Genomic DNA, 144,179 nt, shown 5'->3' with positions numbered 1-144,179 from the left:
ACATGACCATAATTTTTTACTTTAGAGAGCAAATGCAAAGGTTGAAGAGAGACTCAGCAGAATCTCCTATCTTTTGAAGGATCACTGGTTGCTATGCAGTCTGCAGGGCCAGGATGAAAGCACAGAGATCTAATAAAAGGCAGATAACGCATTTTCCCATGGTCTCCACTGCCTTTCATTTGCTTTGGCGTTTTGGATAGCAAAGTTCAGGACAGCTTAATTGCAAGATTGAATTATGAAAGGAACACAAAATGTTCTTTTCCATAAGTAGTAGGGTCATTTATAAATGATTCTCTGAGAAGGAAAAGAGCACATCCATAAAAGTTTCAGTTATGAAAACTCCAGGTTAACCATCTACATAGCAAAATATTCATGGAGTCATGAAGACCACTGCCCTCATAGTGATGACTCTCATTGCTTACCATGTGTCAGGTCCTGATTCAATTGCTTGACCCACATTATTTCATATTCAACTTTTGCAATGTTCAGTGACAGAGTCTATCAACATATTATAAAAGAATAGCTTAAACAATAGAAATTTCTCATAATTGTGGAGGCTCTGAAGTACTCATGCAAGGGGTATTTGGCACCATGCATTGGCCTGATTTCTGAGATACAGACATCTTAGAAGCAGAGGGGAACTCTATTTGGAGCCTTTTTATGGATATTTTTCATTCACGGGACACTTCCGTCATAACCTCATTCTATCATAACCAGAAGTTCCCACTTAGAAATTTCATCAATTGTAGGGGAAGGGCAGGATTTCAGCACATGAGTTTTGGGAAGACACATGCATTTAGACCGTAGAATAGAATAAAACAGATATACATTCTTTTTCTCCTGATGTCCTACAGTCTGAAGGTTACAAACATAAAACTGTTCTTAATCAGAACAGAAGTAGACTGCAAGCAATGCCTTACACTGTTGATATCAACAACATTTTTATAAATTCTAATTTAATGCCAATATTAAATTTCATATTCCAAGTACTGTGTTTGACATGAGTCTGGATTCAGTTTGTCATCTTGTCTGCTGACCTAAACCATGACCATAGAGCTACTTGTGTTCTTTAGTAAATTGTCAAGGACCCCAGGGTCTTAGTACTGTCCAATCTGCTACTCAGTCATCTTTGGGATTTCTGAGGAGAAATGTATTTTCCATCACAGAAGAATGACATGAATGTTGGGTATGCCTCTTAGGAATTAAGGACAGCTTTTAGAAGACACCCAGGTCATTCCAGGATTTAATCTAGTTCCCAACTATAAATCTAATCTGGCTCTGCCTTTTTCTAGTACCAAGGGAATTTCTTGTTATATTTTAAAAGCCAGCATTTAGATTGGCATAGTAATAACTCTGATGGAATTTATGGTCAGTTATATCTACTAATATCCCTTAAATGGTGCAATCAAACTATACACATTTTGTCATGTAAGCATTGACTACAATCCACAAAAATAAGTTATTCCTTCTCATTCCATAAACACCCAGTTGAACATAGTACAGACTCGAAACCTAACCTTCAAAGTGAAGGAAACAGAAAACATGCTCAAAACGTACAACATACTACCAGTCAACTGCAAAGGTGAGAAAATCTAAGGATAACTGACTGGATTTTGTTAAGAGTTTAAAAAAGGCATAATGAACTTAGAAAGAGTGAAGGCACATCCTAACCAACCTTAACATATAGCAAGCAGAGAATTCATAAGTCATCTGATGTCATTAGAAAGTACAGGATATACAGGGAACAGAACATACCAATGACAAAAAAACCAGTGAAACATTGTTAGCAGTTTTACATGTAGCATTTGCATTGTGGTCTTTATTTAAATACTTACCTTTCAGAAACTTCTATACACATGTTTGCAAATGAAGTGACAGGCTGCTTCTTTCCTTAATTTCAAAATCATATAAGGACTGGGGGTTCTCTTAATCATGATCAGATATGCGTAGAAAACGTCAACGTGGGTAAGAGGGTCTCTGATGCTGATGTTATTATTTTATGCATGTTGACAATGTCCAACATTAAGGTTAAAACATAAAAATTTTAAAAAAAATCATCAAATTGAGAGGTCAACATATATAAAATACAAAACAAGAGCTATACCTACTGGTTGTATAAATTCAAAAAGCATGTCAGTGATTATTCAAAATGCTACAAAATCTGCTCAGTTAGAATTCCATCATGTAGGAAGCTCTGAGCATTCTGGGGCATGCCTGCCTCCTCTTCAGGCTCTTGCTTTCACCCAGATGAAATTATTTCTCATGAAACAGAACTTAAAAACTTCTGTAAAGTATGAAGAAGTTAAACTTTGAAAACATTTTCCTTCACATCTCTTCATGAGCCCACAGTGACAGATCAAACCAACACTATTCAAAAACTACAGCTTCCTTGCACAGCTGAGTATTGGCAAGCATTTGTTCAAGACCAGCTCTGGGTGTAAGGGTGTAATCAAATGTTTCAAATGCAAGATACCAGGGGAGACTCCAAAAATTGCTGGATTGATTCCTGCTTCACTGGAATCCATTTGTTCCTCCCCTGTCCTGCTTACCAGGAATACTAATTCTATGGTGGAAACTCTGTCTTGCCACTTAAAGCAGGAAGCTGGCCAGATTACATAAAAGATTGAGATGAATACATAGGACTTCTCTGATCGTGGTAAGTGCCATTAGAGACTGTTATATTAAAAAGGGAGAGACAGCTCTATGAAGAGAACAAGTATTTCTGTACTTCTGGGGGGTGGGGTGGGGGGGGAGAGTGCTGGGTCTTTCCCGTTAAAGCCTCCTGTAATGAGCTCACACATGCAGCCTGTTTTCCTTCCTGCCGTGACTGTGTTTCTGGCTGCTGCCTCTGCGTCAACCAGCTGTGGCACTTGTCACTGAGACTATTAAGACAATTTCTCCATTCTAACGAGATTTTACTCTTGAGTAAAATAATTTTTTTTTTCTCAGTATGGCTTCAGACTCTTTTTCTACAGCAGTAATCAGTTTTCATTGAAGGGTGGATTCCCCCCCCACACACACACACACTCACAAGTGATTTATATTAGGCATTTAAAGACAAACAGGAACTGCTTTATTATTTTGGTTATTTCTTTAAGCAAGCAAGCAAGCAGGAGAAATCCAACAACAACTTGGACTGGATTTACAGCTACTTCCTCCACCCCAGCTCTTGCCCTGGAGCCTGATGGGACTTGTGTGTCCTTGGAGGAATGGCAGAGGGAAATGCTAGGGGCCAATTGCTGATTTTATCATTCAAACACAGAATTTGTTACACCACTTTCTCGGTCACAGGGAAAGCAATTATACTGCGGTTCAATTTTCCACTCAATGGCTGTACTGGGGATCAAAGTTGGTTTTTATGATGGGAAAATTGTTTTTTGCTATTTTATTTGTTACTTAAAATAAAGAAGCACCGTTACTATAATGCTTTCAGAGCGTTTCCTGCCCCCTCCCCTGCTCCTTCATGAGATACAGTGGATTATTTTGGCTTTCTCCCTCCCTTTGATTAAATAATCAGCTTTCTTCCTGTGCTCTAAAGCATATTTCACTGTAGAAATGAAATTGGCACGGTTTAAGGTAACATAGCATTAGGCCTCTAATCACAGCCGTGGAGGGCAAGCCTGCACTATGCTAGTCCCCCCCACCCCCAGACTAATACATTTGCAGAAAGCACTGTAATGGACTCAGTGTGTGTGCATGGGGATGTGTGTGTGTGTGTACATTGGGCACGTGTGCATTTTTACCTGCTTTCCATGTGAAATGATCAACGTACCTTCCATGGCATTTGTAACTCCGGTTGGTTATTAAAAGGAAACATGTAAACAGCAGGATTAGTTATAGGGGAAATTTGGTATGGAATTACACATTAAAATCATATATTTAATTAAAATAAAAGAATGTTTATTACTCTAGCATCATCTTTTTTCCCCTCTTGTTATCTAGCATTGCATTAAGAACACTAAAAAAAATTCAAATGACACAATTAATAGAAGAAATAACTTAGAAAGCTTCACCTTCAGGATTAGCTGATGTTCAGATTATTTACTTTAAATTTTTATTGTATTTAGGACCAATGATAAGGATTTTTTAAAAAATAATACATTGGGGCTCCAGCCCACAACACCGAATGGTGAAGTGAAAGCCAATGCTTTTCACTGCACACTCGTTCCTAAGTGTGGCGAAAAAGGAAGGAAGAGACGGATATTTGTCTCTTTCAAAATGTATCAGGTTTAGCCTCACATTGCTGCTTGGTTTCAGCTTTTACAATTTGATTGGGATCTTCTTTTTTTTCTGGTCTCCTGCTAATTGCCTCCAGGCTCAGTCTTACATGCCCCCTGAATCTAGGAGCAGAGAATCTGAAATCTGCTCTAGGTGACTAATTATGGCGGTGGCTGAGTGATGGTCTAGCTACCACAGGGCGCCGTTGTCCTCGGTGGAGCTTCAGGCGATCACAGAGGCAGGGAGAGCAGTGAGGCCCCATAAGGCTAGGGAGGAGGCCGAAATGGGATTCTACTCTGATGGCTGGTGCTTGCTTCCCTTAGCCCAAGTGGGCCCATCCTGGGGCTGCTGTTTGGACTCAGAATTTCAGCATTGAGGGGAGAAATAAATGCCTTTCTCTTAGCTGCTCCTTTGGCTGAGGGCTCTCCTCAGTCCTGATTCAAATGCTGGTGAGTCACAGCACCCAGGCCAAGATACTGGGCCACAGAAAAGGAATACTCACATATTGAGGAAAGTATTTCTGTAAATTACAACTACTATTTTATTGAGAACTTAGTGTATGCCAGGTTCTGAATATAATTTATACATGCACTAGATCCTTAGAAAAATTCTGCAAGGCATAGGTTATAACTTTCATTTTTAAGATGAGAAATATAGACCATAAGACCTAGTTAAGAGTATTCTTCAACTATATCCTAAATTGAACTTAGGATCCTGGGATGCAAAAAACATAGTAAAAAGATAGCAGCAACTACATCTAATTTTAAATCTCATTTTCTAAAGCTTGGGTTTTATTTTACTTTTTAAAACCCAAATGCTTTTCATCACAAAGACCTTTAACTAAGTAATTAGAAATTTCACATATTTTTGGTAAAACATTAATATGTCTAAATATTTCTCCATCAAAGTCTTGCTTCTTGCTCTTTGTTCTAAGGCTATAAAATATAATCCACTTGTTATAAATCTCCATTAGAATAATGGTTTAATTTTCTGAAACCGAAATTATGATTTTATTCTATTTGTTGAAACATTTTCAATTTGCTGACATGGTGGCTATATATATTATTCAATGAAAGATTTTGTTTTAGATGCAATACTACTAACCCAATTTTTTCCTTTCCGTTCTTTTTAATGAAGTTGATGGTGCATTCATTTCACTTTGTTGTAAACCTGTCAATTAATTAATAATTCACCTATAAACTATTAGCTCAAGTTAGAGGCAAAACAACTTGGGATAGGCCATTACATTGAAAATAGTAACTAGAATGAGAATAAATGTCTTAAATATCTGTCTTCAAACGCCAAGGAAATATAAGTTGAGTATGGTAAACATAATCCCAAGCATTTTATCTGCTTCCAATGAGCTGTTCCTACATATAGATTTGTTGCTTCTCTTGACATCATAATGTAGCATAGGGTTGTAAATGGGGCTCATTGTCCTTAACACAATACATTTCAAATTGTATCTCATTTTTTTCTTCAGATTGTAAAACAAAGATACCATTTCCACTCTGTGTCATTTTGCATCAACTCCAGTGGATAAAATTTCCAGTTTCTGTAAGAACGCATAACTGGATAACCACAACTAATTAGATGATCTTTATGTTTTAACAAAGTATAACAGAGAAATGTCCAAATTTGGGGAATGCCTGGATAGGCCATGGGACGCTAATAACCATTCTGTTCCTTTGGAATTCTTAGAGTAAAATTGAATTTTTTTCATTCCAAATTATCCCTTCTTGTTTATTTTGACACTTTTTATATTTTCATTTTTCTTATTTGTTTACATTCTTTCTTTCCTACTAAGCATTTGTCTCCAGAAAAACAGTGTCCCTCAATGTCTCATTTTTTTTTTTTTACTCTTATACTCAACTCAAACATGGAACTCAAACACTATTGCAATGGTCAAGCAATTAATAAATGCAATTATACTTGAAACCTTTAAAAAATACATGAGTACATAACACATCTAAAACATATTACACATAAATAAAGCTATTCTATCTTTTCTCTTATATTCAGAGACATCTCAGATATACAGTTTGTGAATTAGTTTCTACTTTATTAGAAGAGTCATTTGGTTTATTATAGATAATGTGCAGAATAATTGTTTTCATAAAGAAACAACATGAATTGAGATTCCTCCAAATTTTTTTTTTAAGATTTTGACACAATGGACAGAGCCAACTCATTTCTCTTTAGTTTGTAGAACAAATCATTTCCCCCTGCCTTTTTTTTTTTTTTTTTTTTTTTTTTTGACAGAGCAAGTAAGGAAATGAGCTGAAATCTTGGACCAAAAGGAAGGTTCTCTTTAGCAATCTCACAATCACAAACTTCTATATACAAACACTGGGTTCCAAATAGCGTCATCTGTAAATAAGGCTGCCATTTCAAGCTTAAAAGCATAGCTGATGAGAGGCATGATGATTGCTTAAAATATCCTAAGGGGATGAAAACTAAAGTGGAGAAAGAATTATTTAAGCATAACTAAAGCATAACTAAAGGGAGAGATAACTGGATGGAGAAATACTGTTAAGTTAAAAAAGAATAATTCCAGGAAAAGAATCAGGACACGCGCACAAGCGCGCGCGCGCACACACACACACACACACAACTTTCTTAACAGTCTATTAGGCTGTGGAGCTAATGGAACATGGTAGGCAAAAGGCATGAGTGCTAAAATCTAGACCCCAAACTGCCACAGACAAAGCAAAGATTAGGACAACCTCACACATGGAAGAGGTGCATAAAAGAGATTTAATACTTATTGCTGATTTCTGAGTGTCTCCATTTTTAAGTAATAAAGTTTCTCTTAACTTGATCTTGTAAGAAAACATGCTAAGCAGGATCCTTATGAATAATTTCTAAACGCTCTTTAAATAACATCCTATTTTACATGACAAGTTAGTGATTACCTGCACATACAAACTGTCCATCTGACATTCATAATGTATTTTAGTCACAAAGCATCAGCTCTCTGTTTTAAATTGCTACATGGGTAAAATCTATGTTCTTTGGACCTTTTATTCTGTCCTTGAATCAATTTTCCTCTCTATAAGCCTACTTACAGTCGCAGGAATAAAAAAAAGCCATTACTATTCCTCCCCAGTTATAAAAGCACCAAGATTCTTCAGCCTGGCAGATTTAGATGAGTGGGAGGTGCTTCCCGTCTGAGTATCTCTCTTTCTTCATCAAAGGTAAATTTCTATGAAACTTGATGTTAAGGGATGCCTCCCTTTTCTGCCACTTTATGTCTTTCTTTACTTGAAGAATGGGTAAGCAACAACAACTCTTTCTCTTTTCTTCCTAATTTCCAAAAGACATGAATAATTACCAAAAAGACTCTATGTGTTCCAGAATGTTCTGAATACAAGCAAATGATTGTCATTCTACAAGTGCCATCTAGTTTGACCCTTTGACTTTAATGACACCTAATAGAGGTGAGTAGTCTGCTGAAGGCTGTCCTTGAAACTGTTTCTTTAGTACTTGGCCCATTTCCCTCCCTGTGGTTTTAATGCTACATGGTCTAGACCTGTGTTTATGTACATTTACCTCATCTGGCTGTCCTGTTACTCTGAAGTTAGTGCTGTGATTGCCATTAATTTCTTCATAGTTCTATTACATTTTTATCATTGCTTCAAAATTATGAGATGCAAATACAGTAAATAATACAAAATAAAGTTTGTGTCTTGGGGACAACTCAGCTTATTTATTTTAACACATCTGGTAAGTTGAGGAAATCTCATAAGAGAATATTTAAATGGATTTTAAAATAATAATCTTTTATTATTTGAGAATTTTACACAAATATACAATGTGTTTTGATTAGGTTCACCCAATTTCTTCTAAAATCCCCCCACCTTTGCCTCCTAACTCCATATGCTTCCTTTTAAAGCACACCAAGTCTACTTAATGCTGCCTGTATACACAAGTCTCTCAGAGGCAATATCTCTTAAAAAAATGTTTGTCTTTCCCCAAGAAGTTAACAATTGTCAATAGCCTCTAAGATAGAAGTGATAGAAGTGAACTTCTCCTTATTCATGCTGGGGTTTTAGTTGGTTTCATCCTATACAGATCCTGTGCAACCATCCCAGCTGCTGTAAGTTGTGCAATGGCATCACTACATCTTGAAAACACTGGTTTGCTGCAAATATCCACTCCCTTTGGCCCTTCTAGTATTTCTCCCCCTCTTCCATGATGATCACTGAGCCTTAAGAGGACAGTTGTGACATAGATGTCCCACTTAAAGTTGAGCACATTACCGTCTGTGTGTTAAACAGTTGTAGGTTACAGAAGACAAGGGGACAAATAAGAGGACTTGACTAAGGCAGTCAGTATTGGGATGGAACAGTGATATGAATACTGTATAAAATTGTGAGTTTTAGATGTGTTGGGAGTTTGTCAAGCATTTAACTTCTTCTTCAGTCCTAATCATGAAATCAAGCCTAAAAAATAAGAGTCAATTCAGCTTAGTCAATTTATTCGGAGTTATACTTCAGGAAAGTTACTCAGTTCCACCATTATTCGTTTATTCACAATGTCCACATTGTAGCATGAATGTGTTTGCAGCTGAAGGTGCATTCCTTAAATACTAAAGGAGTAATGGTTGAAACATGGAGGGACATAGTAGTTACTAAAAGATGACACAGAATGAATAGACGTTAGAAGGATAATGTCATTGTGAGACTGAGTACATGTCTGTGAAACAGTTGCTCTTTCTTAGCCTAGGTTCCTAAAGTATGAACCAGGATCCTGGCTGTCCAAAAGCCTCCTTTAAAATCTAGAAAAACCAAGTCTATGTTTTGAATAATTATTAGTACATCTCTATATTCATCCTATCTGTCTGTCTGTCTATCTATCTGTCTGTCTGTCTGTCTGTCTATCTGTCTGTCTGTCTGCATGCCTGTCTGTCTGTCTGTCTATCTATCATATGGAAGTCTCCAGAAGCTACAACATGTATTATCCAATGAGTAAATGCATAAGCAGACACTAAATGAAACTGACAAAATTGAAGAGTAAAGTGGTTTGAAGAGTTTTAAGGGATAGCGAGCAACAATACATCAAGAACTACCATGCTACACTGCTTGTTTTCCTCAGGTGCATATGTCCTGAGATGAACCTGTGTGTGTGAGGTGAGTAGGAGTTAGAACTGTACTCTCAAGTATCTTGGCTCCAAATTTCATAGAAGTGAAGCCACAGACCTTAGTCATCATATTGCGAGGCCATGATGAGCAGAAGTTAGGGAATTTATGACTCCATTATTAGACGATGTTGTGTGTCATAAGAGTAAGGCAAAGGGAAGGGATACAAATTAGGGTCATATCTCTGACTGATCTGCAAAACTGTAAGTTTAGGATCTTTCTTTATTTGTACCAGCAATTTAATGAGTGCCTACGGTATGCCAAGCACTACGCTACAGGTGGTCCCTGTAAAATCCTCAGCAAGCTAGTTCTTTTCTGAAATGTAAATGAAACTACCTGTCCTGACTATTTCTCAGTCACTGAGGCACCGAACTTAATGACACAGTGCAGAAAGATATACGAGATAACCAGGAAAAGATGCTGCAAGCATCATCTGCTCTAATACTCTGGTCCTCTGAGGCATTATCTGTTCTTTAACATAGCAAAAAAGAAAGAAAGAGAGAAAGAGAGAAAGAGAGAAAGAAAGAAAGAAAGAAAGAAAGGAAGGAAGGAAGGAACGAAGGAAGAAAGAAAGAAAGAAAGAAAGAAAGAAAGAAAGAAAGAGAAAGAAAGAAAGAAAGAAAGAAAGAAGACCCTACTTGATGTTGGGGGATTCCCATACTGTTATGTGTAAGTGTCTCTGACTTTCAGAGGAAGAGAACTAATTACCAGAATCTGAGCGATGTTAGACCACTATGGCTGCCATGTTCTCTGACTACTGTGATAATTACTCTTTCACAGAAATGAAGAGTCTGATAGGCCAAGGATGAATATTAGTCATCGCATTGTAAGTAAAAATGAGTGAGCACAGGCTATTTGGTTGTTCCGAAATACATTAAAAAGTTATATATCAAATACCTAGAAATATTTGAATATGTCACACAAAAAAGCTATTCCCTGGCTTGAGTTTCAACTCATTGGTAGGGCACTTGCTTAGCATGCTAACAGCCCTAGGTCATTCCCTAACACTAAAACAGCTGCACAGAAGTGCATGCCTGTAATCTCAGCCTTGACCATATGAAGAAAAGTGGATCACAAGTGTAAGGACAAACCTGGGATAACCTAGAACTTTTCTCAAGAAAAAAAAAAAAAACAGAAAAGAAACAAATCATACAGGCAAAAGTAACAGAAGAACACAATGCAACCATTTGCGTCAGAAACCATACGCTGATCCTTGTCTATGAGAGAAGACCAACAGTCTTTCTCTGGATTGATTTTATGTATATCAATGGGAATAATTGGTTTTGAAAGAAATATGAATGATATTCCTAAGATGACTGGGGGCTTCTAGGGTGGGCAGATGAATTATTTCACAAGAAACAAGGCAAAGCTTTTACACACATACCTAAGATTGGAAGTTAAGACTGATACCTCTACCCAGCCCTAAACATGTTGGTTATCAATCCCATGCTACTGTGACATTGGTTTTTGCATAGTCATACATTGAAATATAGAGGGCTTACAGGGAAATGGACCAATAAAGCAAACTATAATGTATAGAACTTTGAGAAAGAATTTAGCAAAAGCAGACTCAACTGATAAAAGAGTAATGCAAGGGAATCTATCATGTAATAAAATGCTTTGGTGTTGCGAAGGCCTGTGACAAAATGTTTTTCTCTTTTTAAGGGAAATTTTTATTCTCATTTTATGTGTATGTGTGTTTTTCTTGTATCTAAGTCTGTGTACCTTTTGTGTCCCAACTTCCTGTGAAGGCCAGAAGAAGGCAGCGAATCCCCTAGGGCAGGAGTCCCAGATGGTTAATGGGCAGACCTGTGGGTGCTGGGAATTGAGCTTGTCTCCAGAGTCATTGCTCTTAACCACTGAGCCATCATTTAAGGTTCTCATTTCTCTTTCTTAATATAGTATGTAAAAATATACCTGCATCCTAAGCTAACGGTTTACTATTTAATTGGGAAAACTTACAGGCATTTTTGTCAAGTTTAGGAAAAGTGAAGGAATTTACTTTCAGTACTGTTTGAAATTGGACAGGAGATATAAGCCAGCATTTGATGAGAGAATTCAGCTAAATGCTAACAACTTGCAAGTGGGGGTGGCACGAACAGTAACACTATTTGAGGATGATATGATAATAACTAGAAATCCCCAGATATTAAACGGTAAAAATTACTCAAACAAGAAAAAATAGGAGGACATAAAATTTAATAGCCTGCACATAAACACATAATAAGGTAAAGCAGACAATGGTGAAAAGCAACACATTCTTATTCATTTGGAAACAACATGTGCAAAACTAATCTGATAAAAACTTTTACTCACAGTCATAAAAAATAGACACATAAAAGGAAAGATATTATCATATCCTGTGTAGGATGATTATACTGCACAAAAATTGGATTTCAGTTAAGTTGCTAATTTAATGGAAAAAATTTCAACATATATTAGTTTTGAAGATAGATAAGTTCATCTAAAAATTGATAAGAGAAGAATAAGCATGAATATGGCCAGAATATCCCTAGGAAGCAATAACTCCCCAGGGCATTGTCTTCTTTGTTAATAAACACATTTGAAGACATCTGATTGAGACAGTGTGGAAACTGGTACATGAACTGTCCAATAGAAGAGAAAGTCTGGAGCAGAGAGGGCCTGTGGGGACATGGGGTGCCTGTCCATGCTCTGCGGACAAGGTAGCTTCTGCAACAGCAGGCTACCCATTTTGACATAAGGCATTAACTCTTAGACAGGAACTGATTTTCAGAAGATCAGATCTTTAAGTATCAGCCATTTATATACTATTTATAACTTGTTTTGCTCATTGCTGTGATACACTATCTGATAAAAAGAAATCATAGTTCCCTACTTACGGGAGGAAGAGCTTGTTTGGACTCAGTGTGAGGAGTGCCCGGCAGCAGGAGCAAGCGGAAGTCTCTGGTCACATGATATACACAGTTCAGAAGCTGAGGAAGATGAGCGCCTCTATTTACCTTGCTTTCTCTATGGTGCTCACAATGGAGGATTGCTGTCTTACGAAGAAAGGACAATAAGGAAAATCTCTATGAACTGGTAAGGTGTGATTTCTAAGACATACATTTAAAGATGAAAGCAAGTGGGGCTAGTTTTCATCTTTAAATGAGGTGTCTTAAATGCGAAAACATTCACTACTCTTGTGGAGGCCCCAAGTTCAAATCCCAGCACCCACACCCAGGTATTTCATTATGGCCTGAAACTGAAGTTCGAGAAGCTCCAAAGAATGTTTCTGGCCTCTTCAAGCATCTGAAGTCACATGTATAACACCCCCAGCCTTCCCCCCCTCCCCTGCCCAACAATTCAAAATTATACAAAGGAATATCTCCACTATTCTTTTCTTTAGGACAACTTAGCTCAGTCAGAGAATGAATGGAATCTCGAACATCCCAACCCAGACACCTCTTGTATTAGTAGAAGGAACTCTGGAGGCTTGTCTCTCAAACTGTGTGCTGCAGATGACCATAAGAGATAAAATCCTAAGCACACTGCAGAAACTCGTGCAAGAATCAGCACAATTTCCTTCCTTACTATAGAGATAGGTTTTCTTTTTGTTTTTTTTGTTTGTTTGTTTGTCTCTCTCTTTCTCTCTCTCTCTTTGTGCAGCTACCTATGAACAACAACAGAAGAAAAAAAAAACCCTAATGATAAAGGGAAAACTTTGCAGCTTAACAATTAGGGCTGGTTTTTTTTTTTTAGTTTTTCGAGACAGGGTTTCTCTGTGGTTTTGGAGCCTGTCCTGGAACTAGCTCTTGTAGACCAGGCTGGTCTCGAACTCACAGAGATCCACCTGCCTCTGCCTCCCAAGTGCTGGGATTAAAGGTGTGCGCCACCACCGCCCGGCTTAGGGCTGGTTTTTGAAGAAAAGGGTTTCCCATGGCTGGCCAGTAAGTTAGAAGGCCAGTTTTGCTGTCTGTTAATTGTATGACTATTTGGCCTTCATTTAAGTTCTGTGATCTTCATTAAAATAAAAAAAGAAACTAAAATATTCATATCTACATTTTGTTGACATAACACATATTCAACAAAAATACCTGTTATTGCTTCTTTTGGCCGGGGTGGGGGAGGGCTATGCCAGCACCCCGAGCTTGAGTATGTATTTTGCTGAGGTTGAGGTGAAAGCAGATGAACTTAGATGTCCCCTGGTATTTTACCATTTCTTTCCTTAGTACTCAACTAGTGAATTTTGTGTGTCAAATCTTCATTCCAATTAAAAGCGGCATGCCATGATTTTTAGCGTTTCCCTTGAGTTTCAACATCCGTTCAGCTTTAACCGTGCTGCTGGAAACCTAGCATGCTTTCAGAGCTCCTCGGTGTGTGGCAGGCTTGTGTCTACTGGCCTGTTGACTCTTTTAGTTATTGTATGTATTTACATCATGTTACAGCAATAAGTGCCTAAAAATCCTGAGTGTGGGAGGCAGTCAGATCTTATTTCCTTAAGAAGTCTACCACAGCACCCAAAGGGTGAGTTATGTACTGTTAATTGCCTATCAACCCTCACCAGATGAATTGATTTGCAAAACGCCACAATATATTTTTGCAGTTATGTTTCCAAATAAGGGAGTCAAGCAATCAAAATAGGCTATCCACTTATAAAATCCATCCAAACTCTGAGACTGTATAACAAAGAAGTCATGTCATACAAATCACGCTATCACATAGAGTTATGTGTTACCCTCAAGGGACCCTTATCAGTTATGGAAAGTCTTTGACAAGTTGTCATATTTCAATCCAAGGTCTAACAGATTCTGACACTCTCCAAATCTTGATGGAATATGCCAGAAATTGACAGCGACTGCTGCTGTGGGACTTGCTGGTTCCTCCCACATTCTTTCCTTGGGGTCTTACCACACCACGATTGAGCAATGAGAGTTCAACACTAGTGCTGTTTCAGTCGCTCAGTAAGATAGCACACACCAGGCTTTAAAGAGAAAAAATAAGTGCATTGGGTTTGCATTAGGTTCTTTTTCACCTGTACCTACTAAAAGTTAAATGGGGGGAAAGTCTTCAGAAACCTAGGCAGAATGAAAAGGGACACTTTCTTAGTTACTAATTTTCCATGCAAGCTAGCATAAGCCTAGAGTGCAAGACAAAACAAGAATAAAATCATGAGATATGACAGATGACTTTAATTATATTAATATAAACTGAATGCCAAATAGTTGCTCCAAACATTTCTGCTCAAGATAAAGTATGCACTATGTTGCAAAGAGAATAATGACCCTTAATAATTCTGATCTACAGAATCTTTGAATTTCTGCTCTCACATGGAAAAAGAAATATTGAAAGTATAATTAAATGAGGTAAAATTGCCATAGAGGACCTGGATGGGCACCACTTAAAACAAAACTGAAAACTGATGGGAGTGGCAGAAGGGGTAAATCAAAGATAGACAGAACGCAGACCAGCGGTGGGAGATAATGAACATGGCTGGCTGAGAAGCTGGATAAAGATGGCTGTCAGTTGGGTCATCCTGGCAATTGCTTTCCAGCTGGTAAAAGCCAGGAAAGCTTTTCTCATTGAGACCATCCTGAAAAGAAGCAGGCTGATCGCATCTTGATTATTTTCACTCACTTGAGACTCACACTGGCCTTCTAATACAGAGACAAGAGGCAATAAAACAGTATTGCTTTCCATGACTGAGCTCGTGGTAAGATGCTCGAGCAGAGGTAGAGAACAAATATGCTCAGTAGAACGAATTGCGCATGAGGACAAGATGTTCGTCTGCTGGCACTGCATTTCTGTAGCCAGGAGCATGCTTGACCCACAGTACTTAGTACACATTCTTTGAGTGGAATATTCTTGAAACCACCATGCTTCATCAGATCAGTCTCAGGTTTGAAGTGCCCCTTTAATTAGACATCAAACGAATCCCCTGAATTTTTGCACTGGAGATATATTTAGGAAATATTTGTAGTGTGGGCAGATATATCAGCAGTTCTTAAAGAACCACAAGTGGGTTGAAGGAGAGAACTTTCAATCTGCTTTGTAGAAAGTGACTTTATATTTTAACCCCAGCATGCAGAGGCAGAGGCAGGCGAATCTCTGTGAGTTCAAGGCCAGCCTGGTCTACATAGTGAGTTCTAGGACAGAGCTGCACAGAGAAGCCCTGTCTCAAAAAAAAAAAAGAAAGAAAGAAAGAAAGAAAGAAAGAAAGAAAGAAAGAAAGAAAGAAAGAAAGAAAAGAAGATGAAGGTAGAGGGGATTTTCTAGCTTAGCCTGCTTCCAGTACCACATGTCCAAGATAGGATCATACTCTGAAATTGCATTGGACGTTGAAGTTCATTCAAATTAGAAGCAGAATGCCAAGCTCATAGTTTAAAAGAGATGTCTTGACTTTCTCTTTTAGAAACCTCATCATTCAAAGGAAAACAGTGCCCCCGGCTTCCTTTTCCAGTCATAAAGAATGCGGCAGTAACTCTAAAGCTTTCTTCTGGGTCAGGAGATGGATGAAGTAAAAGTAGCCACAGTCTGCCCATAAAGTAGCATCTAAGCCAGAGGGACAGACCTTCTCCTCCTGAATCAACTCCCTCTCACCCAGGTAGAGCATAAAAATTTCACTTTGGTTTTACTTTGCTTCTATGCTGGACTTTGTTAGAGGCCATAGTATTATTTTCTCTCAGTGTAACAAAATGTCCTTAAACAACAATAGATAGCTCTTTTCCATTTAAGATTTTTCAACTCATTCATTCCAAAGAACACAGAGATAGCTTGTCTGTTTCATAATATCGAGGGCTCAGTGGTGGTGTCGGAAGTCCTTCCGTATATGTGTTGCTTTTATTGGTTAATGAATAAAGTTGCTTTGGCCTTCATAAGGGCAGAATAGAGTAAAGCACGAATTGTAAGCAGATAGAGAAGGAAAGAAGGCGGAGTCGGGGAGACGCTGTGTAGCTACTGAAGGAGACGCTCCCAAATCTTACAGGCAAACCACAAGCCTTGTGGTAAAATACAAAATAATAGGAATGGGTTAATTTATGGTGTAAGAGGTAGCAGAAATATGCTTAGGCTATTGGCCAAATGGTATTATAATTAATATCATTTTTGTGTGATTATTACGGGTCTGGGAGCCTGGCGGTTGGAACACTTAATATTGTTTCTGAGGTCATGTGACAGCTTAGCGGACACTGTAGGATCTGCTTTCAATGTGGCTCACCTGTGAGGTTGTTAACTGTACTAGGTACCAACAGAACACCCTCAGCCTTCCATTTGCAAACTTCCACTTAGAAAGGATTGCTTGACTCTACGTGGGAAGCTACCTGCTTCTCCTGTGTAAAAGAAGGAAACAAAAGCTCCATTCATTCCCTTTAAGTTATACACTTTCTTTTTCAGAATTTTTCCCATGGTCATTCCAATAGCTCAGCCTTGAATTCACGAAAAAGAGGGAAGCAAACTATGAATTCTAGGAAGCAAGAATGATTGAGATGCATCTTTTCTTCACATGGGCAGCATCAAAGAGATTTGTTTTGAGGAAGCACCTTTAAAGTTTGATAACAACCAAAAAATAGTCTATTTTGTAAAATAGAATAATGCAAGACTGTTCCTCCTCAGAGTTAGGGCTGCCAAGGAGACGGCTCTTTCCCATCCCCTTGCTAGGTAGCATCTGCACACTGTAAGCCATGGTTCTTCTTCTACACGTGACCCCACTGTCATCAGGAAAGGGAACCCAACATACAGACAACTGCCCAGGCTGAGATACAGGCAGGTCACACAGTAAGGTCTTGTATATCCCTAGCCGATTTCAAATTCTCTATGTGTCTGAGGGTGACCTTGTCCTTCTGACCTTCCTGCCTCTACTGGCATCTAAGGATTTCAGGCACGTGCCACAATGCCTAGTTTATTTGGTATAGGAGATCAAAGCCAGAAATTTATGCAAATAGCACAGACTAATGTTAATTCTTATTACAAATTACATGTCATTTGGAGAAAAATTTGAGGACTTCATTTAAAATATTAATTCAAGTTTTTGTACTTCTGCTTCAATTTTGAACCTTACAAATTTACTTGTCTTTGAACTTATATAAATAAGTTAACAATTTTAGAATCTTGATTTTCATATCTGCTAAATGTATAAAGTCAAGACAATAGCCAGGGGCTGAGGAGATGACTCAGTCAGAGAAGTGTTTGTCAGGCAAGCAAGAGGACCTGAGTTAGTCCACAGTACCCACCTAAAAGTGGGGGATGGAGGTACAGCACACATTCTAAACCCAGCACCGAGATAAGTCGGTCAAGAAGATCTCTCTGGATTGCTGGCAAGATATTCTATCAAAGTGACTGAGAGCTCCAAGCCAATGTCTAAATAAATGCCTTCCTAGGGACTATATGCCTACTGAAGTTACCAACGTTCCAGTCCCTTGTAAAGAAACGGCTTCATGGGCCATTCTAGTTAGGTTAGCATCATAAATGATTTTAAAGACAATCCTATCCAAGTTGCCTCTCTATGACACTCAAAGCCCGAGCACAGGCCTTGTTTTGTCCATTACCATCTTCTGAACCTTGTCAAGCCAAAGGCATTGTTCTGCCAGCAATATGACATGGAAATATTTCCATCTCTGGCTTCAGCCAAATTGTTAGTATATTTAAGAAATGATGTGTTCCAGCGTATTCACTTTGCTTTGTTTAGTTGAGGGCTTGAGCCTGAACTTGGTCAAAATGGTGATTGGATGTCAGACTCCAGAAGGAAGTAAATTAAGAAGAAATATTAATGATAATTATAACTATTATTATATTTTTGATACAGGGCTAATCTAAGGCTTGTGAGATGGTCCGACAGATAAATGCACTTGCTCTACAACATGAATGACCTGAATTGGATTCTTTTTTTTAAAAAAGATTTATTTATCATGTATATAGCATTCTGCCTGCATGGATGTTTGCACACCAGAAGAGAGCACCAGATTTTATCCTAGATGTTTGTGAGCCACTATGTGGTTGCTGGGAATAGAACTCAGGACCTCTGGAAGAGTAGTCAGTGCTCTTAACCTCTGAGCCATCTCTCCAGCCCCCTAAATTGGATTCTTCGAGCCCATGGTGGAAGGAAGGAACTGATTCCTGAAAGCTGAGCACTGACCTTCACATTTACACTGTGTTAAGGCACACACACACACACACACACACACACACACACACACACACACACAATAATAAATGAATGGATGTCTATCATACATTCAAAGATTATTATCCCACTAATACCAATAACATCAAGGTATCATTTCTGTGTTGATTACAATATTTTTCAATGGCTATATTTGTGTGAGAGTAGCATTTCCTTAGATTTTAATTCTTGTATAATGGCCTAATTGTTGTCTATAGAATTTGAACAGAATGAAGGCATGACCTTTGTAAAAATATTGATTCACTCAATGTTTGATTTATCTCTTAAGACAAATTTCTGATTTTAGGTGTTTCTTTGTGGTAGAAGAGGGCACACGTTCACATCTTAAATGTTAGATTAAGAAGCAAGGTTTATTTAAGATGAAGGAAAATCAATGGCAAATTCTAGCTAATGAATGCATAGCTTCTATTTTGAGGCCCATAGAAAGGGCTTGGTAGGAAAAGAGCAGAAGGCTGAAAACAAGGTAAACCTTAACAATTCTCCTTTTGGATGCTACCGAGAGCATCTGCTTAGATGTATGAAATGTGCTGCTGAGTCATTTGACTATAGTATCTTTATAAGTTCTTATTCCCTGTGATGTCACTATGGCATAGAGTTAGTGTGAGGATCACAGAAATGTGTTCTTTGCAAAGTGGGAATCGGTTCCCTCCTCACAAACTGCTAGAATTGGTTATTTGTTCAGCAGTTTGGAAATTTGCTGCATTGTACTGTGGAATAAATGTGTCCATATGTCCTCATCTTATTCAGTTCTGCTATTCTAGACTTCTTTTATACACTGATGAAAAGGAACAGCCAGAGTTCTTTTCAGAAAATATTCCAGCTCAGTTTATTTTTCGGGAAATGGTAAATCACTCTATCCTGACAACAGCAGCAAGACTGAGGGTTCACAGGGAGTTATTTTAATTTAAATCACACCACTTTCCAAGGCTTTACCTAGACCATGAAAACCACACTCTTGTGATTGTGTGTACCCAACATCAATTGTGCTATGGTTAGGAAAAAATACTACACATTTATTGTCAATAACGTTATAATAAACATGGGAGGACATGTGTTTATTTGACATACTGATTTCTTTTCTGATGGATATATACTTAGAATAGTGGAATCATTATATGCAAGCACTAGTTCTAATTTTGTATTATTTTTAAATTTTGAGATTATTGTATAGTCACATCATTTGCTTCTCCCATTTCCACTCTCAAGCCCCTCCCATGCACCACTCCCATTGTCTTCTCTCTCATAGTTATAACCTGTTTTCATTAATTACTGTTATACATACATTGTTATATACATAAATGCAACCTGCTCAGTCCCTATAATGTCACCTGTATATATAGAGCCTCAGTGCTGACCAAACTTTTTAACACAGCTCTATCCTGTTCTCCTTAATGGCTCTACCAATTTACATTCTCATCAAAAGTGTGCAAGGCTTTTCTTGATCCCATATTCTCAATGTCACTTTTTGTCTTGTATTATTTTACTGATAATAATAGCCATTCTTTTTTTTAAATAAATTAAAAACTGTATTTAAATTAAATTTTTAAAAAGATTCATCTGCCATTCTTACTGGAATGAGATGATGTCTTCGAAAGAAGGCCTGTTGACCTTATACAAAGTATTTGAACTCAGTCCTATCAAGACACACTGGGAGAAGGCATGGGTCTACAAGCCAAGGACTGCCTGAAGCTACAAGAGGTTGGAAAACAGGCAAACAACAGATTACTCCTCCATAGAGCTCCCCAACAGGGAATGTGGCTCTGCCAGAAACTTGATTGCTGATTGCCAGTCTCCAAAACTATGAGATAATACATTTTTGCTGTTGTGAGCCACCATTTTACAAAACTTTAGAATAGCAAAGTTATCAAGCTAATACGGTGACAACTAAGACGTTTTGGATTGGGGAAAAGGAATAAGTAAGCGTGCACATGCCACTGCTTAAATTGCTACAAAGAAGACTCTTGCTTGTTTAATTCCTTTATTTTTATAGAAAACTTATAGTATTCATTTTATTTTAGAAGATTTTTGACAAAAATCACAAAGCATAGGATTCACTAGTTCTAAAGATGGAGATTTGAGTCACCAAGTGCAGGTAATTCTTTCACGGTATTTCATTGTCACGAAGTTAAAATTGGTGGTTAATGGAAATCAAAGGAGGCTTGTTTATTGTTGGGATTGGAAAACAAAAGTGGTATGCAAGAAAGCTAATAAGAATACCCCGCTGCAGGAAAGAGCTTGAATGAGTGACCACGTTATGTACATAGAAGGGATATGTTCTACTAATGCAGAGGTGGCCTTGACATGAAATGGCAATTTTCTCTTTTCTCTCTACTTTTCTGAAGCATTTAAAAAATGTTTACAATTTTAAATACTGTAAATTTGCTATATTAAAATTTTACTTTTCTAAAAATGGAGAATTGGGGACTGATTAACCATATTATAAAAGAACCTTTTAAGTAACAGGCTCCCCCCCCAGTGTATGTAAAGGAATTTAATATTGAATTTGTACCCCCCCCTTTTTTTTTAAAGGAACAAGTCTATTGAGCAACTCTGGGTCCATCTGCATATAATTACAGAGTGCAGAAGCAGAGACATGTGTGACACGGTTCTGCCTATAGTTTATAATGTAGAAGCACTTTCCTCAACACTTGGACTTTAATAATTTGGGAGGTTGTTTTGTTTAATTTTTCTCCTGGCAGGATTTTGGGGTGGGGATTGCTGACATGTTTGCATATTTCTCACTTGAGTTGATGTAGCAGCTGTTTGAGAATACTTTTTTTTATAAATGAATAAGTCAAATGTAATTTTTCATTTCCTTGACTGCCTCTGTGCCTTTATGAAGCCTGTGCAAGTGCCCCAATGTTCCATTGTAATTTAGCTATAAAATATAATAATGCATTAAAGAGAGGTGGTAATGTTTATCATAAAGTTGTAGTTTTTCCACTTTGCCTTCCAAGTCCATTTATGTTAACAACACAAAGCATAGTTCCTTTATAATCCGTATGTTCCTAGCAAATGCGTATAAATATTCTACTCACAAAACTGCTTCATAAAGGGCATGTTATAAGAAGGGATATTTTAGGTAACATCGGTACATATGCGTAAACCCTACATAATTGAGACCATAAATCCACAGGATCTCAAAACTGTGCTCAGAGTTCACACAAACTTCTTAATGAGATCATAAGAGAAGCACCTGCTGAAATTCCTCTCCAGAAATTATGATATGGAGCAATTCCCACTTCACATATAGGAAAATGAAGCTTAATTAAATTATAACTCTTTATGACACCAAGTAATCATTAAATATTAAAATTTAGCCTACTGTCCAGATCTTTACTATCCAATGTGACAGCCATAATCCACAAGGGGCCACTGAGAACTTGAAGAGTGATTCTCTTAATTGACAAGTGCATTAAGTATAAAACAGACATCAGATTCCCAAGGTTTAGTATAAGAGATGTGATGTATCTCAGTAGGAGTTTTTCACATTGATTACATGTTGCCAAAATATTTTGGATATTGTAGATTAAATAATATATATTATTGAAATTAATTTCATCTGTTGCTTTTTCCTTTTCTATGAGACTACAGGCAAACACTTAGATTGTGTATGTGACTGATTGTATAGCTATAGGAGAATGCTTCTCCAGATGTTTGTAAGGGTTACCTGATTGTGACGCTATAAGCAAAAAATATCTGGTGATTTATGTGGTCTATATGCTTTTCTTACTTTTGGGGGGATTATGATGACAGATTATGAAACCAGAGTGTCTGTCTCTGCACTCTGCTATATTTCTGGTGGATTTCATGGTGACTTCCTTATTTTTCTAAATGTAAGACTTCTCGGTGAGAAGGTATTAGATAATAGATCATTAACGTCATCGATTATAAAGAGTTAATGGGATCATTCCCTAAACTAATTTTAGCAGGTGTCAGCCTTGCATGGTATTCAAGAGCTAGCACACAATTTTGTTTGTTTCAGGGTAGCAGTTTCCAAACATTTTAATTTGATTAGCAGTAGGTAAGACTTATATTATCCAATAGCACCATGTGTGTTGCATTTCTTTTCTGTGACTGACCCAAGGACTGAATTGTCAGCTTAAGGAGATTTGGAACTGCTCAAAACAAAACATTTTGTTAATATCAGAGGAACTTCAGGCTAATTAGAGTTTCCAACCAAAGAAAAATGCACATATTTTTGTACTTGAGTCATTTATTTGACTTATCTATTTGCTATATGAAAAACGTACCTCTTTCGAATAGATTCCGAGTCATAACACAATGATACAGATTGATACTATTCAATTCCATGATGATGACTCAAAGATATTAAAAATATTCTTCACCAAATTGCCAACAGCACATAGTAGAGCAAGTCTAAGAGTTGAGCCAGTCAATGCTGTCCTAGAACAAGAGACATGAGAATCTCAGAAGCCAAAGTACTATATGAAATTAATTTTGTTATTGGTTTCTGTCTGTTAATATTAATAAATGGTGTATTTCAGCTAATGAAATATTGCAATTGTTTATAGAACATTTATGACACTGAGGACCTCATAATGTCATTATGTCACTTTTCCTTTCTCTTGCTTTATTTTTATCTTGAGCATGTTGGGAAACGTTGGTAAGTTTCTGCCACGACAAGGACCAATCCCATACAAAGGATGTAACTTTACATCCAGTCTTCATCCCCAGAAACACTGAATTTCACTAACATGATATTTAAAATACTTTTATATTTAAAAAAAACTCATGTGATATTCCAAAAGTCACTGCAGTACCCAAAATGATCTGAAGAATAAAAAGCGATTTATAGGGTCTCATATTTCCTCACTTCAAAATCATTGCAAGGTGGTAGTGATGAAGACTATGAAAGCATCTCTTAAAAAGACATATGGAATATCAAAATAAACGCTAGAGTTCCAGAAATAAACTCTACATTCATGATCAACAATGGTGTCAAGAACAACCAATAATGAAGCAATAGTACTTTCAAGAAATGGAGATGAGACTATTGAATAATCACATACAGGACAATAAATCCAAGTCCTTGGCTCACAACATGGGCAAAACTGAGCTCTAAATAGATACGAGTTCTAAATATATAATAATAAAAGCACAATATAATGGACTAAACCATTACTTTCTTCTATTTTGAAGAATACATCCATTTTGCTAAATGTGCAGAATTAGCCCATTTAATTTTGTTTAATAAAAATACTGCCTAGCTGATCAATTTGTTCACCAGAAGCCTTTCAGAGAATGGTGACAGATTCTCTCTTTAAGATACCTATGGTTTCTCTTTCGGTGGATGTCGCTAGCAACTAAATGTAGAATTCATATTTCCTTCTGCAGTTCTATATTGGTGTCACATAAGACCTTAATGGCTCAGGTGCCTCACAGGTATTGATATTGACCATACGTCAACCTGCTGCTGTCCAGTTCAAGGTCTACAGTAGCTGTGGTCTGTTTGACTGATGACTTAAGTTAACTCTGAAGGCATGACTCAAAGGGTTAGTTAGCTCGCAGAATTTCCTTTGGATGGAAAGGAAAGACTTGATATCACATACATCCAACTTTACTACACGGAAAGCAGCAACAGCATTTTTCAAATAAGGCCAGCTTTCGACTGCATTCCTTAAGTAATGCCTTGTTATTGCAACAGTGGGTAATCACAGTACTACCTGATATTGTCTGGCCAAAGATTATGACAATTCATAGTATTTATTCTATGGGCAACTAATTTAACTCTCATTGACTCTGCCTTCTGTACAGCATGTCACGGGGGGAGAAAAATTCTGTGCCTTAATTTAGCTGTGTGAAATTAAGTCACATTTTCCCAAATCTCCAAATCCTGACTTTACTTCTCTGTTTAAAGGAAATGTTAGTTTCTCCAACTTTATGAGATGTGAAGTTTCTATAGCTGTGGACATGAGTTAATTCAATAGACACCATGCACATTGCTGCAAACACAAATGAGAGGAAACCAGGCATAACTAGAAAAAAATCTTATAAATTTGTAAACTAACAACTCATTTAAGACCCTCCAACAAGATAAACCATCAAACTCATGAAACAGGCAGTAATCCATTCACTGACATGTGTGTATGTATGTGTGTGTGCCAAAAACTTCCACAAACAGAGCCAAAAGAAAAAGATTACTAACATGGAAAAAATATTTGAAATACATACTTCTCTGAAACATAAGGAACTTATATAAATAAATATAAAATATGCCAACAACTCCATAGAAAAATGGAGAAATTAATGAACAGAGAGTTCACTGAAGAATAAATGCAAATGGTTCCTTGGCACATGAAACTATGCTCAAAGACAGCCTTATTGGGAAATAAAGCTTTCAACTACATAAATGCCATTTTTGTTTGTGGGAGACACTTACTATACAAAGCACTTAGAGAACACCTTTGCTTCTCATTCTACACAGTTGTCACTGGTCATTAAATGAAGAAAAAATACTTTCCATACACTATTTATGAAAGCCTACATGATACAGAGAGAGGCCCCACATTAAATAAGGAGCCACTCACACACCATGTGACCAGCCAAATGCATTCCAAGGAATGCATTCTGTATGCACACTTGTCGTTTATGGAATCATCAATATGGAAAATTATTTATTATGACATGCTTTGATTATATGGATATTGAGGAAAATATTTAAGTATGATATGGTTAAATATATTAATGAATGTGCATATGCTGGAATAGTATCCCTTTATACTAAACACTGATCATTCTATACCCTAAACTATTGACTTAGGGAAGAAAGCACTATTTTCCTGTGATATTAGAAGCAATGACATTAGGAATCAGGGGAATAGGGCTGCCTCCATGCATTCTTTCTTTTAACCAACATAATATTTTCATTTATATATTTGGGAATTTCAGAGAATGTACCCTGATCACTCTCACTTCCTGTTCTTTCTTGGTTCACCCTCTGACCCTTTTTCCTCCTCATCTCCAAAAAAGTCCACCAAGCCCAATTTCGGTTGTCCATACACTTGTTGTAGCATGGTCAGACTTCTTAAAAGTAGATCACAGACTTAGCATGTGTGAGACTCTGGGTTCAACCTCCTGCACCAACGAAAAACAAAGCAAAATCTAAACAAACAATGCCTCCAGACCAAAAATAAATGGTCTAATCATCTTCTCTTGATTCAGCAAACTCCGGGGCATATCTGCCTCGAGTGTTCCCACAGAGGATACTGGTCTCAGGGTTCCTGAAACAATGTATACACACACACAGACACACACACACATACGAGAAAGAGAGAGAGATACAGACAAAGAGACACACACAGAGAGACACACAGAGAGAGACAGAGACAGAGAGGCAGACAATACAGTGGTTCAAATGATCAAAATAGTCCAGCTCCTTCCTAGAGTACATGATCTCATAAAATAGGTGGGCAGAATCCATCATATTAAGAAACAGCAAAGCCATTAATAGCTAAGATATAACGGTTGTGGGTTGAAGATTTCATTATCTATTTAATCATTGGTTACAGAGAGTACAGTATAACTTAATTAACCTAAGGTTTTCATATAGTAGGTACTTTACTAGGCATACATTAGTTTGCCTCATCTAGACTATATCTGATCACATTTCTTGGTCCCACTTGCTATTAGTTTTTAAGTATTGCAGATTATTTGTTTGAAAAGGCATCTTAAGAAGAAATAAGTTCTAGAACATCCCTTCATTTATTTACATACATTATCACCCAGTGTATGTTATGTTCCCATCTGAGAATGATCAGGACAAAGTCTTCATCCTCCTGGAATGAGGAGGTTAGTAGGAGGGGTGACCAATAAGGTAGCAGAGAGATAAAAGAGTAATGAATCTCAGGTGCTTTGAAGAAAAGACAGACATGAGAGGATGTTCGGCTGTGAGAAGACCCTATGTGAGCAGGCAAAGATATTCCAAGGAGTGGGAAAAGAAGGTTCTGGGATGTAAAGTACTTTGGTGGTCTCAAGTATCAGCTAAAGGAGATTGCAAAGAGGACAAAGAGACCAAGGAAAAAGGTGTCAAAGGACTTAGGATAAATAACTTATATTTCTGAACATGATTCTGATAGTAGAGTCCAATAAACAATGGTAGAAGCAGGAGAACAGTTCAGAGGCTAAACCACTATTTGAGAAGGAATTGGTGGTCAGAGAAGAGACAGTGTGGAAAGCTGATGCTACTATGAATGGGGGAGACTTGGGGTATATCGTGAAAACAAATTCTGTCAGGATTGTACTGAAATGGGAAAAAGAACAAATGAGAATCAAGGGTGACTGAGCACAAAAATAAAACGCCAGAGACAGATATTGGGGTTCAACCTGAAGATCAGAAAAGCAAAGCAGTCAGAAACTGACTCTAACCTCTGTCTCAGATTGAAATGGTGATCCTGCATCCACGAATCCTCAGAATCACATTGAGCTGAGACCTGTCTCCTCCCATTTTATAGTCCTCTCTAGTGCTGGGATTAAATGTGTACACCACCACTGCACAGCCTCTATGGCTAACTAGAGTGTCTGTTGGAATTAAAGGTGTGTGTGCCATCACTTCATGGTCTGAATGACTGACCAGTGTGGCTATTTTAATCTCTGATCTTCAGGCAAGCTTTATTTATTAAAATACAAATGAATACAGGTAACTGTGTGTGTGTGTTCTTGTGTGTGTGTGTGTGTGGGGGGGTGTCATTAACATGCTCCAAGACCAGAAGAGGTGGTCGGATGTGTTTGTGTCTTTCTCTATCACTTTCACTTTACTCCCTTGAGATATGATCTTTCTCTGAATATGGAACTTGGCTGGCAGTCAACAAGCCCGAGCAATCCTGGATCCTCATGTCTCTCTTCCCCACTGTGCTGGAGTTGCAGGCACGTATATGACCACTCTCCGCTTTTTTAGGTGAGTCTTGGGATTTGAACGCAGGTCCTTGAGGGTGTTTGCACATCAAGTATGATTGCTCAGTTCTTCACTAGAGCACATTAATAAATACTTATATTCTACATTGAAGTTAGGATTTAAATCAAGAGCAATTTTTTTTTTTTTTTTGGTTTTTCGAGACAGGGTTTCTTTGTAGCTTTGGTGCCCGTCCCAGAACTAGCTCTTGTAGACCAGGCTGGCCTCGAACTCTCAGAGATCTGCCTGCCTCTGCCTCCCGAGTGCTGGGATTAAAGACGTGCACCACCACCGCCAAATTTTTATCTAAATGACACATAAAACGCAACAAATGCACAAGGTTTCTTCTATGGAGCAATTTGTGTACCAGAATGAGAGGTAAATGGTAGTGAACGAAATAAATATGCCATTGCAATTGAAATTTGGTGGCCTCAATGGAAATAATGCTTCTCCTCCCTGGGATTAGTAAGGATTGGGTAATAGTGATGTTTACTTTGGCACTTAGTAAGGCATCATAAATGTTAGTTTCTGCTTTGCAATTAGTCATGATTATAGACTTGCTGTCATTAATAAAGTTAGGTAATAGTCTCTATGCCGGGAATTGTCAGCTAAGGCAATACGCTGAATTTAGAAGAATGAAATAAGAAAGCATTCAACATAATTAATATAGAATTATAAATCAAAAAGCAATGAAATTCTTTTTTAATCAGCATTTGCTTCTGGGATCATCCTTTGTATACAAAACCTACTCACGAGGATGTCCATGTCACTGTCATCTTTTAAAACCGTTAGCTTGAGTGTATACGTGTGCTAGCTGCATAAAGGCTGTGCACCACTGCACCCTTTTTTATGCAAAAGTAATAAGTGTTCTAACCACATAGCCATCTTTCCAGCCCCACTTTCTATAATGGTGAGCAGGTGAGCAATGGAGTTTCTGATTGTCCAACTGCAGGATATTGTTAAGCTGCTTCCTCCCCTGAACCGTGGTGGTTCTTAGTCTCCGAAAACTTCTATGAGTTGACCCACATTGCATTCAGACCTCATCACCACCATTCTCTTCTTGCTGATTCTGCTCCAAATACATAGATTCTCCTAAGATCTCTCCAGCCATGCATAAGCTCTCTTCCAAGCCTTTGAATTTTCTTTCCTTTTTGTTTTCTGCCTGGAACCCCATCTCCCTTGATGCACGCAGGGTGGCCTATTACACTTCCTGTCTCATCATATACAGGTATATTTCTGCACCTACGTGATATGTGGATTCAATGTGTCAAAAGAAACACATATTTTCAAGCCTTTTGCAAAAGCATACGTCACGGTATGGATGCGTTTCCAATGCTAGAGAATACATCAGCTCTATAGTGAGGGCGGGGACTTACCTCTCCGGGGACATTTGCCCAGGGGTAGACACACGCTTCTCAGGGTAAAAGCAGGTATCTGGGAATTGTTGATAGGGCATGCAGAAATAATCAGTTCTACTGTGTTAGGAAAAAGTAATTAATAATAACAATCTTCTTTTGTGGGACCTAGAAAGATGGCTCAGTAGTTAGGAGCATTTGTTGCTCTTGCAGAAGACCTAGATTCAGGTCCCAGAATTAACATGATGTCTCACTACCACCTCTAGTTTCAGGGAACTCAATGCCTTCTCTGTCAGCACCAGGCATACCTGTGGCGGACATATATACATGTCAGCAAAACACTCACATATATAAAATAAAATATTTTAATATTTAAAAATGAATCTTTTTTTTAAAAAAATCTGGCAGCCATGTGAATAAACACAAAAGCCTTCAAGTATAATAACTATCTTATGAGAAAATACTTATTAGCTAAGCACAATAGAAAAAAAATCTGGGGAAATTAGTATTGAATGGGAAAAGAATATTCATACAGAATGCACAGTTTTTGAATAAGCACAAGTAAGACCTGAAGTAAGCTGGGCTTCCCACACTGTTCACAACAGTGAAGGTGTCATGCTTTCAATTGGAACCCCTGGGAAGCCTTTTCTTCATAAATATTAAAGTAGAAGCAATGCTGAAACAGTTATGGCCACATTGAAACACTAATGGTTTTCCCGTTGCAGTACTGGAGTCAGAGAGCCAATGGTCAGACCTCATCCTTCCAACAGATGGGATCTAGCTGCTACACCGTTGTTATCTGGCTCATTGCAGAATTATATTTTCTCCAGAGCTTCCACTGCCACCTTCTTAGAGAATAAATGTTCCTGAAATCCCAGACTCACCCAGGAGCCATCATACAATTTAGGATAAATAAACTAATCTTCAGGGAAAGGAAGCACGTGGTTAATTTTTTTTTTTTCTCTTTTGTTCCTGGTTGTGTTGACTTTGGAATTAAATGAGAAAGCAAGTTGAGATCTCTAGCTAGAATCTTGCACCTTAAGGTCAGAGTATGGAAAGAAGAGAGGGGAGGGAAGGGGAGGGGAGGAGGAGGGAAGGGGAGAGAGAGAGAGAGAGAGAGAGAGAGAGAGAGAGAGAGAGAGAGAGAGAGAGAGAGAGAGAGAGAGAGAGAGCCTCCACCCTAGACAATCTCAAGTAAAGTCAGAAGTCAAGGACTGGATTCCAGTCTGCACCAACTTGAGGTCTCAGAGCCGGAGCATGCCACAAGTAAAACAGCGTGTGAACACATACTCCCATTAGTTCCCGAGAGCTGCCAGGAGGAACCTTCCCCTGCTCCGAGTACAGGCTAATTTAAGTCTTACAAAGAGAAACGGCCTTAGGCATGTGAGAACGTTCTGGAATGCTTGGAAGACCAGATAGGGGAGCTGGCTAAAGACTAGCAGAAGGGCGGGGATTAATTAGAACCGGTGTGGTTACCATCATAACACGCAGCACTATCACTCTGGTAATAAAACATTCCGGGGAGGAAGTCAAGAAGGGAAGGAAAAAGCAGAGAAGTCCCCCCCCACCCCCCACCTCTTCACAAGGAAGCAGTTCGTCTCCTTGCAGAACGACAACCCTCAGGATACAGCAGTTGTCTTCAAATCTGTGACCATAAAAAATCATTATCTCTGTGAAATACAGCAATTTGGGAGATAATCAAACGGTGACCAGGGGGCAGAGCTGCCAATCTGAAGGATTACGCTCCCTCGCCCGCCTGCTCCTGACCTTCCTGGGAGCCAGCTGTCTGTGCACGAAGAGGCCCCTTCCACTCGGGGCACCTTCATTAGACTGCCTTCCTTCGTGTACCAGCCATTTGCATAACACCCCGGCTTTCTTAATTAGCACTTCATTTCTCCCTTGACTTATTTTGTGGCTGAGCTCACTGTCTGCTGCCTTCTGATTTTCTCTTTTTCAGAAATGTAGAGAGGATTAGAAGAAGTGGGCAGGGAGGAAAGGGAGAGGGAAGGAAGAGGACTTCCAAATTAAGGCCTTAGTGATTAGCCTTTTACTACCTTCAGGTTGTGCAAGCATTTTTCCTGAGACTGTTTTAGGAAAGATTTATTCGTGACCGTTCTAATTCTGCAATATGCCAATACAAGGCCATTTGTTTCCCAGGTTCTCTCCTATGGGTTATCGCTTACCAATAGTTGATCGGTCTTTGGTTTTAGATTTTCAAACCTCACATTGGCTCAGTAAGAGAAAGAGAGAGCCTGCTGAGCAAGCCTCATGTTGTGGTGGAGGGTTGACTGGTAGTCTTTTCTTGGAAGACCATTTGGCTTTGATTTCTTTCTCAAATATTTTTAACAAGTGCAGGGTGATGAACACAATCAATATGACATTGTAATTCCACAGTATAGACAATTTGTTTGTTTTTACCTTTTTAATTTTATTTTTTGGAGAACTTCATTCCTGAACACTGCATCTGTATCTCTCCTGTCCATACAGATCAGTAATTATTTCTTGAGTATATTATAGTATCCCTTGCATTTTTATTACTTTACACATTTTAAGCATATAGAGCATCTTTCCTTTTGCACAATACTTAAGGTGTTGCCTTTCATCTATATGTCTAATAATCCCAAGCTCATCAAAAGTGTAACATTGGGCAGAGTACACCTAGAAAGTCAAAGGACAATTTAGATGTTCACGAAGCTTACTCTCCAGCTGAGAGGAAATAATATTGTTCAAGCAGAATGAACAACCAGTAACTAGCCAATCAGAGCCTCACAGCTAGCAAACCAGAGCCAAACATAAAGTTTATTAATTTGGTTGCTAAAAGAATCTTGACAATTTGGAGGCAAGTGATACTTTTTTTTGCTTTCGTAATCCCATAGAAACTTAATCTGCTTTTTTACATTACAAAGTGTACACATTCAGATAAATAAAAAGAAATAAAATGGAAAGCTAGTTCAAGAAAGGAAACAGTTGGACATCAAACATTCCTTAAAGAGGTGATACTTGAAAGAAAATTTATATCTCTAAGAAAAGATTCATTCACATTCATAACTATAAAACTTGTAAGTTGCATGTGAAAAATGTACTTTCCTTCATGTACCAGTATATACTTATATTTATAAAAAATATTTCTGAATGTAATACTATGCAAATGCTAGCTCCTATGTGATTGATGCATTACTTTTGATAAGTAATCATATATGCATACATACTATATAAACAGTTCATAACTTGATTTACACCTCCAAATACATTTCTTTTTTTTCATTTGCTTTTACTCACTTTTCATTTTCAGAAGAAATCTAATTGTTTTTTTCTCTGGGGATTTTTTTCCTTCTTTCTATAAACATGCTGAGTTACATAATCTCTACCATTAAAATATGGTCATAAAAAACCAACACAGGGCAAAGGACAGACCAAGAAGTCACATCGTCGATGATAGATATTACTCATGAGCAATAGGAGGAAGGGAAATAGTACGAGAAGCAACATTTGAAATGTTAAGGTTTGAAATATCTGCCCATGATGTTATTTTAGCATAGGTGGTTGCACTGAACGGATGTGGGTCCATGTCCCTAGTGATACTTCTGTGAGCACAAAGTGTCTGCAGGTGTATGCCTCCAGGTAGGTCACTGAAAGACAATGCAAATGAAGACAATTTCCCCAGTAGCAGCCACCATAGAAATTAACAAGCAGAAACCTGGTAGACACTAGCATCACTCTCTATAGCAAGATAAGTTTCAGGGCAGTTTTGAATTTGCCCTCCATTAATTCCTGGATTACTTCTTTCTCAGATATATGCCACCAAGTCATAAGCACAGAAACTAAATATGAGAAGTCCTTAATTACCCATGCATAGACTATGCAGGTTATATTTTACCAGGACTTATTTAATACTCCACACGGCTGATCTTTGCCACCCACTTGCTTGTTTTTGCTGCATTACCCTCTATGACAGTGGGTCAGCACCTTGGCAAGTCATTTAAATGCAAGAAAGCTGAAAGTAAGTTCATTCTTCCTTTTCCATAAAAGCTTTATGCCGCATATTTATTTAAAAATAGTCAGTTGTCACAAATCTTGTTTTCAGTTATTACTACTTATACACAAATTCATTCTGAGTAATATCTAAGAAGGGGTATTTGAAAAAATGGAGAATGAAAATACTTTATCCAATGAGTCAAGCAATTTCACATTCATGTAACTCGGTTAGTTATCTTCAGGATCCTGAGAAGTACAGAATAAAAGTCCTTATTCTACAGATAAGGAGAATAAGATATATGCATATTGAATAATTTACCGAGTATAACAACTGGAACATAAGAAAGCCTTTACTTTACATCATGTCTCTGACACTGATGGAATCTTGATCGTAAGTCACTTGATTTTTCCCGAAATAAGATGTTTGTATATGCATTATGCATATGAAAAGTTTCAATAATTGTAAAAATGAAAGACATATACAAAAAGGAAGCATTCGCGGTGCGGCAGAGCTCCATTTCCTGAAATAAAATAGCTTGCAGATGTATATTATACAAAGTATATGATAAAATTACTCAAACTAAACTATATAGAACTACATAGAACTTAATGATACACCAAATTTGTGAGTCAGGGTGCCTTCTAACCCACTCAAGGCAAGAAGGGCGAGTAAGAAGGTCCCCCAAATAGGCTTTTCTATATGTTCCCTGATAATATATGTGTTCACTGGTAATAAAATGGAAACATGAAAGCCTACAATACTGGTGCAGTGGAATGTCCTGCTACAGGGCAGTTCAGTCACCAGATGTTCACAATAGAAGACTTAGGGAAGACAATTAATACAGTACTCTTCCTGCAGGGCAGTATTGATCAAAGGGGAAACACACAAACATGCTTCATCATTCAAATGCTAATGAATCCATAAACCTTGTTATTTCTTATCTATCCTTGAGTTTCCACAGAAGTTTTTGGTGACATACTAAATTTTTGTTAGTAATGTTTACATTCTGTACAGGAATTTTCTGTTATTGGACAGGAAATCATTAATAAAGAAAAAGGAAATATGTGGATCTAATCCCAAAGCATATATTATTTGTGGCCGGAGGAATTTTTGTCAATTTCTCTCCCTCTCATCTCTCTCTCTCTCTCTCTCTCTCTCTCTCTCTCTCTCTCTCTCTCTCTTCTCCTTGAAGTATACCTTGAATCAAACAAGGGCTATTACTGGGTAAAGCAACCAAAGACGTTTGCTAAGTGAAATGACAGAAACATTCATCTGGGAAGTTTTGAAATTATCCGAAGACATACATGATTAAATTGTTTTATATTTCACACGGGCCCCAAGCAAGAAGAGTTGCCTGGGTTGTCTGTGTAGTGGTGAAGTATACTTTCTGTTGGATAGCCGCATCCTTCTTGGCTGTTTGCATGATGCCTTCTGCCTCTTCTTTTATTGCTTTCCTTAATTTGCTTTCAGGAGATAGAACATTCCACAGTGCAAGCCTAGCACACCTGGAGTGAGAAGGTTCTAGTTAAAGCATGACTGGTGGGGCTTAAGAGATGCCTCAGCGGTAACTGCCCTCAGAGGGGACCCAAATTCAGTTCTCCCAGCACCATGTCAGAGGATTCTTAACCACCTGTAATTCCGCCTCTTGGGACTCCTTTAGGCAACTCCAGAGCCTACATTCGTGTGCATATACTCACACACGGATACTCACAAACACATTTTGGAAATTAAAAATAACATCTTTTGTGGCTGGTGAGAAGGTCCACCAGTTTAGAACATTTCTTCCTCTTGAAGAAGACTCAGACTTGATTCTTAGCAATCAAGTCTTAGCATTAGTTACTAATGGCTCATTACCATTAGTAACTCCATTTCCAGGGGTTAGGATGTCTTTTTATGAAGTGGTACACATACACACACAGGCAAAATATTAATACCTAAAATAAGATGAATAAATCTAATTAATAAAAACTTTAAAAAAGAAAGTCTGACGGTTACAAATTTACACCATGACCTTGGTAAGTTAATTATACTGCTTAATTCTGGATCCATCAACTTAAGACAATATAATAATTATTGTTAGGTGTGTGATTCATTTGTGTAACTCCATCAGCATTAATGAAGAATGACTTTTGCTCCATGTAAAATGAATTTATAGTTATGCTAAAGGGTTAAGTGCCATAACTTCTACAGAATCCATAATAAATCCTAGCGCCCAGTAGATGTTGAGGAAATCCATTGCCAGTCAATGCTAGAAATATATAATCTTGGGATATTTGCAAAATAATTTCAATTCAGGATAAACTATGTATTTTGACAATCATTCTTGCAGTTTTTTGTTCTATGTAGCTGAGATTATGCTGTCTGGATGTTTACAGCTTCTATAATTATTTGTTGTATGATTAATATTTCCATACATCACTACAAAGTCTTTATAGTCATCATGATGATTAGTGATATGAGTAAATTTGTCTGTGCTTAAGGTTGCTAATATGGCTGTCTCAATATGGTTTCTGGGGGTGGAAATGAGAACATACCATGAAGACATTAAAATGTGAATGACTAGAATGAGTCAGTGAGGTTTGCCCTCATTAATGCGAATAGGAAACACCAAACCCGCAGACTCTGAAGAGACCAAACACAAAAAAAGAACAAGCTCTCTCCTTATGCTAGATTTTTGTCTTTCCCTACAGTCAGACTTTAGTGTTCCTAGTCCTTTTGGCCTTTGGATTTTGGAATTTAGACCATCACTTTGCTCCAAGACCCTGTGCCTCATCTCGTTCTCAGACCTTTGAACTTAAGATGGATTAACTTAGCTTTCTGCTATTCCTCCAGTGTGAAGGCAATGGACTATGGAACCTCTATAATTATGCGACTCTATTCACATAATAAGTGGGAATGTTTTAAATATCCATGTGAACACCGATCTGTCATCTGTCTCCCTATTTCCCATTGGTTATGCTTCTTTGTAGAGCTCTAATGTAATTATGATTTCTAGAGCAGTATACTATCAAATTTGGGAATATTAAACAATGTGCTTAATTTAATTAGGATTTTGTCATTTTACGCACTATATCATCTGCATTGTGTGTAGTTTATTTAGCTCTCTCAATATGGTTTCTGGGGATAGAAATGAGAATATACCATGAAGACATTAAAATGTGAATGACTAGAATGAGTTAGTGAGGTTTGCCCTCATTAATGCAAATAGGAAACACCAAACCCGCAGACTCTGAAGAGACCAAACACAAAAAAAGAACAAGCTCTCTCCTTATACTAGATTTTTGTCTTTCCCTACAGTGAGACCTCCTCTGCAGTTCTCCTATATTTTCCAAATTTAAAGTTTAAAAAGTAGTAGATAGAGAATTCCATGATACCTCTATACAGCAAGGATTTTTTTCTTAGGGCAGATCTACAGGCCATCCCTCAACAGGTCAATTGCTGGAAGTTTTACATGCATCAAGGAGGATCTGGAGAGAGGGTTGAGACATTTGTAAATTTGAAAGTTAGGCATAGTCCTGAAGTTCCCTAGACGGATAAGAAAATCTTACTTAAATGACCCTACATTTTTGTTACTTTAATTCTGAAATGTAAAATAAGATTCTTCAGCAGGTGTAGATTCTGATGCAAATGAGTTGATTATGTACATACATGTAGTATATATGTGCTTATATATACATACATGAGTCTAGCTAAATATACATACATACAGAGAATATATATGGGAACCTTGGTACACATACACACATGCACATAATAGCCAAAACAAAGAGCTGCTGGATTGCATGCAGAGAATGTAAGTCAACCTCTCTGGGCACCCTACCTCTTTTCCCTTACAGAGGGTATCTTATTTCCAAATACAAATTGAAATGAAGGGAAAGGACACAGTTCTGGGTCTACACACCAAATACCCTAAATGACATGTCTTCTAACTTTTATTTAAAGCTACTTCTTGGTAATACCTCACTAGTGCCTCAGACTTGGTAATCTGAGTAGGTGTTTAGACCACATTCAGGGTTCTGGAATGCAGGACAACTCTTTTCTTGGATTTTGTGTAGATTATCATTTGAATATGAAATGTCCCTTACAGGCTTATGTGTTGAATGCTTGATCCCTGTCTGGGGATGCTCTTTGGGGAAGTGTCAGAAGGTTAGCAGCTGGGGAACAGCTGGAAGAAAAGGTTGGTCACTGAGTAAACACTTTGCATGGCTCTATGTGGTCCTCATTTTCTTCCTCCCATTCCTCTTTTTGTTCATCAGGAGGGATAGCCTCTCCCACATCCTCATGCCTCCAAGTGTGTTTGCCTCACCCTGAGCGTACAGTCAAGAGAGCTGAAGACTACAGACTGAAGCCTCTGAAACCTTCCCTTTAGTGGCTCGACGCTGAGACTGTAAAAGTGACAATGCACTGAAACCATTCAGCACACTCCACTCTCATTTATATAAGCTTATGTACATTTTAAGGGACACAGAGTCTGTCTTTCTAATTCCTTCTCACTTGATTCACTACAGACTCTCCGGGTACCAGTGTTCAGCCAGGGTTGGTATTTTTTGGTTGTGATGAGAAGCCATGGGAACTTCCACTTTCCAGCCAGCCGTTGCTGCTCGCACAGCCATCTCTTCCTGGCCCTGGGGTTTCAACGAAGTTACCATACACCTGGAGTAGGGCTGGATTTCTATGTTCCTTCATTTGAGTTGTATAGAACATTCTGGTTTTATGTCAGTCCCCCGTGATTCTGGCTTGCTACTACACACCTTGGGAAGAGTGTTTCCAGATACCTCCCTCTCAAATGAATTGTTTCCTGAGTTTCCACTCTCACACAGATAGTAGTGCATGGGGATGCACAAAGTGGAGAAGAAAGCAAAGAGATGAGTATTTAAGATGTACACAGATATTCTCAGCGGGAAGACAGACTAACGAAGCAGGTAGGTGCTATGGCAGGAATGAGGGACATAGGCCAAGTCAAGTGAACCTACATGAGGGAAAGGGTTATGATTATTTTTTTATTGATAGGCAGTATACTTCTGGTTTTCATAAGCCCTAAATTTACAGGATCTGTGGTCTGGTATATGGCTCATGACTAGAAAATATGACAAATGCTGGCTCTCACACAGGCAATTCCCTCACAGGCCCCTACTTGAAAAAAATTTTAAAGACCTTCGCTCTTCAATTCTGGGTACCTTTATGTTGAATCTTTCCAGCCCATAGGAATTGCAAACATTTTCTCTTTTTTCATAGTTGGTCCAGGTGCTTGTCTATGGGACTTCTTTAAAAGGAGACCCCTTTGGAGGCTCTTGAGTGGTACATCCTGCCTCCACTGGGTAGTGCCGTGGTTTCTGAGTCATTCCTACTGTGTAGATTCTCCTCCCCCTTGTTTACTAGAGTGATTGTTTTTGCTATGGATTGTCTGCGTAACATGAACTGGAGTAACCACTTCGTTTTCAGCCAAAGACCTCAGGTTGAGCAAGAACCATGGGCCCAGAAGTAGAATCACAGGGTTTTATTTACTACAGTCTTCAGTCTATTCATCCGTTTTTATTGGCATTGAAACAACATTTGGGCAAGATTATATTGCAGATCTTTCCTGTAATATGGCTCCTTAAAGGCTCAAATTAAAAAGCTTCCATTAATGTCATGAATATAAATGAATGCTAGATGTAGTGGCATTGATTTCACACTTAAAGGGAGGAAATGGAGTGGTAGGTAAAGAAAGGAGGATATTTCTCAGGATACTTAGCATTTAATGTAACAGCAAAAGAATTATTCAGTTACATGTTCTGTTAAACTCTAGTAATATGAAAAACTGTCAGTGACACAGAGTGAAAAGAGAGAAAATGAACTGAAGCCAATTCCAAGCATATGAAAAAAAGTGTTTTCCAAATATGGGAGGGTTTTGTGTGTGTGATGTTTTTCACTGAACAGAAATGGGGTTTAAGACTAATTTAAAGATATGTATACTTTAGTAAGTTGCATGGATGTCCTTTGGAATGTTTTTTAAATTTCACCCCTCCTAAACAATGCAGCTTCCTTTGTGCTTTGGCGCGCAGCTCTGGCCTGTAGGAAGACGCTGCGAGTAGACTGGTTGACTTACTGGCCTTCATCTCAACATATCACTCATGCGTTTGGGTTTGTAGTTCATCCATACCTTCTTACAGATTTACTGCAAGCACAATCTAGAACAATGAGGTCAAGTCATTTTGAGTGAATTGGCTTTTTATAAAACAGTGAGGCAGTTTTGCTTTGGCGATTCGCAATCATTATTCATCTCAGAAGAAATTCTGATTGTCAAACCAAACCAGAGCAGAAGTTACAAAGCGAAGATAAAACCAACCATGGGCATTACCCGGCGATTTCCTGAATACAAATGATCCTGCAAGATACACTGTTGTACTAAAGCTACTTTTATCCAAATTCATCAAGTGTTCATTTTAATAACTTTCATTGCCTTACTTCCACCATTTACATTTAAATGCAAATCTTATTTTGTGATTCTACTAAAGATCTTATATAGAACCAAGGAAAATTACTATACAAATGCCATTACCTAGAAGTTTGAAATCCTGAGACTACAGACGGGTTAATTAATTACATTATCTGTAGCATTACCCTGGCTACATTCTGCCTGGAAGGCATATGGATCCACTCAGCTGCTGAATTCGAAAGAGCTGTGTCCTTTACACGCAGAAGAAAAATCATCAACCTAACCATCTCCCACCCCCACCGCTACCCCCACCTCCTGCCCACCCCCTGCTCCCACCCCTACTGTAAGCACTGGAAGACTGTTTCTTTTTTATCTTATTATTGTATTCCTGGTTTAAAAAAAAATAATCAAAAGGATCGATATTAAGTAACAAAATACTTCATACCATCATGAAAGCTGAGTGGCATGTAGCATTCTAATTAGAACCTCTACCATGCTTCTGTTGTATTCTGGACAAAATGATGCTCAGGCTTAAAGAATCTGTGATAAAGGACAGCTAATATCTGCCTATCAGGAAATCTTATCAGAGTATGTTCGAAAACAGTTAAACGAAAATGTGCAATGAGAAAGTACTCTAATATTTGATTTATTAAGGAAGTATTAGTGATATGTAAACCATTTTATGCAGTCTAAATTAATTACACAATTGTTCAGCTTGTTTTCTGCTTTTATTGCATTTCTCTCCCTTCTCCCTACCCAAGTTTTTTCTTTTTTTTTTCCTCTATGGTTTTAGTCCTTTTAATTATCCCTCTATTTTTATTTAAAGAACATTGCACAACTGAAACATGAATATTGTGGAATAATGAAGAACAGCAGCAACAAAAGACTCCTGGTACTGGTAAGATGGCTCAGCCAAAAATATGGCTGCCACCAAGCTTGCCAATCTGAATTTGATTTCTTGAGCCCTGAGCTGCAAGGAGAGTACACCTCTGTCCTCTGACCTCCATACATGCATCACTGCATGCAATGTCACATAAAACAGATATGCACAAATGCACAAAGATATAGATAAATAAATAGCAAGAGGCAAAGAGAATTAACACCGACCTGTATATTGATACAGACTGGGGCTGGAGAGAGGGCTCTACAGTTAAAGACACTTGCACTTGCTACTTTTGCAGAAGACTACAGTTCAGTTCCCAGCACCCACACAGCAGCTTGGTATGTAGCTGCAGTTCCTAGTGATCTGATACCTTCTTTTGTTCTCAGTGAGCCCAAGCCATGCATGTGGTACATATGCACCCATATACACATACATATGCACATATTCATACCCATAAAATAAAAATAAATAAAATGTTTAAAAATAGGTTAAAACTGTTATATCAAAATATATAGCAAATACACTTCCACATGATTGTCAAATGTATGGGACAGGTGTTCCAAGTTCCCTGGTGGCTAAAGATAATTGGCAGCATTTTAGCAACTTCTGAGAAAGAGCAAACTTCTTAGTGTAAAATTGGGATGGATGACATTAGTGAGTTCACTGACCAGGCGATGCTGTGATCAGTGGCAGACAGTGTTCCCACAGTATCAGATCAAGGGCAAGATGTAGTTTCTAATTAGGAAGTGGTAGAGATTTGTTTGACATGGGGATGATAGAAACATTGGAAAACTCTAAAATCTGAATCTTGCAAATGATACGATAAGGATCTTGCTCTTCCACATTCTCTGTATAAAATGGATGTGTAGTATGTAGAGAGATGACTCAGTGGTTAGTAGCACTGTAAAGCCTTTACAGATCTTGCAGAAGGCCCGAGTTCGGGTCCCAGCACCCACATCTAATGGTTCACAGCCTATAGTTCATGTGCTGGTGGCACCTGACTCCCTCTTCTGGACTGCGTGAGTACCTGCACACAATGCACTCACGTACACACACAGAGAGACACACACAACTTGTAAAATGATGTGTTTGTATATTTATTACCAATTCTATTTTAGTTGCTATAGAGTTTAAATACTTGCTTCTTCAACTGGGTAATCTTCTAAAATATACTTCCCCTTTAATGATGATATCAGATATTATCAGATATCGCTCCTTTAGGAGTTCAATGTCTTATTTTGGTTTTGATTGAATTGTGGGTATTCAAAGCCAGGGCTTTGTACTTGCCAAACATTTAGTCTGCCACTAAGAAACTCAATACTTGATTCAAATGTTCAAATGTTACTTTATTTTCCATCTTCCAGATATTTTATATTTTCTCCAGTTAACATTTAACTACTCTTTTTTAGCAGCTAAATTTTTATCAGAATGATTATAATCTTAATAGATAGACTTGTATAATTGTTTTATATTAAGATGTTTATACATTTAAGTTTTATTTCTACTAAGAATTTGCTATCATTGATTTTTTTCTAAAAATGTTGGGTATATGAAATGAAAATGCTATAATTATTTCCAACAAGCAATCCTGTATTATTCCCTAAAACTTTAAGCTATTATTTTGTCCCTATTCCACAGTATGTTAATCACTACCATCTAACTAACTACTCAGTCACAAATACTCTCAATTCTAAGTATGTCTTAACCATGACCAATATCACCCATCACTTTAATACTTTGTATCAAAATGATACTCATGCCTGTACACGCATGTATGCACATTCACAGATGAAGACAAACACACAGAAATTTTGCTTGCTCTACCTACTTGGATTAACATGATCAATTGAGTACACATACCACAAATAGGATAATCAGAAATCAAAATTCTGTTTAGCATAGACAGAGGGTATAAATCTAACATTCACACCTTTGTTGGGAAATAGAGTTTATCCTTAAAAATAAGGTCATGCCATATTGTTTTCACTTTACAATTTAGGTTTAACTTTAAACCAGTCACCAAAATCCATTGTCTTATCATTTTGCATATGGAATTTTTGAAACAATATTTTGGTGTTCACAGAGAATCTCTGTTATATAACACATTCATGACTGACAAGTGACTGTGAATTGGAAATGACAAGCTCTCCTAATGTCAGGGAAGTCAGATACCTCTGGAGCCTCATTTTGCTCGTAAGAGGTCAGAAACAGGATATAACCCTTACTTTCCAAAATTTAGGTTAAGATAATACACACTAATGAGCAGATTGTATGTAGTCAGGACACTTAGCTTTTCTCCAAACTGGTTATTTGACAGTAATTGGGTTGTTCTGAGACCCCAAAACACTTGCATTATTTTATTGCATCTATGGGTTCTATTATAGTCACATGACTTCACCCTGAAATCACATACTGGAGACTTAGATTTTGATATGGTTTTAGAACCAAGAGCCAAAATTCTTCACAAATGGAAATTTCAAAGATAGAAATTTTTGGTTATTTTGGCAATACTTCAATGCTTTAAAGAAACAAAAATTATCAAGGGGGGGGGGCTTCTATTTATGTTTCAGGCTCCCAGCAAAAAGGAGAAGAGAAAGTGTCTGAGGTGCTGGGGTAGGCTAACTGAACAGAGCAGGAATGTTGTTAGGAAACAGTGTTGTGAACATTGCAAACATTGTAAACATTACTAACAATATCAGTAAGCAACATTGTCTGAACTCCTGGACTGACTGTGACCCATCATTTCATTGCCTCTTAGGGAACCTTCTCAAGCCTGCTGTTTATAAAATGAGAAAATGGCTTGATGAAAGTGTGACCCGTCATTTTGAAAGTATTTTGAACTCTTCAAAGTCACCAGGTAGCAATTATTGAGCGCCCACTGTGTGCTTAGCACTATGCAAATACAGGTGTCAGGTTAACAAATCATAAGCCTTCTGGCTGCAAAATAATTTTTTAAAACCCTCCACTCCATCAATAATCCATGCCACATAGTTGAGAAAGGTTTAAATTCTATTGCTTTTGCTTTTACAGATAATTTATGAAAAAAATGAAATATTAACTAGGAATGTGGTAGAATAGCTTTCTATTTCACTAGCAGATGACAAATGAAGCGGCATAGGCACACATTTGAATAAGGAATTATCAATCAACCTCAAACTTGACCCACAGCTGTCATCCCTACAAATTAATGTTTACCATTTTTAAATATGTGCAGGACATCTGGAAGCAAGCACAGGCTGTGGCTTGCTAGAAATGGTATATCAAAAGCTAATTATAGCAGCGGCAAGCCTGGGTGTCATTTTGTGATGGTAAATTATAGACGGGAGCTCTGTCACCACAAACTGTTATTCATAACTAAATCATAATGCTTTTAAGTTTTAATTAATCTGCTTAGCTTTAGTTGCAAGGGGGAAGCGTGCTTAACTGTTCAGCCACTGTCATTCTCCTGGGCTACCCTGGAACTACATCTGGACACCTGAGGGAGTAAGACCACATTATCAGTCTGACATTGCCTCTATTAAAGAGAAGTTCTTTTAATATGTCAGAGTCTGACTAGTTCCTTCTATTTCATTATCAGAAAAACCAATTAATTTTCCATAAGGGCACCAAATTAATTACAAAATACTATGGAAATCTGAGCCGTCCCTTCTTCCCCCACCATTATGGAAATACCAAGCCCCTTGGCAGTACAGTCCTTCGGTGGGAACAGGTTTTTCTCCATAGTTAACATTTTATTTGTGATGTTGGGGAGAACCTGGAAAACTTAGACTTTCATTGTGCCTCTGCATGAATTATTTCCTCCCGTTGTTTAGCCATGCCTCTCCCTTTCTTCTGAACTATCCTTATTACCTGAAGATTAATTAGGAAAAGGAGAATTTCCGTATAGAATTTCCCCATTAATCTGACTTGGGTATTCTGCCTACCTATTCCATAACCCTTCATCGAGGGATACACATACATTCACTACCTGACTGCAATCGAAAATCATGCTCTGGATTCATTCTAAGAATTTAGTACTTTTTTCAATATAAAAATCTTGTTTTATTTAACAGCAAAGCAAATTTTAATTCATTAGGCTTTGTCTCAAAACAAGTTTTTAAAAGATAGTTTTAAACAGAAATCAAGTGTCTTTAAGAATCTCCTTATAAAAAAATCAAAGCATCTTCAACAAGTGTTATAGGTAAACAGGATAGCTAAATGTAGGAGAAGAAATTATATCTCTCATCCTGTGCAAAACTAAATACTACATAAAGGATCTCAACATGAAATCTGATAGGCTCCCAATGACTAGCAAATATCTTCACAGAAATTTTCTTTTCTCTGGTTAATCTTTATAAAATAAGGATGATTCAGTAGAAGTGGGGCATCTTGGGTTAATCTACTATTTCTTCATTAAAAGGTAACTTTTCCACACTCTCAGTTAGTTGTTTCTGTCATCTCGGCACAGGCTAGAGCTATCTGGAAAGAGGAAACATCAGCTGAGGAACCGCCTCCATTAGCCTGACTTTTGGTGAATCTGTGGAGCACTTTCTTAATTTATGATTGATGTGGGAGGGCCTAGCCCACTGTGGGGAGGTAGCCCTGGCCTAGATAATGAAGGAAGCCAAGGTGAGCAAGGCGGTAAGTACAGGCACTTCCATGGCCTTTGCTTCAGTTCCTGCTCTCAGTTCCGTTTGTGAACTGTTAGTTGAAAGATGCAACTGATCCTTTTCTCCCCCAACTTGTTTTTGGCTGTGATACTTATCACAGCATCGTACAGCAAATAGAACATGGTCTTTGCAAAACAGCAAACCACCATCGAAATCCTCCTGGAGACAAAGCTCACTCTCCTGTTTCTCTGAAGCACCCAGCACGTTGCCATGAGCAGGGACATTGACCACATTTTTGGTCTTTCATAGCTTCCTGCCTGGCGTCGGAGGTCAATTTATTGCTTGCCTAAGTCCACACTAACAGAAATACGAAGTTCAATAATTTTCCTGTCATTCTTCTCACGATTTACTAAATGTATCTTGTAGATGGGCTTTTGCTTCAAGTGCTATAACTTGTCCAGCAATGGATGACAATTCCAAGGTTGGCTCTCCTGGAAACCTTTTTGAAAATAACAACTAAATCTAAAGGTTCAAGAACACGTGAGTCAAGTCTGTGTGTTGTTCTTCCCTAGAACCTGAGTTGCTGCTTTAAATAAAAGTCTTCAGAAGTAGATGGTTGTATCTCCTAAGGCCTCTTCCGGTCCTCAAGGGGAATTTCACCATAGATTCGTGCACTTCACATATCAGATATGAAGCCACTTATGTTGTATTTGCTTTCCAAAAAAAATTATAAGATTTAGAAAACAGAAGCTGTGCCCATATTTAACATCAGTTCAAACACAGGATGCTAAAATTTTAATTTATCTCTGTTTGGTACGTAATTTTCTCTACTTTAAAATGCTATTAGGAATTATGCAGAAGCCTTGAAGCAGCAAGTACACCTTGAAGCCTTGAAACATAGTCATTGAAATCATATTAAAGGGATTATGCAAAATGTAACAGGATGTCATACCTCATTTCTTTTAAGGAAACTGAGGCACAGAGGAGCTCATAACTTGGCAAAAGCCAATTTTTTAAAGGAGGGATTCATTTTTTTTTGTTTTGATCAACTGAGGTTTTCTACTGAAATCAAGTTTCTTCTAAAACTTGTTTCTAGGTGTGACATGCTGCCTTCTGTAATCATGACATTCTGAGCTCTTTTAGACATTTATTTCCCCTCATTAAAAGCCAGTTTTTTTCATCTCAGACATAAAACAAAAATAAATTTTAAGACGGGAAATCATCTCTGACTTGCTTTCTCCTGTATAAAACGGGCAAATGCTGGCAGGATACCTGCTAAAATGCTGCTTGTCTCTGCACCTGCTGCATAGCCAGCAACAGTGGACAAGTCAAAACAGTGGTGCATAAATAATAAAAAAACCTTTGGGGACATTAGGTTTCTATTCTCTTTACATAAACAAGTTGAAGTGTTTTAGGGAGGTTGTTCACATTTCAAATAATAATGTCATAGACTGGCCAGATACTAAGGGCTACAGATAGCAAGAAAAGAATTGTGAAAAGTGGTACCCACCTTTGTTGAATTACATAAATAGTATAACTCAGAGTGTATTTATTTGCTGTGCTAGGCTTGAACTCAGGACCTCTCGCAAAATAGACAAGCACTGTGCTGCTGAGATATTCCCCCACTCATTTTTTTTTTTTATCTTAAGACAGAGTCTTATTTGATTCTCTATGTTTGCTTGGGTCTTGTGAACTTCCTGCCTCTGCCTCTTGAGTGGCTGGGATTAGCCACTGTATCAAGCTGAAAGCTTCCTTTCTTTCTTTCTTCCTTTCTTCTTTCCTTCCTTCCTTCCTTCCTTCCTTCCTTCCTTCCTTCCTTCCTTCCTTTCCTTTCCTTTCCTTTTTATTTTATCTGTGTTTGGGATAAATCCCAGGGTTTCATGCATGCTGACAAGCACTCTACGCACTGAGCTACATTCTTTTGAAAGTAGGCTTTGTTGATATATTGTTTCACCATAATCTTTTTCATGCACTGTTTCCTATGGGCCTGCACTATCCAAATCACTTAAATTTGTTACTGTCACAATAGCTCAGTCTATACAAATCAGACCCATTCGATAGGAGGCATCTGGTAACCGAGGTGAAACACTCTACATGAAATCACACAGACAGCACGAAAAAGCAGAATATTCTTATTCATGAGCAGTAATGAAAATTACACTAGCAGACCCAGATTGTCTTGGTAGATAAGTTATGATGGTGTATAAATAAGGTTTATAAATAAGATACATATTAAAAGAAACCCAACAGTTTCTGGTTACTAGAGGAATAATAATTTATTAACTTTTGCTCTATTTCCCTTTTTACCCTCCCTATTGCTTTGGCTGTCCCTCCAAATATTTTACATCCTTCTTCTGTACTTTCCCTAACTGACGTGTACCTCTTTGAAGGTTCTGATTCCTAAATAAGATAAACAGTGCCAAAAACCTCACACAGGCAAGTGGAAGATAATGTTTATTTGTAACCAGTTTTTCTCTGTCGTACCTGTCAACTCTCAAAAAACTACAGGAGGTATATTATTAATTATGAATGCTGCCAGGCAGTAGTAGCATGTGCTTTTAATCCTAGCACTCAGGAAGCAGAGTTAGGCTGATCTTTATGAGTCTGAGGTCAGCCTGGTCTACAAAGTGAGTTCCAGGACAGGCTCCAAAGCTACAGAGAAACCCTGTCTCAAAAAAACAAAAAGAAGAAGAAGGAGAAGGAGAAGGAGATGAAGAGGAAGAAGAAGAAGAAGAAGAAGAAGAAGAAGAAGAAGAAGAAGAAGAAGGAGGAGGAGGAGGAGGAGGAGGAGGAGGAGGAGGAGGAGGAGGAGGAGGAGGAGGAGGAGGAAGAGGAGGAGGAGGAGGAGGGGGAGCAGGAGGAGGAGGGGGAGGAGGAGGAGGAGGGGGAGGAGGAGGAGGAGGAAGAAGAAGAAGAAGAAGAAGAAGAAGAAGAAGAAGAAGAAGAAGAAGAAGAAGAAGAAGAAGAAGAAGAAGAAGAGGTTAATTATGAATGCCCAGCCTTAGCGTAGGATAGTCCCACCAAAATTAATTCATATCCTTTAATCTATGTTCTTTTACGTGGCTCAGTTTCCTTTACTCTGTACTGCTCATCTGCTTCCTCTGCACATGCCTGGTGACTCTGCCTTTCTTCCTCTCCAAGTCCCTTCTGTCCCCAGAAGTCCCAGCTCACCTCTTTTTGGCTAGTTAATGACCATTCAAATATTTGTTAAACAAATCACAGTGGCACATCTTCTCACAGTGTAAAGGAATATTCCACAGCATTTACTATCTGTCTTAAATGTTTTTTTTAGATTCATTCTCTTGCTGTGCAGTCACATTCAGAAAGGCATAGCTTTACTCTGGATTTTAATAGCACAGAATTATCCGTGTGTATATTACACACTCTTATCACCCTTATTATGTCTTATTTCCCTGTCTTGTGTCAATGCTCAGATGTACACATGCTTTAGTTGGCTATCCAGGTGGACACTAATAGAACCTGCTAGACAGAAGTTGATCTATATGAGTCACTGCAGGATTCTAGGCATAGAATGCTTTAGTAAGTCACATCCTTCTTTATCCTTGATTTTTTTCTTAATACTATTTAAATACTTAAAAATCAAATCTGCTTCTTCCTTTTTAGTGGAGATTCTTTTTAATTGGTCTCAGACTCATTTACCATTGCTTCTGAATCAGCTCTTTAATGCAATTGTCAAAAGTGTGCATTTCATTTGCTTGTGGACTGCTTGTTCAAGGAAATAATCTTTTGTAAAAGAAAAATTACCACTTCCTGCCTCTTATTCATCCATCTACGTTTGGTTAATTAAAGCATTCATTATTTCTCAGCACAGTTTTGCTACTTCTCTGGAGTTTTTAAGTGCATTTTACCCTTACATTGTGAGTCTCCTATGTGTTCCTTTTATATTGCTTATAGGTATAAAATATTTTCAGTGCCTTATTGGTCCTTCTATAGAGTAAAAATTATTCATACTTGACAATAATTTTGGTGTACTTTTAAAGACTCTTTGGCATGTTTGTATGTATGCACACCCATGTATGTACTTTTGTGTATATATCTATACATCTGCACGCACATGTTGGGAACAGAGAACTTGTGAAAGTCGGAGTACAATGTGGGTCTTTCCTTCTACTTTGTTTGAGATAGGGTTTCTCTGTAGCATAAACTATACTCACTCCTCTGAGTGACTCTTGAATTCTCCTTTCCACCTCACACCTTCTGAGAGAGACATTCTGGGATGACCAACATGTGCATTATGAATTTAATTTTTACACTGCTTTTAAGGAACTGATCTCAGGTCATGAAGCTTGTATGACAAATATTTTGCCCTCCAAAATGTCTCCCTAGCCTCTGTTTTTTTTTATTTAAAGTAATTTTGTGGATATAACATATTTTATGACAATAAATATACCTTAAATAATTTTAATACTATAAAATTCCATTATGTTGTCCATCATATTTCAATACTCTCCAATTGCTAAATATTTAAAATGATCACACATATATCATGAATGTAGAATAATAATATGAAATTTTCAGTGTGAAATGCTTTATTCTAATCCTAATAATCCCTTCAAGACAATTCCAGCTGAGGGCGGTTGCACATGACCATAATTTTAGCTTTTCAAGAGGCTACAGTTGAAGGCCTTCAAGTCAAGGGCAAGCTGGACAACACAGTGAGACTCCACAAAAACCCCAAAAGGCCCCAGTTCCATTTAAGTGGGTAACATGTCTTCCATGAGGCCAACTTTTTTTTTTATTCTTTTTTAATTAAAATTTCCAAATGCTCCCCGTTTCCCATTTCCCTCCCCCTCCTCCCACATATTGCCCCTCCCCCCACTCCCCTCCCCCATCCCCACTCCTCTTCTCCTCCCCCCAGTCCATTCCCCCTCCCTCTCGATACTGAAGAGCAGTTCAAATTCCCTGCCCTACAGGAAGACCAAGGTCCTCCCACTTCCATCCAGGCCCAGGAAGGTGAGCATCCAAACAGGCTAAGCTCCCACAAAGCCAGTTCATGTATTAGGATCGAAACCTAGTGCCATTGTCCTTGGCTTCTCATCAGCCTTCATTGTCCGCCATGTTCAGAGAGTCCAGTTTCAACCCATGCTTATTCAGTCCCAGTCCAGCTGGCCTTGGAGAGCTCCCAATAGATCAGTTCCACTGTCACAGTGGGTGGGTGCACGCCTCGTGGTCCTGATTTCCTTGCTCATGTTCTTCCTCCTTCTGCTCCTCATTTGGACCTTAAGAGCTCAGACCGTTGCTCCAAATTGGGTCTCTGTCTCTCTCTCGATCTATCGCCAGATGAAAGTTCCTGTGTGAGGCCAACTTTTTAATTTACTGATAGAAAGGTGTCTCAATTTGTATTCTTATAGTCCTGATCTAATTTATGTGTTATTTTATGCCTGTTCTATAGCCTTTAATTATGTCTTATTAGTTATTTTATGTCATCCATTCATGTCCTTTATCCTAAGTACATGTATTCTTGTTAAAGAATTCCTAACAAAGGTCTTACCTCATCACCGTCAGTCCTAGAGAAGGGTTGGTCTTGCGTCAGTGTTCTAATGAGCCTAATCCCACCAACAAATATTTTAAGTGTTAACTATATTACATTTATTTTTGGTGAACATTTAATTTGAAAAGATTACTTACAGAGATTTTGGGTTGTTTTGTTTTTAAAAACATTCCTGCTTCATGCCTTGACTATCTCCATGATAGTCTTTGTGAGGAACCTGATTTTCTCCGTAGTTTATTTCCCTAATAATGGTTCAAGTCTTACTCCTAACATATGTGCCAGGATGATATCAACTCAAGGCCCAACTTCTTCCACATCTGAGATTTCTTCATCACTGTAGATTGGACGCTTTTCTGACTCACATATTCACCTTAGAAATATTGTAATTATACTATAATCTCAAGAAATAAAACATATTTTAAAAAACAGTAAGGTAAAAGACCTCCTAATATAAACAATAGGGTACATCCACATTAAGTTTCTCACTACAGCACATTCAATCAGGTAAAGGCAGAGAGTTGTTAGAAATTATTTCATACTGGGAAGTCATCAGACATGCTAACGCTAACTTTCTTATCTAACACATAAGACATTGTCCTTTAAAGATCGTTTTTTATTGTTATTTTACTAATTGTATCCATATTTATTTATGGATTGACTTTGCCATTTTTAAGAATCTTGCCAAGCAACAGAATGCTGTAAAGAGCAACATAAATTATACTTTCACCCAGAGTAGCGGCTAACCACTTATATCCTAATGCCACAATGTCCAATGCATGAGTCGAGAAAGTACCGACTTCGACTCCCCTTAGTCTAAGATTTTTGAACTCACAATATGATTAATTAATTCCTTTTCAGGATTAAGTGTTGCTTTAAACTGCTAGGTGAAATAATCAGTTGCCTGCTTTGCTCGCACCATTTGTCAGGCAAGCATTTCCTGGGCTAGGAAAACTTCATTAACCCTTGTTCTGTTTCTTCTGTGGCTTAGCTCCCAAGTAGACTGCAGGTTCCTAAATTCAAAGGTATTTTCTTGGTATAATTCAACACAGTATCTAGTGGGGATGTCTACGCTGGCCCTCAATAGGACATCCTGTTTCAGGACTGGCAACTCTATGAAGGAGACTTGTGTTCTCTTTCTAACAATTCCTAGTAAAATCTGATGGGGAAAACCTAGAGGAATCCTTCAGGATCCCAGGCTTTCTTTCTAGATTAATTCTCTGGGACATTCAAAGGTGTGTCCAGAAGCCCTTGTTTGTTGTGTCCCCACCTTCTCTTCCCATGTCCCATGAGAAGCAAGTGTGGTGACTAAGATAGTTCCCTCTGGTGTCTGGACTAGATGGAGGAAAAGAAGGGGGGAAATAAAGTAACTAGACTTTAATTTCAAGAATTAAAAAAATACATTTAACAATAAGAAAAAAATGTGTGTGTGAGAACTAACAGTTCCCGCAACGTAAGCTGTAAAGGTTGGAGCTACTCTGAAATCAGTTCTAACAGAAAATCCTGTCTGTCTGTAAAATGACTTTACCAAGCCTCACTGTGACTCTCCTAGTGACTGGCCTTTACTAAGTGATATGCCAGCATGAGCTACCTTGGTTTTCTCCCCTTGTTGCAAAGCAAAATAGAGAGACTCTCTTTTCAGGCAGCTTTCAATTTGCTGATCAAGTTACTAAATCATCACGAACCAAGCTAAACTCTCAGCCAAATTTGTCAAGAAATACTGCCACTTCGTACTGAATCTGAAATCATTCTTCAGCTCAGTAGACAATGGCTTTCTCGGAATATTGGCCCCACCCAATCAACTCTCTGAGGGCCTAAAGTGGTAGCTGATGGCATCTACTTCTCCACCCACCTCTGTCTGACCTCTTTTGTTTGGTGGGAGGGGTCACAGGCTGTTTGTCCTTTTCTCATTAGGATTCAGTTCTTTCTGGACCTTGAGATTTCAGTCCAGTGCTCCAGTGTGGGTCTCTGTCTCTGTCTCCTTTCATCGCATGATGAAGGTTAATATTCAGAAGGATGCTTATATGTTTTTCTTTGGCTTCACCTTTTTATTTAGCTTCTCTAGGATCACGAATTATAGGCTCAATGTCCTTTATTTATGGCTAGAAACCAAATATGAGTGAGTACATCCCATGTTCCTCTTTTTGGGTCTGGCTTACCTCACTCAAAATAGTGTTTTCTATTTCTGTCCATTTGTATGCAAAATTCAAGAAGTCATTGTTTTTTACTGCTGAGTAGTACTCTAATATGTATATACTCCATACTTTCTTCATCCATTCTTCCATTGAAGGACATCTATGTTGTAATAGGAGCGGCGGGGCTGCTTCCCACCGCCACCCGGCTAGCTTTACCCGAAATAATTACATGGAAACTGTATTCTTTTAAACACTGCTTGGCCCTTTAGCTCTAGCCCCTACTGGCTAATTCTCATATCCCGATCAACCCATCTCGAATAATCTGTGTAGCACCAGTCTTATTGGGAAAGATTCAGCATGTCTGACCTGGCGGCTGGCTGCATCATGTCTGCCTCTGAGAGGAGCTGCCCTGCATCTGAGCTCACTTCCTCCCAGCATTCTGTTCTGTTTACTCCGCCTATCTAAATTCTGCCCTATCAGATGGGCCAAGGCAGTTTCTTTATTAGCCAATGACCTTCCTCCATCACATCTAGATTGTTTTCAGGTCCAGATCAGGAGCAGAAGGAGAGAGAGCAAGGAACTCAGGACCATGAGGGGTGTACCCACACACTGAGACAATGGGGATGTTCTATCGGGAACTCACCAAGGCCAGCTGGCCCGGGTATGAAAAAGCATGGGATAAAACCGGACTCGCTGAACATAGGAGACAATGAGGACTACTGAGAACTCAAGAACAATGGCAATGAGTTTTTGATCCTACTGCACGTACTGGCTTTGTGGGAGCCTAGGCAGTTTGGATGCTCACCTTACTAGACCTGGATGGAGGTGGGTGGTCCTTGGACTTCCCACAGGGCAGGGAACCCTGATTGCTCTTTGGGCTGATGAGGGAGGGGGACTTGATCCGGGAAGCGGGAGGGAAAAGGGAGGCAGTGGCGGGGAGGAGGCAGAAATCTTAAATAAATAAATAAATAAATAAATAAATAAATAAATAAATAAATAAATAAATAAAGGATTCAGTTCTTTCCTTCATTTTCTTTCTGGCAGAGGGTAGAGTTCCTTTCTGAGCCAATGCGGGTTCTCAGATACGCCATGGCGGGAGGGGACAAAGTGAAAAACTACCCTTAAAATCAAATGAAATTTCAATTGAATGACCTGAAGAGGCAGTTTTAAGGAACGAATGATGAGGTTCTGAGTGGAGGTTGAGAAATGCAATCACCATGGAAGGTTTAAAATAAATAGTGCAATGAACCTTCGTCCTTCTCGTCCCATGCCTCCACCCCCTCCCCTGGATAAATACACAAATCTACACGGGTGCACACCATTTGAGAGGGTAATTATCCAAACTGTCTAGAACAAACAAAACAAGTGCAAATGTTATGTCCACGTTTAATGAAGACTTTGGAGCGGTGCAGCGAAGTGAAACCCATTCTGCTCGGGTCATGCTTTCTCATCCCCTGACCCCTCATGCATGCAGCCAATAAGAGGCTTCATTTGTAATTCAGAGTCTCCATGCCTGGGATTTAATAACAAAACTGGCACCTGTCACTTTTTTCTACATATTAGTAGCACTCTCTTGCTTTAACCACCCAAAACAGCTCTTCTAGAGAAAATACAAAGCTACCTTCCAGGAATATTTATTCTTTGGGTTTACAGTGACGCTTCCAGAAGTCCTGGGGTGTGCACTGCTAGCTGAATGGAAAAATCATGTACCAAGAAGTTTTTGGGGTGGCATAACTTCCATTGTTTTTCTATTTTAACTGTATTGTCCTATTCATAATGATATGACTTATTTGCTTTCGTATGTATAAGCATCCACCTTTCTTTGATGTACGTAGAACTTCCAAGTGGGAGCATCAGAGAGTCTTTTCATGGCTATGTATGCTCCTCTACTTCATTATTTAAAGAGTGCACAGAGTAATGTTTACCTAAAATTGTTTTTGACATTTTGCATCTGGTGAAGACAGTAAGTAGCAATTAACAAGAAATCTAAGTATGTAATATAAGTAAGAAAACAGGCAAATTGAAACCTATTCTGATATTAAGCCTGGAAACCGTGTGTAAGCAGCTTCAGGAAATTCGGGCTGAAGAAGAACTTGAACCAGGGAATTTAGAGACAGCCAAGCAGTGAGACCTTGTTTGGGGGAAAGAAAAGAAAAAGAAATAAAAATATGTTCTGGAGTTTCACTAATCCAGGCTTAGCTATAAATTTCTGAAGTAGAATAGTTGTGGACAATTCAGAAAAGGCAAATTATGCATATTTATGATAATAAAGTTATTGAAGAGGCTAGAAAGATTATTCAGTGATTAAAAACACTTGCTGCACTTATAAACCAGAGAAGAAACATTTGAAGAAGATATGTTAAAAAAAAAAAAAGGAAAGATAACCCACATTCACACACTGCAACTATTCTTAATAAGTGGTGTTATCCAAAATGACCCATAGATTCAATGCAATCTCCACTGAAATGCCAGCAGGGTTCTTCGCGGAAACATGGGGAATACACGAATATTTTAAAGTGAATGTGGAACTACAAAGGTCCCCAGCCAGAAAGTCTAATACTATTCTTCTACTAAAGCAATATAGCAATGCATATTTCTAATGACATATTTCTATACCTGCAGATCAGTGCTTCTCTCAGGCCTCATCATTAAAGCAGCTTCTTTCAGTAGATGGGAACCAACAAATAGACCCAGAGCTGGATGATGTGCAGAGTGAGTTCTTGCAGCACTCAGCCCTACAAGGATGTTTCATCCAACTCCTGCCCTCGGGTGGGTCCAAGGGTCTATATGAGAGGGAAGGTGGCAAGTTTGTAAGAGCAACAGGTCATGGGTGCCTCCAGAGAAGCAGTATCTTCCAGACACAATGGAACTGGTGCATATATAAACTTGCAGAACTGTGGCCGCATATGCAAGGCCCACACAGGTTCAGAACAGATGGGGTCCCAGCTCTGAGAAGGGGAGGTGAACAGGGGCTGTCACTTCTCTCCAAGAAGCTATCTGCAACTGATACTTGTTTGAAAGGAAAAATCAGTTTCGCCAAAAGAGTCTTACTAGGTAAACTAACCACACTTCAAGGAAGAACCCTATGTTTATGAGTATATAGCCAGCATAAAACAAACTCTGGTATTTTCATAGACTTTTTGTCTCATTTTTCTTTATTTGAACAATTTTTTCCATTTGTTTTTCACTTTCTGTGTGTGTATTTATTGTTTTGTTTTTGTTTGTTTTAAAGAGATAAAGAAAAATTAGCTAAAGTTAGGTGGGTCTGAAGGTTGAGGGATGCTGCGAGAAATTGGTGGAGGCAAAAACATAATTAAAATATTATATGAAATAATTTTTCTATAAGAAAGAGAAAAACAACAACAACAAAATACCCAATCCGTCTGAGCAATCCAGCAGAGAAAAGATACGGAATTATCAGAACACCAACAGAAAAACTTAATACAAAACTGAAATAATGAACCACACGATACTACTAAAAAAAAAAAAAAGGCACCACACACTCCATTCGAACCTAAGAGAGAACCGACAGATTAATCCCCATAGATCATAGCCAGCTGATACATCACATAGGTATTAACAGTGTAATTAAGGAGAAAACAAACAGATAAACAGCAATGTCTTTAGCAAATGATCCCTAGATCCCTGCTTGGCACCATCAACGAAAATCAATCCCAATTTTATCAAAGACCGAAATTCCTGAAAATATTGCAATAGAATAATACATAGGGGTAGATATTTTAGAAAATTTATATGCAATCTAAAGATTATACTATAAAAGCTCTCTCTCTCACACACACACACACACAAATAGACATAGAGGATATGTCATTACTAAAAAGTTTCTGCAATGGGAAAGAAACCAATTAGCAGACGAAGAGACATCTTGTAGAATGGCAGAAAAATACTTGAAAACTATTCATCCAACAAGGTGTTAATAGCCATAATATATATACATATATATATATGTACATATATGATGACTAAATGAAAGAGTAGCTAATATAAAATGGACAAAAAATCTATATTAGTATTTTAAAAGAAAACACATTAAAAATGGTATCATCAAAAATCAAGGGAATGTAACTCAAAACCCCAATGAGTTATCATTGCATCCAATTCAGTGCAGTCACAATCCCAGAGAAGATAGACAATGAGGACCCTAAGAGAGACATACATGGAAATCCAGAGTAAATTGGGAGCATGGTGACCATGGGAGAGGGCAGAAGCGTAAGGAAGAGAAAAGGAGGGGAGCAGAGAAAAATGTATAGCTCAATAAAATCAATAAAAAAATTTCAAAAAAGCATTCTAGACAGAACAAAAAACCAGACAAAATGCTTTGTTATTCTGGGGATTTAATTTTATTTTCAAAAAGCAGCTTATGAAATAAAGAATGGATAATCATATTTATGTTTTGGCCAAAAATTAGAATTAATAATGTCTCATCTTTTTATATGAATAGTTAAACTATTTATGTTTTCATTTGTTTTAGTCAAAACTAGAATTATTAGTAATGTCTCCTCTCTCTTTTTTAATACTGTGTATTTTATAATAGTTAAGCTAGATTGAAAGGAATTGGTTCAGTCTGAGACTGGTATAACACTCTGTTTTCTGCTTCATACTATACTGAAACAAAAGAAAAGAGCATAGAGTAAGTTCATAAAGATTGTTTTGCTATATAAATATTCCAGAACATCTCTTTCCAGTCTTTTAGAAGACAATAATAATTGTGTTGGGATTTTTATATCAAAGTAGCAGAGTAAGTAACTAGGAAAATACAACTCATACCTTGAGGTGTTCTGCCTTCCATATTTCACATATAAAAGATTGTGGTTTTTCAATGAATACCTCCCTACATTTTTGATATCTGCATAAATTTATTTTGTTTGGAAAAAAAGCTTCAAGTGGCCTTTCAATGAGAGAGAAGACAGCCTCCTCAAATATATAAGATGTGCTCTTAAAATTTCATGACAGTATTCAGTCCTGCTGTACATCTGACATAATACATATTATACACTATATATATTGTACACTATATATTTATATATAGTGTATATATATCTTTTTAAATAAATGGCCCAAATATAAACATTCTGTTAGCTTTTTAAAAATTCAGTCTTTGTCTTTGATCTTGTACATGGCTCAATTTTGTTGAGATATATCCAAAATTTAGATAAGAGAGTAGAGACAACATGTAAAGTCTTTCTTCCTTCAGGATTTCTGAGCTAAATATAAATATTATTTTAATCTTCAGAAATAATATTATTTCTTTCAGCTTAATTATATTGGATGCTTAAAGAAAATATTTGGATCTGTATTGTTTTGTTTTCATACATTATAAAACCACCAAATAAAGTTCAATTAGAGACAGTTTCTTGGGTTTAAAACAAGAGTACAGAAATTATTTCAGGAACCCTCCTTACTTCTTGTTCAGCACATATCACGAAAGATAACTAAGAGAGGACTGACAGTATCAATTTCATACAGATTTTGACTTTTGTAAATGATCTAATGTGTAGATGTCATGGGATTGAAATACAGATGAAAACCGAAAGAAAGCTGGGAGAAATCATCTGACAATGTGGAAATCAGGAAAGAACATTATTAGCAAGACATTTTAAAAAGCTCATCAAAGATTTAAGTAAATGAGGGTGAACTGTTTGAAGGAAGAACTAACAAGTATCTGTATGAGAACCTATTTTATAGTGGAAGAGACACTGGAAATGCTTCATGCTTGGGGAAGGAGACGCATGGAGCAGAAGAACCCTCCCAACTGTCCAAGCCATCATTTGAGAAGATATATTTAAATCACGGGGAAACCTGCCTTCTTTCCTTCCACAGCTTTACACAATGAATACGTTGTAGCCCACTGTTCCATCTCTAAGATAAAGCATTGAGATTGATTACTTTCAGGAAAGAACAGCAGACATATATCATGGGGAATATTTCACCTCAAGGAAAAAAGAAAATTTACCAAGAAGGCAGGTTACTCCCACGCTTCTCCCAATGATATATTCTGTTCTCCCAAATTATCATTGCAAAGTAAACTCTTAAATAAAAATTATCACCTATGAATCTACAATGGGAGATGCACAGCACAACATAAACATCAACAAAAAGATGAAGATGAATTCCTGGATATTTAAGGTTCACTAATGCTGCTGAATCAACAGGTGACTAGTGCCGATTACCAAATTAAAAAGGGAAATCATGCTTGTTATTGCAGAAAGAATGAATGCTTACTATCCATTAAAATGGCAGCCAGGGACCAGAGAGATGAATTACAGGCTAGGAGCAATCACTGACTTTGTAGAGGATGTGTTTTCAGTTCCCAGCACCTAAAAAGGGCAACTCACAATTACCTATGACTCCAACTCCAGGAGATCTGATACCTTCTTCTGGCCTCCACAAGCCACCAGCCTTCATAAGCACACACTCCCTCTCCCCACAATTTTAAATGAATGTTTTTTTAAAACACAACCAGTTTTCTTAATATTAAATAAAGTGTCCTCAAAATTATAACAATATTGAATTGATGAATAGTCACACTTCTAATTGATAACACTGAGTGCTAGCAGACAACAAAACAACATTCTCTAAGTCAGCAGTTCTCAACCTGTGGGTCAGAGCACTTTAGGAATTGAATGAACCTTTCCAGGGGTTGCCTAAGACCATCGCATACCAGATATGTAATTTATGATCCAAAACAGTAGCCCAATTGCAGTTATGAAGTAGTAATGAAATAATTTTATGGTGGGGATAAAAACAACATGAGAAATGATATTAAGGGGCCACAGCATTATGAAAGTTGAGAATCACTGCTCCAAAATGAAAAGCAGAACTATTTTAAACCTATAGTCTTATATCCAGTTAATAGCATTCAAGTACGTGAACAAAACATTCACTGTTTATTGAAACTTTTATTTTTTTTAAGAAAAGAATACCAAAATTATATTCTGATAAAACAAATGTTATATAAAGCTTATAGTTAGGTGTGAACATTAATGTATAATGTAAACAAATAATTAGAATTTAAAATCTCAAATTATTTTAACAGGAAATTGAGAAGACGAGAAAAATGAAGCCAGGCCAAACTTTCTGTCATCATCACAGAAGCTAAGCACACTAGAAATGAATGAGGACAAGATCAAGTTTATGTGCGGTTGCTAAAATTTGAGTTGATATCAATACATATAATTAAATCAATCTAATAGAACAAGGAAAGGAGGCAGAGAAAAAGAAAAGGAGAGGCAGAAACAAAAATTAAACGGCAAATAAATGAGTAAGCACACAGGCAAGACAGTTCACCTGCTAACGTGCTAGACAAGAAAGCACAGAGACCTAAGTTCAGAGCCCCAGAGTAGCTTGATAACTGCTGTAAAAAGGCACACAGCTGGAATTCTCTCAATGAAAGGCTGAGGCAGGGGGATTTCTAGGGAGGGCCAGCCAGCCAGTATAATATGGAGATCCAGTTTCAGTCAGAAAGCCTGTGTTAAAAAGAAATAAGCCAATTTTATCCCATGCTTTTTCAGTCCCAGTCCAGCTGGCCTTGGTGAGCTCCCAATTGATCAGCCCCACTGACTCAATAGGTGGGTGCACCCCTCGCGGTCCTGACTTCCTTGCTCATGTTCTCCCTCCTTCTGTTTCTCATTTGGACCACAGGGCAGGGAACTATGACAGCTCTTTGGACTGGAGAGGGGGGGAGAGGAGTGGGGGGGAGGGGGAGAGAAATGGGAGGTTGGGAGGAGGAGGAAAGTTTTTTCAATAAAAAAAAAATGAAAGAAGCCAAATGAATATGGTGAGGGTTCATGAGGACCTACAGCCCCATAACTCATATAAAAGCAGATTCTATAGCTTGTATTTGTAATTCCTATGCCAAAATAGGAGACAGAGATGGAAACTTCTAGAGGTTCTGAAAACAGCTGACTTGAAGTATACAGTGGAGAACAATAAGAGGACCTGCCTCAAGCAAGGTACAAAGCATGAATTCACACTCAGGGATGTCCTCTGATTGCCACACATGTGCAATGGTGCATATATGTCTGTACTCAAACATGTGCACATGTGTGCATGTATGTGTGCACACACACACACAATTCAAAGATTTAAAAAGAAATCAAGTGGAGACTGAAGAACATAGCCAGTGTCCAACTCCTGGTCTCTACATGCATGCACATACACACACAAGTACACATATATGATAAATAAATAAACAAGTAAAATTTAAATACCTCAAAGACATCAAACCCTAAGTGAATGAATAATTACACAGTGCTTGAGATTATTAAATTCCCTATTAAAAAAGTATTAGATCTAGGACTAAAAATGTTTCATACACGACAAGCAGAAAACACAAGTAAAACAAACATAATACAATTAAGAAATAAGGAAGAAAAAATAAGCAGAATTAGAACACAAGTGAGTAATATAAACTATAACTTTATACAAGACTAGGCTTAATATCTAACTCTATACCATTCCCATCAAAAAAGGAAAGAAAAAGCAGCTAATAGGAGAGCAGCAATACATATAAACAGTCTAAGACTACACAAGATTAACTGCAAGATTAAGCACAAGATGACCAAGATGACCAACTTTGCTTGTAGCCAAGATTATACAAAATTAAAGTAAGATATTACTGGTATTTGTCACCTAATAAGTATGGAAATTTACATAGAAATGAAAAAAATAAGCTAAGTAAATGATCGTCAAATAAGAAATAACTCACAGTATGCCTATACCGTAAAAAACAAATAGTGTCCTGCTTTGAAAACAAATGTGATGACAAGACTGAAAGTCTAATGAATTCATAGATCTTAGAGAAGAACCTACAACTGCCTCTTCTCTAAACCAACATAATCCCTAAGTACTTTCTAAACATTTGTCCTTTTAGCCACAGATAAGTGTCTTCCTTAACTGTCATCAAGAAAACTTCTTTTTACAACAGAAGGAAACCATTACAGAAAAACACAACTGCTGTGGTAGCCCACTTGTTTGTCCCTGGCTGCTCAGCCCCCAAATAATCATACAGAAACTGTATTAATAAAATCACTGCTTGGCTCATTAGCTCTAGCTTCTTACTGGCTAACACTTATATCTTAATTTAACCTATTTCTATTAATCTATGCATCACCACATGACTCTGGCTTACCTGCTAAAGTTTCAGTGTCTGTCTCCGGCAGGGCTACATGGTTTTTCTATTACTCTGCCTCCTTTCTCCCAGCATTCAGTTTAGTTTTCCCTGCCTACCTAAGTTCTATTCTATCAACAGGCTATAGCAGTTTCTTTATTCATCAATGGTAAACACAGCATATAGAGGAGAATCCCACATCACACAAACAAGCAAAATACAGTGTTCTGGAGCGTAGACCGAATGAATCCATCTACAAAACAGCTCCTGCAACTAAAGATCAGTGATCATTGCATAAGAGGAGGTGGAGCCAGAGGATCAGGAAGTGAGACTGTGTCTTCTAGTAAAGTCAGAAGGTACACCCATAAAGTCTCACCAACATGGCTGCATAAACAAGAATGGCAAAAATTGATGTGTTAATGTGGGCTGTGAAAAGTCCAGTAGGCCTCTGCCCTACACAAAGAACTAGACTCTGTCACTGTTAAAAGTTAAAAAGAAAGGTACTTCCTGCCAGTCAAAAAAGGGCAAATGAAATTAAATATTAAATATTATTATCTCAAATAAAAGAATAAAGCTATGAGTGCATTTGTCAGTAAAGTTGGTAATACTATCTTAATACAAGCTTACAAATTTGAATCAAAACATCTTTTCTTCTCTCAACAAACTCATACATATATGTACACAGCAAGAAAACAATACTGGCTGGACAGTGATGGCACATACCTTTAATCCCAACACTCAGAAGACAGAGGCAGGGCAGATCTCTGTGAGTTCAAGGCCAGAATGGTCTACAGTACAAGGTCCAGGACAGGCTTCAAAGCTATACAGAAAACAAACAAAAACAAAAGAACAAAAAGAAAAGAAAGAAACAAAACCGTTACTGAAACCCTTTCTATTTTTCTCATTCTTTTTTCCTGAGTTTGTGTCCCCAAGTCTAAAGATCTTGAGAAGTGATTAATACCTTAACACTGGCTATAACAAAACATTGTTCAAATATGATATATTTTATTATATTCTTCTGTGAAATGTCCTTTTCTCTTAGTTCTCCACCAACTTAGTTTTCCCTACTTCAAAACCTGTGTACTGAGGTAGATAGTAGTATGATTCCTTGTGACTTTTTCAGACATCTCCTACTGTTATTGTAGTCTCCCCCTCCTCCTTAATTAGACCCCCTGTTTTTCCTATTTTCCCCTTCAGACCATTTTAGCTTGCTATTCCTCTCTATCACTCCCCATATCCTGAAATGCTCTCTTTTAGTTTCTTGGTTTCTTTAGCAATGCAACAACAATTAATGAAAACAAAGGCCATGTATTTGAAAGATAGCAAGGTGGGGTATAAGAGAAGGTCTGGAGGCAGGAAAGTGACAGGGCAAATGGTGTAATTATATCATAATTCCCCAAAATCAAAGAAATGTTTTCTTTAATCTTGTATAGTTGATTTCTTTGTTTCCAATCATTTGGAAAAATAAATGTATAAAGCATACTGTCATTCAACAATTCATTGCTGGCTCTTTGGTATGCAGTTATTGGGTCTGTGGAAAATACACAGTTTTACTGATAAAGGCACAGAGTTCTTAATTTGTAGCACTAGGGGCATCTAAAGCCATGGAGAATGCAAGTGAAAAATCAGGAAATAACAGCGTAGAATGCATACCTTTGTCTAGGTCCTAAGGCTCTAATACTGTGTTGAAGCTACATGATCTTATATTTATACACTATTTGGGTTTAAAGTTGGTATATTATAATGAATAATTTAATAAAGCTACAGCCTAAATGCAAAGAGGAAAAAATAAAACGTAATTACAACCTTGTGAAATGCCTTCCACAACAGCAAGAAGTCTTAAGGGCAAGTGGATTTAATAGATTCAATGACGAGCATATCATCATAATTCAAATTTGATTTTCTCTCTTCTGCTTTTCCAACCTCAAAAATATTGCTTATTGTTTCATTAAGTATTATAAATGCTGAATTCTAATGGTAAAATAATATTGTACATTGGAGTTTAGCATTCATTTTTATTCCTCATCTTTGCACACAAGTTCATACTTTTCTCCAAATGAAGATTCTTTATTATCTAGTGATGACTTTAGAAAGTAGCCCTCAAAACAAAAAATATAAATTTAATAATACTATATAATAATTATTTAGCATGTTCATGCAACTGGGCAGCTGGGTAATTTTGTTAAATACGGAGTTCAACCCTGTTTGTTTCAACCAAGGTTGAAAATCTTATAAAAGTGTGCATGTAGCCATTCCTTTCTTAATAAATGGAATTAAATTTCTTGCCTATTGAGAGCAATATTTAATAAATATGTCATGGTTGGAAAAACTACAGTTGGCACTATAAGGGCTTACTTTAAAATAGTGGGTTGGGATAGAACTTCAAGATTAACAACAACAATGAAAAACGCTTCACAGAAGTATACTGAAGAAATTCTTTAAAGTCAAAGTAACCCCAAAAATACAGAATTATAGGATATGACTACTCATAAATTACTTCGTCATATAATTGAAGAAATTTTTGGAAAGTAGATTTCCTTCTAAAGAATATAGGTCTCAATTTTTTTCCCAGTGGTGTCTAACGGCTGGAAATTAGAATCTTCACTTTGCTATCTCCTTTGTTTTAATTTCTCAAGATTCAGACACATTCTGCAATTGTACATTTTTCCTACAGATCATCAGCATACCCAGACCAGTTATCCGTGGTCAGATGTGCTTATTCAAAAATGCATTTCTATATTTGACATTTTGCTCCTATTTTAGGTCCACACTGATGGGAAATAAAGTTCAGACAACTGAAGGACAGTCTTTTTTAATTGAAAAGAGCCACTGGAATTTCTAAATGGGTTAGGCAGAGCATCTGACAGAGGATCTACCGAGTCCTACATCTTCGTGGGCACACACCACATACACATGTGGGGTAGATGGGAGGTGGCTGGCCAACAAGAGCTCCCACCTTCCTTGTGGGCCTTGTGAGCCTGCAGTGTCTCTTTGAGGTGAGTATGTGCTTAAAATATTGTACTTAGCACTTGAGTACTTAAAATTTGGGCAAAGAACTGTTATTTTAATTTAAAAATTGTTTTCCCCCCAACATATCTGCTAAATGAGAATACACAACAGTAACAAACTCAATGATTATTAATGTGGGTATCCTCCATCTATTCTGGTTATTCACAGTATTTTTTATCATCTTCATGGGTGGCTTCCAACCTTCCTAATCATGCAGTCCTTAAATACAGTCCTCATGTGGTAACCCCTAACCATAAAATTATGTTCATTGCTACTGTAAATATGCTACTGTTATGTATCATCATGTAAATATCTGTGTTCTCTTATGGCCTCGGGCAACTGCTGTGAAAGGGTCAGTTGACTCCCTAAGGTGCCAGGACCTATGGGTTGTGAACCTCTAATCTAGATGGAGAAGATGAGAATGGACACCCACAAAGACTTTATTCAATATTCTAATTATTTTCTCCTAAACCAGACAGAGATGATGACTTCAACTCTCTTTCCTGGAAACAGGGCAAGTGCAACTTTGAGGAAGAGGCCTGATATAATAGATGAAAGAGGAAGGAAGCTATGAAGTAAAAACATACCATAAATTGCTAGTTATAGTTTTCAGGGCTTTAAAGATCTCATCTCACTGATTTCTGTCTTTTATTAATGGCTATTAATAAATTATCCCTAAAATCTGTTGTCAATTTACCTACTTTAAACTGCTGTTAGCTTCTATATTTTTCTAGTTGTCCTTTAGATTATTTAATCATAAAGATCAAGAAATTCAGGTGAAGATTCTCTTCTTGGTTGCTCTAGCTCTAACATGGCAGACTTTCATTTGATAATACCATGTGCACAAAGGAAAATACTTAGTGAACCAAGCACTATGCTGCCTGCTAAACAGCAATGTCTGTTTGCTGAGACATATTCTTATCATGTAACTCTGGCTGGCCAGGAATTCACTGTGTAGACCAGGCTAACTTCAAACTCAGAAATCCACCTACTTCTTCCTCTGGAATACTGGGATTAAAGATGTGCACCACCGTATCTGGCACACAAGTTATATATATTCTTGAACATCTCTGTCTAAATGTGCTATTCACGTTGAGTCTCTAACTCATCAAATAATCCTTTTTTTTAAAACTCTTAATACATATAAATAGTGTCCCTTGGGATATTAATGATATTGAGAGAGACATGAAATAGTAGAATCAGTGGAAATGATGAAGTGATAACAGATCCAAATTTATCCTTGGCCACTGATACAACATTGTGTGTATCTTGCTATTTAAGAGTGTGTTCTGTGGATTCATGAAGGTGAGGTCTTCCCTCATGTATTCTTTGACTGACAAAACTCTTTTGGAAATATAATAAATACAATATTATTTTGTTATTTTAAATTAAAATACAAAGTAATGTTTCCTTATTCCATTTTCATACAAAATTCTTTTTAAGTTGATCCTCTGCCCTCATTTTGTGACACACGGAATGTGTACTCTTTGACGCCACTAATCCCCTTTCCAATTTAATGTCACAAGGTTCTACTACCCTCCCCACCCCTCTTTCTTATACTTCTTTTTCATGGGCCCCCTTTCTAGTTTCATTATTTCTATCCACAGCTACTATCAAATATATAAACACATGTGAAAACAAGATCCTATGATCTACATATTAGGGAGAGAGCATGTGGTGTTTGTGTTTCTAAGTCTGGATATCTACTTTTGTATGGTATTTTTAAGTTCTATTAATTTTTCTGCAAATGTCAGAACTAATTTTTCTCTGCATTTGAATTAAATTCAATTTTGTATATGTAGCATATTTTCATTACCGCAGCTAGGCTGATTTCATTTCCTTGGTATTGTCAGTTCTGAGCAGTGTTTCTCAACCTGGCAAACCAGAGCGCCTATGACACCACGCCCCATATACAGAGCTACTGAATCTGATTTGTGGCTGTGGGATATAGAAATGAGACACTACGTTTAAGAACCAGCGTACTGACAGAAGTTGATGCTAGCCTTCTTATGGGATGAGTAATTTGGGTAGCAGATACTGAGGGTTGTCATTTGGAAGCTGTAACTGTTTCATGTGTACCAACTTACCTTTCAGGGTAGCTCTGCAATTAACAGCATTGTACAATGAAGAAAATGGAGACAGAGAAACACTTTCTACCAGGGACTCCTAGAGGTACGCTGAGTTGGGACTCAGCCTTTCCCATTTAGCCCACATCTATTCATCTCTCTTACCCCCTGACATGAAGAACCACTCTCTCCCAGAATCCCACAGTCCTCACAATTTCCAGTGAGCCAGAGAGGGCAATAGAAACCAGGAAATGAACCAACAAAGACAAGACACCTAGAATAACCACAATCATTATCTTAACTCCAGATGCCTAGAAACCAATGCAAAGATAGGAACACAAACAGCTAAGACTATATGCCTCTACCAGAACCCAGTAACTCATATCATCTACAGTAGGCCCTGAGAAATGCATTATAGCTGCAGTACAAGGTAAGGATGCCAAGATACCAATTAAAAATATGTTCAAGAACCTTAAAGAGGATATGAATAAATTGTTTAATGAAGATCACAAAAACACAAAGCAACAGTTGAATGGGATAATAAAAACATTTAATTACAATGCAGCAAAGAAATAGAATCACTAAAAACATCTCAAGTTAAAATAAAAGTGCAAATTAATATTTTTAGAGGAAAATAGAGGCAGAAAAATTTATGCAGTTTCTACAAATCCATATAACTAGTAATTGACAAATATAAGAGTTTAACCAGTAGAGCATAATCTCAGGATTTGCATAGTCAACTCTGCTCTGTTCTATGTCACAAGTGAAAACTAATTCCCCTCAACTCTGAAATGCCAAAGTTTTGGAGAACCTTCATTAGTTTTGGCACTCAATTTTGTTTATACATGAGAAAAATAAAATTCTCACCATAAAATGTCATTCTTCTTATCGAAAATCAAATGAATATATCCATGCTTTTAAAAAGGTAACAGGATCATTGTTCACATACTCACATCTCACCCACAGTGAGATTTTTTGATAACGTCAATCACCAAGTGACATGACTTACAAATTAATTTTACCTGGAATTACATCTAAGATTATTTTTTCTTTTAGGCAATATATATATCTGGTATTTCACTCCACCAAGAAAGTTGAGAAAATGTTTTGAATTGTTCTGGATAATCAAAACATTCTGTATCTTGTCTACCTCACAGGTGTTCAACCAGAAGGAGGCAGAGAATATCAAATTATTGGGATAACACAGTTCCTTTTTTCAGCATAAAGAACATATTACAAACAGAGTATTAAAAGACTAAGTGAATTTTTTTTCAAATTTATTCTGTTTTATTTTATTTATTTTTATTTATTTCTTTATTAAAGATTTCTGCCTCCTCCCCACCACCACCTCCCATTTCCCTCCCCCTCCCCCAATCAAGTTCCCCTCCCTCATCAGCCCTAAGAGCAATCAGGGTTCCTTGCCCTGTGGGAAGTCCAAGGACCACCCACCTCCATCCAGGTCTAGTAAGGTGAGCATCCAAACTGCCTAGGCTCCCACAAAGCCAGTACGTGCAGTAGGATCAAAAACCCATTGCCATTGTTCGAACAATTTTTAAAATTACCAGAATAATGTGAATTGACAGAAGGAGAGTGCATTCTAGCTATGTGAAGGAACAGAGCACCCTGTAGAGTGTTACAATTAGACGGTAGACAGTGAAGGTGGGTGTGGGTAGCAAGGATGGGTGAAGTTGGTGAGGAAAGGTGTAGATGGTGGGAGTGGGTTTATATGATGAGGGTAGGTAGAGGTTGTGAGGTATTGGTACATAGTGTGTGGGGTGCAGAAGAATAGTCAGAGAAGGTTATTTTGTGGCTAGAGATTAGAGAACATTTGTGATAAATGTGTATTTAATAACACTGATTATTTTGTAAAGCCAATATATAAATATAGATTACATAATTTTTAAAGGGTGATTATATGTGTAAAATAAGATCACAGGTTGGAAAATAAACCATTAATTTTTTTTCTAAAAGCTAAGTAAAAACTTTAAAAAAAAATAGCAAGAGACAGGTCTGCTTATCAGTCTGAGGCAGGAGGATCATAAATTCAAGGCTTGATGGGTTATTGAGTGAGTTCAAAAACAGCCCAGGCAACTGGTCAAGACCTTATTTTTTAATAAAAAGTGTTAGGATCCAGCCTCAACAAAAATACCTCTTGCCAGGGTAGGGGTGTTGGGATTTAGAAATATAGTAAAGAATATGAAGGCATGTCTAAAAATAATAAAACATAAACATATAGAATAGTACCAGGAAGGAGTTCCAATGAATACTGAAATCGTCCCCATTTAATTTCAAATTGCTTTAAATACCCCTGAGCACAAAATGTAGAAGTAAGACCAAAAAAAAAAAAAAAAAAAAAAAAAAAAAAAAAAAAAAAACTGCATTAACATGATACAAGAAAATGAACATACCAATTGAAGGTTGCAAGTTATATCCATAGTTAAACATTCTGTTGCTAGGACAAAAAAGTCACACTCACACCCTACACCAAAACATTCTATAGGCAAACCATTCCTTGGGTGGGATCCAATGTGATCTCCTTAAGGGAACTGGATCTACTTTGGATCCTTAGACTTTTGTTTGAGGTAGAACAAATCTACTTCTCTATTCCTGAGATACAAGGTCTAGATATTAGCCTCATCTGTTGACAATAACCTTGAGAAAGCAGAACTCTCTGGTCTGAATCTAGGGTGGGACCTTTGCTTGAGGTAGAAACACCACAACTTTGAAGTAAAAGAGGTAAAGTCCAACTCTCTGACCTTTGGCCAATGTGGAAATAGGCTCACATTTTTGGCCCGCCACAAAAAAGCAGCTAAGGGAGTCAGTAAGACAGGTCAGGAGCTAGCCTCACATACCCAAAGTTGTATGGTCAACCCTTAGAAGATGTAAGAAATGTAAAAGAAGGAGTTCCAAGCTTGCTCCATTGGATGGCCCCATCTTGGAAGTATATGTACTTCATAAACTGCAGTTAATGGTTATTAAGTTTTTTAGAAGAGGTTGCAAAGTTGTAGGGTTAAGGAGGTAAGGTTGGATCTGGGATGAGTTAAAGGGGAGAGGTTGGAGTAAATAGCTAAAATACACTCTGAAATTCTCAAACAATTAATAGTTCCCTAACTGTATTCTAAATATTATCTTTGTACCTACACATCAGTGTAGATCTTACCCCTCATCAAAGAAATCTCTCTTTGCAGCAGGCAACCATTATAGCAAACCAGGATTGAACAAAAAGCAGAGAACAAATGACTATGTGGTGACAGCCCCAGATGATATATCTCCAACACAACTCCTATATCTAAGGCCAAGGAACAGCAGAGAAGACAAGGAATTTAAGAGCCAGAGGACCCGAAAAGCTGCTGCTATACGACTCGGTCTCCTAGAAATGCTAGGGAAGCATGATACTTAAACAAAAAGGTTGACTAAACAAGGCCCAAAGAAGTATACCAGCAATAGAATGTTGACTTTGAAGGGAGAAATCTCACCTAGCTTCACCCTGACACAAAAAACAGCAGACAGCTAAGGAGTTCTGAGAAAGGAAAAAATGGTCTTCTTCAGCAATAAGACCCGTAAATGGTTATCTAAAACCATAAACTCTGAAATAAGATCCATAGGAACAACACTAAATGGACTGAGCAGTGTGTGTGTGCATGTGTGTAACAATAGCAACTAATGAAAAGGAGACCATGATTTTGAGAGGGAGCAGGTAGGTACACAGGAAGGAATGGGGGTACATCTTAGTTGGTGGTCTTTTTCCTGGACTAACCACAGAAACCAGGTAATCCAGAAAGAGTGGACTATGGGGCAGGGAATAGGAAGAGCTCTGGAGGTGGAGAATATTAGGGGCTGTGAAGAGGGAAATGGGAAAAATCAAGGGAGGTTTTCACTGAGAGGATGAGAAAGGGCAATGTAGGATGAGAAAAGAGAAGGAACAAAACCTACTAAGTATGTCTGAAACAGTCATGTTAACCAAATTTTTATGTTTCCTTTCTTTAAAATGCAGAATGTGGTGTGTGTGTGTGTGTGTGTGTGTGTGTACGTGTATGTGTGTGTGTGGTGTGTGTACAACTAGATACAGTCAATGTAGTTATATCACTTGAAGTGACGATGCTTTCCTCAAAAGCCATAGACCTGTTTCATCAAAAACCTTAGTCCCAGTCATGGAGAACCTCCTTTGCAGGAGTTTTTAGCCAGAGGCTGCCAAAACAATATATTGCCCTGTATTGTCTCCAAGAACTTAAAAGTAAGACATTATTTTTTAATGCCCTACACACTCAAGTCAAAGAATTTGGGAAAATCAGGGTCGTGTGACCTGGAAACCTCTTCCCTGAGTACCAGATGATACCATCTTCTGATGCCATGAAAGCTACTAATGGCAAAACTTTATCAGCAGTTCTACCCTTCTATAAAGTTTATGAGCCACAGCAATGATTGGTCTGCAAAGAAACCCAGTGGCTCAGCCGTGGCACTGGTAACTTGGCAGTAACCAAGAGCTGTTTGATTAGATATGAGACCTGCTCAATAGGAAGGATTTCATTCCTGTCTCATACTGGAAAACAATTGTCAATGGTGGGAGAGGTCACAGAGCCTGGAGAAGAACCCACTACTGTGACTTCCCTAAACCAGTATATTTTTGTGCAGCAGACAGAGAGCACTACCCAAATCCAAACTGGCTAGAATGTAGAGACCAATAGACTGTGGGGTACCCAACCCTAATTGATATATATACAATGCAACCTCTACACATAAGGCTCAGGAAATATTGTGGAAGGAGGGGCAGAGAGATTGTAAGATTCCAAAAACCAGAATTCCTGATGCTCCACAATATCTTCTAGACATGGCAGGGAAACTGTACCCATGAAATATAAACAATATGGTTGCCTAAAACAAGATCTACATAATGACAATGCCTGTCGACATGTCAGTGTGGATGGGGAAAATATGGCAAGGCACCCACCCTTCAATGGGGAAAGCACAAGCAATGAGTTATTGCTGAGAAAGAGAAAATCAGTCTTCTCCAAGTACAACTTCACTGGTAGCTTAGCCAATAGCAAATGGTTGGCACTAAACATTGATACCTGCTAGCACCACTAATAGATTCAGTAGGTTGCATATATATGTGGATACAGATATTCATATGTGAAGAACAGCAGTGGCTAAAGAAGAGATCCTGAATTTAGGGCAGAGTGGGAAGGCATGAGAGGATCAGACAGAGAGAGGGAAGTGTGCAATTGTAAATACAGTACATATGCTTTCAAGATCCGCCTGCTTCCTTCCGTTCCTTTGGTGCCCACTATCTCTCTGAAAGGCCACAGGCCAACTTGAACTCTGCCATAAGGAACGTGCTTGGGAACGCTGTATTACTTGCTTGGCTAGATATATTTGAGTATACTCTTGAGTTAAGCCAGTATTTGCAGCTTTGATGGCATGGGGAAGGCTATTCAGTAACAATACTAGAGACATTTCTACCGAGTTTCTGCAGAACTGGCTCCTATCACACTACTCTCACTGGAAGGGACAGTTCAGACACTGATAAGTCAAGTCATTGCCTTCATATCTCATAAATAGCTGGGATTAAAATCTGAACTTGTGACTTCTGAACTCTGGAGCCTCGCTTCAGTAAAATACTCCAGACAGCTTTCTCCTAGAGTGCTCCCATTCGCCTCGCCTAGCCTATCTCTGTAAAATCCCCTCTTCACTTTAACCCTCATCTTATCAGAAATCGATTCTAGATGCCTTTCTGTCCTCTGCCCTTATCTTCACTGCCCGGGCAGCTTTAACTGATTTGGCACTTCCTGGACAGCTATGTCATCGCCCACACCAAACAGACAGAGCTCGAGAGAGGGTTTATTAGTCGCATTATCTAACTTTTTTCTTTCGGAAGGAGGGATTGCCACCTAGAGAGTCACAGTTATCACTGTTGCCACAATTGCTTTGGCCCACTACCACCCTCTTGAGTTCTTATATTGCCCCTTGTACTTACTTGATTCTTTAATAAGGTTCCTCAGATTTTAATTCTCTGGAATTTTACGTTCAGTTTTCTCATTTTACTCTACTTTGTGCCCATCATCGCATGGGCAATAGTATTAGACTTGCTTCTTGTTTTCAATAAAATCTTACCTGTCCATGAAGAGGAGCTATCTCACAATCACTCCTTCAATTACATTAGCTACAGTTGGTAACAGAACGTCACAGTTCTTCGATTCAGTAACTCCTTTGATCCTTCATGAGTCTGTTACTGCAGGTGTCTGGGGAATCTATGTTCCCCTGGAGTTCAGTATTATGAAGAGTTCAACAGACATCAGCCATTGGTTTTCCCTCATTTGTCATTTCCTTGGCCTATCTCAGATGACACATGGCACCATCTCTGTGTTCTCTCTCTCTCTCTCTCTCTCTCTCTCTCTCTCTCTCTCTGTGTGTGTGTGTGTGTTAATTCCATCTTCCATTCTCTCCTTCCCTACCCTCCTCCTCTCTCCCTAGTTCGGGACTACCATGCAACCTAACTTGTATACATTTAGGCTACTCTGGGAAAGACAAGAGAAATGAAATCACACATATGGTGTCTAATATTAATGGAATTTTTGAGCAGGAAAGAGAAAAGGTTTATTGGTAAAGGGACAAGAAGAGAGAGAAGACAATATTCAATCTTTATTGGTGATCATTATTAATATCTAATAAACTGTATTTTTACTCAGTATCTAATCCAGCTTTTGCTGAGCCCAAGGCTAATGTATTCAACATCACCATCCTCCAGGAAGAAGCTTTGTTTTAGAAATATTGTTGAGGTTCTGTGACGTTGAAATAGTAGGGGAGAATTTGCATTCCACAAACTTCCTCAGGCAATAAGGCAGATCACACAAAATACTGTGTACCCATTCCTCTGGATCTGGTTTACTTTGACAAATGCTAATTTCTAACTCTGGGCTAAAATATTACACTTGGGGTGTGCACTGCAAGAGATTCAAGAGACTTTAACACAGTGTGCTTCCATGATTGAAGAAAATGGTTTACATAAGCCCCAAATGAAGATCTTCAAGTGGAGTTTCAGCAGCACACTATGTACAAGCATGGTGACAGGTGCAGACTCTGGAGTCCAGTCCCCTCTCTGCATTTCACAATAGGTTTAAATCACACAGCCAGTGCAGTCCTCAGCTTACTCATCCGTAAGTGGGTGATAAGAACAGCAATTCACTTCGCCGGTTTATTGCAGAGATTATGAACTCCAGAAGTTTAGCATGATACCTAGGACACAGTGATACCTTGCTTCATCAATATTATCCACCATCCCTTTATGCTCTGAACCAATAAGCTGATCCTAATATTAAACTATCTAATCCGTGTCATTAATTGCAGGAAAATCTTGTGAGATGATCTCTGTTTCTACTTATGAGAAAAGTCAAGAACTGACTACATTGTGAAAAATTGGAGCCAAAACTATGCATCATCACTTACTCAGAACCATTTCCTGCCTAAGGACATCCTGCTTCCAAGTGAATTTTCACAGACTGTGATCATTCTCTGTTTAGCATCATAAAATCAAAAAATTTTAGAAGTAAAAGGTGTCAAGTGCCAATTTATTATAGCACTATGGAATTTCATAAAAACTTTACAATATGTTTTATGAATGATTCCTCTTACATCCTCTTGAACTTATCTGCTCTTCTAGCCTTCTGACCAACATTCTATAGTATAAAATACCCAAAGGCAGGCAATCCGAAATGTACAGATACAAGTTGCACTGTTTTTGAAGAATGGTTCACTGGAGAGCAACATTCTGTATGTGGTGTTAAGACTGCCCCTCAGACTCCTGGGTAAGATCCACTCTTCATGTCATATGCCACCCAACAAATGTATGCACTCTATTGTTGTAATGAAAAACTCACCAAGTTCTTATGTAATAACCTTCTAGCCAGTGTCTCCGCTTCAAGAACAAGTTGTGGCTCAAAGGAACTTTGGCAGGTGCAGACCTTCTAATTCTTGAAGATATATGGGACCAAGAGATTGAAGGAGCATGCGCAGAGCTCTGCTCAGCATGAGTCTTAGTGAGAGGATATAAACTAAAGCACTCACCAGCCTTGGCTGATAAAAATGTCCTAAGTAGTCCCATAGAAATAAAATATGGAGGGAAAACAGTTCTCTAAGATACAGTCTACAGAAAAACAGTGGCATAGACCTGTTTAAAAAGGAACACTAACTTAAAAATATTTGGGCATTTGTCTATTGACTTCTAATTGTAAATGTTGAAGTTTGATCAAAGTGCTGGGAGTAAGAAACTGTCAGCAGTAAATGGAGTGTCTTTGCCAATGTTCCCTGGCCCCTGTGCTCTTCCCCTCTAAGGCCCAGCAAACATCACAGAAACGGAGGCAGAAAGAAGTGAGAGTGGGAAAAATGAACAGGTGCATGAGGAGCTGCCTTCTGTATAGGACAAGCCTGCTGCAGTCAGGAACTCGCAGCAGCTGTGACTTTCAGCAAAAGAACACAAGATCAAGGCCCTCCCCTAAATCCCAGGATAGATAGGGAAGGTGCTTTCCAGGCCTTAATGACGAGCTATTGCTAGTTGATAACTGTTGCAGGGAGGAATAATCTTATTTTTCTTTGAAGATGGGGTCACTGGCAGGTTTCCCATACTCGAGTAAATGGTCCTACACACATGCATGTATGGCATGGATGAATTGGACACAGTTGGTTATCAGAGAGAGAGAGAGAGAGAGAGAGAGAGAGAGAGAGAGAGAGAGAGAGAGAGGAGAGAGAGAGAGAGAGAAAGAGAGAGAGAGGAGAGAGAGAGAACAGAAGGAAGACATAAAATTGAGAGAGAGTACTATGGGATATACAGAGGGATATTATTTAATTGTATATATCTATAAAATTCACAACAAATAAAAACTATGTTCTAGGATTTTACAGGTTATTTTGGGGGGAATGGGGAGGAGGCAGCTACGGAAATGAGAAATGAGAACTGTAACTATAAACCCTGCTTATCACAGTTTTACAGCATTTCTTTGATGCTTTTTGTGTTGCTTTAATGACCTTTGAACTTCAGCATCTTCATCTGTCAATGAATATTATAACCCTAGAGAAATATCCCAAAGGAAAAGGAGGGGTGCACCCATCACTAAATGTCTGTGGTTCTCTGTGTCACCATGAGGGACCACGGAAGTACTATGGGGAGGTAGAGAGAGAAACTGAAGGAGAATTCCAAGGCAATACTATGGCAAATCCCTGGGCAGTTTCCAGGACATGCCATTGCAGAGCTTAGCCATGAAATGTCCGTGGAGCTGCCAAGGAGGATGGTCAGGGCTTTGAACCATACCTCATACTGGTTTTCCCCACAAACCCATTAGCTTTGCTATGTACCAAATTCCTCGTAGATAGAAAAAAGAAGAAAAAGTAGATGTCATTTACTTTTGCTGGCAGTAATCAGTCTCTGTTCTGTTTTCTTTTCAAAATTAAATGTATGTGCCAAATACCAACAATTCCATCACGATTTTTAAACTCTAAGTTCATGTAAGATGTAACAGCAGAAATCATCAAAACTGCTTCAGTTTCTGTCTTCCAAGGGTGTGGAGTAGCTTTCTTAACCTCTAAACTATGACATTTGTGTTGGAATAATTGTTTATTGCAAGGGATTACTTGTAGGGTGCTCAGTAGTATTCCTGGGTGCTACCTACTAGGTGCCCGTAGCAACATTGTATACCCCCAGTCATACAGACCAGAAGCATTCCCAATACATTGTCAAGTGTCTCTAAGCCAAATCCCCCCAGATAAGGGCCACTGGTCCTATGCCTATTCTTTATAACATCAAATTAGTTTGTCACTTTCCCATATATTTTATCCTGCTACAGGAAAAAATCACTGCCTTGCCGTAGGTTGCTGTGCATCTGAGCTCTTCATTCTGCCTTCTGCCTTTGTCTCACTCTCCCTACACACATGCACACACACGCACTTAAACCTTTTATCTTCCAACCCTGCATGTTAAAGATGGAAAGGAGCCCATGGGTTTGTGCAGCCACACTGCCTCTTAAGCCTTTTCAAACTTATAATTCAGTAGATAAAGAGTTGTACAGTAACGGGACTTGCCAGTTCACTGTTCCTCCTTACGGTAGAGCCACGTGGTAATTTCAGCCAAAATAATTTTTTTTAAAAGCCCCAAACCAAATCACTCTTTCCTATAGTTAGCACTTTACAGTCCAGGGTGAAACATTCTCTCCTTTATGAGCTGTGTGCTATAAAGAAAGTGTATAGAAAGATGTTTAATGTGTCGTCAAGAGTAAAATTATTAGTGTATTATATATGAGGCAGTCATATGGCAAAAGAGCTGAAGCTTGTGTTTGCCCTTAAAGGAGATGCAGTCATATAATAGAGGGCCTCAGAGCTAGGGTTTGCTGTACTTTGGGAATTAATCACATAAACTATAAATTGGGTTCAACAGGCTGGCTGGGTAAATAGGCGCAGCTAATGAGGACACTACGAGATCTTATAAGAGAGCTGACTGCCCCAGGACAAATAGTCCGTGGCGCACCTGATGGAAAACTAGAAGACATCAAAGCATAAAGGATTAGTGCTCTCACAGTGTTGAGAAATGGCCGGGGGGAGATTCACCAACTTATTACCCACATCCAAGCTAATCCTGTTATCTGCAAAATATAACTGTGTTCAGGAACTGCCACCACCTCGACTTGCAGAAGGATAATTCTGCATTTACATGGACAAAAGTATAGGAAATTTTCATACGACTAAGGAAAAAGAGAAGATGATAAATATTTTCAAAGGACTTCCCCCCCCCCCTTTCCTCGTTCTGTATTCAGCTGCATGCATGTGAAGTAGACTGCAAAAGCTTCTGTCAGGAAAAGGGGTGTCGTCCAGACAAGGATGGAGATGAAGGGAGGGATCGGCAGCGTAGGAACTACTGTGATGTCCCCAAATTCTGCTGGCCTGCGAAACGATTATCAAGGGAAGAAGGGCCACACAGTGGATAACGAAATCTGTGCTAAATCCTAGCTGACTAGATTTACCTTTGCAACGTAGGTGGGCAGGCATTTTGAAATGTTTGAAAGGTGAAAGAACTCCGCAAAGAAAGAAAAGTCGAGAGCGAGCAGACTTTCTGCTATTCTCTCCTGCCCTAGATGTGCTTGGGGTATTGATTTCTGCGGAGACACCCACCTGATCCCAACAGATGATCCCTGCAGGGAAAGGAGCAAAGCCCCTGAGCTCCCGGACAATCTGCCTTGGAGAATCTAGCTTCCTGGGCTAGAGTTGTCATTCAGCTGGGGATTGTTTATGAAATCAAGAGTCACACTGTTGGGAAAGGAACTGCAGTTTATCCCCTGTCTCAATAGAACGCGAAGGCAAAGCAGGAATCTGAAGCTGCTTCAGCCAGCAGCTTCCCTCATTGTTCCAGGGGCACGGTGCTGACAGAGCCAGTGATAAAATGGCTTATAAGAGGGTAGAGAGCAGAGTTAAAGCCTAGCACAGGCCCTTGCTCATGGAAGGAACTTAAACAGTTATTAAATGAGTGTCTGGATTCTCCAAAGAGCCGGGCAACAATTTCAGCAATTAACAACCTACAGAAACCTAGGGAAGCATATTGCTTTCAGATATTAATTTGTATCTCAGCAAGATCTCCAATATATCTTTTCTCTTAAAAACAGAAACCAAAACAGAAACAAGAAACAGCTGAAGATTATAGCTCTCCTGTTTGAGGAAACAGTAAAAGAAAACGTTCTCTGAAATAATGCAGAAACAACACAATCAACAAAAATAAAAGTACCATCTGGATTTTTCTCTCTGTATTCAAACCCATTTCTCTATTGAAATCCTAATGTCTGAGAGTTAATAGGCTTCACTCATTCTTTCTCCCTTTACTTCCTTGCTTTCCTGCATTGCTGCCTCCTCTACTTCTCTCGCCTGGTCTTTTGTTCTTCTTCCTTCTGTTCTAGTGGACACTTGGCTCACTATTCCCACTTGTTCCTGGAAGGTTCACCCTCTCTTACCTTCACTGTGGTTTTTCCCTCGTACTTGGATTGTAGTTCATTGCTAGTAACTCCCGGAGCTCTGGCTCTTCAGCTCTCCTCCCACATCACCATCCCAACATCCTCTTGTGCATGGTCAATCGAGGGAATAAGTTTTGCCTCAGTTTCCACATGGCCAAGCTAAGTACCTTTGTCTCTAAAGCAGTCCAGTCTCTACCTGATATCAGTAGAATCTAACGTCTCCAAGTTTTTCTTCTAAATATTTAATCATCTCAGTACAGTTATTTCTAGCCAATTCATCTTTCCTAAAAGTCTAGACTAGCTCTTTAAATTGCCTGCTTTCTCTCTTTTCCTGATCACCTTAAACCTACATTACCTTACTCCATAACTCCAGGAGACTCTAAATACACCCCTTTATCAAATTTCCACACTTGTTCCTTCATGCGCTGTGACCTCAAGAAACCTCTGGCTTTCAACTATTTTGGTTTCATGAACCTTACCCTGTCATCTGTACGATGGGTGTGTTAGTTGAAGTTCTTCAAAGGCACTGAGCCAGTCAGATATGTGGAACTACTCCGGAAGTGATCCACTATGTGGGATCATCTTGTGTGATCATGAAGTCTAAACCCTATGATCTGCTTACATAGAGCTACAAAAAGGGACTAGTGCCAAACCTATCCGAGTCAGAAGGCCCAAGTGCCAGGAGAGCCAATGGCAAGCTCTACTACAAGGCTTGAGGCCTGACACCCGGGATTGTTCCCATCTGAGGGTAGGATGATATGGGTGTCCCAGTCCAACATGAAAATGAGATTTGTTCACCCTTTGTTTTTGTATAGGCCCTCAGGACATGGACACTTGGGACATGGGACAACTTCTGTATTCCGCCCTCCTTCACAGACTTTATACTGTTCAGCAATTTATGTGTTCCTTAATTTAGTCAAGGCAGCATTCAAAATGAACCATAATACCAGTCAAATAAATTCCTGTCTTCTGGGCGGTATAGGGGTTATACATTTAAAGCGCCAAACCTAAGGCCTTAAATAGAGAAAACTGTGCCATTTTTTCCCTGCCTTTTCTTTTTCGTTTCTAAAACTCCTATGATGTGGTGTGTGTGTGTGTGTGTGTGTGTGTGTGTGTGTGTGAGAGAGAGAGAGAGAGAGAGAGAGAGAGAGAGAGAGAGAGAGAGGTCATATCATCACAGAAATACCTTGGACCTTCAGAACTCAAAATTTTTAGGTAATTTGACTATTCTTTCCTTTTAATCTGGACCTTCAGCAGGCTTCTCACTGGTTGATTGGCAAATGGCATTCCTAACTTGGCCATTTCTCTGGCATCTATTGCCTATTCCAAAACCATGGCTCTCTGTCTTTCTGGAGCCTGCTAAAGTCCCTCCTGCTTCCTCTGACATATTAGCAAGCCCATCTTTCAGGATTGCTGCCCTTCTGAACTCCTCATCAGCCTCAGCCTCTGCCCATTAGAATCTATGTTTCTTGGGCTGATAAACAATTCACGATAAAGCAAAAAAAAACTTATATATCAGAGAGCCCTGTGACTTCTATAGGTTCTGGCCCATTTCTAACAAACAGAAGCAGATGCTAATAATGGTTTTCAATGTTAAAACCATGTTACTGGGTTTTGAGTTTTGAAAACTCATGACTTACTTCACCCAAGAAGACTAAGGAAAGTCTAAGAAGAAATCCTACAACACTCAAACGTGTCCATCATGCACACATGTGCACATTTCTGCATAGGGAGTAGTGTAGGGACTCAATAAATGCTTGGAAATTAATTAATCACAAAAGATTAATCACCGTGAGACCAGCGAGCCCCTGTCATGGGTATCTTTAAGGGATTTGGAAATTCCTCCTTTAAAGATTTTAAACAAAAGCAGAAAATTGTCTAGTTTAAATGAACCACTGCCTGGAGGCAGGGGGATAGATTGGATGGCTTCAGGAGTTTCATTTCATCACTATAATCCTATGATTATCTTACTTATATCCCTGGAAGCAAGAAAGAAGGCAGGTTGAAAAGGAGTCATAAATCACCTTCTGGAGCAGCATGAATCTCAGCCCCGCCACCTCACTTACCACTTCACCCATCACCTCTTCCGTGTATGGCACTTAAAGAGGCCTGCCCAGTCGTGCTACACAGAAACCATACTCTGTATTCTAGACTCCCTGGGCCCTAAATAGTAGGGCACAGAATTGAAAAACAAAACAATGCCGAGTTTATAAAAAGACATATTTTGGAATTACTTGAACATAGGTTCTCATGGTCTTTAGGAAGTCATGCAACTTTCTTGTGTACCTATTTCCTGCTTGGTAGCATGGGGTTATAATCACCAAAGGGTTGATGCTGATTCAATGGAAGGATGCAAATGACAACCTTACCTTGATAAGAAAGCACTCTAGATGAGTTTAGTCATACATTTATGTACGTACTTCAGGAGCAGCTCAATATTCAGATGGATATTGAATCCAAATGTCTCTGTATGGGCAATCCTAGAGCCTTCTAGGATAGAACTGATGGACAGATAACCCTAACAAAAATGCCATACTCCCTCCTGGTCCAGCTTTCCAGCATCAGCTACCTAGGAAATAGAGGATAATGGTTTTTGACTCTTTTCAACTGCTTGAGGAAGTGTTGAAGTCGGGATCTAAATCTCTTTGAAGTCTTTTTCTTTCACAGGGGAGGCTTATCTTTCTTATTTGAAATAGCAGTAATGAAGTTACTCACCTACTTCACTTTTGTCTGAGAAGGACTACCACAAACAGATCCATGTTCAAGGATGGGTCTGAATGTTCCGTACACTGCAGGCCTAAGACAGTATCTGAATGAGTTTTGAGCAGCCTGGAAAAGGGGAAAGTGGAGGATACCATATTAGAAAGCAAAGTTTCTTCATTTTCTTCTCAATTTTATCATGGCTCTCCATTTCAATATCACCAAGAAGGGTATGGTGATATCTTTTTTAAGGTTTTTATTATTTCTGGATGATTGAAATCAAATATCTACACTTTACCTTTTTGAAGTCATACATACATTCTTCTATATGATACATACAGGAACCCTAGCCTCTGTTCACTCAAGTCTTTCCATAGGCTTAAAACTCTAAGATGGAGAACACATGAGCTATCTTTGCCCACAAACCATCTATCTTCCACAACTACAGCATTGCTGATAGGATCCATGGTACCAAATGGTATCCCAAAGTATCCTATGGAGGCTCTCATGGCAATATGCACACAAATCTCTTGACAATCTTACTAAATGCTGATTCAAAACTCATTCTGTTTCTCTTTTCTCTAGCAACCAGCTGTGCTGTCCTAAGAGAGCTAGGAAGCCCGAGTCTTAAGAAAACTTAAAGATTTAATTAAGTGTGGGATGTATGTTGCCAGTGTGTAGATAAGGAAATAGAGGGTTCCAACATAATGGGTTTTTCCATACAACTAAGAAATCTCACAGTCAGGGTTCAGTACTGATGTCCTAACTGTCTTTTCTTCCCAGGTTGTCACTTAACCAAGTAAGAGGCTACAGTAACAAAGCAGGCAGAGAAAAGAGCAGCAGCCAAATAGAACAAAGAATTTTATGAGAACACTTTGTAGTAAAATATGCTAACTAGTCCATGCATTGAGAATGAGGTATAGACAGGGAGAAAGAAAGCACATTTGATACCATGTTACAAGATGCATGCTGTACCTGGTCCTTGGTGAGTTTTGTCTACTCTGAAGTCCAGTTTTTTACATTTCTGCTCTGTTTCCTTTATGCAAGAATACACCTCAGCAAATTCTCATCGCTCACTCATATCATAATTCCTCCCATCAGGTATTTCATTCAGTGAGAAAATTTGAAGACAATAGCCCAGGTCTGGGTCCTACTGTATTCCTTTATAACTGTGAAAACACAGGCAAGCCCCTTAGTTCGGTGATTCAACTACTTTGCCCACAAGATAGTGGCAGCTGCAGAACCCAGTTCATGGGGTTATATAAAAATCTAAATCAACTCATAGATGTGAAACACCTGGGACTATGTTAAAGAGGTCCATTTCCCAATAACTGTATTTCTTAAACCTCTGTTTGTTTTCAGTAGCTACCGCATGGTCTATTGGAACATTTGAACTTCATTATTTTGAAATCCACATGAAATGTTCAATGATTTGGTCATTAGATACTCCTAGTTAAAGGATGTATTAAGATCGACTCATTGCTTCTTTGGGAAAAAGAGGAGGCCAAGAAGGGATTTTTTAGTTGTTGAGTCATGTAGATTGGAAAAAAATGAGGGATTAAATTTGATTGTTAAGATATTGGTGATAAGCTTGCTCTTAGAGTTGGAAGAAACAGAGGGACAGTTGCGGAGAGGCCAACTTGGATGTGAGCACAGATGTTTCTAGAAGCCCACCTCACCTGCACTCTAACTTGTTTGCATCTGGCTCTCCCAGGTGTCCAAAGGTTATTATTCTCACACTGTGCTATCCTTCGGATTCATCTGCTCGGCTCCTTCCCTCCTTGAAATCACTTTTCTGGGGAGATGAAAGAGAAAGCAAAATGACTTAGGTGACAGGTCCCGTGGCTCACAGAAAAACTGTCAGGAAGTCCTGCCAAAAGCTATTTTCTCCTGGTAAGGAAACACCCTTTTGCGCTTTGTAATTCATGGGCGGACCACAAGAAAGTGAAAATAGCTAATGTCTATGGAACACTGCCACTCACACATAGCAACAGCCTTATTTATTTATAGATACAGAAATCATTACTTTCTCCTCCTCCCTGGAGCACAACTTTAATGCTGGGAAATTTCATAGGATCACAAGCATAGAAGACCAAATCTCCAGGTGGCTTCACTCCAATCTTTAAAATTGGAACAACAACCTGTGCACGCGATTTAAACTGACTCTTCCCACAGACTGTCTGTTGTCTCTGCTCTCCTGCAAAGTGGATTTGAGCAGATACCAGAGGAACGGTTTGAAGTCAGTCTCTGGCCCTATTCAAATGCAAAAATACTTTCTGGGTTTTTTTTTTTTTTTAACATTCTGTGCCCCATGCATTTTGCCATGGTGAAAATAAAGTGGCTTAGAGAAATCTGCATTTAATTCTGCTTATATGTAGGAAAATTACCTTTCCTGTATTCTCCAAGAGACCTTTTCTATGAGGTTTGTGCAGCGTTAAGCCACAATCCGGATCATAATTAAAATACAGAATACTTCTCAGATTTCTCCTTCTACAATGACTACTCTTCTATGTGTTTGATGTACCAGTTCCTTCATATCTAGAACAAATGATATTTCTACCCCTTTGTCACAGAAAGTGGAAATGAGTTTCATTAGGCCTTCTAATTGTCAAGTGCAATGCTACATTTCTGGAGCCCATGTTTTAAGCACCAACCTACACGCTCTTGAACACAGTTAAGAGTCAGAAAAATTGCATGCAACCAGAGTTTCCAATACTCTTACGTTTTACTCTGAGGTTACATCCCTACTTTCCATGAATGATAATACAAGCAGATAAGTACAAATAAAAGTAACTATGGTACATATAAGAAATAAGTGTCTTGACCTCTTTACTCGTATTCTTTCTCCACCCACTCTTTAACTAGACTTTGGGAGCTCAGTTCAGTAATCTGCTGTGGGTCTCTGTTTCCATCAGTTGCTGGATGAAGGCTCTATGGTAACACAATCTGACTACAGGGCAAGGCCAGTTCAGGCACCCTCTCCTCTATTGCTTAGGGTCTTATCTGGGATCATCCTTGTGAATTCCCGGGAATTTCTCTAGTGTCAGGTTTCATGCTAGTCCCATAATGACTCTCTCAATCAAAATATCTCTTTCCTTGCTCTCATCTCTCTTCTTCCTCCATCTTGACTATCCAGTTCCCTCAAGGTCTCTTCCTCCTTCATCTTCTCCCTCTTCTTCCCCTTCCACCCTCCCTTCTCCCTCCACCCCCGTGCTCCCAATTTTGTCAGGCAATCTTGTCTATTTCCCTTTTCCAGATGAATCTGTGTATGTTTTTCTTAGGATTCACCTTTTTATTTAGCTTCTCTAGAATCATAAACTATAAGCTCAATATCCTTTGCTTTACAGCTAGTACCTACTTATGAGTGAGTACATACAATGTTCATCTTTCTGGGTCTGCGTTACCTCACTCAGGATGTTTTCTTCTAGTTCATTTCATTTGCATGCAAATTTTAGGATGTCATTGTTTTTTACTGCTGAGTAGTTCTTTGTTGTGTAAATGTGTCATGTTTTCTTCATCCATTCTTCAGTTGAGGGGCATCTAAGTTGTATCCAGTATCTAACTATTACAGATAATGCTGCTATGAACATAGGAACAGATGTTCCTGTAGTATGATTGAACATCTTTTGGGTATATGCCCAAGAGTTATATTGCTGGGTCTTGAGGTAGGTTGAGTCCCAATTTTCTGAGAAACAACCATACAGATTTTCAGAGTGCTTTGAATAAGTTTGCATTCACACCAGCAATGGAAGAGTGTTCCCCTTACTCCATATCCTCCCCAGCATAAGCTATCATTGGTGTTTTTGAGCTTAGCCATTCTGACTGATGTAAGATGGTATCTCCAAGACATTTTAATCTGCATTTCCCTGATGGCTAAGGATGTTGAACATTTCCTTAAGTGTCTTTTGGCTATTCGAGATTCTTATGTTGAGAATTCTCTGTCTAGTCCCGTACTTCATTTTTTAACTGAATTATTTGGAATTTTGATGCAAGACCATGATGGGGACAGCCACTGGAATAGTTTACATGAACTAATGGGAGCTCACCAACTCCAGTTGAACAAAGAAGGAACCAGAATAGGTCCAAATTAGTCCCTCTGAATGTGGGTGATAGTTGTATGGCTGGTGCAGACTGAGGGGCCACTGGCAGTGGCTCCAGGGCTTATTCTTACTGCTTGTATTGGCTTTTAGAGAACCCATTCTCTTTGGATAGATGCCTTGTTCAGCCTAGATACAGCAGTGAGGGCAAGGGAGATTCCCCAAAGCATTGTGCCTTACTCTCTCTGAGAATGGATGGGGGGATGAGGTGGGGGATGGGGCCAGGAATGGGAAGAGGGAAGGAGGGAGAGAGAACTGGGATTGCTATGTAAAATAAAAAGAAAGTTAGTTTGTTTTCTTTTCTAAAAAAAAAATAAAATAAATTCAAAATAAAAATGTGTTATTAAAGATTAAGATATTACTTTGTAACCGAGGCAAAGGATTCAGGAGTAGGGGAGAATCTCCCACAAATCTATATTCAAGTTGCATTGCTTACTCATGGATTATTTTGAGTCATTTTAAATGACCAACTAGCAAAAGACAGTCCAGCAGGTGAGAGGCCAGGGTTTGAGAATCAACTTCAAGTGCTACTTTGGAGTAGTTGAATGAAATTCAATTAACCTGTTTGTAAGTTTATTTTTTCCTTTAACTCTTTTAAGGAGACTTACATTGATGATTTATAAAAAGAGGAAATAAAATTAAAATTTAAAAATATGAGGGTTTAAGGTTTCAGCACTGAGACCAAGATGGGCAAAAGAAAGCAGTTAATGCACTACTGTGAGCTCTCTGATGGTTTCAGATGCTAGCAGCTGTTTCTAGAGTTTTATAAGGACAAAGGAAGGAACCAAGGGAACCAGTGTCCATTTGTTTGAAGAAGTGGGAGTTCTCTTAAATACTTGATTTAAAAAAATTTTCTCATGTGGATCTTCATTTGGAAGCCTCTGAACTGTGGATATGCAATGTCCTTAATGACTTTGAAAACACATGTAGCTAAGGATCTTATACGTCTGTTTTTCTAAACTATTACAAGACTTGGGGTTTGCAGTTCAAAGCCAGATCAGCAGTTTTGCCCCTAAACAAGAGAAAAGCATCGGGTCCAGGAGAGTGGGAATGTGACGCTCAGGATGACAGCATCCTATTTACAGCTTTTGGTAGTTTAACTTTTCCCAAGAGCAACTTTGAGGCATAATTTTTCCATCATCGTTATAAAAGTGAATCCCTTTAAGAAAATTATGAAATTCACAGCTCCTCTCTATTGAAATGACAGGCACACATATACACTTTGCTCTGCAATCTTAGACAGCCGATACCTCTCCAATGTCCTAAAAACAATGGCTGACCACAGGTCTTGGGATTTCTAACAACTTATATATATCTGCAAGAATGGACAGATTTGTGTGTTTTCTGCCACAGTGCACAAGTCTCATTGTTATCATTAACGTCCCTGTTACATACCAGGAAGCAAGGTGAACATGTATAATTATAGAAAAAATATGAGCAGGAAATTTATGATTATAGAAATTAATCAAGGAATCCAAGCAAAGCTCTTTATAGCAAGGACAATATTCCTGTTTCTACATACTAGGACACAGACATCTGTGTGGAGAAATTAGATTACTTCTTCACAGAAATAGCTCTGTGTCTGTGCTGCATATAAATCAATGAGTTATTAAATGTTGAAGATTCTTCATTTTAAGTGTTTCCAAGTAAATTTAGACACTGACAATATTCGATGTAGATAATTATTCTGAGAAATATTGCAGACAAGTGAAACTGTTGAATTGAATTAATTGTTAAGTGTACAGAAACTTTTAAAAGCCTTTTCTAGATTCCTTGTTGCAGTTTCGCATGAATTCATAAGAAACATTAAATTAAATCAACACTTGACTTTAGATATATTATTACCTATAAGTTGTCTTAAAGGGTTTCAAGTCTTGAGTTTTATGAAGAATAAATAATTCATTTTGTTCTTTTTCTTTTAAAGGGTATTATATTGACATATAACAGTGGAGAAGTGGCATTAAATTAGCTAACATTATGTTATCTTAGGAAGACCTATAATAATTCAACAGTTACCCATTTACTCAAGAAGTATTCTTTTTGTATTGTTAAATCAATATGTTTTCTTGCTTGTAGTCAAACATTTTCTTGGACCCTTATGAAGCCCATACCCTTGGTCTCTTATTCCAAGGAAGCCAGTCAATAAAATCATCCTTAGTCATCAGCTAAGTGAATCTGAGCTACAGGTTTAGTAGCCTGAAGCCATCAAACTTAGAAAACTGTAGTGATATTCTTTTGATTTGAGCATCATGGATTGCAAGTCATTATCTTCATGATAATGAGATAACATGACCATCTGTCTGCTGAGAACATTTCTTATTCAAGGCAAAACTACATTGTCAGCATATATAAAAGGACAGAGAAGCATGTATCCAAATCTTCCAATATACATTGCAAACTCCTAAGATTTATATGTTAGGCTTCTAGAAAATATTTTAGGTTATTGGGTAATTACCTCCCCCCACCAGAATACCATCCTGAACCCTTTGAAAGTTATGTAAAAATATGGGTTTTGAACTTGTAGCAATAATTGAGCACCAATATTCAGGTTATACATTTTATCCCATAAACTAGTTTCTACATATGAAACTTACAGGGCAAGAATATCATAAAAGTGTCATGTGTATACTGCTATATTCGATTCATTTTATTCTGGATGAGTCAAGCCTGGTGACAGTTGCCTGCAAACACAGTTCCAGGTAAGGCTTGGGTAAGAGGATTGCCAGTTCGTCCAGCACCTGGGCTGCAGAGTGGGTGAAAGTCCGGGACAGGCAACTTAGTGAGACATCACAAAAGACAATGTTAATGAGCTGGGATTAGTGGTACATTTTTGCCTAACATGTGCAAGGCTTTGTCATCAATGTTCAGAAACTAATGAATGGATGGTTATGGAGAAGATAGATAGATAGATAGATAGATAGATAGATAGATAGATAGATAGATAGATAGATAGATGATAGATAGATAGATAGATAGATACATAGATACATAGATACATAGATAGATACATAGATACATAGATAGATACATAGATAGATGGATGGATGGATAGATTATAGATAATAGATTTAAAGGCAGTTCTAAAGCTTGTTTGCTCCCTTGGTTGTTATAAAGTTCAAGCTTTGCTTGTTGATAAGATTTATAGATTTTGAGCTAATAACATAGTTTATAAAGATTGCTCATCAATAGAAGTGATGCATAGGATCAGTGACTAATAGAACTGTATTCAGAAAACATCTCTTCAAAAGTTGTCCTGCAGTTTCTTCTTCACCCCTAGGAATATTTGTTGCCTACATCAAAAGCACAATTATGTCAGTTTTGGTCTGTTTTATAAGCTGATCGCCTTTGTAAAATTTCTTTACAGAAAGGATGCTAGTTCTTTTTTCCTTTCTTTTTTTTTTTTTTTTTTTTTTTTTTTTTTGGATTTTTGAGACAGAGTTTCTCCGTAGCTTTTGGTTCCTGTGCCTGGAACTAGCTCTTGTAGACCAGGCTGACCTCGAACTCACAGAGATCCGCCTGACTCTGCCTCCCAAGTGCTGGGATTAAAGGCGTGCGCCACCACTGCCCGGCTAGTATGCTAGTTCTTAAGTCATTATTAAATGTTTTAAATCCAACAGGGTTAGACTTTCTTAGAGTTTACCTACCTAGGATTAGACCAGTGAAGCTCATTAGAATTAATGTGCTGGAAGAGATGTGAGCTAAATACAACTCAATATTAGCAATAATAACCAAGACTCAGTACAGTTCTGGAGGCAAAGGGGTCTTTATTCAGTACCAATATTAAGGGCATTAAGCAGTGAACTACACAATTTTTTTGTCAAGTTCCAGGCTACAATGAGGCTAAGAGACTTAGTGTTGTTACCTTAAGAGTGTATTGATAAAAACACCCACCCTTCCCGCTCCCCCCCACATACACCATGAATTAGATAATCTCCCTTGCAACTAAAACACCACCAGCTAAAATGCCTGGAAATAACTAGCAACTTTTTTTTTATTATTAAAAATTTCTACCTCCTCCCCGCCTACCTTTTCCCTCCTCCTCCCCCACTCCCCACTCCCCTCCCCCTCCCTTTCTCCAGTCCAAAGAGCAGTCAGGGTTCCCTGCCCTGTGGGAAGTCCAAGGTCCTCCCCCCTCCATCCAGGTCTAGGAAGGTGAGCATCCAAACAGGCTAGGCTCCCACAAAGCCAGTACGTGCAGTAGGATCAAAACCCAGTGCCATTGTCCTTGGAACTAGCAACATTTTTACAAAACATTCTTGGGAGAATACAAAAGTTTACGATTAACAAGCTTCCTATCTATAAAGGATGTGGAGAAATGAAGAGTAACACTCTTTGTAACTGTGACATTGTGACTAAATTATATAGTAATCACCCTTCCTTCTTGGGAAAGAAAGAGCAATAAGCTGAAAGAACTAAAAGTTTACAGGGTTCCTTGGAGGAAAATATAAAAAAAAATAACATGCACAATCTTTCTCAGGAACAGCTTTCCTGAAGCAGCAGAATTACAGGCTTGTGCACATCTGTGAACACCAGGAAAGAGGAAGTGAATAATAACATGAAAATAGCGAAAAGGAAAATAACTGTTGAAAAACTCAAGTTGTAGTCTATTACAGTATTAGAAATCAATGTTTAACATGAGCATTTACCTAATACCAACAGTACAAATAACTATAAATAGATGTAATTTGTTTAAAAACATCCAACCATGGGTATGTTGGTTCAAGAACTGGATTGGAAGATTAGAGTGACGGTAAAGATAGTTTGTAGTGACTGCTTGTTTCCGTTGTGTTAGTTTCCTCACGTTGACCAAATATGGTATCAACTAATTCTGTTTAGCAAATGAGCTGTAATTGGTTCTCAGAAACCAGTTTAATCCTACTCTAATGCATGCTTGAGTCTGGTTGCCATTGGACTCCTATGAGCAGCTATTCATCAGCATTTCTGCCTTTATATATGTCATTAATCCTCACCTCTCTGAAAGGTGGGTCTGACTGTCCAAATGCAGGTTCACAGAGCTCAGGTGCATGACCAGGGATGTAGAGAATCGAAGGCTACACTGTCTAATACAATGGATCTATCTGCCGATTTGGAGGCTAGAGAGATGGCTCCTAACCACTGGGTACTCTTCTACAGATTCAGGTTGCATTCATAGCACTCACATGGCACCTCCCACCATCTGCAATTACCGCCCCAGGGGATCTGAAGCTTTTTTCTGCCCTTTAACAGCACCAAGGATGCATGTGATACGCAGACAGACAGACAGATTAATGTCCCCCCCCCCCCACATTTCATAAGTTTGGCTTATACTCCATTTTCTCAAGCAACATAAATGAGTCTAATAAACTCATAAATGTGAAAATAAGTAGCAATATTGGCTGCAGCTGATAGGTTTGCAGGCATTGGAAAAATTTCCCATCTGAAACGAAGCCACAAGCCAATTAAAAAGCAATAAGCATTGTGGGTCAGGAAACAAGAACACAGAGCCAAGGGACCAGAGAACATGTGACCCAGAAGGGGGAAATGTTCTCCAGAAGAGGAAAAGAAATTCTGACTCAACCATTTTAGCATCAGTCTGCCCTTTCTTAAAACGTCAGTGGTGGAGCATGCCTTTAATCCCATCACTCAGGAGGCAGTGGCAGGCAGAGCTCTGTGAGTTCGAAGTCAGCCTGGTCTACAAGAGTTAGCACCAGGACAGGCTCCAAAGCTACAGAGAAACCCTGTCTCGAAAAACAAAAACAAAACAAAACCAAAACAAAATCACTGTTTCTCCAACACCACAGTGCCATCTTTCACATTCCAAGGCATCACTAGCTCAACTGGTGTCTGGAACCAATTAAATTTCCTTGGTCCACATTTCCTTCTAAATCTAAATGCCGACCCTTATTACAATTCCTAAGGTGATCCTTATTACAGTGCTTCATGAGGTGATGAACCCCACTGTAAAGTTATTTTCATTGTTACTTCATAACTGCAATTCGGTAATTTTGTTACTGTTATGAATTGCGATGGCTGTTGTTGTTGTTGTTGTTGTTGTTGTTTGGTGATAGAGGTTTGCCAAAGGGATCCAAACCCATAGGTTGCAAATCACTGTTCTAAAGGGAGGATGAATCTTTGCATTGCTTATACTACAGAATGTGTGACGTTATATACTTCTACCAGAGTGCTGTTTGAAATTAATATATAGCTAGAGGATTTTTAGTTTCATGTGAATTACCTGGTAAGAGATACTTCGATCTATAATTCTTTGAAAGTTCAACCAAGAGATGTCTGGGATCTGCACAAGAAGTACTTCGTAGTCCCAGTGGCCTCAGGGCTTCTGACTGACTCATCACCAGCTAAGAATGCTGGCTTTATTCCTGTTTATGTATTTATACATCAATAGACACACGGCACTGTACCTGGGTGTTCATCTCCAGAGGATGCTCATCTGTTTTGAATGCCAACACTGTGTCTGAGGGTGGTCTCTAGTTCTCCCGGAATAACCCGAGTGATCAGACGATAAACTACAAAGTTTTGACTCTTGACCAAATCTAAACATTTCAGCTTTGGAAATGGGCCCATCTACCCAACGTATGTCAGAACAAAGGAACGACAAACAGAAATGAGATAGGAACTTAAAGGAGAATCTCACACCTGCATCTTGAGTAAGAATACAGACCTTCTTGTTTTAATTTTTTTCATACTGGGAGATCTAGAGGCATGGACCAATGGCCGTGCTAAAAACTTTTGGTTGCATTTTTACATGTATTTGCTGCCACAAGCCTGTAGGTGGTCCACCAAGGTGGCAAATATCATAGCAATTAAAATTTATTGCTAATTTATTTAGTATTAAGCACTAGAGTAGGTATGTGTGTGTAATTATTTAATCCTCGCCAATCCAGCAACTAGAATTCAGCAAAGGAGAGCAACTTATCCAGGATTTAACATTTAGCAAGTGTTGGACTGGGAACAAGTGTGACGTCTCTATGATGTCAAAGCTCTGAAGTTTCTCCCCCTAGATTAATGTGGGCATTGAGATCGTCTTTCATCAGCTTTGCTTTTCTCTTGATCTGGAAATGGGAACACAAAGCAGTAAGCCAAAAAGTTGTCTCCCCAGCTCAGATCCTGTGGCAGATAATCATACACTGGAAAAGTATCTTCATGTTTTTTACCTGGCAGCATGTTCTGTTATTCACTCCTAAACTGAAGGAGTCTCCTTTGTCTACATATCTGGCAATGGGGCCACGCGAAACTAACTTTTTGATGTCCATGGGCCATAGCCACACCCTTATACAAATGTGTTGGAGATGGGGCCCATTGAAAGCCTTGGTAAAAACATACACACCCACGCAAAGACAAATACATACGGAAGCCATTTGTGGAAAGTTAGGAACTGTCACAATGATTTAGGTTTTCAAATGGATTTCTGATGTTTATCTTTATGAGGCTGTTAGTGCCCTGTAAACATTACTCATGATAGAATCTAGCCTATACTGCAACTGGGTGATGGCTGAGTTCTGAGTTACAAAGAGAGGATTGTGCAATATGGCATATGATCCACAAGATAATAGCAGTGTTAATCGTGAATGGTAATAAATATATCGGGTAGGAAATAGGATCACAACTTCCCTTTCTTTTTATCTTCAGAGAAAGGCATAATATAATTCAACTCAAACAATCCATGAAGAAATGAACTAAGTATATAGAAAAGTAATTCCTCTCCAGATTAATATGCTTGAGTAAATCCTTGAGGAAATTAAGTTAGTTTCTTTAAAGAATAAATTTGTTGGTTTTGTTTGCTTGCTAGGTGCTGGCTTTGGAAAACCACTGATTTAACTATGTAACAGCTCATATTCACCATGGCTATTGAGTGTCATCTGCTAAGACTTAATACCAGTATTACATTCTGTGGAAGAATATGGGCTTATCAGTCTCAATGTTACCTTATGTTTAAGTAAACACAGGAGCCAAGTAACCTTTCGGACAAATGAATGAATAACTGAATGTCGTAATTTAGGATAGTCCTTAAATGAAGAGTACAAAGCAGTCAGGGGAAAAAAAAAAAAAAAACAAGAACATTAACCCAAGCAAATCAATGAAATGGTCCAAAACATTCCTCCAGAAGTTCCAAATATTTTCTGAGCCCCAGAAAAGCATCAAAAGAGTTGTGCATTAGTTTCTAAAATCCAAAGATTTAATGGTGGCTCATATGGACCCGGAATATCTGATCCCGTGGACACAAAATATGTATTCTTCAACCTTTCAATAACTAAGAGTAAAATGGGAATGAGGCAAAGATGGCCTTGTTCTTGCCTCCCCTCGAGTCTTCTTCAGTGGACCTATTTATTAAGAAGGAGAAACCACAGAGATTCCATACATCAAGTAACAAAGATGTTACAGGCTTTACTGAATATGCTTACGAATCACACTTCTGGTATGACACAGCTGTGTATCATTGACTCACCAGTTGTCCACTCCCTGTTCCTGATTCTTGTTGTTAATGGAGAATTCTGCATATTCACAATGTTTGGTCATGGATTGCCTGACATGGAGTAAGAAAAAGATTGACAAACACCCTCCTACTGTTCAGACCTTGCAATGGGATTTCTCACTGCTTCTGGACTAACCACTGAAACTGCTTCATTTATCTCCACCAATGAAGTTAGCACCTGTGGTAGCTAAAGGGAACCGAAGCAGGGCTTCTGGTCACATGTCACCAAACCAGCATTCCCATCCACACTGGGGACTAAATTTTTGTGCAAAAAGCAGGAAAACTTTGCCATCTTGCATTTATATTTTCATTTCATGATTTGACTAACACCCATACGGTCTCCTTGAATGATTAAAGAAGCAAGTTAGACTTAGAATGTGATTATGTATAATTAATTCCACCTCAATCTGAAACTCCACCATTCAGAACCTTTAATGCTGTCCACCTTCTAGTCTGTAATAAGAACTAGCCAACTTCAACTCGAGAGCTGGGATAAAATGTTTGAAAAAGCGGCCGAAGTCTAAGTTGTGAGCCTTAAAGGGGCTTGCTGAAAGTAGCCTTAATGATTAAAAAAAAAAAAAAAGAAAAAAGAAAAAAGAAAAGAAAGAAGCCTTCTGTGGTAGCTAACCCCTCATGCTTTTGCAATTAGATATTTGCTGTGTGCTGCTCTAAGAATGTCTTCGAGGGAAGGACCTATCCCCCAAATAAAGTTGCTTTCTGGGATGCTCAAGAGTGTAAAGTGCTGGAATGTGCCTGGTGGCTGGCTAAGAAATGAGAAGATAACACTTGGTGATGAGAATAGGGGTAGCACTGAACTTTTTAAGCTGAGGCGGTGACAAGAAAGAGCCCGGAGTCCATCCTGTCTGGTGAACAGTCAATGTACTGCAGGCCTGCTCGCAGGCCAAGTGGGGTTGAAACATTCTAATTAGATTAGCGATGTTTTGCTAGAAGGCAGAAAGCTTAAAACATTAACTTTTTAAACAAGTACATCAGTTCTGAGTAAACATTATTCTTTTATTTAGTCGTATGGTCTGAGTCAGCCTATTTCCAGGACAGTGGGAATGCATGCGTTTGATTCCTGAATGCAAATATGCTTTCAATTTTACTATGCAAATCTCCTGACTCTGGTATGCCTCTCCAGGGCTTGCAACTGCCTATCTCCTGCTCTCTCCTTTCCTGCTTTGTGGGCCTCTGTGAATGCCAGGCACCATCACACAGCTGGTGGCAGTTTTTTTGGTAGCCCAGCTACAGATCACAGGGTCTTGTCCCTATGCGTTGATGGTATTGCATCGTCTGTAAGAAATAACAACCCACATTTTGTAAACAAGTTCATTAAATTAATACAATTTTTTATTCATATGTGGTGGACACGGTCTTACATAATTGTTGCTATTATAAACCCCAGAATCTAGACAGAGTATTTGATTCATACATATCTGAGTAGATCATAAGATTATTAGAATAACTGAGCAACTCTGTGAAGACCTGTTTGTTAAACACAGATCTTTCATAATTCCCCGAAGTCATAAAAAAGAAGCAGCTCATGACTGATCTGACACACATATACCCTGATCCTACAGGAGTTAAGAGAGAGATAAAAAACAGAAGCAAGCTGAGCATATGAACTCACTACCTCTCCTTCCTAAAGATGAAAACCTATGGGAACTATGAAAACTTCAACGTTCCCCTTGCATCTGATCAGTACCTCTTACTAAGCCCCCAACAGTGACATCTGACACTCTAGCCACTAACAATTCAGTTCCTTCTGTTTTCATTCTCTCCCATGCCTTCCTTTGTACAACACAGAGTCATCCTGTACAGCATCATTCAGCAGTGGATCCAGTGTTAACGCTCTTAATGAAGCCTGCATTGCTTGCTAAACCTCATTCCCCCAAAACCTGCTTGGGACTCCTGCAAACCTGACCACATTTGCAGCATCCCTGCACTTCCTTTAGCTATTGTAGTATCACTGAGTGCTCATTTCTCTTAGAAGCATGTGGATTCCTCGAGGGCCATATATATTTAAATTTTTAAGATTTAATGATAAAGAAAAACAGCACACATATCCTACTGAGTAAATAATAAACAAATATCATGACTTAGGGCATTTCCTTACATGAAGAGTAGAAAGAGGCATGAAAGAAACATCGGCCTAGACCAATGGCCAAGACTTTCCTCAAGGCGTTGCAAGTGTTTTCTGAGCTGCTGTCCCTGATCCTGCAGAAAGAGGTGAGTGTTAGTGCGGCCCTTGACACACAGTTGTATGCTTGATACCCCCATGATCTCCTGAAGGGAGAGGCAAAGCTGCTGTGCCAGCAGCCTCAGCCTTACTGCAGACGCCACTTGTTTCAGGTGAGCGACTCCTGAGTTGCAGCATCAGGGTTTGTGCCTATGGCGATTTCTCTAATCCAGCCTAAACTTATTTATATATTCATTCTATACCATGTTTTGGAAGTTGATATGATTCAATTTGCTTAAAAAGCAAACACATGCAGAATGTTGTGGCTAGGTTTTTTTTGCCCAATACTCTCAACATATTTCCACCAAATAAAAATAGTTTCTGTTTGACTTGATTCCGACATAGGCCAATGAATTATTTTGTCATAAGAATGATATTTTTAAAAGCACCAACTACTGTCAACACTTCAGCAACAAAATGATGTTTTAGTATTAGAGATTGAGATGGGTATTATTTCAGAAAGAAAGAAGGAATGTTTCATTCTTGTACATTGTCATCTGGCTATTCATATTAGAATAACTTTATTTTTATCAATCCCATATTCTCTCAGAAAGGCTCACAGAGACCAAATCTATTGCATTATAAATGAGGAAGAGGCTTCAGAAGTCTCATGTGATATATTCAGTGATTATCCAATCCACTGAATCTCCATATTGATATAAGAAGCCATTTGGAGTAGTGCAAGAAAAGGTAAAACCTGTAAGATGAGGATCCGTGCCATCCTGGGGTTTATCCAGACCATGGGGAGCTGTCATATGCAAAAAATGATTTCAAAATGAGACATTTACTCATTTTAAACATAGGTCTCTAGCAACCAGCTAGCAGGAACAGGGTGGGAGTCCTAGAGAAGTGGAGGGGAAAACTTTGTGAGTATAATCTCATGACTTCAAGCTTATGTGAATTGTTTATTACATATTTGGAGCTTCCATTTAGTCGGAAATCCACACTTCTTGGTGACACAGTGCACTGACTTACAGTAATGAAAAAAATACATTAGAAGAGGTAGTGGGGATTTCTTAAAAGACCTGTGGAGTCAGGGAGTGGACAATGTTAGAGAGCCAATAAAATGCTGACGAAAGTGGTATTGGTCAAAAAAGGATGCAAAGAGAATTGACTGTTGTAATAAGAGCAGCGGGGCTGTGTTCCGCCACCCGGCTGCCCGCACGACTAGCTTATGCCCCGAAATAATTACACGGAAACTGTATTCTTTTAATCACTGCCTGGCCCATTAGTTCCAACCTCTTATTGACTAGCTCTTACATATTAATCTAACCCATTTCTAATATTCTGTGTAGCACCATGAGCTGGCTTACCAGGAAAGATCTTAACCTGCGTCAGTCTGGAGTGGGAGAATCATGGCGACTCCTTGACTCGGCTTCTTTCTCCCAGCATTCTGTCTGTTTACTCCACCCACCTAAGGGCTGGCCTATAAATGGGCCAAGGCAGTTTCTTTATTAAATGAAAGTAACTCCTCCATCAATTGACAAACACACACGGTATGGGATGGAAAAGTAAAACATCTGCAGACACTGACAGAGTAGACGGACAACTCTGTGCACACTAACAGGCCTTAAAGTCGCCTCTGGATGAGAGTCCAGGATGGTGGCTACTAAAAATGGTCAGTACTCTCCCGAGTGATAAATCCTACAGATTAGACAAAATTATTGTTTGGGCAACTTCAAACAATACCCCCTGTGCTGACAGGATTTCGTCACCCTGCCATAAACATTCACATATCCTGGAAGAAGGAATCTTATTTGAAACCTGCCTCCATAAGACTGGTCAGTAGACAAATTTGTAGGGTCATACCATGACTATGGTGATTGATGTGACAGAGCCCAGCGCACTGTGGGTAGTTCTCTTGTCTGGGTAGAATACCCTGAATGGTATAAGAAAGCAATCTGAGCAAGCAAGGAGGAGCAGACCAGTAAGCATCACTGACTGCATTAACTCCCGTCTGCAGGTCCCCCTCCACAGACACTCCTGCTAGAGTTCATGTCCTGAGTTCACTGAGCGATGGGCTGCAAATGTAAGCTGAAACAACTCTTTTCTTCCCTAGTCGCTTTCTGTTATGGTGGTTACCACACCAATAGAAACCCTAACAAAGACTCACTAGTCTTTCCCTGTTGGAAAACACTGCCATTCACTGCTGTGCCCATTCAGTGCAGTGGTCCTGAATTCAGTATTTCTATTGCAAGGAAAGCAAGCATTCAGAGATGTCACTAACCCTTTCCAAGATATTCACATTTGTCTCATGTCAGCAGGAAGAGACATTGTTCTCACTTAGCATCCTGTTGGTAAGAATATTCATGTGTTTATGCTTTCTAATTCTTTGTACCACCCCAGCCATTAAATAAACAAAAACAAATACAACACATAAAACACCCTGGCATACCAATTTCGGGGGCATTCCAGCAATTAAAGATCTCCTTTCTCTAAGTTTCTCTGCCCTATTTTTAATTCTGCTCTATTTTCATTAAGCATATAATAAGAAAAAGTAATGTTAATCTGCCCACTGTTATTAGGAACAATTACAGGTATGTCCACACTTGCCTCCTGCATCTGCATCACGGCAATAAAGCCGCATTAGTCATTGAACATTGACAGTCTCATTATGTTTTTGTTCATTTTGATGCCTGAGCTTGACAAAGCAGCTTTTGATTTCTCAGGGATGGGGGCAGTGGGTGGGTAAAGGCAGCCTCAGAGATGAAAGCTCTTTCCGGGAAAAGAATGCTGACTGGTGAGGAAGATATAAAGCAGCCAGTTTGAGATTTTTGTTTTCAAACATATTTTTGTAGAGGAGACAGTGTGATGCAAATGGCATGCGGGAACATAAACGTGGGCACACTTTCCAGAGGAGCGTACTTCAAATACTCCCCACAGATGTTCCCTAATAAAGAACAGTCAGCCCAATGCTGCTGGTGAGTACAGCCTCCTTTGGAGCAGAAGGGCCCTTTGTAAGGTACAGCTCAAATCCTAACCATCTGAGAAAATCTGCAGCTCCAACAGCCACTTTTGAGATGGCCTTCCTGTGCCCCCCACCTAAAGCCTTCTAAGTGCTGTTTTTGTGGTCTCAACAATCGCGTGTACAACTGGCTCAGCTCCTGACCAGGCACCAGCAGCATCACTTTCTCCTGTATTCATTATTATGCCACATGCTAACAGAGGTCTGTCAATGTCAGGTTTGATTAGCTAATATGGACCCAGCACAGGGCGTAACTACTGTTTTCCCTCCAAGATTCAGGGTGAGGGGAGTGACTCATGAGGAATTGCGGTAAGCTTTGTAAGTAGTAGGGACAGTGAGGAAAAGGGTTCGAAAAGGAAATATTAGTATAGTTAAGCAACAGTAGCAAGCTGTGCATAGATTCTCCTATAGATTCTATCACAAACCCAGAATTCAGTTGGTTTACACCTTAACAGTGAGCAAGTCTTGCCTAAAATGTTGGCTTTGAAGTTTAGAACTAGGTAGGACCTTTAACACCCATTCACCCACTCTGCAACAGCCCACAGAGAACCTTCTACCACTCTGAAAACTACCTAGCATGTGGAAGGTTTGCAGCTCAGTTCCAGCTTCCTTTGGTGTCTTCAAGACCAAGTTTGGAGACCCTTGACTGGTGAGCAAGAGGAATGTTAAGAACCCATATGGTTTAGACACCTTTAGGTTTCCAAGACCAACAACTCCTATGCAGGCAATAGGAATTGTATTTCATAACCCACTGCTTCTAAGAGCAGGATTATATATTAATCACCCTTTTATATGTCTTTTATATATTCTAATTGTGTTAAAAGATGGGAAGTTTTCAGATAGTTTTTAAATTGACAATCTAATGAAGAGGCAGTTCACAGAATGGAAGAAACTCTCTGTGAGGACTAATATCTGGGATGTACAAAAGACAACAACAAGCACAAAAACAAGACAACAAAACAACAAAGAAACATCAAGAAAACAAACAACATAATTTTAAAAACTAGATATGGAACTAAACCATTTTCTCAAAAGCAGAAATGCAAATAGCTAGAAAATATTTTTTTAAAGTGTTCAACATCCTTGGTAATCAGGGAAATGAAGATTAAAATTGCTTTAAGAGTCCCTCTTCAGCTCCATTTCAATGGCTGTCATCAAGAATGCAGATAACAGAATGATAGGGGAATGTAGTAGAAAGGGAGCCCTTTAATGTTCTTGACAGAAGTATGAATTAGTAGAGCTGCTTTGGAAATCAGCCTGGAGATTTTTCAAAATAAAAAAACAAAAAAGCTAGAAATAGAACTCCTTATGACCCCACTCTTCCATCCTGAGCATATTCCACAAAGACTCTGTGTCATACTGCAGAGATACCTGCACATACCTGCTTATTGCTGCTTTGCTCACAATAACAAAGAAATACCATCAATGTACATGTCTTTCAACTAAAAAACAGATAATGAGAATGTGGTGAAATGGCATAGAAAAGTGAATTTTGTGAATAAACAGTGAAACTGAGAGTAATTCACCAAATGAGGTGATCCCAGTCCGGGAGAACAAACTCCACACCTTGTCTTGTTTTTTGGTGTACCCTAGTTTCACCTGTTTAGCTTGTTTTGTTGGTATGAGCTAGAGCACCAGTGGAAGTCAGGCAACTAAGAAGGGGACATGGTGGTGAGGAGGCAGGGAGGATGTTTCAAGAAATTGGAGAAGATAGAACATAGATAGGCACCATGGAATAGAGAGAGAGACTGGGAGCGAAAAGGTTTACACAGGGAGATGAGAGAGTTTTGGAGAAATGAAAAAATGGAGTAAGGGTTAACTAACAAAAGACATGTAAAATTATTTATTTTGGTCACTGGGTTCTTAAATGGTTCCCTAAATTTTGAACTAAAAGTCTTATTCTTGTTTCATCTCTAACTGTATTGACATTTCTGTGAAAATAATTTATTTCTATTACAAAATCGTAACTATGTCCCAATAAAGTAAAAAACCCAAAAGAACACCAAGGTTTTAAATCAGGGGCTCTGTTGTTTTGTCAGATACACTGTTTCCTCATCCACAAAAGGAAGATAAAATATTGTAAAACTTTAGCAAAACCAAGTAACTAGTAACTCTAGTACATCTAGAGTTATTATAAAACTAAGCAATAGAGGAGAGGGTGCCTGAACTGCCCTTGCCCTGTAGTCAGACTGATTATTATCTTAAATATCACCATAGAACCTTCATCCAACAACAGATGTAAACAGAGGCAGAGACCCACATCAGAGCACTGGCCTGAGCTGCCAAGGTCCAGTTGAAGAGTGGAAGGAGTGAGAGTATGAGCAAGGAAGTCAAGACCATGAGGGGTTCATCCACTGAGACAATGTACCTGAGTTAATGGGAGCTCACCAACTCCAACTGGACTGAGAATAAATGAGCATGGGACCAAACTAGTCCCTCTGAATATGGTTGACAGTTGGGCAGACTGGGGGACTAATGACAATGGCACTGGGATTTATCTCTACTGCATGCACTGGCCTTTTTGGGATCCTATTCTTTCTGGATGTATAACTTGCTCAACCTTGATGTAGTGGGGAGAGTGCCTTGGACTTTCCACAGGGCAGGGTGCCTTGTACTTTCTCAAGATTGGAAGGGGGTTTGGGTGAGGAAATATGGATGGAGGGGGAGGAGGGGAAGAAGTGGGAATTTGGATTGATATATTTTTTAAAGTAATAAAAAATAAATAAAGATAAAAATTAGCCAAAATTACCTCACAACTACAAAAATATAAATGAGTGTTTACTAGAATATAAAATCACTAGCTTCCTGGTCCTACAAATGAAAAAAAAATCACAAGCACAAATGAGAAGAGATCTTAGTAATCCCAAGAAGCATGAGGATTCCTGGTGACTCAAGTTCTCCTACTATTGTGCTTACTGACATACTGAAGTTGGACTGGTCACTTGATCTCTCATCTTTTTCTGTGGGACAATGGTCCTTTACCCTTCAAAGATTCGTCACTTGTATTGATTTAATAAAACACCAATTGGCCAGTAGCCATGGCAGGAAGTATAGAAATCTCTGTCAACAAATGGCACCAATATGGACAACTACATCCACATAAAACCTGAGAGAGCCTGCGATTTAATTGTAGACACAAAAGAACATGGCTAAAGCATGGCTTCTTTGTAGTAGCTTTATCTCTGGTGGGCTCTGTTTGTTGGGGCAAGCACATCCCATTTCAGAGAGGCTTCCTAACTCAGCTTTAGCTGATAAACCTTGCAGCTCTTTTAAAAGGCACCACCACCAAACACTTAAGTGGTATTTATGAGTAGCCAGAATGCTTGTTGGTAGTGGCAGGGACCTTGAAACTCTACAGAGTTGTGGAAATAAACATGGTCCAGCCAGTACCTTTACCATGAAGCTAGACTCTCAGAGAGCTAAGGAATGGAGTGGATTCAGCTATCAAAGGCATAACTTCAGAGCAGGGTGGTGGTGGCGCACGCCTTTAATCCCAGCACTCAGGAGGTAGAGGCAGGCAGATCTCTGTGAGTTCGAGGCCAGGCTGGTCTACAAGAGCTAGCTCCAGGACAGGAACCAAAATGCTACTGAGAAATCCTGTCTCGAAAATTCAAAAAAAAAAAAAAAAAAAAAAAAAAAAGGCATAACTTCAATCTTTGCCACATTGGTCAGAAAAAGAGGGATATATAGTAAAGATAGATTCAGGCAAAAACAAAAACAAAAAACAACCCTCGAAATGTTTTACAGTGTGTTTAAAAATTTATGAAGGTTTTGGGGAGAAAAGAAAAAGGATAAAGTCAATAAAAGAAAGGGAGAAGTTGGTTGTGGTGGCACACACCTTTAGTCCCAGCACATGGGAGGCAGAGGCAGACAGATCTCTGCAGGTTCCAGTACAGACAAAGATACACAGAGAAATTCTGTTTCAAAAAAACCAAAAATTACAAATAAAAGAAATAGAGTTTAAAATAAAGCCACATAAAGAAGTAAAATACACAGAGAATCTGGATACTGTATGTTGTTGTGTTGTCTTTGAATGGCTAAGGAAGGAGCAACAGCTGCTAAAAGACATTTAATTAATGCTGCTGAATTAATCCAACCTATATATTTTTAAAATGTCCTGACTTCAAATTTTAAGTCAAAATATATGTTATATTGGAGAAGAGGTTTTGTTTTTATTTCCAGCAAGAAATAAAAATGAGAAACTAGAGGCTGTGGATTCATTCTGGCTTAAGAAAAATCAGGCTTGATCAAGGAAGACGCTGTGAAAAATCTCTGAGAGGAGCAGATGGTCCCTATGATCCAACATTTTAGAGCACCTCTGTTGGATTTCCTCTGAGTTTTACATCCAGAACAACCTCAAGACTACTGGCTGAGATGATCAAACCTCACAGAATATTCCAGTCAGGATTTGACCATAATACTTAATTTTCTTTAGATCCCCATAAGATTATCAGTGCTCCCAATCAGCAAGAAGTAGTCTGGAAAACTATGCCCACAATCCCCCACAATGGATTATGGATGTTTGTCTTTGTTTATCATGTTGGTTACAAGTTATTATGGATAATCGTCAGAAAGAAAGCTAAACAAAGGAGATTAGATTCAGAGTTTTTGTTTTAAAAAGAAAAAGGGAGGGAGTGCCGTGGAACGATGGTCTTGTACCCTGTAAAGATTTGTCACTTGTATTGGTTTAATAAAATGAAGATTGGCCAGTAGTCAAGTAGAAAGTATAGTCAGGGCAACCAGAATAGGAGAATTCTGGGAAGAGGAAAAGCAGTCTGCAGTTGTTACCCAGACCCAGAGGAAGCAAGATGAGAATGCCTCACTGGTAAAAGGCACCAAGCCATGTGGCTAATATAGACAAGAATTATGGGTTAATGTAAGGTACAAGAGTTAATAAGAAGCCTGAACTAATAGGTCAACCAGTTTGTAATTAATGTAGACCTCTGTGTGTTCTTTTGGGATGGAAGGGTTACAGGACCTGGCAGAACAGAAACATTTGTCAACAAACTTTGGTTCCTATGTGTAAAAAACTTGGAACTGGGACCCGCTTGCTAACTGAAGACTAAATATTACAAATGTACTATATTTCAGCTCCACTGATTTTACTAAATCTTCTGACCAACTCCATGAGGCAAGTCCTACATGACAGATGAAGTCCCACATAAACAGACAAAAAGAGAAAGAATGGAGACAGGCCATGAGCCGAGTATCACCATGTCAGGCAATGTATTTACAGTTGCTTCAAGCATGGCCTCCTGGGTCAAGGTTCAGTTGCAAGCCTTACCATGTGCTAGCTGTGCCACCTTGGGCAAGCTTCTTAGTCTCTGTACTTCAGCAGTGTGAGGACATTTTAGGTCGCTTGAACATGCCTCAAATAGCACCCAGCTCAAGATAATGACCATGCAAGTATTTGCTAAATAGCCACTCAAACTACCAAAGCACAGCAAAGACCGCTGCCTATCTCAAAGGTCCCCTCCGGGTCTTAAGAGTCTATGATTTTATTAACAACCATATTCCCTCATTGGCCTCCCACTTTACAAAGGCAGGAAACAGAGACTTGCAAAATGCAGAGGATTTGAGCAATAATAAAACGCTAAATGACTGCTCTGGTTCCTAAACCATATTCCCTGAGCAAACACTGCTGATGCTTCCAGAGTGTCTGTGTGATTGAGAATCTGTGAATCCACTCCTGGGCATCTTTGCAAACAAAAGAAATCAGCACAATGTTTGTATGGTGCCTTGACATTAAATCTGCAGGCCGTTGCTAGTTTGGGAGTCATTTGAAACCTTTAACATCACTTAAGCTTCCAGTTCCTTTGTTGTAATTATCTAAAGAGAATTTTTTTTTTTTTTTTAGAAAAGAGGTTTTAGTTACTCAATGAATCAGAATGTTTTTGTACTGTGGGTTTTGATGAATTATTTGGAAAAATTAATTTCCATGGTGCTTCTGACAAATATGTCAAAGTCATTTCTGCAATATAGTACTGTATTAACTTCATGCTAAACTGGAATAAATTCCCAAATATCTTGTGAAGTTAGCTGCTTTGCTAATGTTTCTATATTCTGACTCTTGTGTCTCATATATGCACACACCACAGTTTAGTCAATTTTTTTCCAGTGGTGGGCAACATGGTAAGCATATTTATCAATTTGCTTTCAAATGCTCGAAGCAGTTTCCAACAGGTATACAAAATCCCTGATTGCATCATTCATAGAAAAAGAAGAAAGATACAGGAACCCAGCTTTTTAACAAGAGGTTTTTAAAGAGAGCCAGGAAGCTGGTATTAGAAGTAGGAAGATACTGGCGAGTGGGATAAACCCAGTCCATTACTGTGCTCATCTGAGCAGGTGTCTTGCAGCTACAGGCAGGTGTAGAAAACAAGACCAATTCCTCATTCTGCACCAGGTCTCACTCGGCAAGCCAACCTGAATCATGGTTCCTGCAGTTCTGTGTGCGTCTTAAAAACTGTTGCAATTGGAAGGCCTTACTCCTGTTATGCCCTGACCATATCTTTGTGCAACTAATGAAGGTAGCAGCGCGAGGCCCCACTGTTCCTCAGCCCCCTCGCCTAGCCTACTTTCAGTGATAGTAGCTGACAATGTAATACTCATTCAGTGGCTGATTATAATTAAAAATATCAGAATAATTAAAGTCCTCAGCTTGACAAGCAGAGCCATAACTTTGCCTTCAGACATTCCTCTCTAATTAGTTAATTAATCCTAATGCAAATTATAAGCAATAATTAGTCAGCCAAGCTTGACATAAAAGTCTGCTGACTTACAGCTAAAAGGCTTTCTGGTTGCCGGTTTGTGGTTTCTAAAGGTGCCTTTTGTCCACTCATGGCTTCTGCATCCATTCGACTTCAAACTTTTTGCCAACACGCAGATACTGAAAGCAATCTGAGCTGGAAAATCCACAGATATAAAGACCTGAATTGCTACAGGCACTGTTCGGTCTGACATAATGAATTGCAGGCTCAGTATCCATATTGAATATCAATATGGAGCATACCCCACTCAGAGAGAAAAAACAAAATGAGGAGGTACAGAGGAGGTAAGGATGCTACGCTCTCAAGCATGGCCTGTGACACGTTCTGCTGTCTTGTGCACTAGGGTCACTGTGATACTTTTCAGTATATGCCATGAAATTGAATCATAGCAAAGCATACTGAAAAATTGATATCTATACTAGAAAAGCTAATATTTGATCCAGACTTTTGGTGCCTTTAAATAGAGTAGGAATCTGTTGAGATAATTCGAATTACCTATCGGAAAAACTATAACTAATACTAATGATCAAAATATGTTTCTTAAAATTTACATAAGTATCAAAGTCTGATTACAGAATGCTAAATCATCAGTCATTGGCCACTTCAAGTCATGACCCACTCTACCACCTATCACCCTACATCTTGGCTGTCCAGTAGCCAAGAAACCAACCTAAGAAAATCTCGTGCTGGGGTACCAACAAAGGAAGGAAGCAATCAACTTGAAAGCATACTCTTCCCATGCTGTCTTTGACCATAGTAGAATTAATATTTCAGAATGTTGATTTACGCTTCAGACGTTCTTCTCTCTGAATCCTCTCCTCTTGCCACATACCGTTGTTTCTCTTTGGCTTTGCCCTTGTTTTTTGGCTTGTATTGACTGAAGGGAGAAGGGGAAGGGGTTCAAGTTATAAACTTAGGCCTCAAGCTGCCTTGTATTTCTCTCCTCGGTCTCTTGAAGCTCTTTCTCTTTGAGGAGATAAATTGACAGCAGCCCCTGAGAGGAAAACAAAGAATGTGGTAGGGACACGTCTTCCCTCCTGGAACCATGGTACATAAGTGAACATATCAGTTGATTGCAAGCAAATGAGAAAACCTAGCAAAGCTCAGCCAAGCCAATCACAGCTATAACATTCAACAAACCAATCTGTAAACTTGTGAAATAAATTTTTACTGAAGCACGTTTTTCCATGCAGTAGCTATGTGACAGAAACATGAATATTACAGTTTTCTCTGAAGTCTCATACTTAAGAGTTAAATATAGGAATATATATCTATATACATAAATGTATGCTGTAACAATTGATGAAAAAAGAGGCCATGAATTTGAAAGAGAATGGGGGATATAAGGGACTGTGGAGGGAGGAAAGAGAAAAGAGTAATATTGTAATTATGTTATGATCTCAAAAATAAAATAAAATCTCAACATTCCTTAATAAGATCATAAATATGCCATTTCTCTCTTGCTTATCACAAGATAAAAGAATATTACCATATGTTTTTAATGTGGGCACCCTTTCTACAATTTCTCTAATATCTCTCCTTACACATAAAACATTGTTGCATGATGACTAAATAAGACTCTGCACTTTAAGAAAAGCTTTGTTCCGTGACAATTGGAACAATCTTAAGATAATTGTCAGTATTTCTATGAATCTTCTTTCTGAGTTTCTATTGTTGCACCTTTCATCTCTATTATACCCCACATTTGTCTTCTCCTTTTGCCTATGTCACTTAAATTTTCTTTCAATTTAATTGTTTCTATAGTAGGGCAGAACAAAGATCATTATTTCTTGGTTTCTGATAACTGTTCCTACACATCTAGAAGTAAAGATTAAGTTCATACTAAAAATTGTCATCCTTAATCCAGACATGTATGTTCACATTTTCAAACCTTTTCACTGTTAAATGAAGCATGCAACAGAATCATGAGAGATAGAGAGTGGACAGAAAGTGTACTTAGCATTTTATACTTGGTGGACTCTCTTGAATCTCGTACACCCCATCTTCTGTTGTTTTTTTCTCCTTACTTGAGAATCTTAGAAACCATACACTGAAAACAGTGCCCAAATATGGAAAGAGACTAGGCACACAAATCAGTAATTAAAAGATATAAATTTGGCATGTATGTTATCGATATATATGAGAAACAGTTTCATATGACTAGGTCACAGGGATCAGGGGGTAGTGTGCTACAGTGGTTAGTCCTTATAGCAATTCTATAAATGGGTAGTTTAAAATGGAATAACAATAACAAAGTAGTAACAAATATCTTGACTATTTGATATGTGTGGCAACAAAACAGAGCAGCCACAGCAGCCTGTTGAATTTAACTCATGCAGAATAAAATATTGAATATGACTGTCACCAGCTGACATATGTGAGAATGATTCCATGAACTTGGTTCAAATTTCTAAAGGAGTATGTCTGCTACTGTTGACTGTATATGACAAGATAATTCCAAAAAAAAAAAAAAAAGATTAAGTCATGAGAAATGTACTTCATTATCCAGGCAGGATGTAATGGAACAGAGAACAAAATTCAAGATGGCAAAAACATTAGGAGAAACATTTTATAGATTCCAGGAAACAAGAAGGGAAGATTGATAAATTTTTTGACAAACAAAGGCCGCTAATATCTAGCCTTTGGCAAAACGTTTGTCTTCCCAGTAGAGCTAAATATCTTTAAGGTGAATATCTTTAATTTGAGAGGTAATAGACACAGGATGGTGGGAAGCAGGAAAACAAGTCAGATTTGTGGCAGATGTTCAGAAAGGAAAGTTAAAATTACTTAGGCTCACTTGATCAGACGAGAGCAAATCAGAAATATCTTAAGCTTTTGTGGATTTTTTTTTTTTTTTTAGAAAACCCTATTAAGCAGAAATTAACAGTCCCCAATTACTCAATTTTGAAACAAACCCCTGTCCTCCCTACTTTGAAAGGAGAAGATACCTTCTAAACATACACAGTCCTAACGAGGAAAGACTTCCCATTCTATATTTCAGAAGGATAGATGCATGATAATATACAAAGCCAAACTTCTCTGGAAAAGAGAATCACAGGAGGAAATGGCAGGAAGTGACTTCCAAAGATCACAACTTAAAGATCTCATCAAACTTCTCCAGTGGTTGAAAGAAATCACTGCCTGGATGCAGGACTCTTGGAGTTAACCTGGATCAATAGCTATTTTGCAGAGTCTTTCTCCCATGGTTAAAAGAAACCTCCACTGTCTGGATGCAGGACTCTTGGAGATAAGCTGGACCAAGAGCTATTGTTTTGAGCCACCTCCTAAGCAGTAGCTTATAGTGGTTGCTATAATGCCCATCTTAAGTACAATAAGGACTAAACTATTTAATTTCTTAGATGTTATCAGTGATGAATATTGCTCTCAAACAGTACATTTTGTTCATTGTTTCAGCTAAAGAGAATTGCTGAAGCCATAGCCCATGTTGTGTTGGTTGCTAAGCATCCTCCAAATCCCCAAACTGGTCAGCCTAGGGTAGAAAGTTTCCGCCTCCTCAGTTTACCTTGGGTCAGTTCTGAAGAGCTTCCAGATTCATTGTGGACTTGGATGAACATTGTCTCGAGATTACTTCCTTCCTTCCATCCTCCAGACGCTCTGGATAGCAATATCTGTTGTAGTCTTGCTTCCTAGTGACTGAGCCACTAACAGGCAGTACCTTCTCATCAAGTTGTTCTTGCCTCTCTATTTTATATTAAGTGGAGATGGGGTAGGTATACCTTTCTTTCCCTGTTAAAAAATCACAGGATCCTGCCTGGCCATCATCTGGAGGTCTGGGAAGTGAAGGTGTATGTAGTAATTGATATATCTTTGGGGGAAAGTATATAAATGCCTGTTGACCACAGGGAAGGATTGACAAGGGATAGCAGTATTCATCATATCTCTTCCTCCAGTGTGGAGGTGTAAGGGTCCCCAAACAAGTCCTGTCAATTTTAAAGTCTCTTAAGAGATATGTTTGATGTGGCTAGAATGTTTGCTTTAAGAGCCTTGTTTTCCTTTGCGTCACATGGCCACTCTGTGTCTTCACTGCTGCCAGTGACAAGAAAGAAAGGGCGGAGTAATGGGCAAGATGGGAAAATGGAAGACCTGACCATTCCACTTTAAAGAGTGCATCTAACTATGAAATCACAATTTCTCCAGCTAAAATGAAAATGTACCACTTACGCCTTTAAAGCTACATTGATCAACAAATCTCATATGTGAATTGCAAGAAAAATCTGTCTGTCAAGTTATGTAATGTTTCCATGAGTATAAACTACATAAGAAAAAGAAAAGAAGAGATAGTAACTGTCCCTTTAATGGTTCTTGCTTGTCCCCTTTCCCTCCAGCGTACACTTATTCTTATCATCCTCCTTATCCAATAGTATGCATTAAATGGTCACATTTGCATCGCACCGTACCTGTGATTTTCCATTTCTCTCCAAGGAAGATTTCCTGGTTTAGGAGTTTTAATGGTCGCTTCTTTGAAAATGTCTTAAGAGGGTTTTGACTGTAATTCCTTTTCTCCTAGCTCTTATTTAATAGGTACCAACGCCTATCTTTTGCCTGGGGTCTTGGGTTAGGGAAAGGAAGATTCATTAACCATGGTGAGTTATGGATTTCAATGCCCTAGCTACTTCATTTCTCATATCCAAGTAGATCGTTTCCTCCCTAGTTCTTCCAAGCCCAAGGAGGCAGAGATTGTAAGTAGCCTTAATCTGCTTCATTAGAACAATTTTTTTCACATTATAAGATTGATAGCACCAATATTACCATATTACTTCTGGTGACATGCATGGCAGAATAATAATGCACTCGTGCTAGCTGGCAGTAATGCAGTGATTGTCGTTGGAGTACTAAAGGAAAACCATATAATTTTAGAACTTGGAGATATTAAAATTAATCTCATTTTCAGATACAGGAACCCATATCTAAGGAGGTGAAATTCCTTGTGTAAGTTTACATACTATGACTAGTGTCTGACTACAGTGATTGATATTCATAAGCTAATATGTTCTGCCGCCACAGCATTTCAAATAGAGCAGAGTGATATTGACAATCAGATGGATCTCATAGGTTGGACCCAGGAACAGATAGGAGAGCTTGTCAAGGTTGTGATATGTAGGTTATATAATATACTACAAAAGATCAGATATGTTTTAGGCCAACCTGAACACACTTCAGTTGAACCATTGTCTCTTTTCTCTCCTTTCTCTATTTCACTGAACGAATAGTCTTTCTAGGCATTAAGGTCTAGAATAGTAAAAAAAGATTCCCTCCCCTATAAAACCAATTGCATATTCTTCTCGGAAGGAGGTGTTTCACCAAAATTCCCATAGTACTATCTGTCTTTCAGTGCCAGCCAAACTCCAGATAAAGTGGGTTAAATGTGTTTCTGTCACCCCCCACAAAGTTAACTAAGATTCCTCTCTAGAACTGGCTATATGGAAGACTGTTAACTAGGTCATTTACATGTACTCCTTCCCTAAATCCTTGGTTCCCAAGTAGGGTGATTTTGTTCTCACTATGGGAAATTCAGCAATACTAGTGACATTTTCTCCTCTTTCAACCGAGGGAGTAATTCAATCTGAATTACTGTGCAGTGACCGAAGAGGAAGAAGATAGTGTCATATTCTACCATACAAAGGGCTGCCCCACAAAACAAGCGCCCCAATCTAAACATTCATATACTAAAACTGAGGAAGCTGTTTTTGCGTATTCCTTTCTCTTCCCATAGCCCTTCACATTATGAACCCAGATGTCAACCATTTCTCTCTCTGTTGCCAGTACAGGACTTTAGAGGACTAGAGGAAAAGGAGGTCTGGGTTAGGAGCAAAATCTTTCCTGACTTTATAAATCGAATACGAGCAAATATAAATTAAGAACCATTATTATATATTTCATTGGGTTAATATAAAACAATAAGAAAATATAACAGTATCTTTATGGACAAAGGAAGAGATTCAAAAGAGATATGCAGGTTGAGATAAGTGTCAGGAATGCAGGTGAATCTTTAGAGCTAAGGTACAGGAAGAATATTATAGCTATATTGTAGTGTAGAATAGAAACTTGTAAAAACGTGCTGCTTTTACTATCAAATACTGAAAGCATGTGTTGAACATGTTAATTTGCTTGACTGTAATCATGTCATTATACATGTATGCCATTGTGTATATTTATTTAAAACATCATGTGAACAATATATAAAACATAATAAATAAAATAAAATCCTGCTTATTTGTGAGTCTCTTAGCTTGTAAAATACAACTCAAATATGTAGCATTGCTGTAACAGTTAATTGATAGGCAAAGATAGATTTTATTGAGATTTCAGGCACAAAGACAATGGGTGTTTCTGGTCCAGAAGATTGTCTAACATCTCTCTAATTTCACAATAGAATGGAAATTCCTTAGTAATATTCAGAGCATGATCTGTTTTTAACATCTTTAAGTACTTTGGAATAGAATATATAAAAAATGTTCTAATAACTGAGATACCTAATGTTTTATATATAACACTAGGTATATATATATATATATACATATATATATATATCTGGTTTCTTGAAAATACAGAAAAGATTAATAAATATATAGCCAAAAACTGATCAAGAAAAATATAATACCTAAGTTAATAAAATTGTAGAGTATCAGGGTAATGCTACATAAAATTCCAATGAATCCAGAGGATCACTGGGAACACTTTAAAATGTGTATTCTAAAAAAAAAAATACTGGAAAATCCAGAAGAAATGAAAAAGTTTGTTAGCACATACTATGCACTAAAACTAACTCAAATGATGTTAACAACTTAAACATAGCTGTAATAAGATACAAGATAGAAACAGACAATATGACCCCATGAAGAAAATCCCAGGGCTGGACAGATTCACAGTCACATATTACTAAACATTTAAGGAAGAGTTGATACCAATTCTTCTCATATAATTTCTCAAAGTAAAAAGGTGAGGAACAGGACCAAAATCATTCTACAAAGTTAGTACTACTTTAACACCAAAACCAGAAATGGGTATAATTTAAAAAGGGAAGAAAGAAAACTTTAGAACAATTTTGATTATTGACAAAAAAAAATCAATAAAATTCCCAAAGAATGCCACGATGGCAACTCAATACCCATCTGTTGAAGAAGGAAACTCACTTGGTGTCTCCCACCCTGCACATAAATCAATTCAAGAGGAGTTAAAAACCATGGTATAAGAACTGAAACCTGGGTGGTGGTGGCGCACGCCTTTAATCCCAGCACTCGGGAGGCAGAGGCAGGCGGATCTCTGGGAGTTCGAGGCCAGCCTGGTCTACAAGAGCTAGTTCCAGGACAGGAACCAAAAGCTACAGAGAAACCCTGTCTCGAAAATAAAAAAAATAAAAAAAAAAAAAAAAAAAGAACTGAAACCTTTCTTAGCTGAAAGATGGAAAAAAAAAACCTATAAGCACAGGTGAGGTTTGGTTTTAGTTTAGTTTCTCTTCTTCTTTTCTTTTTTAAGGACTCCAATAGCATAGAAATCATGGTAAGAATTGACAAATAAGATTTCATAAAATTAAAAAAAGTGAACAAAAAAGGAAACAATCATCAGTGTAAAGGGCATCAGAATGTAAAATCTACAGGATGGGGGAAACCATGCCACTTATGCATCGGCAGGATTGCTATCTAGAATGCATAAAGAACTATACAAATTCAACGTCAAAACAAGGAGCTGATTCAATAAATGATCTAAATAAATAAAAGGAATTCTCAAAAGACAAAGGTAAAGACTGACCTGTAGCGAGCTGCATGAAGCCACATCTGATGGCAATGTAGAGAGCTGCGTGGAGTCGCACCTGATGGTGCTGGCTCCCGCCCTCCGCGATCCCGAAAGCGAGTGCTCTCTGTGATAATCAACTCCTATGGCTAAAGCCTGACTTATGCTATTATCATGCAATGACTGTCAGCTGCTTGCATATGCGTGGACCTATGGGCAATGCCCACCTGGCAATCTGAGGTTGGCAGCCCATGCCTACTTAAGGGCTAGGAGAGGTTTGCCCGGGGAGAGAGGGAGAGAGAGGAGAGAGGAGAAAGGGAGGAGAGAGAGATTTTACAATTGTCAAAAGGTCCTGAATAAAACTGCAGTGAGAAGAGCTCCGGTGGTCGCGTCATCCTTGCTGGACGAGGGGGGCCGCGACAGTTGGTGGCCCGTACGGGGACAAGACAAGTGGTGCCACGTACAGGGATCCTCCAAACCTCTCTCCATGGAGCCCAGAACTTGCTGCAGTCAGGGGGTGCACCGGATAATCCTCAGGTAAAGATTGGGGATCCGCAAAAAAAGCGGGTTTTCCGCTCTCGCCGATAGAAGGGAGAGTGGGGGTAATGAGAGCTGTGACTATAGCAGACGGATCAAAGTGAGAGCCACGACCAAAGTGGACGGTTTAAAATGAAAATAAAAGAATGGGATTTTAGAATGGGCGCTTCAACATCACACTTGATTTTTCTGGCTCTTAACGAGCTGTTAAGGAGCGCATTGGAAAAGTTTTTGACTAAATGTGACACAATTGCTCCTTGGTTTGCCGTCTCTGGCAATCTTAATGTGTCATCCTGGGACAAGCTTGGTAGAGATCTGAATTTTGCTACTGAACAAGGTACGCTAAGGAAGGGAGTTAGATTCATGTGGTTTGAATTACCGAGACCTCCTGAGTTTGCAGTGGAGAATGAGCAGCTGCAGCTCCAAGGCCAAGCAGCTCTGAGGGTCAGCGAAGCTGCAAACACCCAGGACCTGCCTTGAAGAGAGAGACAAGGCCAGAACGCTAGGCCACTCCCAGCGTGTGCCTCAGGGCATAGAAGCAGCACAACCAGGGCTGTTCTGCGCTGCCACGCCTCCACCTTCCTGCTCGGTGGGGAGGTAGAGTCTCTGCCTCTCCCCAGTCGCTGCCGTGACCTGCATCCAAACGAGGCTGAAAATGGCAGTAAAAATGCAACGTCCCCGCTCAGCAGGAAGTAGCCAGGCAGATTGACAACGCCCAAATTCCCTAAAACGTGTAAGTGGGGACCCTTCAATGGTTGCAGAGCAGCAAGCCTGCTTTCCTGAGTTCCGCTCCACTCCGTGCACCAGTCTGGACCCAGAACGAATGCAGCTGGGGCAGAAAGGCAGCTGGAGCAGAGCTGGAGCAGAGCTTTGCTAGGTGGCTGTGGTGGAAGGCACATTGCCTCAGCAGTCGGTACCTAGCCTGGCAGATGCCACAGCAGTGCTTAGAGTATCAGCAAACGCAACAAGTGCTGGAGCTGAGACAAGCTGGAGCACAGACCCCACAGGGCTGCCCGAGAACGCAGCGTAGCTGCAGGGCAAGGAAAAGGCAATGGCAGTTTTAGGCTCTGCACACTGCTGAAGAGTCTGCGGCAGAGCTAATTTAAATCAAGAGACTGCCCTATTGTAAGAGCAGGTACATGTGGGTACTGTTTTAGCCAAAGGGTTGGTAGAATACCATAGCCCAAATGGGAGGTTGGGTCTAGTGGTGATTGGGAACCCTACTGCTGGCAATCTCAACACCTGTTGTCATGGGCATTTATCTTTAAATCCTGTGTAAGATCAGACAACCCATGAGAATGCAGCATATGGTCACTTAGCAGAAGCAGGATCAGCTGAGCTGCTAGGGAAGCCAAAGAGGTGCATGAGGAGAAGGTGTCTTCCATGCACTCAGCTGACAAGAATGAATGTGCCACGGGGGTATGGCAGCTGGGGTATGTTAAGAGAGGCAAGTCCATACCCTAGTCTGTCAGACATTTCTATCCATCCAGGGCTGTGTGTGACCAGCATTCAGTATGAAACATTAACCCATGCAGCTAATCTGTCTAAAGAATTGTCTAGATATCTTTTAGGTAATTGGTCTGGTGAATTCGAAAACTGGAAAAGCTGCGGATGACGATTGCGACTGCAGATTCCACACGCATGGATGCCAGCCTGGCAGAAGGACTATCCTCCTGGATCACTCCATGGATCATCTGAAGGAGTGGGCGGGAGTAGGAGCCCTAACAGGCTTAATGGTGCTTGCCTCCCTGGTATGCCTGTGGTGCATCTGTCACATAAGGGTTTTACAGCATCGCAATGCAGTTATGATCATTCAGGCCTTCACGGCCATTGAAGCAGGACAGTCTCCCCAAGTTTGGCTATCTTAAAAGAGATAGAAGCGAGCACAGGATGCGAGGCTTGCGCACTGCACTTGAGGTAAGCATACATCAACCTCAAGAAGAGCAAGTCTGATTGCATGTGGGTTGGTGTCCAGCTCCCACCTCTGTAAAAAGACACCGGACAGGTCTAGTGTTCGCTGGGTGGATGACACCTGGACGGACACTAGCACATGTTCCATTTTTAACAGAGATCAGACCTCTACTCTTGCCTGTAGCTTTACAAAACAAAAAGGGGGAACTGTAGCGAGCTGCATGAAGCCACATCTGATGGCAATGTAGAGAGCTGCGTGGAGTCGCACCTGATGGTGCTGGCTCCCGCCCTCCGCAATCCCGAAAGCGAGTGCTCTCTGTGATAATCAACTCCTATGGCTAAAGCCTGACTTATGCTATTATCATGCAATGACTGTCAGCTGCTTGCATATGCGTGGACCTATGGGCAATGCCCACCTGGCAATCTGAGGTTGGCAGCCCATGCCTACTTAAGGGCTAGGAGAGGTTTGCCCGGGGAGAGAGGGAGAGAGGGAGAGAGAGGAGAGAGGAGAAAGGGAGGAGAGAGATTTTACAATTGTCAAAAGGTCCTGAATAAAACTGCAGTGAGAAGAGCTCCGGTGGTCGCGTCATCCTTGCTGGACGAGGGGGGCCGCGACACTGACCAATAAATATTTGAAGAAACATTTAATATCCTTAGTGAAATTACAATTACTCTGAGATTCTCATCCATTCCATTCAGAATGGAAATTATTGAGGAAATGATGCCACAAACACTGTGAGGTTATGGGGAAGCAGGAATCTCTATCCATTTGTAAATATGTGTAACCTCTATTAAAGTCCGTGTATGTGTGAAGGTTAGCCAAAAACAAAACGAAACAAAACAAGAACCTCTAACTAGGACTACAGTGAATTGCAGCTGTATCAGTCTTGACTATATACCTTGAGTATTCTAGGTCAACATAACAACAAATATATATGCACATTCATGTTATTGATGCTTCATACTGTCTAGGAAATTGAGCCAGTAGGATTTCATGAACAATTAAATGGAAAAATTCTTCAGCCAAAAGAAAAGGAAATTGTGGTATTCATGGGAAAAAAGATGAATAAGAGAACATTAAGTTTAACAAAATAAGCCAGAGCCAGGAATACAAATACCACATTTCCTATCATATCTGGACTCTAGATTTAAGTGTGTGTGTGTGCGTGCGTGTGTCTGTCTGTCTGAGCCAAGGTTGTGAGAGTAGAAAGGAGCCTATGAAAAGGAAAGTTTCAGTCTTAATGGGGGAAAATGGAGAGAAAATGAGAAAGGAAAAGAATGCACGTGATATGAACGTGGGGGTAGGGGAGACTATTGCACAGGTCGAGGCTAACCAGATAGAGGGAGGAGGATGGAGCATGATATGAATGGGGGGAAAGTATATGCCATATATGTGCAAAATGACATAAGAAAACTTTCATTGCTTAGTATGCAAACTTAAATTTTGTAATCTCTAGATTTTTTAACTTTTTATTTGTTCTTTGTATCTTTCACATCATGCCTCCTGATCCCACCCATTCCCCTATACACCGAGAATAAAACAAAATAAAATTTAAGGGAAGAAGGGGGGAAGAGGAAGAAAAGAAAAATCTTGCCATAAAAGCTACAGTGTGACACAGTGAGTCATGCAGTAAATCCCTTTATGCTATATTGCAAAGAATCATTGGTCTGATTCAAGGCTGCTGTTCTCTGCTACACCATTGGTACTGGGTTGTCACTGAGACTCTTCCTGGATATCCTGTTGCTGCCCTGTGATATGGGGATCCTGCAGCCCCGGGTCCTCATGTCTGACTACTCCCTTGAGTCCCCGCCCCACCATCATGGTGTTCCAGCAGATCATAAATTGGGTGGCTCTTGGGATGGGTCAACAGATAATCCTGGTTCTGAGCCTGGGTAGTTACCGGATTGGTCAACCCACCAGCTCTCCTCTGTCTCCATCACCAGGGTGAACTGTCCAGCATTGCCCCTACTAGTTCACCCTTTGCACTGATGAGCAAGGGGCAGGGCCAGTTTTCCTGCTTGTGTGTCCTCAGGGTCAATTGTGCCATATGAGCACCTTCAGGGCCAGCTCCACTGTGTTGCCCAGTTGAAGTGTAGGAATCACTCTCCTGAGTGCTGCGGCTGATAGAATCTTTTTTAAAGTAATAAAAGTTCAAAAACAACAACAACCAAAACATTCTGCAGTTAGCTGTGTTGTGAATCTATGGTGCTGGAAATGACATGTGTATTAAATGCCTTTTTATGTGAAGTATTTGCAACAAGTTTAATCCTACTTTATACTTAGGAACATCTGTACCTTGTAAAATTCTAACATTCAAACATATAAAAAATACTCCCACAAATCAATAATTTAAAAATCCAAAGAATTCAGTTTGCAAATCGCTGAAGGACTTACGTAGACATCCCTCCAAAGTGAACATACAAAACACAAATAGGTATATGGAAAAGGTTCAATATTACCAACCATCCGGGAAATGAAAATCAAAACTTTGGAATGGGTCCTTATACCTGTCAAGACTGGTATCATAGCAACCAAAGATCACAGGTACTGATGAGAAGGTGGAGAGAAACCTTGCTTGCTGTTCTGAGTAATGTGACCTAGTGCAAACGGTGAAAATGCTACAGAGGGCTCTCTGTCACTATGTCACTACCATGTAATCCAACAATCCCATTCCTAAGATTTTAAAGTAATTGAAATCGAGAATTCAAATATTTATCTCCCTCCCCCATTTATCATAGCATCAAACAAAAGAGCAAAGACATAAAAAGACCTAAATGTAAAAAGTTATCACACACACAAACACGGAAAGAGAGAGATTGTGTAGTTTTAAAGAGGATAATCTTGCCATTTATAATATGGCCTGACCTGAAGAATATTATATTAAATGAAGAAAGCAAATTTTAAAAAGACAAACTTTTCAGAGGAGACAACAGAAAGGAAATATCCAGGCCACAGGGATCAGATGGGAAGATAATGGCAAAAGATACAAAGTATCAATTATGCAAGACAAGGAAATTCTCAAGATTTGCTATATAGGGTAGTACCTAAATCAAAAATTACCACAATATGTGTTTAAATTTTTCAGAAGGCAAATCTTATGTGAAATGTTCTACACACATACACTCGTGCGTGCATTGGGCGGGGATAGAAATTAATAGTAACAATAATAATAAAGAGGAATTGAGTCACTTTGGAGGTGTGATGGATATTGCTATGGTTTTGAAGGTAGTGATGGTTTTTTGAGTTAATACTTAGCTTCAAACCTATGAAGCTGTATGTATGCATCACACATGTGTAGCGTTCTCACGTGTCAATCATCCATCAATGGCATGCTACAAATAAATACTCATGACCTTTGTGTCAATATCTACTACCTGCCCCACCTATGGTTTCTTTAAATCATGGGGTCTTCATACTTAAATTCTTTTGGATTTAGTTAACAGAAATAAGGTCAATACTTTCTGTAAAGGAATTTAAGACTCTCACACTCACTTGCAAATACTTCAGGCACCCAATAATAAAAAGAAACATGTACATAAGCAGTCTCTAAATGTTTAAGAAATGCTTCTCTGTTTGTACTATCAAAAACACAGAAACTTTCTGACTTCCATCCTTCATGAGCCTTTCTCTTTATGGTTGTTCACGGACAATTTACATCTGGAAGTTTTAACCATTTAACTTCCTGAGAAAGGAAATTGAAATGACAAAAGCAAATGTGTCTTTAACTCACGAATGGAAGTAGTTATTTCAGGTTAATTATTATCAAGAACTGTGCAAGACCAGAATGAGATTAAACATTAGCCTGTGAGATAGTTAACAGTGGGGTTCTACAATAAAAAAAGAATATTATTCTTTGCTGTTTCTTTCCTAAATGGTCCCAAACTACACATGTGAGGGAAGCTAATGCCTAAATAATTAAATGATAATGTCATTATTATTCATTGTAGGAATACACTTGAGAATCAAATTGAATCAGGATTTTTCCCCCTTGTGGCACAATAACAATTCATGTTCAACCTTACTTAATATATTCCTTGGTTAACAGAAAAATCCATCTGTATACTCATTGGCTTATGGAAGAGAACTATGCCTGTTTAACTGAAGGACAGATCAGTGCAAGAGGAGAAAAGCCAGTGACCCTGGGCTGAACGAATGGGAGCTCAGCTAAGATCAGCCCCACTGTAATGTTGTCCTAAGAGTCTCTGTCATTCCCACCCCTTATGTCATCTGTGTCCTCATCCTTATAACACTTGGCCCTCTAAACTTTGCCATGGCAGCCCTTCTATTTTCACTCAGCTTCCATTGTGTTCTGAAGTAGTCACACCCTTTAAACGTTCCCACAGTTCTCAGCAGCTGTGGGACTTTGTTCTAGGAACACTTCTAATGATAAGTCATTTAATCTTCATAACACTAACAAGGATGGTTTTGTTGGTTTTACTTTGCAAATGAGAAGCTGAGCCATGATGTAAATAAATAATTCTGATAAAGTGAGTTCAGACAGTCCTATCCCCTTTTCAACCCTCCCACATGGTCCCCATGCTCCCAATTTACTCAGGAGATCTTGTCTTTTCCTACTTCCCATGTAGATTAGATCTATGCATGTCACTCTTAGTGTCCTCATTGTTGTCTAAGTTCTCTGATATTGTGATTTGTAGGCTGGTTTTCTTCCGTTTATGTTCAAAAACCACATAATGAGTGAGTACATGTGATAGTTGTCTTTCTGTGTCTGGGTTACCTCACTCAAAATGATGTTTTCTAGCTCCATCCATTTGCCTGCAAAATTGAAGATGTTATTATTTTTTTCTGCTCTGTAGTATTCTGTTGTGTAAATGCACCACATTTTTCTTATCCATTCTTTTGTCAAGGGGCATTTAGGTTGTTTCCAAGTTCTGGCTATGACAAACAATACTGCTATGTTCATAGTTGAGAGTCATATAAGAGATCCATAACTATGATCATTAAGGTATTGCTTACTAGTCTGACATCTAAGTACTAGATGTGAAAATTCTCTTTTCCCTTCTCTTCCCTTCCCTTCCTTTCCCTTTTTGTCTCTTCCCTTCCCGTTTCTTCCCTTCTTTTACCTTCCATTTCCCTTCCTCTTCCTTCCTTCCTTTCTTTTGACAAGTTCTCCACTATATAGTTCAGATTGGCTTGGAACTCACATTCTTTCCTCAAACTTAGCTTAAAACTGCTAGAATCACAGGTGTGCACTCACATATTCAACTGGTTGCACAATTTATAAATGCCATTTTTCAACATTTAAACTTAATAAAAAAGATGAAAAATGAGAAAATTCATAAACATTTTACTCTAAGGGGTAGTCTACAAGTCCGGCAAGGGATTGAAGGTGAGAGAAAGGGACTCAGGAAGGGATGCTTTCACACTTTTGTCCAAGGGCACCTGTGTCTCTCTAATCTATTAGTGATAATACTAAAGAGGTGATTTAGGAAGATGCTACAGTGCTTTCTCATTCCTTTTACTTTATTTGTTTTGACATTAGAGTCCCATCTATAATTCTACGATAAGGCAAAACCTTGAAGTCATTTACAGCCACCCTCTGAGGTTTTTCCTTTATGCTGCTTCCAATCATAGCAATAATAGAAAGCAGTATAGCATGTGGCTTTAAGATACAACGTTAAAATAAAAAGGGGTGCTTGAGAGATTGCTCAGCCATTAAGAGCACTAGTCATTCTTCTAGAGGACCTAGTCTCAATTCACAGAATCCATGTGTTGGTGGCTCACAACCCTCTGTGACACCATTTCTAAGAGTCTGATACTCTCTTCTGAGCATTGAGGGCACCAGGCATGCACATGGTGCACAGACATACTGATAGAAAAACACTTGTTCATATAAAATAAAAATAAGAACAGACCAAAACAATCTGCCAAAATCTTAGGCAAAGTTTTTAAACTGTTAAAAATAAATGTAAGCTCATTTAACAAAAAATAAAAAGATGCTTAGCAATGAAATTAAATTAAGTGCAATGACCCTGTATTCATTCTAAACAAATGGTCACTGATGAATAGAACATGAATATAAAGTATTAATCAGAAGATAGCAGTTCCTGTGATACATTGCACAAAGTTATAAAGACCATACATCAGTCCCTCCTCCAAAGAAACAACTAAATGTGACCACAAAAAAAATAATAACATATTTGCAAATCTTCTTAAAGGCATCAACTAAATTTGCAGGCTTAAATCTAAGTAAAGCTATTCACCCAGAGAATTAAGGAAAGCAGCCATGGGGCATTTGCTAGACTGAAGAACTCTGGCTTTAGAGTTGATCGGGTCTCTACATGGTGGTTAAAAGGCAGGGTTTCCCCAAAGCAAGGAAGCCATTCAGAGATTCTCACCAACAATCTCTTTTTTTTTTGACTTTAAGTATATGTATTTTATCTATTTATATTTATCCATATATTATAAATACCTTTCTCATATATATATGTAGACAGAAGTTTCTGTTTCATCCAGTCCCATAGCAGTTCAGTCCCAAAGAAATACACAGAGTCTTATATTAATTATAAACTGTTTGGTCTACTGTTCAGGCTTATTACTAACTACCTCTTAAACTTAAATTAACCCGTAATTCTTATCTATGATTAGCCACGTGGCTTGGTACCTTTTGCTCAGTAGGGCATTCTCATCTTGCTTCCTCTGTGTATGGCTGTTGATAGACTCTGTCTTTCATCTTCCCATAATTCTCTTAGTAAAGTTGCCCCACCTATACTTCTTTTTTTAAAATTAATTAATTTATTTAATTATTAAAGATTTCTGCCTCTTCCCCACCACCACCTCCCATTCCCCTCCCCCCAATCAAGTTGGGCTGAGGAGGGAGGAAGACAACAATCTCTTCATAGGCTCCCTCCTCTGAGTAATTGAGATCCCACCTTCCCACTTCTCTATTAAGTTATGTGGTTCCACTCAGAGGAGGGCAAGCATGGCTAACTATGAACCTGCCATGAGTGGGGACTGGAACACAAAAATCTCCCCTCCAAAAAAATAAGGAAAACCGGATGCCACAAATAAAATTACTTATAATCAGACTCAACCTGATAGTACTATCAGGCATTTGCCAGAAAATAATAGGAACTCAATATCAAACTACACATTATGTTGCCGAAATGGTTTCATGCATAGCAGTATAAAAAAATGATGTACTCATTCCTGAGTGAGCAAACACAGCAGGGAGACAACATGAGAACACCAGCCAGAGAAAACAAACAAGAACACCAAAACACTGCAATTACCAAAAAGAAACATTTGGTCTTCAGAGAAAGGATTTAAATAGGCATTTGAAACTAGGTTTTTCCGTATTTAGTTATATGAAATATACAACTGCTGGGCTCTAACAAACATTTAAAACAGACAGGCATTTTCTTATACTTATATTTACTATACATATGACAAATATGGAAAAAATAAAATAAAAAAATGAAGAAAATTTAAAATACAAGAGACAATTAGAAAACTAGAGCAATTTATAAAATGAAAAGGAAGTTAGATTAAAATGGATTTCTAAAATATTCAAGATGAATTTAGCTGGAATCCCAGAATGCAATGGCAAGACAACTTGAGACAGAAGCAGCAGTGGAAGAATTAAAGGTCAGAATTCTGTCAACATGACAGATCGTAATTCATGGATCTAGGAACATGAGGTTCCAGAAACAACATAAAATAAATCACACATAGTCAAATAATAAAACTGCCTTGAAGAGATACACACAAAATCGTCAAAGCACACTGTAACAAATGAAAATTATAACACAAAGAGATTGCTCTAAAACAAATGAGAAACTGGTAATTTTCTGTAAAAGAACAAAGTTGCCAGGAATCAGTGGAATGGCTTCTTCCCAGTATATTTAACGAAATAATTGACAAACCATAATCCTTAACCACCAAAATACTCAAAACATGAGTCAGACAAAGTTTCTCTTTTTGTCTCGCTCTTCTCCCCCCAAAATGCAGTATTGAGCACTAGCAGAGCTCATGAAAGGCACTGAGATAAATTTCAGAAAAATCGAAGTTGACTTTTAGATGAAAGGTAACAGCTAAGGAACAGGAGAGACAGGAGGAAGTTGGGGTAATTAGAGATAAATTCTGCGTAAATGAAACAACAGTGGTTTGCAGTTTTCACATTCAAACCAGACGTAAAAGACATAAAGTTAACAATCTAAGCATGGGGCAGCACAGGAGCAGCTAAATGCCCTTGTATTGTTGGCATAGAAGGTGAAAGTAATGATTAACTTTCAGCTTTGACAAGTTAAATAAGCATGCCGTAATTTCCAGAATGAGCATAGAAAGAGAAGTCTTATCTTTAAACCAACGGGTATTTAAATTCAATGAAATATGCAAAAAAGCAAGAAAAGAAAAACTGGATTATCCCACATGAAAAAAAGAATAGAAAGAAAAATATGAAATGAACAAAATGCAGCATATATAAATTATAGATATGATCCCAAATATACTAACAATAAATAGCACTCACCATAAGTAAAGTGAATGTGCCTTTTAAAAGCAAATATTATAAAATTCAAAGTGACACATCTGTGATCCAGATATATTTAAAATTCTACCAAGAAAACTTGAAGAAACATGTTCTCTTACCTATAAATTAAAAAAGGAAATATTGAACTTCCTTTTGACGATTAAGCAAAGCAAAAATGATTTCAAACGCATTGACATCAAACAGTATATAAGTTCTAGCTCCTGCCCAATTAATTCACAAATTAATTATATACACAAATAAGAACTGTTATAGGTTTTCAAAGTAAAAAGCACATGTCCAATAAGACATAAATCAAAGAAGAATTCTCAATGTGAAATTAGAATATATTTTAATGACTTATAATGATACTATTACCCATGCAACAAAGTTTCACCATTAATGGAGGAAGGTCATTGGTTAATTAATAAAGAAATTGCTTGGCCTGATAGGTTAGAACATAAGTGGGTGGAGTAAACAGAACAGAATGCTGGGAGGAAAAGGAAGTGAGGTAAGATGGCTCAGACAGACGCCATGCCTGCCCTCTCCAGGGCAGACACGAAGAAGCTCTGACCCAGGATGGACATAGGCTAGAATCTTCCTGGTAAGCACACCTCGTGGTGCTATACACATTAATAGAAATGGGCCAAGCAGTGTTTATATGAATACAGTTTGTGTGTCGTTATTTTGGGGCATAAGCTGGCCAGGCGGCCAGGAGCTGGGTGGCAGGAACGCTGCCCGCAGCTCCCACTACACACCATCAGCAATATCAAAGAGAAAACAATAGCAGTCATGTGGATGATATAAAGAAGACACAGTGACAATTAATGAATTAAAAGCATTCTCAAGATAATGGAAGAGAAAGGAAAAAGAAAAACTAAGAAACAAAACCTGAAAATGTAAAAATAGAAAGCATCCAACAAAAAAAAAATCATCAATGTGTATACACAGATACACACACACAATGGTTCTTTCAAAAGTCTAAAAAAACTAAATGGCTGACAAGACTGAGAAAAAAGTAAGAAGTCACTAACAATCTATATGAAGTCCTAGCAGAGGGATCCAGTTAGAAATGACACACATTAGGATGTTAAAGAGAAAGGAACAAATCTTTTATGCCAAAGATTTGGAAAAGGTAGACTCAATAGACAAATTCCTTACATGTTTATTTGTTTACATGGGTATGTAAGAACAATGATTAAAAAGGAGATCATTAGATTTGGAGGAACCCAAGACATGAGAGGAACAGAGGGAAGAGAGGAAGGGGAAATGACTGTTTTACCTAAATAAAAAATATATTTTAATAAAAACCACTTACTAATAGGGCTAAGGATGTAGCTTGATGAAAGGCGATTTACCTAGCTTGTCCAGGTCAATCCTCAACATACACAAATGAGAAAAAAAATGGTATTCATAAAAAGATGTTAAAAGATGGCATATTTGCTGGATGGTCTGGCACACTCTTTTAATCTCAGCACTCATTTGGGTGGCAGAGGCAGGAGGATCTCTGTGAGTTCATGGCCAGCCTGGTTTACAAAGCGAGTTCCAGGACAACCAGAGCTGTTACATAGAGAAACCCTTTCTCAAAACAAAAAGTCTATTTAATTTTATTATGCTTTTGCAACCTCATTTTAAGCAAATCTAATAAACACATCATGACAATGTTCTACCCAGATCTTTAAGATCTGCTGGCCACATTCTGGCATGACAGGACAGTCACAAACCCTAGCACTTGGCAATTGCTTTCTACCGAAGCAACATTAATTTTCAGTATGAAACATGACTTCTGGTGTTATTTACTAAGACTTTCTTCTTGGCTCTGATTTACGTTCTGGGAGATAACTTTGGCAAAACCGTCTCTTCCCAGAAATATGTCTTATCTCGTAGAGTTCCATGATAGAAATTGGTCCACCAAGATGACTGCACCTCCTTCCCTCATCTCCCAGATCTCACAGTAAGAAATTATCTGCCATCTTTGAACTATTACACAGTACTTTTTTCAGCTCTTATTATTTATAATAGGACTTGGCAACCCGTTTCTTTAAAGTGCCAGACCTTTGAACCTTTACATAGTACTTTTTCCAACTTCTATTATGATTTATAATAGGGCTTGGCAACCTGCTTCTATGCAGTGCCAGATAGCAAATATTTTAGTCTTTCCAGGTCATGTGGTCTCTGTTGTAACTACTCATCTGTGTCATTGTAGTACAATAGCAGCCATACGTAACATGCAAACAAATGTGTGGCTGTGTTCCAACAAATCTTTATTTCTAAAAAAATGCAGGCAGATAGGTTTGAGCCCATGGCTTTGATGATTTTGATTTATATTAATGTCTTGAGCAGTAATTGTCTAATATTAGATTATGTTCTCACTGAAATAAAGTATATATATTGTTGATTTTAAAAATCATACCCAACTCTTCGGATACTTACTTGTCCTGGCACAACATAAAATAATTTGGGTGAATTAATTGACTGAATTTGACCAGAAAATAGGTGCTCTATTTTACTGGGATCTATAAGGGGAGAGTGCCACAAAGGCAGAAGGAAGTTCAGTCAGTAGTCAATTACCTGATAAGACCAGGACTAAATTCTACTGTGTTTAACCCTAAAATTCAAGCTGTGTTGACTTTCCTCTACTACTTTTCATTATGTACATAGATTCCAAAGTAATGAATGAGTCGATCTCTGTTTAGATGATCTCTATAAAAACTTCTATTACTGAATGGAAGTGGTAGTACTCACCTTTAATCCCAGAACTCAGGAATCAGAAACAGGCAAATCTCTGTAAATCCAAGGCAGGTTCCAGGACAGACAGGATTACATAGAGAGACCCCAATTTCAAAAGAAAAAAAAATAAACTTTAAATTACTGGGTTGGAGAGATGAATCTGCACTAAAGAACAATTGTTGCATTTGCAGAGGAGTTGATTTGATTCCCAGCCCCCAAGTGATATTTTACAATCATCTGTAAATTCAGTTCCCAGGAATCCAACGCCCTCTTCTGACTTCCATAAGCACTAGGTATGTACGTGGTATTCATACATACATGCACAAACACACATACAAATGAAATAAAATAAATAGATCTAAAAAATTTTTTAAATCTTATATTACTCAAATAGAACTATGACAAAGAAATTTAAAATTAACTATTCTATGATGTAGGTAGGTCTTCTGTCTATGTGTTACTTTCATTGGTCAAATAAAGAGACTGCCTTGGTCTTTAATAGGACAGCAGCTTAGATAGGCAAAGCCGACAGAACAGAATTCTGGGAGAAAGAAGCAGAGTCAGGCAGATGCCATGAAGCCAGCTGCTAGGTCAGACATGCTGAATCTTTCCCAGTAAGCTACGACCCCGTGGTGATACACAGATTACTAGATATGGGTTAAATGAATATCTAAGACTTAGCCAATAAGAGGCTAGATATAATGGGCCAGATAGTGTTTAAATGAATATAATTTGTGTGTTGTTATTTTGGGTGTTAAACTAGCTGTGTGGGAGCCGGACGGGATGAAAAGCAGGCCTGCTCGCCTCATCACTACAATTCTATAACTGTTAAAATATCTCCCAACTTGTAATTAAATAGAATATGGACTAATTATTTCAAAAATGAGCAATCCTGGATATAAATTACTTGGTGAACTGAAAAGAATTGACCTGTTCCAGAGATGGCAATATCTATGATTCACAAGAAAAACAACTCTCCACTTCAGTCTATGATTAGAAACTGCTCCAAGATGACAGAGTTGGCCAAAGGAATGAAGAGAAATAGCAAACAAGCCATGGTCTCCCATACACAAACAATAGGTTCAGGATCAGGCTTCTACTTTCCATAACTACAAAAGAAAAATTAGACTCTTTTATCAAGAAATTCAGGATCTCGTTTTGAAAAGAAAAAAGAAGGGGAAATGCTGTAGGATAATGCTCTGGTACACTGCAAAAATTTGGCACTTGTGAGTTTAAGAAGACACTGATTGGCCAGGAGCCAAGCATCAAGGTGTGATGACCATACTAGAAGAATTCTGGGAAGAGGAAAGGCTCAGTCGGGAGGCACCAACCAGATACAGAGGAAGAAAGATGAGAATGCCTCACTGAGAAAAAATACCAAGCCAGTGGTTAAACCTAGATATGAATATGGATTTATTTAAATTATGAGAGCTAGTTAATAATAAGCCTGAGCAAATAGGTCAAACAGTTTATAATTAATATAAGTCTCTGTATGTTTCTCTGGGACTGAACAATTGCTGGACTGGGCAGAAGAGAAACTTTCATCTATAAATTGAGATACTCTTTATATTATTGATTTGGGAATTTAAGAATAGAAACACAGAAGGACACTGGGTATTAAAGTTGAGCTAGACAATGAGACAGAGGTCTAACAATAATCTGGGAACTGTTAAGCCATGGAAGGATAAGCAAAAGCTACTTGAGAAATTCTTTTGTCAAGAAAAGGTAGTTAGAGGGCTGGCTAGAGAACCTGGGGTTAGAAAATAAATAAGCCAGAAGCTGCTAGGATTACAATGCAGGATAAGGTATTTATGTTTCAAAACATAGAAAATGAAAAATCTTGAAGAATGAAAACTGGTTCAAACATACCAAAGTATTTCTCCTGTTCTCAGTATAACTCAGTTGCCTGTGATTCCTTGTGTAGGTTTGGTGATACATGGTGTTTTCCATATCTACTTTGGAACACCTCTTTTTAAATTTATTCTTCTCTTATATATCACACCCTGACCTCAGTTTCCCCTACCCCGTCTTCTCCCAGATGCCCCCCACCTCCTCTCTCCCCCAGATCCACTTCTCCTCCATTTGCCTTCAGAAAAGAGCAGGCTTCCCAGGGATATCAACCAAACACGGCATATCAAGTTGCAATAAGAAAAGGTACATCCCCACAAAATAAGGTTGGATAAGGCAATTTAGTAGGAGGAAAATGGTCCCAAAATAAGACAAAAGAGTCACAGACAGTCCCTGCTTTCACTGTTAGGTGTCACACAAATACATGAAGATACACAACCAAAACATATGTGCAGAGGCTCAAGGTCAAATACCTACAGACTCCCTGATGGTCTGTTGAGTCTCTTTGAACTCTTATAAGCCCTACTTATCTGTAGATCATTTTCTAGTGGTGTCTTTGTCCCCTATGGCTCCTGTAACCCATTTTCCCCCTTTCACAGACTTTTTCGAGCTCTGCCTAATGTTTGGTTATATGTCTCTGCATCTTCTCCAATCAATTGCTGGGTGAAGACTCTCAGATGACAGTTATGCTAGTCTCTGGTTTTGAAGCATAGCAGAGTATCATTAAGAATCAACTCATAGAATTTTCTCTTCTTCTTCTTCTTCTTCTTCTTCTTCTTCTTCTTCTTCTTCTTCTTCTTCTTCTTCTTCTTCTTCTCCTTCTTCTTCTCCTTCTCTTTCTCCTCCTGCTCCTCCTCCTTTTTCTTTCACATTATCTCCCTCCTCCTCTTCCTCTTCTTTTTCTTCTTTTCAGGTTGTGTTTACTTCAATCCTAGGTCTCTGGGATATTCAGTCTCTGGTTTCTGACTTGGCTCCCTGCCATGGCATGGGTCTCAAGCTGTAACAGTCATTGGTTGACCACTTCCACAATTTCTGCACCACCATTACCCCAGCACCATCTTGCAGGCAGGAGAAATTGTATGTCAAAGGTTTTGTGTCTGAGTTGGTGTCCTAATCCCTCCACTGGAAGCTTCGTATGATTATAGAAGATGGCAGGTTCAGGCTCCATATCCCCTATTACTAGGAATCTTCACTAGGATCAGCCTGGTAGATTTCCAGGAGTTTCCATTGTACTAGGTTTACCTTGTCTCCAAAATGCCCCCCAGTCTCTCCAAGTACTCTCTCCCTCCATACTCCCCAATCTGATTCCTCCTGTTCCCACTCCTATCCACTCATGAAATCTAGTCTACATTCTCTTCCCAGAGAGATCCATGAGTCTCCTTTTGAACCCTCCTTGTTACTTGTTCAGCTCATGTTTAGGCAGTCATGCTGCTGAGACTTACTGTGCATAATTTCTGACATTCCTGGGAGACACATCTCACAGTAAATTTCCTCTTGTGCTTCTTAAAATCTTTCTGCCTCCTGTTCCGCAATGATCCCTGGGCCTTAGATGCAAGAGTTATAATGTAGGTACATCCATTGTGACTGTGCTCCAAAAAAAATCTGAGGATAAAATGAATTTAAATCAGTTTTAGTTATTCAAAGAATCAGAACCCTGTCCATGGATAACATGAGACCACAAATTTATCTATAGATTTATGTGAGGAGCGTAAAATAAAAACTAGTAAAAGGGATTGTGGGAGCTATTAAAAAATCTCCATAGAACACCAGTTGATGGGCCGCATCTTCATTTAGGAAACAACATATAATCTGGAAGGAATTGGAATGTCAAATCCCATAAGTAATCTACTGCTTGGAGGTACGTTTTTGTCCTCCCATCCTTATATTCTGAGGGAGTCCCATGATGCCAATTAACTCATCATACACAGAAAGCTTATTAATATGACATTGTGGAAAATCAATAAGAACAACAGTTCCAGTGCTCCATTGCCCAGAAGAAGATTATTGACTGCATTGAGGTACAGCTAGGGAATGAGATAACTATGGGCTCAATAAGTAACAAGTGAATAAGAAGATTGTAAAAAATATTCCGCTCATACACTTAGAAGGTTAGTTGCAGGAAGGTTCTAGGAAAAGAAGACTGAAAACAAAAAGAGAAGAAAGAGAAGGAAGAAGAAAAGAAAGGAAGGAAGAAGAGAAAGAGAGAGAGAGAGAGAGCAGAGAGTAAAAGTATTTACATTGACCTTGACCCTTATAATCGTGCAAACATCAGTGCCATTGCTTTTGTCTCCAGAGTGCCTAATTCACACATATCAAAGCAAAATTTCATCTTATTTCTAGTGCTCTTTGGAATATATGACATGATGTCATGTGCCAACTGACAATAACAGCATATTTTCTATTACATGAATTAGGTTAAGGAATAGATCAAATATTTCTACCTTGACTGAGTGTTTCTTAAACTTACTTTTTAAGGTACCTGAGGTCAAAATTGAAAGCAAGTAGGTCAGAGCTAGAGTTCCTGGTGGAAGTTGGAAATGTGCTCAACTTGCAACCCAACCCTTTAAGAACGAAAGCAGACACACTAGATGGAGCTCTTTGTAGCAAGAGGACAAAGAACATTTCACACATGCGGGTGATGTCAGCTCCTATCTACTGAAATAGAATTGATATTTCTGAATATAACTAAAAATACTCCTAACGTGGTGTTATTCATAAAATTCCCAACCCATCCAGATATTTTATGCCACTTTCAGGAAGAACAGAAATTCTTAAAACCTGGTTTGTAAATGTTCCAGTAAATGACTTTCATACTCAATGGTTGGAGAAAAAAAGGCAGAGATAAGACAGAAACCTCAATGATCACAAAGCATGGAAAGAGAAGCAGACTTCACAGATCTATTCTCTACAAGCACCTCATAATTCCTTAGCACTGCTAGAGGAGACGCCTGAAAATCTGGTTGGGCATTGCCTATTCAGCACTCAGAAAACTAGGAAGTGATTTGGAACAATGGTCTGTATTCTGTCAATTATATTTTAAATAAATGCTGATTGGCCAGTAGCTAGGCAGGAAGTATAGGCAGGACAACCAGACAGGAAGTAGAGGTGGGTCAATGAGAAAAGGAGAATTCTGGGAAGAAGGAAGTCCTATTATGGAGTCCTGCCCAAGTCACAGAAGAAGCAAGATGTGACTGCCCCGCCGAATAAGGTACAGAGCCACATGGCAAGCATAGACAAGAATAAATGGGTTAATATAAGATATAAGAGTTAATAAGAAGCTTGAGATACTAGGCCAATCAGTTAATAACTAATGTAGACTTCTGTGTAATTTCTTTGGGACTTAACGACTATGGTGGGGTCAGGCGGGACAGAAAGCTCAGTCAACAAGGAAGCGCAGTAAAATGAGAAGCTTTATTTTATTGTAAATCTAGTTAAAATATTTCCCTGATAAATGTAGCTAGGCATTCTAACTCTTACAAAATCTTCTATAGACTCAATTTCACATCATCTCCCAATACATTTGCCTTCTGCCTGTGGGGCACTATTGGTAAAACCCAAAATTCAGTGGAATGGAAACATCTGAGAATTTTAACACATCTAAACTTACTATTATCTTTAGCTCGCAGAATTCTATAGCTATGTTCTAAGAAAAAGAAAGTTTTCAAAACAGATGTATATGCATACGATGATTCTGTGTTAAAACAACCATTCATCATATAAAACCTACCAAATACCATGCTTCTCTGGAAGAAATTGATTTTTTTTTTAAATTTTACTTTGCTTTTGTACAATATTTCAATTGATTATTTTGAAATTTCATACCATGTACCCTGATCATGCTGATTTCCCAGTCATTCCTGCTCTACCCTCTACCCATGTGATGCTCCCCCCCCCCAAAAAAAAAGAAAAAGAAAATAAGAAGAGGGGGAAAACAGAAAAAAAATACAAGTCCAGTCTGTGTTGCCCGTTTACTCTCTGGAACATGGTCAAACTCCCAGTGGAATCCCCTTGAAGAAAACTAAGTCCACTTGGCGGTAGTGGTGAACACCTTTAATCCCAGAACTCAGGAGGCAGTTGGATCTCTGTGAGTTCGAGGTCAGTCTGGTTTACAAATGTAGTTCCAGGTCAGACAAGGCTATACAAACCTTGTCTCAAAAGAGAGAGAGAGAGAGAGAGAGAGAGAGAGAGAGAGAGAGAGAGAGAGAGAGAGAGAGAGAAGGGAGGGAGGAAGGAAGGAAGGGAGGGAGGGAGGGAGGGAGGGAGGGAGGGAGGGAGGGAGGGAGGGAGGGAGGGAGAGAGGGAGGGAAAAGAAAAACCGAGTCCTTCTCCAGTCACCTCCAAAAGCCATCCACTGTGTAGAGTTACACTTCAGCATCCTGATCAAAATTTTTAAGAGTTCTCTTCGATGACTTTCTGTCTAGACAATTACTTTTTACTTTTATGGATTAGGAGTAGAGGTAGTGGTAGAGATAGTCACAGAAGCCTTTTATGTCCCTTTTTCTCAACTGTGGGTCTGAAGTCATCCATGACTGTGCAAAAATATATGAAGCCCATTCTAAAGCTAAAATAGTAGACAGGAGTAGGTTCCTTGTTTCTAAAACTCACAATCAGTATGTTATCAAAGGGAGGTCTGGACAATGAATCCAGAATTCTGAAGGTGCTCAATAATTTGTAGTTATCTGTAAATAATTTGTAAAGCTGAAATTTTAAAATAAAATTTATAACAAAATATGGTATTTGGCAAAGTAAGACATTATCTAAATATTACAAGTACATTTGACTTTCTAACATAGAAATCAGTGTGTGCTTTCTAAGAGGTCCTGGTAAATATTAAGTTCTACCACAACCATTAAAATCTGACATCACAGGGCTAACTAAACACAGATAGTATATAAGGACAAGAGGCTAGCGGAGTTCCTACCAAACTGTAGTCATAATAGACAATTGAGCAGGGTAGGCCCATGGTCTATAATTTTCTAACCTTTATTCTAATATATTTTGATGCAACAAGTCAATATTGTTATTCTTATGATGTTAAAATGATTGATATGAGTTGAGATACATTATTGTCCAAGACAACTTGATTTTCTGACTTCAAAATACAACAGAAAAAAGAACTTTGAAAAGAATTTTCCAATCTTACCATGTTAATGCTACTTATACCCTTATGCAATTTAATGTTACACTTTACATGTTTCATTGGTGTATAAAAAACCACCAAGTGGAAAAAATCCATTAAATGATTCAAAGTGGAAAACTCAACCATTATAGTTTATCTCCAGGAAGATAATACTAAACCTTATCTATTTACACTTAACCAGGGACATATAGTTTTATTGCTTACAGAATAAAAACATAGAGTCACACTAATGATGAAGCTGTTAAGTTTCCCTTTGAATGGGTTTATAGTCAGCCAATGCAAAGCTCACAGCAATAGGACATAATGACCCACAGGAGAAGAGACGTGATGCAGAGAAAAGTGACGGTTTCTCTATAAATAAGCCATCCAATTGCAGTAGGAAGATGGAATTTCACAGGTAATGCAGTAAGTAGATAGTGTACATAGACATTTCTGATGACGTTATCCCTGGAAGAGTTATCTTTTTGACCAGTTTCCACAAAAACCTAGTTTCCTGTTCTTTTAATGTGCAGCCAACCAAAGGCATCTTTATCCATTATGTTTTCTATTCCTGGGGCAACAAAATATCTTATGTAAATGACTTAAGGAAGAAGACGTTAATTCTAGCTCACGGTCTCAGAGAAACAATCCATTGTGTTGGAGAAGTCTTGGAGCCTGGACCAGCTCTGTCTGTAGGATGATCAGTGTCCTGTTGACATGAGAAAAACCAGAAGGCAAAGAGTTTGATCAGAGTTAGGCAGGAGTACAACGTTTAAAGGCCTATGTCTAGTGAGGTCCACCAGCCAGGCCTTCCAGAAGCTCCACAGACTTCAACATAACACTGAAACAAGCTTTCAAAGCAAGTAAGAACATTTGATATCCAAATGAATATGACATATTTGCTAATGTTTCTGTACAGTGGAATCCAAAGTAGTTCAGTTTCCAAATGGCTATGACCCTTATATCTATCGTTAATTTGATTGTGATTTGATTCTCACTTTGAGAATTTCCCATTATAAAAAAACTCAAATGTGTATGTTGCAAGTTTCCATTATTTAATTTTTCTATGTGAAAGGTTTCAGATAGAAATTAATTGTTCAACTTTTTGCCATCTCTATCCTAATATAGACTGAGATACTGTGAAATAATTTTTTCTGAAGCATGTATTTGCAATACTCACAACTGGATAAATCCATATTTAGGGGTGTGAGGGGCAATCTCTGGCAGGACTTCTATGTCTATCTGGAAAATTCACAACATCCAGGGATGTATTTGGCTCCTATTTTACTGCATACTTCCCTTCCAGTTCTGAGTTTGCTGAGTACATGAGCAAAGTCTTTCATGAATTTTTAGTTCCATCGCTAGTGGTCTTTATACTATTTTTATTTGAAGCAGAACTGACAGTTTTTGGATTTGCTTGGGTAAATTATATCATCAATAAACTACCCAGGAAACTGTTTTAGCAGACACTTCCTCATCCTGTATTGGGCTTTTTAATCCTCTTTTTCCTGTCTCTGTACATATTTACTGAACCTTCATGGCTGAGGACTTGACTCCTAGTTCAGGTATTCCCTGTAATCTAATCCTGTAGACTCCTAGTTCAGGTATTCCCTGTAATCTGGTTTGTGTTCCGTCATGCTTGTCTTTCTGTCTGAACTTATCCCTACGTTATTTCCAATTAACTTTTCCTCTTGCCTCTTCAAAAAAATTATCCCTGACTTAAGTGCCTTAACCAGTTTGAATTTATACACTTGCTATTCTAAAAGCTAGAAATCTAAAATCTGAACTTAAATCCAGGTGTCAGCAGAGCTAGTTCCTTTGGAATAAGTTATAGCTGGAAAATCCATATTAGTGACTTTTCTAACTTCTCATGCTTCCAGGGTCCTTTGGGTCATAGCTTCTACTTCCATCTTCAGAATACCTCATTCCACCCCCTGTTTATCAAAACTCCTTATGCTCTTCAGCCTCCCTCTGATAAAGGCATGTGTAATGACAGTTATGGCACACTAGAACAGTCAGAATAATCCCCTCACCTCAAAATTCTTAATCTCAATTGTCAAGTCCTTTCTTAAGGGTAAGCTTCAGGGTTACAGAGACTAGAACCTGGAGATCTAAGAAATGTATGTTGCTTCTTTGAGTATACACTCTTCATGCCAAGGATCTATGTAACCTCCTCATACAAAATGCCCTCACTTCCACTCCAATTTACATAAAAATCTCAATCCACTTCAACTTCTTTTCAACTATGTACTAGGACTGAGTAGAGTAAGGGCCTCTGATCGTGTCCTTTGGCTCTAGATGTCACAAAAAGACAATACGATCATTTCACTATTCTATTTTTTTTCTCTAAATTGTCACAATTGTCACCTCTTTCTGCCTACTTTAACTGCTTATCGTGCCTCCACTTCTTCTCACACTCTGTCCCTCAGCCCTGGCCCTAGTTGTGACTAACTTCGTCTGGAGCCTAAGCTGCTATGAAGCCTTTAACTTATTTTCTGCTCTCTAACTGTCGTAATCATACCAGTCAGGATGCTGTGGAAGCAGTGCATACAACAGAGATGAAATGCTGAACTGAAATACTGGTGATAAGGCAAAAATGAGAAGACATATTTCAATGCTCTAAGTGAGTCAATCTGAAGTAGTCTCACCACACATACAGTTGAAAAACTGATATGGTGGGTATAATAAACATTTCATAATACATATCAATATTTTTTATTTATACATTAAATATATGCCCATATAATATTGCCAAGCGTAGTTCAATAAGACTAATTTTTTAAAGTGATAATTAGGAGGAAAGATGGATAAGAAAGTGCATATGGTAAGAAAAGAGGGAATTTAAATAATATAGAAAGACTTCTCAATGTCAAATTTAAAAATCTAGATGCACAGCATGTTTTTAATGGAGACCAGAAATGTGATGTAGGATAAAGCACAGGGGATGTGACAGACACATTCATGACGAGTTTGGTGATCAAGTAGTATAGTCAAGAGATACCATCAGTACGTATTGGTTTCTGTGATGAATCAGACCAAATCTCCATGACTGCCAATGAGAACACATGAACACCTGAGAAACTATTGGATAGACTTTGGAGATATGCACGTATCCAGACTTTTGCAGCACATTTTCCTCTTTTTCCAGATCTGGTTAGCAGCAAAATACTTGCTTTAGAAATTTAGCGTCACGCTTAGAGCCAAGGGACGAGACCAGGAAAATTAAGCCATCTCCTCATTCAAGCCCAGGGTGATGTGAGATCTGAGGAAGTAAGGAGGTGCATGCAAATGGAATCAAACACATCAGGATATTTCTGATCCTTCTGTAATTTAACTACTCAAGATTGGGTATCATCTTCATTTTCCCAATAAAGCTGTTCTTACTCCTTTTTTATATAAAAAAAAGCTATAAGCATGTAGTTATGTTGTTCTAAAACTTAAAATAGAGATCTGAGATGGGATGCCGGTATGCATCTTCAGAATGTAGGTAAAGTCATTAGCTTAAATAAGTTCAGCTGAAGACAAGTGAAAAATGGGAGAAGAGAACTAGAAATGCCAAGGACCTATCCCTTGTGTGACCAGAAGAACTCCAGGAATCAAAATGATAAAACAGAAGGAAAATGCCATGGAAGGAAGTTAAGTATATCCATTTCCTCAGGTCCACTCCCTGAATCCACGGGGCAGGATAGTTCAGACTCCATCAACCTTCGTGGTATGAAGTTAAATTGTAAGGGACTAAAGAATCTAGAGAAGGTGAGGAAGCAAGAATAGTGTGTGGTCAGGAGAGAACATTAACGAAGCTTCAAGATAGAAATAAGATAAGAAATGAAAGATTAATAAAAATCTGACCATTTTTTTTAAAAAAAATGCTTTTTCTTTCTAAGATAGGAGAAATAATATTTGTGGAAGTAACAGAAGAGGTCAGTAAAATATTTGTTTTTTATTTAGAAAGGAAATAATGGGTAAGCGAGCTAGAGAATTTAAAATTTTGCTCAATCTCTAATTTGAGCAAAATTCTCTGAACACAAATGCAAATCTGTGTTTCTGCAAAAGACAATGGAGATGTGATGCTTTAACCATGTCTCTGTGAAATCAAGGTAATATCATTAAATCCTGGAAAAATATGAAAACATGGGGTAACTATTCTAAGGAAGAGCTTCAGAGACAGGGTCTCTGATGGGAATTAGAGCAATTGGTTTCTAAAATAAGAAATTGCAGAATTTCATCAGGAAACTCACAGTCATGATGTTTTAGTCTAGCTTTTCCTTTGATGTAGAATTGTAAGATTTTCTGGAGATAGGACTGGGGCAAGGGTCACATGTAGAAGAATATTTTGAGTTCAGAACTCTTCCCACTGTTTGTCACTAACTGTGATAAAACTAAGAAGGTCTGCAGAATTTCCCTCATACATGGTGTCTGCGAAAGGATCGCCTACTTCTATAATTTTGGAAAGGGGATGTCGCCTTCCATGCATTTCACTGGTTATTAGAAATTACAGATTAAAATAAAAGTTCCTAGTTTAGAGAACACATGTTCTTCAGAGTCCGTGCTGGAAAAGTGACCACGTACAAAGCCCAGATAGAGAGATTCTCTTTTTAAATAAAAAGTGCATAAACTTTAGTCTCAAACACTTTGTGGATGCAACTCAACTGTGATGCTAAATTCACAGGGCATGATAAAAACAATCTCACCTTTCTTGTATGAATTCATTCATCTATAGCACAGGACTCAGAAAAATGTACCTTAATCAGATTGCATAGATGATAGAAAGGAGAGAGAGAGAGAGAGAGAGAGAGAGAGAGAGAGAGAGAGAGAGAGAGAGAGAGAGAGAGAGAGATATTTTCAACAAACAGTATCCAGCAGTTGGGATTATTTTGTGTTTTGTCAGGGAGAATGGCTTAAAGAGCCATGAGACCAAGCATCCAATATGTGAAGCTTCCACCTAGAAAAGGAAGCGATACAAGTTAAAGATAGACATCACTCAAGCCACACTTTTAGCCCAGGGCCAAACCGGTTTGCTGTCTGTTGCTGAAGATGAAAGAGGAGCACTGTGCAATCCTGACGTGAATTGCCACTGTGGGTGTGACAAGCCAAAAGACCACTGCTAAGCTGTGCGATGCATAGCCACCCTGCTTCAGCAGGGTAATGCATAGTTTACATTCCCACCACCAATTTCATCCAAAACTCGCCGCGTTCTCTCTTCCACATTGACGGCTTTTAAAAACGAGCAAAGTAAAACTACTGTTTTCGTGTTATTTCACTGCGGCACAATGTACTTTAATCACTGCTAATGTTGAGAAAACAGTCATTCCTCCCACACGCACAAAATGCTTTTTCTTTCACTCGTGTCCTTGAAATGTCCCGATGTCTACAACCCAGGAAGAAATGTTTCCATGGGAGGAAGAGAACCGAAGCATAGCCTTGAGGCCACCCTCCCGAGTGGAAGATGGGAACCATCAGGAACGGTGCAGGATCAAGCACATCTCCACACTGGATGTGTGAGAAGTTATTTAGCACAGGTGTTTAATTATGATGCATTAGGGGAAATGGGTGGCGCTCAATGGCCCTCAACCACAAGCCTCCACCTGTGCAGTGGCCGTCCATTGGTTTGTGCAGGGCTCATACGGAGAAAAGTGTTTCTGCTCCAGCTCTGCTCAACGGCCATTCTTGTCTTGGTGTAACCAAGTTCACCGCCAGGAAACCACAGGTTTTCTCCACATGAGCAGGTCCATTATGCAAGTTTATAATCTGCATCTGGGTTGTCTCCCCTGGAAACAGACACTTCTGAAAGCAAGGGGGGAGATTGCAATAATTCAAGATGTCCTGCAGGGAAAATCTTTCCAGGTACCTTCCACAACAGAATTTGTGAAAAGCAAGGCAAACAAAAATGCTGGTCAAATGACCAAGAAAGATCTTGGCAATTCATCCTAAAATAATAGTCTGTCCTCTACTGATGGCTTGGTAGTTAGGAAGACTATTTATTGAGCTAAAACTGGTACAAGAACTTTTTAAGTATTATCCCAAATTAAACCTTATTGGAAAGATACTATTGCAATAACTAAATAACTATCATTGATATGAGTTTATCAAGAAACTTTGCATTGTCTCAAACCAATATCATTGTTTGTCTTTTCCTTAATTGTGTGGCTTTCTCAGACTCTGTGTACAAAATTCTAGAGTCAAGACAGTGTCAGTGAAAAGCAGAGAAGCCACGATTTGTTTTCTGAATTCCAAAGCCTACCATTCTATCTCAGCATATATTTAATTTCTTAAATTTTTAATTCATTTTTATTTTATGCACACTGTTTTGCCCACATGTATGTATATGTGAGGGTGTTGGGTTCCCTAGAACTGGAGTTACTGACAGCTGTTATCCACCATACAGGTCCTGGGAATTGAATCTAGGTGTTCTGGAAGAGTAGTCAGTGCTCTTAACAGCTGAGCCATCTCTCCAGTCCCACATATATTTTATTTAATAAGAAATATCTGTATTTTATTACATTTATGCATTGCACGCATACTTTCATGTTTGTATGTATAGGCCATAGAACTCTGGGGAACTGGTTTTCTCCAAGTAACACATAGATCTCAGGAATAGAATTCAGGAGCTAGTTCAATTAGGAGAATTGATTAGATAAAGGATGTAGAACACCCATCCAGTAAATTCCACAGGATAGTTGTGTATGTAATGTTTCATTTGAATAGAGGAGCTGTTAGACACTGTATAAGAATCTAGCACAAAACACTCAAGATAAGCCAGTACAATGTCTGCCTCTGTACCATGCCAGAGAATGTCTTCTCAGGTAGCAGACTCACCAGGGCAATGCCAGGTGTCAGAAGTCCTCTGAGCAAAGGCTACTGCTAGCACCTTGGTAGTTGCCAATTTTTTCTTTTAAGAAGAAGAATTTTTGTTCTTGGGAGTTCTGAAAACAATAAAAACATTATTGGAGAGGGTTATTTTTTGCCAAATACAATGAAGTTTAATTTCATTGTAATCTATTGGTCAAACCCCCCCTTGTTTCAAGATTTTCAAAGTATATAAATTAAAACCATCTATTGTCAATTAGTTTTAGTACTCCCCTGGAAATTTATCATATAAAAGTAGGACAGAGAAACCCTGTCTTGAAAAAACCAAAAAAAAAAAGTAGATTCACCAGCGTGTGCCATTTCAGATAATCATTCAGAATGTTTGATGTTCATTACATACCACAATTCATAACAAGATGCCTAAAAATACTTGGCTTTTTATGGTTCTATGAGTCAAACTGAGTTCCTCACACATACTAGATAAGTTCTCCATCAGTCTACATTCCCAGCCCTACTAAAAAGAAAAAGAAAAAAAAACAGTATTAAGTTCATCATAGATATTTAAGGATAAAATTTGACAGCCAAGCTTGACCAAATTTATTATTTAAAATCTATGGATTTTTATTCCATATTAATTGTGCTTCAAGTTTTAAACATTCAGAAAGGCTGCATGCTAGTCATTCTCAAAGCTCAGTATTCCTACATCTGATGGATGCTGTTTGGAATGAACGTGTAGGGCATGAATGCTTTTGCATGGCTTTTAATGGTAGCAGGTAGCCATCCCCTATCTTTAGGGATTCGGAGAATGTGAGATTCAGTACCGGGGTCAGTGACATGCCGCAACATTTGAATTCTCTCATTTGATGAAGCACCACTTTCCCCCTACCTTAAATTCTTCTCTGTGACTGACAGTTTCATCCATTCTTTCCTGGGGCTACTACTGAAATTCCTTTGTACTTGTAGAAGCAAGTTTGCTGGTTCAAGAATTTTGTTTTAACTTCTGCCTTTAAGACTCGTCAGCAGCAAATAAGGACGAGGAATCCTAATTTATGTTTCAAAAGCCTTGATGGGAGCGAGAAGTATTTTTATTTACATTCTCCCCCACAAAGTGTGTCAACTCAAGATGATGAACCACAGCACACTACTGTACAATTATTAGAAAATTCCAGAGGGTGCTGTGAAATATGAGACACACATGAGGACAAACGGGGGTAATGCCAGCGAGCCTTAAGAAGGCATCTCGATTGTGTGGAGCAGCTGGGAGCAGTGTGGAAGGAAGCCGAATAGACACTTGACTTTCTCTTGTTGACAGTTGTGTACATATTATACATGTGTGTACAATATATCATATAAAATTATACTATTCCAAATATTTCTATTGCTATATAACTCAACCCAAATACCAAAGTATGATCAACACAAAGAGTGACTTAATCCTTTGTTTTGTCAACATGAGTATTATGTATAGAAAAAGTAAGGACTTCCCAGTGAGTGACTGAACTACCATACAGAATCTGTAATTAATACTGCACTGTATCTACTTTATCACCGATCTGCTTGTTGTCTGAACTACTATGCATAAGTCCATTTATTTACAGGAGCATTCAAAAGTACACTATAGACTTCTAAATCTGAATGACATTTATTTCCAGTTATCTTGATTCTGCTTTATTCACTAAATGCTAAGACTGGCGAATTTAGCTTTTATTCCAAGAACGCATGTTTTCAAATATTTAATCTGCTTGAATGAAGGTGTTTCATCTATTATATGATTTCACTGTCAGGACCTGGGAACATATGAAAGGTGTGTAGACTGGATAGTTTTATATCAACTTGACATGAGCTAACGTCATCTGAGAGGAGAGAACCTCTACTGAGAAAATGTCTCCATAATAGCAGGCCATAGGCAAGCATGTAGGACATTGTCTTAGCTAGTGATTGATGTTGTAAAGAACAGTGTATTATAATTGGGGTCATTCTTGGGCTGGTGGCCTTGCGTTCCATAAGAAAGCAGGCTGAGCAAGTCAAGAAGAGCAAGCGGTCCGTGGTCTCTGCATTAGCTCCTGCCTCCAGATTCCTACTATGTTTGAGTTCCTGCCCGAACTTCTTTTGATGATGAATGGTGATATAGAAATTTGGTCCATGGTGTTTTATTGCAGCAATAGAAACCTTAAAACAGTGGGGATAAAAAAGTATTAATTTCCACCTAAGCTCCATTCTGCATAGTTGCTTTCATGTTTCTGGTTTTACATCAGCCTTCTCCCCTAGGGGTGACATTAAGTTTTCATCAGTTTCACCCCTGTGATGGAATCACCACCATTATCCCCATGTATTGTTCCTCTATTGATCCTTGGACAAATTCCCCCTTCTATATCAGTAGTGACTGAGAAGGAACTGGGAAGATCCTCCTGGACCCAAAGGGCTCTTCACTTAATTTTTTTTATTGTCCTGCTCCCTCACCCTACACATGGGTCTCTCACACCTCAACTAATACCCATGCTTCCTTTTCAAAATCTCAAGCATATCTCTTCCAGCCCAGAGGGTTTGGGATTCATATCTCATGCCAGGTAAAACAGGCTAACAAAGCATCCTTAAAAATCCATTGTTTAATCAAGGATCTGGTCCTTGAGAGATTGGAAGCTGAATATTATCTCATTCTGTTTCTCTTTGCACTTTAGCTGTGATCTTCACTTCCTTCAAGGCCGAAGCTTAGTTTAAACAGAGGAAAGGTAGTAGAATTTCAAGCTTTAAAAAAAAAAGCAAAATAAAACAAAGCTTCGTGCTCCACAGTCTAACACTCCCCATTTTCATTCGGTGTGTCAGTCTGTTTTCAACAATAGGGATTCTCAGTTAGGAACGGGTTTGCCCCTTAAGAAGACATCCAACTGTAAGCATTCATTTTCTCACAGTTCCAACTGGTGGATGCTGCTGATACTGCTTACATAGATACATTAGATACTGATCAGCCTACAATGCATAAAACAGTCCTCACCGCAAAGAGTGTTCCATCATAAAACATCAAGGGTGTGAAGGTTTAAATCGGGAAACCTGGTTAAAATCAATGCTTCTAAAAGAGAGTTTCGAGCAGCCTGGGCCTCTTAGGGAAGAGTCATTTCAAGAACTGTAGAGTCAATGCGTCCCTCTTCAAATGGGAAAAAGCCACAATGCATTTAAGTCAGAGCACAAAGATTCTGCTTCAGAGGCCACAGAGAATGGATATGCAATCACATGTTTTAAAATTCAGTAGATGATCATTTGTGCACCTTTCTACACATTGCCATAGAGCACAAT

This window comes from Chionomys nivalis, chromosome 19, assembly GCF_950005125.1.
Source record: "Chionomys nivalis chromosome 19, mChiNiv1.1, whole genome shotgun sequence".
NCBI classification, from domain to species: Eukaryota; Metazoa; Chordata; class Mammalia; order Rodentia; family Cricetidae; genus Chionomys; species Chionomys nivalis.
Note: the sequence above shows the minus strand (reverse complement) of the source record.